This window comes from Thunnus albacares, chromosome 21 (genome assembly GCF_914725855.1).
Source record: "Thunnus albacares chromosome 21, fThuAlb1.1, whole genome shotgun sequence".
NCBI classification, from domain to species: Eukaryota; Metazoa; Chordata; class Actinopteri; order Scombriformes; family Scombridae; genus Thunnus; species Thunnus albacares.
Window position 1 is genome coordinate 23,625,434 of NC_058126.1, and position 119,251 is coordinate 23,744,684.

Here is a 119,251-nt window from a genome sequence, read left to right on the forward strand (position 1 = left end):
ATATATATATATATATATATATATATATATATATATATATATATATATACAGTATTTTAAGTCTAGAAGTTGGTCCCCTTCCTGCTCTCTTATAATAAATACACACAGTGGTGAAATTCAGTAAAATAGAACATCTACTCAGGAAAACTTCTGTATGTAGGAGAAAAAAAAATACTGCCCATGCATCTGAAACTGAAGGCTGTTGACATTTCCTTAGCCCCCTTCAATAAATACAGATGCAGAGCTTATAATAGTTGTAGTGATCTAGTTGGATAGAGAGGAAGTGAGGGCACATATATTTTCTTTTCAGTTTTTGCTGTTATGTTTTCTTCTGAGCTCAGACTGCCTTGGCATCAGCACAGATAATGCAGCTCATAGGGGTCCCTGAGAGCACCATCACTGTGCTGCTCCAACAGGGGGCAACAGCAGCTCAGAGTTCCTCGTCCTTGTATGAAAACAGTGCCAAGAGCAGCAGCGTCTCTCTCAGCTGCTGTTCAAAGATGCCACATTAAATGTAACTTTGTTATCCTGCACATTGCTCTTTAACATTGCACCCCATATGTTTACACATATTCACACTCTCCTCATTGGAGAATGTACATATTCAGTCACTTACAGGCAACTCAAGAGTAGTTTTTGAAGGAGTGGATAAGGTTGCTTATTGTTTATCCCAACACACTTTATAAATGCTGTTTAGGGCCCTAGTTCTTCACACACTGACAACATAGGAAGGTTGATGTGATTGTTTATGATTTGACACAAGCCTTGATGATGACAACTGAACACTCTCCATGAGAAAACTGCAGTTGCTGCAGACAATGGGATGCAGTTAAAAGTTCCTTAAAAGGCTGGTAAATGTACTTTGTGTTAAGCTTATTTTTTAAGGCTGGGCTCAATTCTTCAATGGTAGCTTAATTTAATTCTAGCTTCAGTTTAAACCTGCAAAAATGAAAACTCATTCAAAATTATCATGACAAAGCCCTTTTAAAGTTTGCCTAATATAATTGTACTAATTTTCAGATATGGTGGCCCCTTTCCTCAGAGGCACCAATAGAACAAAGTTATAATTCAGAAGAGAACATTTAGACAATCACAGAGCACACTCAAGCCTTTTCTGCATTTGAAAGACACAGGTTTAGTTGAAAGCTCATTGTGTATTTACATAAAATGTGTAAAATAATATAAACATTGATTATAAATTAAGAGCAAAATAAAATTCTAAATACATATAAATGCTAGACATACGAAGGTCGACAGTACAATTCAATAAATTCAAGAACAAATACAAATTTATTTTGGGAAACTATCAGCTACAGATCAGAACAGTCAGCTAAAAATGTGACAAAACTTAACACAAGGTCCACTTACTAGCTTTTTCCAGAGCTTTCAACCACATCTCAGGCTTCCTCAGCTTTTTTTGTTAAGACGAAGAATTAACTTTCAAGCTCAAGTCAAAATTATAAATTTCTGAGCATTTTTGGATGCACATAAGGAAAACAGTTCTATTATGGAGTATAAATTGCAAATGTAAATTTATTTAGTCAGTTTTAATTCCATTTGAGTCAGTGATAGCTAAATCACTACAGTCACAGTGATTCAATGTGTAGCAGATGCAATTTGGGTTCTTGTTGCAGAGCCTGTAATTTAATTAAACCTCTGCACAGCTGCAGTAGCAACATGCTGGCTGTTAAACCACAGAGCTGCAGCAGTTTATCACATGACTACCGATCATGATTTCAACTTTTCAAACATGGTTCCTTTATTTCAAAACAAGAACACACTGTTAGATTAACTGGATTAGTTCGGAGTTCATGTTGACAACATGTCAAGTCGAAAAAATCTTCAGAAAATGTCTTAACTGTATGTTTTTCATTTCACGTTTAATATTTAAATGAATGTCAGATGTCACCAAATAAACAAAACTGTAAATCAGATGTTTAAACACACAAACACTGAAGTATTTTTTACACTGCGGTGAGTCCACACATCGGATATGTGTGTCTGTGTATATGTGTGTATATCAACATTGAACCCACACTGGTATCTTTTAGTGTCAAATTCTGTGGCGAAGCTAGCCACGATTTATAAAGGCTGCTCTGACACTCCTACCATTCCCTCTGCCAACCAGAGGGAGGACTGTCACTACTAAGTCAGGACTTCCCTCACTTCACCTTCTCCTCACAGAGCAACCTTCATCATTGCCTACTTGCAGCTGAAACAGAAAGGTAAGGCCCTGTCATCACTTATTGACTGTATGTGCTGATATGCAGAGGCATTTTATGGAGGTTTTAGCCTGCCTAAACTTGGAGTAGCAACTGTTTAATGTATAAGTGTCAACTATCATATCTGTTCAAGCGATTTTGTGATGTATACATTACACTAGTTAGTATCAAATTGATGTTATATATAGAGAGACAGGGATATAAAAGTAGTAATTTGATCTTTTCAGAAAACATAAGTGATCTCTGTTCAAGTTGGTGGTTGTTTGTTAGTGTCTTGGCTCTTGTTTCATTTACCACTTCATCTCCGGCTGTATATAAAGTATATATGCATGTATCATCACTGTTTTTTGTAGCCTTTTCAAAACTTGATGTTACCATGGCATGTGTTTGGTTTGGCCAGAGGTGACCAGCCATCAAGACAAAGAGAAGACAAGCTAAATATACAGTATAACTGCATACATCAACCTCTGTGATTATGGGTCAGCAAGGTCCTCTGCTTTAAGGCAAGGCACCAGTCTCTCTCTCTCTCTCTCTCCCTCTCTCTCTCTCTGTTTTCTGTGTCTCTTGGCATTTCAATGGTATGCTGTTAGTAAAGTCTGCAGCCTGAAATAACTTTGTCTTCCATGCTAATTACTGTACAACTACAGGACGAATTGGAAATGATTGAGAAGGTGTGTGCAGGATGGTGTTCAAGGTAATCAAGGGATCAAGCAGTAATTTTTGGTTTGGGACACATAGTTTCATCATGAAAAGATCTGAATGTCAGAAAAGTGCAATCTTCGAAAAAGGCAGTTGGCAATTATCTGTGATCCACAGGCTGTACATGACAATAAAATACTTTACTACATTTCTGTACTTCTGCTTTGAGTGGGAGTTATTCATGACATACTTTAAAGTAAGACTATGTAATCTTATGCTTACAAAAGTAGAATTCATAAGCAATAAGCTGTACCTGTGCTGAATTCAGATTCAGTTTTGTTTGGTCTGGTATGACCAGCTATGGTGATTAATTGACTAATATTAGCAGACTTAAGACTTTGTGAAACTGACATTATTGAGTCAGTTCTCTGACTTTATGACTTTTCTCTACTTGCGCTACTTTTAGTATTCACCATTATCATCAAACTGTTAGCAATCATTACATAATCACGTTTTAATACTTAAATTTAAAGGACCATATCAATGTTTTTGCTAGCCCTCATCCTTTGTGACCTCAGCAGTCTCTACATTATCTGTGATTCTGTGACATAAAGCCATTATCCAGCAGAGTGCAGCCCTGTCAGTGATTCTACAGACATCTACTGGCTCCTGTAATTTTAAAAAGTTTCCATCTCCATTCTGCTCTTCATCTCGACAGCGTTAGCTCTGGAAGGCCAGTGCAGTCCGTAGAAAATATTGGATTCAAACATTGTATTATTGCTGTGAGATCACAAAAATACCTTTGGAAATACACACTGCTGCTGGATAATAGGTAAAATCTAATGTTTCCATTTTTCTTCTTAAGTTTACGTAGGGAACAGTATGTGAATCTCTGTGTGCATATGGAGTGAAATCACAAATGGGGCTACATTTCTGCACTTGCTACCGGTGTTGCCAGACTGGGCAGTTTTTTTATTGGGAGGAAAAAATGGTTCTGGGTGGCTTGTGATAATTTGGGCTACTTTTGAACCATTTGTGCAGTTTCCGCTGATTAAAAATGAAAGGTTACTTTTCAGTGAACTTTGAGTTTGAGAGGGACGCTGTTGCTGTACCCAGACAAGAAGAAATTGACAGGCCTTTACCGCTCAACTCTTTAAATTATATTCAGTTTCAAGCCATAATTTACAAATAAGTAGACCGGACAAACACAATAATGGCTGTTGACTGATAAATATGTTATTTGCAGACATTGGCACAATGTACAATCTGTATGTATGTGTGTGTTATTTTAACAAAATATCATAATATCCTGCTTCAGACTTGATCTTTCTCATCGTCTAAACAGTCACTGTTGTCCAGTAATTTCACTAGAGTATAGAAATTTTCAAAGCCTTGAAAATTCATCACAGTGAGCCTCGCGTCTGCATAGATTTTTGTATTATAAACTGCAGGCCTTGTAAATCAATCTACACTTGCATGACTATGCAATGATAAGTAAATATAAAGTAAATATAAAAATCTTGTTATGATTTACATGCAACTGAAAATAGATTTCCATGCCATAGTGTCAAGACAGGAAAGCACTGACTTCTTGGAAAGTTGTAAAACCACATTCAAAATCTAAAAAAATATACAGCACATTTTGGGAAATGGTCAGCTATAAATAGTAAACAGACCTCAACATGCAAAATCACTGGTATGGTCTTTGAAAGAAAGTATTTAATGACATTTAATAGACCCTCAATGTTATAACTTATTACAATGACTAAATAATATTCTCATCCATCAGTCAGAAACTTTGTGGATATTAGTATATTAAGAATATATGGCAGTACTGGCTATACTCTTTGCAGTCATCTTTGTGTTGTAAACCAACCAAAGGCGCTGAGCAGTCCCAGCGACATCTGCGCACAAGGAATGTTCTGTGGTGCTGAAGCCAGTGGAGCTGGTTGATGTGGTTGGTGTGCTGCACGTCTGGTTTGCCAAATGTAGAGTGAGGTTAGGAGGCATTCAGGTTCAGTACCCACCTATCCCCACTGTGTGTATGTAATGACTAACGTGCTTTAAGATGAAAGAGTGAGGCATGGAGGAAAGGATGTATAGTTGGGTCTAAGGAAGAAGAAGAAAAAAAGATGCAGTTATTTGAGGATCCTGGTAGAGACACTTTTAGAAATAGTGAAAGATTTGAGGCATGTTGTCTCAGTGTTATTCACTGTGGCCCCACAGCTATAAGGTTTGAGTCCTGGTCCTTTCTAGAGGTATATAAACAAATATGAATAAATTTGGATTTGCAGTAATATTTACCCGCCACCCCAATTACAGCCGCAATCCCCGGACCTGTCACTGAAACATCACACAAGGATAGACGTTAATAAATCCTTTTATAAATCATATAAATAGGCAATTCTTGGCTCATACTCATCAGATTCAGACTTTTTCTTATGTATGAAATTAATCCAGCTGATTTTTTGTCTGTACAATGTGAACCATAACTACTAGAGGCCATAGCAGCATGACTTTTTGTTATGCAGATTTACCAAAATGTAAACAAATAGGCTAACAGAGAGTTCAGTAATCATATATTCAGCGTTGCTCAGCCACAATGACTTCATCGGTTCATCAATGCTGAATTAAGTTTGATTGATGTTTTGCAGGTGTTATTTTTACCTTATGATCTGATATTGAAGCCTGGCACCTTGATGACTGACAGTGGGCTGGAGACTGAGGAGCTGAACCCCCAAATAATGCAATATGGACCAGAGCATTTTAGAAATTTTCCCACTAAACTCCTGTTGTAATTTCACTACTGATTTCCACCTGGGCAGAAAATGAAGCAGACTAGACAATTTCCAACAAGTCCTCCAAATTAAATGATCACATAAGTCGTTTGACCATTAAATCACTTCAGAACGACCCATTGAAGCATTTTCTATCAGCAGTAATTGGCAGGACAACATCATTTGTCTGCTTTCCAAAAGCATTACAAACCACCGTTAAAAAATAATGTTTTATGATGTGACAACACTGTATTTATTCTATTTAGGTTTAGGCACAAAAAACACTTGGTTAGAGTTAGGGAAAAATCATGGTTTGGATTAAAAATGATTACTTGGAATGTGGTGTGGGTTAAGTTACTACTTCCTTAAAGTGAGGCAGCCTTCGTCATCATGGCAACAGTAAACGCCATGACAATCGTAGATATGGTTTTTAAAAAAACGTGCTAACTCACGGTTGGAAACAGGAAACGAACAATGGTCTTCTGCAGCAAAAGCCACTTTTTGCAAGTTAGGATCAAAGCATCCACCCAACCCGACACCTCCGAATGTGGAAATTTGTCACTTTATATAGACGTCATCTGAACTGCGCCACTTCTCTGGGTCATAATTACTACGGCTGCTAAATGGCCGTATTCAAACATAACTACAGGTCGTTTTTGGCGGCTGAAATTACAACCTATTGTGTTGGGTTTTTTTGGCAGACAGGCTCACAATTTCTGGTGTTGGCACATTTAGTATAAATCTGAACACAGATATGTGTATGACATAAACAGATACAGATGGAAGCTTAGCGTTACACCCTTAGTCTTTCCCTCAGTCAGATCGAAGCAAGAGTCAGTCTAAATTTTCCTTCGGTATGACTGGGAGTATGTATCTGTGTTGAACTGGAGACTGATCACAGGTGGCTACCTGACTTTGTCACCATGCATACTGGATCGACTTGTGAATTAAGTGTGATGTAATGTGAGATCTGTCCTCAAACAAACCATTCATTTTGACCACCACTTGCAAACTCATTACTTACACTTTCTTTCTTTTGCATGTTCAGCAATGCAAATCTCTGTATTTGAGAGGAAGTGTTGGAGTAATTAATATTAACAATGACTATAACAACTGAATATATGATGATAGCATGGAACAACTGTGAATGACATTTACATGGTGGTGGGTTGTAATGTCCTGCTGCCAAGTACAGAAAAAATACTCTACAGAGGCCCCAGAAATGAGTGGATACATTTATTTTCATGAGTAGAAATATAAAGTGTCAGTATGCTGTCCTGTTCTTCATCCTATATGTGAAAATATCTGTACTGGCTGGCACACAGTAGTTCCTATTTTCCGAGAGTGGAACCTGGCTGCCACAAAATTTAATGTACAGGATATTTGGAGCTGCTGTGCAGTGAAGTTGATCACAACAGACACATAGAAAGCTCAGTTGGTTAGAAAAAGCTTGTCTTACCATCATTCACACTGACGCTCTGGTCACTCTCCCCTCTAGAATCCGACTTACTTTTCCACAAAACAATGGGATAGATAGTCGTCCTAGAAAGTTGTAGTGTACAACAACAGGCGATGAACATTGCTTTCTTGTATCTCTCTCCCAGTTAAAGAAGCATGGTGCCTGTTTTGCTTACCAATAATGACAAAAAGTCATTTGAAGTTTCTTCCTGTCTAGGAAAATATCCAACATAGTGGTTCAGACAAAGCAAGAGCAGCACATTGATTGTACAGTGTACAGGTCTGGATCTGCTAGCTATTTATTGTGTAAATTCAGTTTAAGTAGCACAGGTGTATATGATTACATTAATAATGGCTGAATTCGATTTAGCTGCTCCAGTTTCAGGGTCCTGGTATTGTGAATGCTGGCTCACTGTTACACTGTCATGGCTTACTGGGACACCTGAATAGAACAGAACCATTGTTAATGATAGTGGTAACACTTGTGCTTTTTCTACAATTACAGGTCAAGATATCTGCTGTGAAAAAAGCTTATTGGCACATTTCATATATAAATCCAGACTGATTTTCAGGTCTAGACAAGACAAAGCTAAAAACAACTTGGAGTTATTGGATTGGCATTTTGCAGTAATAAGAAAAAAGGACACAAGATAACGAGTAACAAATGTCAGGGAGAATAACATGACACAATGGCATCAAAGAAAATATACTGAACATTAACATCTGTTAATAGAAAATGACAGAAGAAGAGACAGACAGCTTCATTGTAACCAGCAGTCTGCATATTTTTAACACACATGAATTGTAACTCATAGTAAGAATGTGTGTTGACTTTCATGTCAGATAGCTGCCCACCACCATTTATTTAAAGAGCAATCAAACCTAAAGACAATCACCTAAAAGACACTGTCAATGGTCCCATTTGATGCTTCACGCTAATGACATTATTACACAGAATGCTAGGTCTCTATTGCAACAACCTATCTTACAGTATATGACTTCATTTATTAACCTTAATATATTAGCCATCGGTCCATCAAATTTCTAGTTGACTACTGACTATTGGACTATGTTCCAATAGTGGCTATCTAAAGGGACCCTTGGAGAAAAAAAATCCCTTTCTCCACATGAATAGCAGTAGGGGCCCATACAGTAAGCCCACATGGGCTTTCCATGTGGGAATCATGTTATTGAACACATATGGGTCTTATACTGTGCACCCAGTTCCACCCTGAGCCCTTAGTCCACATTTAGCCCTTTCAAGGTCAAAAGATGTTGCCCATATCAAGCTCATGGTACACTTGTTACCCATGTAGCCCACATTAATCCAAATAGGCATGCTGACTGAGACACTGCGATGCCTTTGGTCAGTTACTTTGTTGTAGATTGAATTCTCATACATAGGCAGTAATGCTATGTATAAAAAAAGTATGTATTATATGGACTTTCTATATGCCACTATGTATAAAGGACACTATGCCAAACACAATCATTTTCAGTATTTTCATTGTAGTTTTTGCACATCGGAATGTTTATTGACATTGTCATCCAATTGTTTTGGGCCAAAAATATGTTTTGTATTGTATAATAGCAAATTCCATCAGTCAAGCCCAGAGAGAGAAAGAGGGTTACAGGAGCTGGGAGGAGACTTTAAAGAAAGGTTGTGGTGGCTCTGTGCTCTCTTCAGCTGACTGATCCTCCCCTGTCTTTAAAGCCTCTGCCAGCACACTGCAGCCCTCTCTACCATGTTTATATTTCTGTTTTCCCATCCCAGCATAGTGCTCACGTTGTTATTTTCTCCGGCCCAGCCTTGTGGTCGGTGGAACCATGTTTGCGCTGCAAGATGAACACGGGGAGAGCTCCACAGAAAACACACTACGAGACCATATGTCGCATGGCACAACATGAAAACACACAAAAGCATTTTATGGGGGAGAGAACGAGGGAAGAACAGTGGGGACAGTGGAGCGGAAAAAAGAGATGCAGTGATTTCACGAGGCAGTCAAATCTCATTCTAAAGCCATATACTGTATATTCAGTGAGCTTTTTATGGACTGTTTGAATGAGTCTTACTAATGTGCACACAGACAAAAATACATATGCATTCGAATTGTGAAGTGTGTATATTTGTGGTTGGTAGGGTATACAAAGTCTCAAGACCTCAAACGTTTTATTCTTGGAAAACATGCTTTTGCACTAGCATATAATTGTATGGGCATTATATGGTTTAAAACAGACATGAAAAAGGAAACTGAAATCTGTCGTACATGCTGTAATTAGTATTTCAGTGATCAAAACTTTATTGTAACAAGTCTTAAAGAGTAACTTAACACCAGCTGAAATTATTGTTTTGGCTCACCTTCAGTTGTAGTTCTTACCTTGCTGTGGTTATGTTGAAGTATTCTCTCACAGGTGCAAGGTTTAATGACACAGGACACATTTTAGAGCACACAATGCAATCAGCTTGAAACATCAACTAGAAAAATTGTTTTCAGCTTGGTGTTAAAATACTCTTTAAGGCCTTTTTTGTCCAAATAGCTCGAGGAACTAAGAAGTCACAAAAACAAGGAACTATAAGTCCATTTTAATAATATTAATAATCTTCAGTAATGTTTCAGATGCAATTTTCACAATTTTTAGAGGAAACAACAATCATGTTTTGTTCTTCGCATCAATTGTTGCACCCTTCTAATGTTTGAATGGATGCTGTAAAGGAGACATGCAGAGTATGAAAAGGAGACTGAAAAACAACAGAACCCTTGTCTCCACAGTAGCAACATTCAGCTGAGTGTTTTATGATTATTTATTTCTGCTTTAGTATGCATCAAATAGCAAATGCAGTTGCTTCTCCGTTCACTCACTAGCTCTCTCGATACTCTGTCATGTTCATTCTCCTGTTCACTCTTGTTTGTGCACTTTCTCTCTCTCATTATTTTGCTCTTTTTAGACTTGTGGGGGAGTCAGATGACATACAATATAGCTTGTTGATTCATGTTTACTGTCTGAATGAGTGAAGCTATACACAATCTGTAGCAGCTGCAAAGTTTCTGTTTGTCCGGTCAGGAATGTTCAGCACTGCAAATTTCTAAAATGGTTCCTGGGTTCCTGGAAAGGTTCCTGCAGTGGAAACCAGTGCCTCCAGAGGATGTGGTGTATATTGTGGGGTATGACAAGGTATAAATTTTGTCTGGAGGGGGGTGCAATGGGTCAGCAGAATCAAATGAGTTTATACCCTGGGGAACATGAATGTTCTTAACTAATACTAATAAACTCTGTGACAATGTGGACATTGTGGCCTGAGGGCGAACAAAGTAGAAGGAGTTCATCATGTGGGGAGCATGAATGTATTCTATAAATATCATGGCGACCTGCAGATTAGATTGCAATATTTTTACTGTAAAAGTATTTGTACTGTCAGTTGATGAAAGTAGGGCTAGATGAAACGTCTGACTGATTATTTATGTGTCATGAATATTCACAGAACATTTTATTAAAATTCAGCCATTAGTGTAAGATACATTGTCATGCACTTACACGTTGGTCAGTGGGATGTTGTAGCCTGATGATGTGGATAGAGAAAAGATCAAGGGGTCACCTGAATCAATGGAAGTCATCTTCTGGATACACACACATAATTGTACTGGTACTGATAACCTTGCTAGTAGCTGCCAAGCTATATTTGTCTGGATTTATGAGTGGATGAATAACCGACTGACTGACATGGCCATCATGAGGTGCTGCACCACAAAAAGAGCAAAATATAATCTCCTCTTTTACTTGCAGCTTTACAATAAACTTAAATATCCCAAATCAAATATCCCTATGTGCTATATAGTGCGCTATATTTACCCATTGCCATTGTATTTGAGTGTCCAAATTCTAAGTGTATAAATTTATGCACTATATAGTGCCTTCAAAAATTCCACAATGGAAATAAAAAAGTAGTGTCTATGGCTTGTACATGACTTCCTACTAACAATCCTACAATACCATGCATCACATTTTAAAGATGCAAAAATTAAAAACTAAAAAAATGTTCCAAATAATGTTGATTCATACTTGTTGGAAATATTACTCTTACTACTACTTACTATAATATTGAGTGTCTATTATGTAGGGGGTGATTTTGGACACAGCCATTCATACTTCTGCCAAGAATGTCATTATTACCACACAGGTGATCAAAACAGCCTCTATACAGCTCTTAAGCAACACCACACCAAGCATGTCAGTAGTATGAGTGTTAAACCTGTATGATGTATTCAAAACGCTGTTTTCACTGCTGTTTTAGCCAAGTTGGACTGGAACGAGGTGAACCGCCCTCCTAGAGAGCCATGTTGCTGTGGTCCATATGGACTACAATATTACTACTGACCCCGCTGGATGCTGCAGAGGCGGATGATGTCCGAGCAGGTAGAGATGATACAGTTATACCATAAGAGAGCCCAACACTGAGTTGTGAAAAAGTAAATGAAGACACATATTACAAACCAATGGGACTTTTTGGATACAGCTTCTGTTGATTTGAAATGAAATGTTTCCATAATTTTGATTACAGCAGCATTAAATATTGACCTCTGAGTATGAAATAAAACAGATTTTAGGTTTGTATCTGTTTGAATTTTTAAGGTAGTTCCTTTTGTGTGTGTGTGTGTGTGTGTGTGTGTGTTAGGCTGCAGCACAGCAGTAAATGACCTGGTCTTTATTGTCGATGGCTCATGGAGTGTTGGAGTCCCTGACTTCGAAACAGCTAAGCAGTGGCTTATCAACATCACCAGCCAGTTTGACATCAGTTCCCATTACACACAGGTAATATAAACCACATTATACTTAATGCACTGAGCAGGAATTTTAACATACCTACTGTATGCACAAGTGTTACATTCAAACCTCAGTTGTCCTTCCAACTGAGATTGTAATTTCCAGACTCATTACTGACCCCTTTTTATTTTCTCCTGTCAAATTAGTGATGCATGCTGCAGTATCTGTATTAGCTGCCAGTTTCAATAAGAATACAATATATTATCCCAGCATGTGCCCATTCCAAGTGCCACAGATCGTCAATAAATCAGCATTACACCTACATTAGTTTTTGGCTTGTTGTGTCTGCTGTAGGTGGCTGTGATCCAGTACAGTGACACTCCCCGTCTGGAGATTCCTCTGGGGAAGCCCCAGGGTGGATCAGAGCTCATCCAGGCCATACGGAGCATCACTTATCTGGGAGGAAACACACAGGCAGGAACTGCATGTTTACTCTGACAACTCTATCAGTCCTATTTGGCATTGCATATTATCAGAATATACTATATATGTTCAAACTGAATAACTGTACGAGCACATACACACCAATACATGGATTATATATATATATATATATGTTATAATAGGCTTATTATATTATAATAGGCCATTTTTTTTTGAGTGTTAGATAAGGAGATCAACACAGAGCTAGAGGCAGGGGGTGATTAGCCTAGCTTAGCATAAAGATTGGAAGCAGGACGAAACAGCTAGCCTAGCCCTGTCCAGTTTTCAGAAACAACTACCAAGATCTCTAAAATTCACTAATTAACAGTTTAGTAACATGGTGTAGCTATTTCCTGGGCAAAACAGCTGGGCACGGAGTCCTGTCGTCACAGTCAGGTTATGAGGTAATCAGTGAAGACACTTCACAGAAGTAATGGGCGGGTGGATAAGACATAAGACGTTGTTGCAGTACGTCAATTCACCTACAACCACAAATTATCATTTTGATAGCTAGCTGTTTTCCCTGACTGCCAGTCTTTACGATAGACTAATTGCCTCTGGCTCTATAGCTCCATACTTAAAGGGAAACTCCACCAATTTTACACATCAAAGTCTCTTGGGGGGTACTACTGTATATGGGGAAAAAAGTTATATAAAGCCTTTTTGTGGCTCCAGAGGGAGCTGTGTGAAATCTGATAAATTGCCTTGAGAGATGATTGGATTGAGTTAGTGTTGGTTGGGGCTGAAGACTACACATTTGAAAATAAAAAAATCTGGGGGTATGGCGTTACACACAAGTGAGGTTACCAGACCTCTGTAGCCCAATCCTCATCTCTGCTTGAGGTTAGCAGCCCCAGGCTTCATTAGCCATGAGAGTGGTTTTGAAGAAGAAGAAAATGAATAATTGACTGATCAACTATGACACCTACTGTAGGGAATTTCACCCTAGAAGCTATGCAATACTAAGAAACTAAAGTTAACACTTGAGACAAGGCACACATGCTTGCTGAGAGAAGAAGGATGTGATACAACATTAATCAATTAAATTAAACAGTGAATCAAATTAATCTTATTGTAGAAATGAAAGAAAAAGGAGAAACTAAGTATCTGCTGGGATTTTACAGATGGTGGTAAATACATATAAACATGAATACAAATGGCTAACCCACCAGTGGTACCTCTGGCTTGGTTGTCCATTCAAACATAGCTGGCAGTGTTTGCTGGTGGGAAGCTGGTGAGGGTTCATGACCTTGTCACTAGCAACTCCTACTAGTTGATTAGGGCACCTGCTTGGAGCAGGGCAGGGAAAGAACAAAAATACTTTACTCTTAAAACTTAAAACATACTATTAAATATCAATAAAAATCTTCCACTACTTCATTTAAAAACAAAAAAACTCATAAAGTGGAGCAGGGCGAGGCTGGAGAGACACACTACACTTAACTGTGTCCAGGAGTGCCAATGTTAATTCACCACAGGTGCATGCACAGCAACACCACAAGCACAGATATTCTCAATAAAATTGAAATAGTTTGTTTTGCAGACGGGCAGAGCCATCAAGTTTGCTGTGGACCACGTCTTCTCCTCCTCCCAGCGAGCCAGACAAGTTAAGAACCGCATCGCTGTGGTGGTCACTGATGGCAAATCTCAGGATGACGTGGTAAATATGTTCACTTGCTTGAGTGAAGCATTTTGTGAGATCTTAAATCACAGCGTCAGTGTCAAAGAGTTTCAAACCATGGTATGAAAAAAAAGATAGGAACTAGCTGATCCATAGTGCCTCAACAAGGAGCCACTATTGGCATGGGGCATCGTTTTCATTGTCTTCATTAGTTTCATCATGGAAACAACAAGGGCACAAGGGACAGCGGTTCAAAGTAACTGGCTTTTCCTCATTCCACTGAAAGCTAATAGTTGTTAGTACTGTTTATTATATTGTTTGCTTGCACTAAACGGAAACCATCTCTCTTAACCATGGGGGGCTGATTTTCCCCACTGGCACCCTGTTTCCTTAGGTGGATGCCAGTATGGATGCACGAGCTGAGGGCATTACATTATTCGCTGTTGGAGTTGGCAGTGAAATCACCACCTCGGAGCTGGTATCCATTGCCAACAGACCATCCTCCACCTATGTCCTCTATGCTGAAGATTACACCACCATTGACCGTATCAGAGACTCCATGGAGCAAAAGCTCTGTGAAGGTCAGAATATCTTCCATATCCTTTTATCTACTTGTCTTGTTCATCAGCTCTCTGCTCAAATCTCTCAAATTTACCTTTTCTACATTGCAATTGACTGAGATGATATTGGAGACATTGTTGACAGCTTGCTAATAAGTAGCAACTGGTATTGGTGCAAGTTTCTTGTCCCATACCCTACCTACCTTATGCCCGCTTAACTGCAGACTCACAAGGAGCCCACAGGGGACAACAATAGTCTCTATTATTATAATTATTATCTTTTTTTTTATTAGCCTCTTTTAGCTTTTTGTTTGTTGGTTTTATGGCACTGCAAAAAAAAGTTCTGATAAACCCTCTAAACTGAACAGCTAACAGAAAGTTAGCAACTAGCTGGTGAAGAAAGTCAAACAACTTCTAGCTAAAGAAGAAAACAAATCGAAAAGGAGAGTGTATTGTGTGAATATTGGACTTACATTTATCAGGATACCAGAACTACTACTCCAAGTGAATGAATGAATGTTTTTTTGCTAATGTAACAATTTGATAAGGCAATAATACAGGGCTATGTGTCTGTCAGATTGTTATGGAGTCCATCAAGGTGGCAAAACAAGAAAACAAAAAAGAACCTTTCAGTTTTTTGTCTGATGTTTTCAAATACCATATAGCTTGTTGAGACAAGGCACACATGCCTCACCGAAAATGGCAATGCAAGCTGGAAGGAAGAGCAGAAGTAAGCAGAAGAAGCAGATGTGGGAACAGAAAAAAACATGTGGCACATGTAATTAAGAATTCATAATGGCTGCATTCCACTTTGTTTTCCCTATTCTGATGCCCTAGTGCTGTGCATTATGGCTCTCTGTGACACTTAGACACAATTAATGTTATTGTTGTTTTCTTGTGTACATTGGATAGCTAATTTTAAATTCAACAAGTGTGCCATAAAAGGTTAGGTTTGCAACAGTGTAGGCAAAGGTGGTGTCTGCCGTTGTTGAGTAGTGAGCCAAACGTTCTTGCATATTTAGAAGTCAACTGTCTGAATGAATTACACTTTTCTTTCTAGAGTCTGTGTGTCCAACACGAATCCCGGTGGCATCTCGTGATGAGAAAGGCTTTGAGCTGATGGTTGGCATGAACATTCAGACGAAGGCCAAGAAGATCCCTGGTTCCCTGGTGTCCGAGACAGCCTTCTCCCTTACAGCCTCCACAGACATTACTGAGAATACCAGGTAGCATACTGTTGAAAGAGTGACATAGCCTTCCACATTTTTTGAGTTTTGTGAATGTCACTCTATCCCAGTTAACTACTATTTAAAAATGAATGTCATATCTTGCTACTGTATTTTATTTTATCTTTCCACTAGGGAGATTTTCCCAGAAGGCCTCCCTCCGTCCTATGTATTTGTAGCCACCTTGCGTCTAAAGCGGTCCTCTAGCAAGTTGACCTTTGACCTTTGGAGGGTGCTGTCTAAGGATAAGGAGATCCAAGCTGCAGTGACACTGAGCGAAAAAGACAAAACTGTCACCTTCACAGCCACTAGTATAACAAACATGGACCAGAGAGTCATCTTTAAAGCCGGCTTTCAGGTTGGTGCTATGACAGAATAATGATCACTTGGCTATTTGGCTTTTGGCCAATATTTGTGAAAATGCCCTATGTTACTCTGGCGGTAATGTTCAAGAAACACTACTTTACCAGTGCCTCAGCAGGAGATGGCTGCTGAGTCACTACAGCTACAAAGACTTTATTAGCCTAAATGTTGCATGGCATTAAGTTTTGCTATGTTGATTAGCCTAGTTTTGCTGCTAACACCATGTTCATACACAAGCATTAAAAAGTAGCAGGCTGACTTTTTCCTTTTGAAAAAACAAAAACAAACAAACCTGAGACCAGGTGTACCTCATTAATTAATTATCAGAGATAATTTGTGAAATGCACTGCCACTCAAAAATTCTGATCTATCATCATCATATGGTGCACTCAAATTTGACCCAAAGGCTTTGCGGAGGCCTCCCTGCGTTGTCCAGAAATATGCCAAAAGAAGGCAGAGCAGAGCGAAAAGATGCAAAGAAACAGAATGAATATAAGCTTTTTACCGAAAAGAACATATTTGGATGTAACTCCTTTGTAATCACCAACATTTTCATTAGTAATTGTAATTTAAATACATATTTTCGTATTTTTTCTCAGTAACTGTAACAGAATACAATTACATTTATTTTGTAATTTAATTACGTAATGCCGTATCATGTAACTAGTTACTCCCCAACACTGGTTCTGGTGCATCGCTGCTGGATGCGTATGTAAAGTTTGCTATTCATTAACACTATAATTCAATGAGCTGGGAAGGTATATGAAGGCTCGTTGCTGTGAGTCTTTCTGCACTGTCCTCCAGTGGCCAAAAGTCACTTAATGCAGCTTTAAAGAAGCTCATTTAATTCAGCTGCTTTAACTTGCGCCATTATTGATATCCCCCCAATGGTATAGCACCTAAAAAGTTGATTTATTACATAACATAATAAAAACAAATATTACAACAGTTTATATTAGTAATTTTAGAGTGTACTGTGCTGTGTTACCATTTGTTATTTTTCTGCAGTGCTACTGACAGAACATATTGTGTTATTTGTAGAGTCTGTCTCTTCCAATCCTGGGTTTCCCTTCATGTTGCTTGCTGTGAACAAGTCTGACTGAAATGACTCGCAGAGAGCCAAACTAGCAGTTATTTAAACATCAACCCCTGTTCAGTTCAATATGCACTTCAACCAGTGAAGATCTAATGTGATGGAAGCCAGGAGAGAGCTCAAAGAAAATGTTTCCGACTCTAAACCACCAGCTAGTTTCTCCAATGGAAACTAGCTGGTAGCACTTGGAGCTCATGTCTCTTTGTTCATGGCAGCACAAAGTAATAATACGTCCTGTAGGACATACTAGGGAGTTTTTCCAAAGGCACCCTCCATCCTAACACACACCTAGACTTTAAACTTTAGAGCATTGAACAGGGTTGTAATTATGTTCAGTTTCTGTTTGCACATGTTTGATTTGATTTGGTTTGATGTGGCACAAGTTAGAAGCCTGTGATTTGTCATTTGGAAATGATGGCTGTGGCTCAGTCCCAAAGAAACAATAGCTGCTCTGTTCCTCTCTCCCTCTATATGGTTTGAGCTTTTAAGAAAAGATTATGATGGAAAAAGGAAGGGCTTCTTGGTTGTAATACCTCTCTGGTCACAACTATTTGTGGAGCATTTAGGGAGCATACATTTCCGGCCTTACTCACAAAATTAGATTAGATGAAACACATGCACACATAAGACTGCCAACAGAAGTGGAAGGCTGAGTGAAAGAAGATTTGACAAGTTAATCGTTTTCATATCCACCTTTGCTCACGACTCCAACCTTGAACAATGATGTTTCAGTCTCGTAAATGAACAAGCTTTCAGTAAATGTATATTTATATTTTTAGATAACCTTTAAAGAAACAAACTCATTCATGAAATTCATCTTTGTGCCTTCTTTCAGACTCTGTATGATGGAAAATGGCATCAGCTCAAACTCCTAGTGAGGCCTTACCAGGTCACCGGTTTCCTTGACGATCAACCGATCCAGGAAGTAATGTTGGAGCCAATGGAGCCCATTTACATCAATGGGGAGACACAGGTGGCTAAGAGGCGAGGAACAGACATCACTGTGCCTGTGAGTACAAATCATATCTGTAAATCATATTTCTGAATGAGAGATCCAAGTACACCATGAGCAATACTTAAAGTCTACAGCCATGCAAGTTGCTAGATGTCTGGTGTTCACCAAAGTCAGTAGGCTTCATCCACTGAGGACCATGAATGTCCTTCATGTCAATCCATCCAAATTGTTAATTTGGATGGATTGATATTTCAGTCTGGACCAAAGAAAACAGGAACAGAAATCTAAAAACAGATGGAAATATTTTCACACCAAGTGCTGATGATCCCCAAGCCCAGCCCACGAAGCAAGGCATGCATGACATTTGGCTCAACACATTTTAACATGAATGTTTGTTTGAAATAATTTGATATAAACTGTAGAAAAGGAGACTAATTGCACAATATGACTAAAGGCTGAAGGGATCTTTTCCAGTGCCAACCTACAGTATTGGCTACTGGGGGACAAATTAAGTGGGTTGAGCTAATATTTACTGAACTATATATACTCGACTATATATACTCTTTTTGTATCACTTTTTCCTTTTTGTTTCTATGCTGTTTTAAAAATAGTTTGTAAAGTCTGACCGTTGCTTTTGTGCAAATGTATGTGCATATGTTGTATGTACCTATTGTGAAGTTACAAAAAATGGGATTTAAGCATTATCATTAGTAACATTGTCAAGTTACTAAAATATAGAGTCCTTCTTTTAGAAAATTATGCCTTGTCCCTGCAGTTTATGGCTGAAAAGGACAGGCCTGAATTTGAACTCAAAACCCTCAGTTTCAACATATTTTGGCTGAAGATACAAATGATAGAGATGCCATATGAAATTCCAGTTTACACTATATATTTATTATCAAAATCAGTAAAACTGTGAGCTGTGTGTTTATTAAAAGCCTGATTTTCACAATTTAACACCAATGAAACAGACATTAGTTTTTCTGATGAAGCATGTCAGAAGTCATTACATTTTTCATGCTCTTTGGATTCAGTTGGACATTCAGAAGCTGCGTCTGTACTGTGATCCTCATCAGAGTGAGAGAGAGACAGCTTGTGAGATCTACTCTGTGGTAAGATCTCTAACCTTTTCTTTACTGCAAAGGTCACATTTTATTTTTCAAATTCTGTACAAGGTTGCATATGTAAGGCTACTGTACACCGATAATAACTTCATCTCTTGTCTTCTTTCTCTTTTGGTACACAGGATGATGAAAGGGTAAGTATAGGTTGTACGTGTCCCTCACACTATTTTAATCTGACTTTAATTCAGAAAGTTTAGCCACTGAGGTAATGCAAGTGTAACATAACTAACCAATAATATAACAACTAATGAAATATTAAAAAGTGGAAATCATTGTCTACATTCATATCTTGCGCCAAGAAGTTTGACTTAAAACCTTAATGTAAAAATAATTGATACAATTGATAATTGTAATAATCAGTTTTACTTTGACATTAATGACTCTCTCTCTATATAAATGTGTTTTTTCCTATAATAATGAGCAAAGCTTTGAGTGTGTTTTTGTATTGCAGACATCAGTGTGTTTGTGTTTTCTCAGTGTTCTCTGAATCGAACAGCCACAGAGGAGGAGGAAGACTGCAACTGTGTAGTTGGACCACCAGGGCAGCGTGGCCTGCCAGGACGCATGGTAACACACACACACACACACACACACACACACACACACACACACACACACACACACACACACACACACACACACACAGGACATTTGATATGTGACTTGTCTCTTCTTTTGACACCACAGCCTTTAAGCTGCAATCTATAGCCAGTGTACAGCTCTACTATGATGTAACAGACTGGACAATGCTCTGATGTGTGTGTGATCAACCAAAATACATCACAAGCTATTATTACTGTGATAACGCCAAATAGATGAATATGGAATGCACTGTTTGGTCATGTGTGTCTTTAAGTTTTTATGGATAATTGTTTGGTTCTTGTTGCTTTTTTGCTTCAGTAATACATCAGCTCCAATCGGAGTCAACACAATATCTTTATATTGGAGGTTATTACACACATTGGTAGTTATTTCCACACTCATCCACAGCGGTATATGCTATACGGAAAGAGAGGAAAGACCACAACACACAAATTGAAGACTAGAAAAGTGCTGAGGAAAATTGCAACTGAGTATTTGATGAGGAATTGGTGCAGTATACCAAAAGTAAAAACGTCTAGACCTCACCTCAGTCCTCTGCTAATGACCCCTAATGAATTCTAGTTATAATGACTCACTTCTAATGACTCACAGTAGCATTTGTTTATCCAGGGAGGTTTTGGAATCTCCAAGTGTTTTTTTTGGAGAGCTGCTTAAACATACATTCAAAAAATAGAGTGAAGAATCCTTATACAGTACTGCATGGGGCTAACCATGAACCACTTTGACTCTGTTCACATTTGGCCATTAGTCTTTCTTTTATGTCATTCCCTATGTCACTTCCCCCATTTTCTGTCATTTTTCTAGTGTCAGCTGTCAAATAAATGAAGAAAATTCCCCTAAGAAATAACTGAAATTCAGATGTCAAACCACTGTTAGTCAGTGTTGCTAAGGAGATATAGGCTTTCGGTAGGTTTTGAGTATGTCACTTTACATGTTTTTTCTAAAAAAATAAGTTTGGTCAAAGAAAAGCTGACAGACTGTTAGCAATCTCGTTAACTCAGAAAGCTTTATTTTCCCTCATCAATAACTTTTTGTTGAATTAAATGATGTGCAGTGGTGAGCAAAATGCCAGGAGGATTTAAACAACAGTGGAGAAAAAAATAGAAAGCAGCTCTGGAATCGATTGCGACTGGTTAGCATTAGCCTGATCATCAGCTACAGCAGTTCACCAACTAGCCCTGCAATGTATTTACTACATCACTATTATGACCTGGCTCAAGTGGCCACAACAAAAGGGAAAACACCATGTGAATGTTTAACAAAAGATTATTTATCAAATTAAACAGATTCACTAAATAGTTACAGTTTGGGGTATGAATGTCAGTATAATCAGTAGTGCAGTGTGCATGAGTGGAAGATGTGTATATGGGTGCTGTGCGATGCATAAAAGTAAAGATAAAGAACTAAAGCAACATAACCAAATTGAAAAGGCGTCTGTGGGGAAGAGGGGAGAGCTGGAGCAGCAGCCAAGTGCCAGAGAGTCAGCCAGAGACTGAGCTGCAGCCCAGAATTAAATAACCTGGGAACACCCTCAGGTGTTTTCTTTACCCCCAAATATCCACATCTATCATGTGCTGCTTGTAACACCACATCACAGAAGTTATTCTGCACAACCTGTAGATTCACTTCCCACTTTCTCACAAGCAAATCCTCAAGGACAAAGTATCCATGTGCCACATCTTATTTTTTCTACCGGCCTCATCTCACAAATCAGACAGAGATGAATCAGCCCTTTGGCTCTTCATCCATTCCTCCCTCGAAACAAGTGGAGGAAGATCAGGCAATAAAACCACATGTTCTGCAGTCACGATACTTTTGCTACACCCCGAAACAGGCAGGTCTGGATCAGACACGTCACAGCTCGGTGCGCACATCACTGCACAGGATGAGCATTCACGCTAGAGCTCTGTGCATGCGTCATGGCGCAGGCTGGAAAAACCCCTGGATAACTCTGACCACTCTCCTCCAGCTCCCCAGATGCCAGTGGTTTGGAAATAATCACATGAGACTGCGGCACATCGGCCCACACAGCAGCACATCGGCCCACACAGCACTATCAGCCAGGTCATTGCCCAAAATCATAACCACATTGTCAAGTGGCAACACAACACGCACCCCAACAGGAACAATGCCCTGTAACAGTTCACAATCCAACACAATATAATGATGTGGGAAAGGAATTAAGCCCAGCTCAGCCCTCTTCATCACCTGTGTCACCCAATACCTTAATTGGAACATGCTTGTCACTACCAACTAATGACATCCACAGCGTCAACGATAAACAGCTCAAAACCAGAACCAGTTTTGGGACTCAGGCCAGAACCAGAACTCAAATCCACACACAAGGGTGTCTGCTCCAGCATAGCCTAGCTGGAGCATACAACAGCGAATGACGCAAAGGCAAAGATGAATGACGCAGAGGCGGCGGTGAATGATGCTTAGCTCTTGGCTTCAACAGCGGACACTTGTCCTTCCAGTGACCCTCCCCATGGCAATAATAAAACACACCCTGGCACTATCAGGTTGCGACGTAAATGTAGACCTATGCAAGGAACCAGGTGAAAATTTTGCACAACCACAGGAGTTACCATAGTTGTCACTCCTATTTTTCCAATCACCCCAAGAGTTTATGCATCATCATCTAATTCAGCTGCTTTAAGCGCAGTGGAAGGCTTCTGTTCATTTATATAAGTGGATATGCATTAAGGGATATCACTTTTAAACTGGTCCAACACAACCAGCTCACACAGACTGTTAAAAGTATCAACTTTTGCAGCTGAGCACCACCGGTTAAACTGGGACGCTAAATCAAACAAACTCCACATTTGTTTGCTTATTGCCCTTTAACCAATTCCTGACTCTCTGGTGATATGCTTCAAGGACCAGCTTGTATGCTTTTAGTACAGCCAATTTTACTGAATCATAATCCAAATCATCCTCAGCACATAAAGCTGAATATGCCTCCTGAGCTCTCCCAGTGAGGACACACTGAAAGTACTCAGTCTGAATCTGGCCAATTTTTTGCATCTGCAACATGTTCAAAAAGAGTGAAAAAAGTGTCAGGGTCTCGCTTATTAAACTTTGGCACCTAATGCAAATTAGCCACAACATCAACACCACCAATTGCAGAATCAACAGGAGCAGCATCCTACGTACTAGACTGGAGAAAGCTCGCCCAACTTGGACTGCTCTAACTCCAATTTCATTTTCTGTGTTTTGCTGAATTTTCTCCAACTCAAGCTTATCTGATTGCTCAGTTTTCTCCAACTCAAGTTGCGTCTCCAGTTTCACCAACTCAAGCTGCTTCACTCTGTCCTCTTTTAACTGTAACTTCTCTGCTCAAACTGCATAGCTAACAACTCTTTCTGCTGCTCAAAAGTCAAACCAGCAGTTTGCACAACTGCTGACAGACACAGACATTTTAACACACTTCCGTCAAACAAAAAGGACAAAAACTAATTTCTAATCTCCTCCTTACGACTTTTCTCTGCAACATCAATGCCATAATGATCAGACATTTGCACTAACGGCTCCTTTTTACAGCCATTTACAAATGCCACCGTAGGCACCTCAAAAAACCCCAACAAGGAAGCCATAATTACAAATTACCGATACAGACAGTAATGTGTTCACTGCCAGACATGCACTTGGGCAAATGACAACCCCTAAAGGAGAATTTCCCCCTAACTGCCTAACCAAAACTTACTAAAACTCACCTGTAGTCTTTGTGGCAGGTATTTATGCCTTAAAACCAGTGGACTTGCAAAGCGCCCTGCAAACAGGCAACCCCTAAAAATCCTGTGGATGTGCCTCCGAGACAGCTGTCTGAAAACAACTGATACAACACTACAAAAAAAACAAACAGACCAAAAAAAAAGAAAAAAAAAAAATGGACACAACCTAAAGGGAAAACTCTGGGTACCACTTTAGGATTTATGCATGTTTTGTAATTAGTTTATTAATTAGGTTGTTAACACTTCAAATCATTAATAAGCTATTATAACAACAGTGTCCTATTGCTTGCCAAATAGTGAGCCCACATTTATCTGTACTGGTAAGCCTCAGATCTCATTGGTTTCTCAGCTTACTTTGTCTTCTCCGTCAGCCAGCTTTTATACCTGTCAGCTTCATCAGACATTTGTTCATGATCATTCAAGTTACTAGCATTTAACCACTCTCAGCATATCTTAATAGTCAAAAAGGTTCATTTGGCATATCATATTATGACATATAAAAATTAACATATCAAATTACCATATTCAGACACTAAGGCTTTGGCAATATTGTCTACCTTGACATTTACAGCATGCTATCAGCTGCCATCCTTGTTATTATAACAGGTGTTGATATGACATATGCTATCAGGTTGTTATGCACGGTGGATATTAAAGTGGTATATTGTGATACTTCATGTTGGTTGGTATCTTCTTTAGGACAGCATTCCAGGTGTTTCAAACTTTACAATAAGTCTCCCTGTTGCCAATTAGAAATGGTAGTAGCTCATTAGTAAGATTAATGAGCAGTAAGCAGTAACTTTATCTTGCCAAATAGTGAGCCCACATCAATGTATGAAAACTGTGTTATATTGTTTAGTAATGATATATAAAGTGATTACAACCTAATAGAAACCATTTATAAATCCTTTATAAGGGTAGTATTATTGTAAAGTGGTACCAAACTCTATATAAATGCCTATCAGGACAGTAATACTTACTTTATGAATGGCACACAACAATCCGACACCAGGTCAGAAACCAATGCCTCCAGAGAGAAAAAACACAGTGTATTTCTCAAAACCAATAAACCAGAGCAAAACTAGAGCTAAACCAAAGCAAAAACAAAGACCAAAACAACCCTGGCCACAAAACAAGCAGCCCAAAGCCAGCATGCAGCTGGACTAAATCACCTCATCAGCTGTGCAGTCACACCATGTGCCTCACTACTACCTGAGGCACAACCAAACTTTCTAACAAAACAACCTAAATGGACAAGCCCCCATTTGTTATGACCAGGCTCAAGTGGCCACAACAAAAGGGAAACACGCCATGTCAATGTTTAACAAAAGATAATTTATTGAATCAAATTAAACAAATTAACTAAATAATTACAAGATGGGATGTGGATGTCAGTATAATCAGTAGTGCAGTGTGCATGAGTGGAAGCTGTGTGTGGGGTTGCATACAAGCAAAGACACAGAACTAAAGCAACATAACTAAATTGAAAAGGCGTCTGTGGGGAAGAAGGGAGAGCTGCAGCCAAATGCCAGAAAGTCAGCCAGAGCTGTGCTGAGCTGTGCTGCAGCCCAGAATTACATAACATGGGAACACTCTTAGGTGTTCCCAGTTGTGCTAACGATCACCTGCAAATACAAAGCAGACAACCAGATAAATTGCACAACAAACACAGTCCACAACAGATGACACTGCAGGGGTCATCACAGTCACCAAACTTCCGGACCCACCTATTTTGCATGGACGAGTGATTGTCACTTAGTGGTATGACCACTGCTGTAGTTGCTGCTGTGGTATACAGCCAGCATATGTTGGCTAATGTTAGCTAACAGAGATGACATTACTGAGTTAGCGCGCTGACTTAATGACTCTTCTACTTGAGCTACTGTTACACTATGTGTCAACATTTACTGTTGTTCGGTATTTGGCACTTGTAGTCCCAGTGGCTGCTGTTCAACTTAAGTTAGATAGTCATGCTTTAAAGGAAACCAACCTTTTGATCGTCTTCCATCTATGCGTCCCTAGTACATGATTTGTTGTGGTGCTCCATGATATAGATTACTATACTATATTGAGTGAAACTCTGCAAAAATGGAGTATTTAAGATTATGTATTTCAAATGCCTATCTAGTACAGTGTGTTAATTTCATTAGAATTTATTTCTGTGTTATGTGACGAAGTGTTTTAATGCTATAGGGTTTCCGTGGGGAGAAAGGGAGAGAAGGACCACCCGGACCTGATGGTAAGCCTGTAAGTACTCACCAGTTCTTCATTACTTCCTTTATTTTCACCACTTCACTCTATTCTCATCAGATTCAGCACATGACGGAATCATTTTATGGTGTCTCTGTCCCCAGGGTAAAGAAGGGAAACCTGGGGAAAATGGCCCTCCTGGATTAAAAGGGGAGAAGGTAAAAATGTGTGCATTATAACACCCTTTGACTAGCCATACTGTAAGTCCCACTTCCTACTTGGATGATACTGATCAACAAAATCCATTCAATTATACTCTTTTCAGCTCCAGACTTGCAGTGCTCCAAAAAAATACATAATGTTGCCAAAATCATTTTGTACTTCCATTCAACCCCTTCTGAAAAAACTGATATTAATCTTGCTAAACCCAAGAACTACAGGTCCATTTTAGAGTTGCCTTTCTTTTTGAAAGTCTAGAGAAGGTTATCTGCAACCAACTTTTGAAATTTGTGGAGGAAAACAAAGCTCAATGCTTCGAGATCCAGATCATAATATTTTATTCAATAGCCTGAGGAAGTAGGTTGGAATATCTCGTATATCACTCGAATGGTTTTCCTCTTATTTATCTTATGCATGTTTCTTGTATCCATTGCAAAGTATCTGATTGGGCTCCTTTGACAATCCTTGGACCTTTAAGGGTTATGTCTCTTGCTATGCCGACAATATCCACCTTTATGTATTTGTCAAATCTGGCTACTTGATGTAAATGTCTCAAAGAGATCATTTTTTGGATGTTGTCAATATCATAGTTTCCTCCAGATAGATGACAACAAAATTCTTGTCTTTTCCTCTAATCAGACCTTTGATATAACACATCAGCACTGAATTTCTGCTTGTGATTGAATAATTTCAGCTAATGTTTTCCCTCGGCTGGGCAGGGTGAAGATGGCCCAGCAGGACCAAGAGGGGAGCCTGGCCTTAAGGGGGACAAGGTAAGACCTTGAAGAAGAAGTTTTATCAGTGTCATGCCTTTTCAAAATCGTTACCAGTACTGATGATACCTGATTCTACTGACCTTGCCCAGGGAGAGAGAGGAGAGCCAGGCTTGCTGGGAGAACCAGGACCCCCAGGACCCAAGGTGAGATACAGAATTCAGCAGTGTTCCTGGTAGCTAATGCTAAATTTATCCTGGTTAAACATGAGATTGAGTGAATACTGCACACTGATCAGAGACTTCCTACACTAGTAGCTGCAGCTTTTTGTAAAGTGCAATCAGCACTAACCAAACTAATACACAGACTCAGTATACTGTAATTGTTTTGTCTTCTTTGATAGGCTATTGCATCAAATTCCAGGTTAGGCTGAAATAGTTCCAAATGTACAAAGTAGAGTGAGAGTTCTTATGTAATTTTATAATGGAAGTGTGTAGCAGAAAATGATGGCCTTTCCCAGTAGGGGTGAGTTAAGTCATAAGTAGCGTTGATGTTTAAGCCTCTGCATTCTCCATGTATCAGTGCGTTCTTTAATGTATTTATTTATGTTGTTTATTTATTTACTTCCTCTGGCTTTTGATATAGAGATAATTGCAGGTAACACTGCAACTAAGGTAACTGAACACGAGCAGGTCAGCAGGGGATAATCACATACTGTAGGTCAGTGTGGTTACCCCCTTCTGTTAGGTTGCAGTGGAAATGTAAGTACATATGGCTTGGCAAGGCACACTGCAATTACAGTGGGCTATACTATAGCCAGTGGAAATAGCCATAAACGAAGTCTCTTAATCCAACATAAAATGTGACTACACCTTGTAGTTGTTCTTGCACAGCCAGTTAATCATTGGGATGACCTCATTGCTGCCAGTTGCATATCTTCATTTGATCTGATGGTGCTGTCTTAATAATGAATTCAGGGCAACATTTTTCTGCAGGTCTCTCTGGAAAAGAAAAACTTTTATAAAGTCATGAATGTAAATATAAATCTTTCATGTGTATGTTTTTTTATATATATATATATATATATATATATATATATATATATATATATATATATATATATATATATATATACATGTATCCGGAGAAATGTGGCCAGTCCCAACTACCACACTTGGTGGCACATACAATAAGTAGTTGCGCATCCTGTCCCCTCCATGATCATTACGTACTGTACATGATAGTTATACCGTGGTTGGTAACTTGAACTTATTTTTGTGCCACCACTAGTGGTTAGAACCAGTGGCCTAATTGTTTTCCGAATTTCACCACCAGCATGCAACACACTCACAGTGATCATATTAATCCAATGATGAAGCAGCTTTTATATTATTTCATTTTTATTTTTTGTATACAGGGTCTTCCTGGTGAGAGAGGCGAGCCAGGATCTCCAGGAGAAGCTGGATCAGTGGTAAGACCCAGTTCAGTTCAGACATTCACGTGTCTACAACATGTACTAAACCAGCTTAACTGACAAAAAGGTGTCAACTCATGAAAATAATACATTATCCCAGACAAAGCAGCCTACACAGCAAATTATTTACGAGTAAATAATTCTACTATAAATAGCAGTGAAGGGAACAGCTCCCCAATTCTGGAGGTTTGGCTCAAGTTGTGCTCCCTGCATGTGTGTGTGCATGTGATTTCCTCCTGTCACGTTGTGTCAGTGGTCTCAACTGCACAGTGTTTGAAGTGAGGGCAAAGACAGATTATTACTGTAATGGTGTTGGATTTGGCTGCTGCTATTCTCAGACTGTGATTATTGTCCACCCAGGGGGAGCCAGGACTACCAGGCATACGCGGACTGGCTGGGGCACAAGGAGCAAAGGTCAGTGTTCAGGGATCAGGTGGGAGACACACCCCACGTCACTCTAAAGGATAAGCAGTATAGAAAATGAAATGGATGGATAGAACTACGAGGCCTTGCCTTAAACCATTAAAACAGCCTCAGACAAAAAGTACACTGAAGATTGTGTCTACATACTTTTGGCCATGTAAGTGCTTGTGCACTGTGTGTGTGCTTAAAATTCCCAATTTTTAAAACAGCTTGAAAGAGGAGGAAAGCACACAGACCTGCTCTTTTCATAGACTATCTCAAAATAGCTGAGAGTGTTCAGCGGTAAATATAAAGCACACATGATTTTCAGTAAATGGGCCAGAAGATGCACAAACTGGTACCTGGAAGAAATGTGATAATTTGATTAACTTTTGGCAAGAGACATGTCTGACAAAACAATAAATAAAAAAAGCCACAAATAAATCAGATGTACTGTATAATGTGCAGACGTTTTCCAGGAGTGCCAAGCACAAACTGTAGCTTACTGAGTCGTCAAGATGTCCATTACATACTGTATGTTAAATATATATTAGTTTGTTTTTACACTGGTAAGACAAAGGGAAAGTGAGCGGTTTCCTGTGTGAAAATGAAACAATTTCTAGGCCATCTTTGCCATATTTAACAGAAAAGTAACAGGAAGATGATGAAATAAACGAACATTCATCGGTGTAAAGTCATGCAGTAAATCTGAAAACACTCTCCACTTCTGTCAGTTAATGAAATTAACACCGCTGCAGGAGCACCAGCCACATACAGCATGAAGAATCTCTGCCTGTGGTTACTTAAAGAGAACAAGTGGTTAAATGAAAGGGCACACGCACACATCTGCCAGCATGTGAGCACACCCACCAGCTACAAGTGTGTGATGCTATTTTCAGTCTTCTCTGAACTCCTTTGAGTGTTCTACCAGTTTGACTCGCAGCCACCCTGCTCAGTAATTTTTGACTCTTCCTGTTATCATAATAAACTACTTTTCCCGAGAATCTGGGAGTGTTCTATACCAAGTGGAGGGTGGTGGTGCACAGGGAGCTGAAACAGTGTACAGTTGGTGTCCATGTGTGGATATGTATGGAGGCGTGGGTGTGCATGGGTGTATGTGTTCAGGAAAGATGGTAAACAGCAAACTGTTGAGCTGCTTTTGAAATGTGCTCTAGTAAAACCACCTACTCACTGGTTCCCACTGAGGTTTACCAATCCAACCATTTCCTCTAAGAATTATGTTCATCTGCAATTATTTTACATTTGCTAAATACATCTTAGGAAAAGTGTTATTGTTGCAAGTAAAGAAAACTTTTAAAGAAAAACTTTTACATGAAGACACTTCTTAACATCCACAGAATATAGTGCTGCAACTAATGATTATTTTCATTAATCAATTAGTTGTTTGGTCTATAAAATGTCAGAAAAGTGACTCTTACAATTTCCCAGAGTCAAAGGTGATGTATTCAGGTGCTGTGTTTTGTCCAACCAATGGTCCAAAACCTAAAAACATTCAGTTTACAATCACGTGTGACAAAGAAAAGCATTAAATCATCACAGAACAGCACATTTGTGGCATTTTTTTTGACTAAATGATTATTCGACTAATCGACTAATTGTTGCAGCTCTGGTAGACTGTCAAAACCTGGTGCCTACATTACCCACAATGCAACTCACAGGTTTGGGTGTGTTATGGTAGTACTAACTAATGTAGCCTGGAGCTGCTACACTCAAAGAGAGATGAGGAGCTACAGAGGTCTGGTAACCTCACTTCTTTCTAACTCCACACACCCAGATTTCTTTCATTTTCAAACTTGTAGTCTTCAGCCCCAACTGACACTGACTCCAGTGACATCACTTGAAGCAATTTATCAGATTGGGGCCACAAAAGGCAACTTTTTGCACATATGCAGGAGTGCTCCCCCACACCTGTAAACACACTTTGATGTGTAAAATCCGTGCAACTCCCCTATATACTGTATGCATACTGTAGCTGTGTGGGTATAGATGGTAATCTACTGGATGTGAAAAGTGCAGAGCAGACAGTGAAAGATTGGAAATATTTACAACAGATGATCAGTCATATAATAGATTTGATGAATGAATATAATAACCAGGTGAGCAGTCTTGTCCTTGTTAAATGAGGAATCTGCCAGAGGAGATTTGTTATACAGAGCGATGGCAGCTGGCAGGAATGACCTCCTATAGCGTTCCATGTCACAGCAGAGCTCATTAAGTCTCCTGCTGAAGGTGCTTCGTTGTTTCACTACACATAGTTCAGTCAAAGTTAATGTTCACTTCAAGGATAAAATGTAACATGAACCCGGGCCTTTTTGTTTGCATGTCCTCCATAACCTGACTTTTCCCTACACCATACAGTATATCGCACTAATTCCTGCATTTGTACTTAATGTTGCCACTGAATGTACTGTACTTAGGGTTGTCAGACTGTATGCATTACAATCTTATTGGTTTTATAAACATGGATGGATTACTGAATGGGCACGGACCCAGGGACCCAATAGGTCAGGAGGCAGGGGCTGATTTAGTGATTTGGGGGCTCTAGGTAAACCTTATTGTTTTCATTTCTGTAATGAGGAATATTATTTGGTATTAAGGAGGTTATTAATTACCATGGGTGCAATCATTACCTTGATTTTTCCTCTTCTTCCTTGACGTGATATGCTCACAGGACCAGTGACTCTGCAGCTCCCCTCGGCTCTACAGAGCTTTACAGTGAGTTTCAGCTCATTGTTTATCTGTCCGGCTGCAACTTTACTATTTTGGTTCACTCTCAGTACTCTCATAGTGTCATTTTTGGCCACAGTAGGCAGCTGTGTTCAGACAAAAGCCCTGAAAAGCCACTACCTGCTCAGCACCAAATGGCAAACAGACACAGTTAGCTGTAGACCAGCTGGTGAACATAGTGGAGCATTTAGCAGCTAAAGAGACAGATTTTCCCTCAGGAGTTTGTAGAGAGCAAAAGCAGAGTTAAAAGAGAGTGAATATTGGACTTACATTCAGGTGGACAGAAACATGCCTCCAAATGAATGATAATGTTGCTCTGTAACTGCTGAATGTATAAATAAGCAACTGCTTGCTAACAAGTTCAACATATCAACTTAAAAAGGTGATGATATGTTTGTGTTGTGCTCATTACTTACAAGGACAAAAGACCCACTTTAAAGGCATTCTGTAAGTTATTGTATAGTATCTACATACAGTAAGAGTTAGAATAGCAATATAATTTCACAAGTGTTATATACCAATGGTATATCTACAGCTATTCAGGACTGTCTTTGCTTTCAGATGTCCTCACCCAAGGGAAATCATTTCATAATCTGTTCATGTTGATAACATGTTCAGGGTCTTGGTTACTTCCAACTACTAATTGCTGTTAGCTGCATCTTCTTTGATAAATGCATTACCTTCAGATTCAATACATCACAAAAGTGCACTCGCTGGACTGCCAGATGGTTAATTTATTGCCACTTCCTGGAACAAAGTGGCATTGACCTGAACTGAGTTGCCTCACAGATACCGCAAGACCAACAAACAGACAAAATGTCTTCCTGCAACAATGTCAGGGAACACTGAACATCCTAATAGTTAACAGGAATCAGTCTGCTTTAACAGAGGCAGTGGCGTGTGCTGTGAGAATGACTAATTGTAGGGCTTGGTGAGTGTAATGTTTTGGTTAAAAGGGCAGAGTTTAAATGATTTTGCCCCCGCCCCCACCAGCATTATCACTCACTGAATATAGTGTAAAGCTTACTGTTTACAGTAAATCTGTGCTATGGTGTCAGGATATCAAAATGCTATGGAGACATTAGAGACAGTGTTAAATTACAAATGAGCTGCACTGATGAGACAGCAGTTGCACCACAGAGATAAGTTACAACATAACTCTAAATAACATCTAAATATTTACACACATGCCCCTAGGGTAGGTGTAAATCATAAAATGTCACAGAGCTCACTAATGGTAAAACAGCACTTTTCCTGCCACACAGCATCATTTTTTCATTAATTGCTGCCATTTTACAACACAGTAATCCAGTAGAGACCTAATTCATTGATATGATATTTCAGTATCAATCCAGTTTATGCGCTACGATGCCAAATGGCTCATGCCAGCTTTCACATAGCTGATGAAACTCACTGCAGTTAGTCAGATCAGCTGACATGAACAGCTAATGTCTCCCCACCAGCGGCTGCAGCAGCAGCTCCAACAACGTCAGTGCAGCTTTCTAAATAGGCTTTATTTGGATAAACTGACCACATATTGGGAGTCTACATGGTTACTTTCTTGCCTGAAAAATATTAAAACTTAAAGTGACATATTAACAATCCTACAACGAAAATTTCAACAGCACTCAGTCTGGCTCCACCATTACTGTGTTAAGTACTTGAGGTTCAGACCGCTACAGTGACTCACTATCGTCCCTGTGGTATAAAGTGATATTACAGGACAGTATGGGCCGGGGGTAGCTGGTTAGCATGCTAACTTCAGTAGATATCTCTGCAACACAATACATATAGTTCTTTGACATTACGTCAGAACTGTTTCTTTCTTCTTTCTTCACATTCTGTTGATAATGTAGTTAATTTGGGAATGTTTTAAACTAAAATTCTGGCCAATTCTTACACATTATACACACATTATAACATCAGCATGTTAGCATTGTCATCGTCAGCATCATTAGCATTTAGTTTAAAGCACTGCTGTGCCTTACAGCATGACGGAAGACTTTTAGTCTTGTTAATATTACAGATATATAAAGACATAATACTGCTGTGTAAGCCCAGTATGGCAGTGTATTGCTGCCACCATGACAAAAAAATATTTGCTCAGTTTCTTGTTATACCAGATTACTCCATTTGACATGTTGTAATAACAACAAATCACTATCTTGTTACATCACAAAAGTTTCTCATTATTTTACAAAATGAACGCATATCATTAAGACAAACTGTTCTTGTAATAACATGTTGGTAAGTTGTTCTAACAAGAACATATGTAATTAAAAGCAAGAAAAAGATTCACTCAGTGCCTGAGGAAATGATATTATAGCCTACATTGGCTTAAAATGTGAAAAATTTAGTATCTAGTAATAAAAATAGTAAAAGTAAGTAGTAAAAGTAATAAAAATATGTCATTATAACATGAAATTGTCTCGTTATAATGTGAAAATGACCTCGAAAATAACATGAAAAGAATCGTGTTAAAACAAGAAAAGTTTCTTATTATAACAAGAAACTGAGCAATTTAATTTTGTCATAGTGGCAACAATATGCTGCCGTAGCCTAGCGTTACAATAGTTCCCATGCAATTGCCAATGGGAACACCCACTGATAGTGTTTTTAAAAAAACGCCCAGATGTGATCAAAACTAGCTTTCAGTGTGGTCGACGCCTGAGGAAACATCTCCCGTCAACTGTAAAGAATTTCTGTCCAACCATCCATGACGGCTCCATTGAATGTTAATGAGGCCTAAACTTGGATATACTGTGTAAGGCTTCAAGCTGTCAGCATGGTCTTTAATCACACACAAATAAAACTGCTTTCTTTCAGTGACACAACAACTTCCAAATATTTTGGAATTTGATGTTTCACACTCAAGTGAAGCAAGTTGAAAATTATTAGCTTAGTGGCAGTAGGTCTCTTATTATCAGGCACTGAGTTTTCTACACCCAAATTATGGATTTTCATATGCAGCTGTGTGAGGTTTTCATGCCACACAGAGATAAAGTGCTTCTATATATTCCATTCTATATATCACCTATTTCTTCCCTGTAATTACTAATAGTTCAACACTGCTATGTGCAACATGACTCTTGGAAAGATTTAATGATCAACATGGGATTTTTTTTCTTTCATCTGTTCTTTTAAAAAACCAAGACAGAATTAAATATGTTAACGGAAGTGTGTTATCAAGTCTAAAGAAATAGTCGGATGCTTTAAATTATGTTGCTTAAATAAGCAAACACATGACAATAGTCCCCATCCACAAATAAAAAAGGGAGCCAGTGTGGGTTTAACTGGGGAATATTTTTAACCCCCATGCTTGTAATTAGTAATTGTAGTAGCAAGTTCAGAGACCTCCTAACTACATATGTACGTTATAACTTCTCCATCCTGCAGGCTGTTAGACCTCTAAATCCCTAGTTGCTCACCACAAGTACAGATGTACACAGCCCCTGGGGGTCACATGGTGAAAAAATAAAGACCGATGTGGTAAATCACACACACAGATTATTAAATTGAACTCTCACTTTAGATTAAAAAGTGTAAGGAGAAAAAGATTTAGTTTGAGAGCATTAAAACACACTAAACACCATCCTTTTAGCCTGAAATTTTAGAACTTCTCCTAAAATGACCCAGAATATACAAAAACAAATTTTTCCAATTTTTTTCTTTTACATTTTTATGCAGCTGGTACAAGTTTTTGTGGCCCAAACTTGAGCCAAATTTATTTAGAAATGCAAAAATCACCGTTATGGCTGTCAATATGTCCTGTTTTAGGTAATATAGAGTGATTGTGAGTGTTTTTTTTCAGTAAACAAATAGTGTAAAACCAAAAGAAAAGTCTGGATGCCTGAAATAACTCCCCTCTATGTATACTCTATAGAATAACTCAAGAACAATACATTATACTGAAGGCATTTAATAGCTGCACCATCACACATTAAGATATTTAATGAGGTGATTAATCAGGGTGATTAGGGAGGCATTGTAGGTGCCGTTTTACTCATGAGACCAATGAGGCACATCCCTTGATACATACTGATCCCCACAACCATTAAACACACACAGAGGATATGCTATTTATAATGGTGAGTGCACAGACATGCTTCCTGGAGTAAAGTGACATCATTTGAGGTTAGAATTAATCAGCTATGCCTGCACTTTCTGACAGTCTGCTTTTTTCTTCTGTTTTTGTTAGGGAGGGTGGGCATGTGCTCTAGCTCTTGCCTTTCTGAATGTTTTATAAAGCAGGATGTGGTAAATCACACACACACATTATTAAATTGAACTCTCACTTTAGATTAAAAAGTGTAAGGAGAAAAAGATTGTAGGGAGGAAAGCAGTATAACAGACACAGGGTAGAAAGTGTCTCAGTCTGTAGATATTTATTTTTTGTTTTATTTCATTTTTTGATGATTTCTCACTTACATCTGGTTGTATCTAGCCATGCAGTTTTCTCTTTACTTGTACTGGTTTTGAGATATCTTTCACCCCAATACAATGGAGAGCAAAGAAGTATTATATTCCAGTAAAAATGCCCCTGTTATGTTCACAGTTAACCAATAAGATCATGGATAATCTGCAGAATGTGTATTAAAGTGTTAATAAGGATTCTTTTTTTGGTGAGTAGTAATAATTTGAACCGACCCTTTAAGCAGCCAGGTCTTGTCACTTCTATGTTCTATGGAATCTGTATGGTAAAAGAACAGGTTAATATGATTGGTGGGTTTGTTCATCGTCTTCAAAATCTGATGCGGCCAGGCATCCCAAGGAATTATATTATGTGTAGGGAGTTGGAAAGTAAGAATGTGGCTGCCGATGTGCTGGAAGGGTATGTAACAGGTCTAACTTTCATGCAGAAGACCAGACTTTGCATCTTTTCTTATCATCCATAGCTACAATATTTTATATATTTAGTGTTTTATTTGCCTGACCATACCACCTTAACCATACTTTATAAGCCAAAACCCTGATCTTTCCCTGAACTTAACCATAAAGTAGTTGACATTAATAGATATTGAAGAAAGTGAGAATGTAAATCCCCCCCCCCAAAAAAACCCATCTGTATGTTAAAAAAGAAGCTTTAATTGTAATAAAATTCAGAATTTTCAACATTTCCGTCTGGTGATAAGACCTTTCTTGTAGTGTTGTAGGTACGTGTAACAGAGTCAATTATACAGCAGTAATATGTGATATTATAATTATACAAAATATGTAAATAGTTGTAACCTGAGGTGCTACTCCAGGGTCAATATGTGGAATGTTTGAGTACCAGTTTCTGTACCCTGACATTCACTGGCATTCCCCAGTTGTAAGTTTATTTGTTAGCTTAAAATTATTGTGCAGTATGCTAACACATTTCTATGCCATTTAATTTGTGTAGGAGCTCAAGTTAGTTGTCACAATTGATCGGAGGATTTAGTTATTTACTTCTGTCGTCAGAATAAATGGAGATCGCCTACAAAGATATCTTGAACCTCCAAAACACAACGCATACAGTGCCAGATACTACTGGTTACACAGGGAAAAGCAAGGTAAATTTGAAAGGAAATACAACAAGTTAAGAACAGAGACACAAATACAGGATAAGTAAAGGGCAAATGTAAAGGCAAAAAAGAAACAAACAAACCCTGAAACATATTTAGTTTGATCCACTAATCTGTCCATCCAATTTCAGATGCTTATCCATGTCAGGGTTGCTGTGGCAGACTGAGCACAGTAGCCCAGATGTTCCTTTCCCAAACCATGTCTTTTAGCTCCTCTTGGGGGATCCCAAGATTTTCCCAAGCCAGATGGGATATGTAATCACTCCAGCATGTCCTGGGTCCGCCCTGGGGTGTCCTCCCTGTTGAAAAACCTCTAAAGGGAGGTGTCCAGAAAGCATCCTAATCAGATGCTTAAACTACCTCATCTGGCTCTTTTCAAGGTAAAGGAGTGGTGGTTCAACTCAGAGCTCCTTCTAGGTGTCTGAGCTCCTCACCCTATCTTTTAGTCAAGCCACCCTGCTAAGGAAATTCATTTCAGCTGCTTGTATCTTGTACCTTTAGGCTCAGCTCTCTCTTCACCTAGACAGTCTGGTGCGAAGGCCACATTACTGCTAACACTGCACCACAAGACTCGTTGATTTCGAGTTCCATCTTACCCATAATCATGAAGAAGAGCCAGAGATACTGGAACTCTTTCACTTGGGGCAGCAATTCACTCCTGACCCAGAGAGAGCAATCTGTTCAGTTTGATCCTCTGTTATAAAAGGATCTAGTCTAACATGGTCTCTATTGTGTGTTCTTGTATTGTTCTGCTAGCGTCTTTATCTATTATTGACTCTTCTTTCATATCTCCAACCAGAATTCACCCAAGTGCAGCTTTTAGACGTCAAACTGTCACAGTCTGCTCAGCACTTAACAATATGTGGCAGCATACTTACATAAAAGACAGTGTCAGATCAGCCTCTGAGCACTTGTCTATTTTCTCTTGTTCTAGACATCCAGAGAATTTATGTCATCTTGTCATTTATTGGCCAGTGGTGGGCGTCTTGGCTGTATAATTATGAGGTCTGCTGCTCTTATGGTTTTACGTGCGTAGTGCGGGGAGACACTTCAAAAGAAAACAGACGCTGTGAAGAGCTAATTCAGTTGTTTCCTCACTGCCAACATGTAAAGCTCTGTACTTGAAAATATATGTTGGTGGGACCTGGTAACCTCTGTGTCTGCAGAGAGCTCAAACAGAAGGAAAGTGCTTCATACCTCATTGTGTCATACAAGCCCTGCACAGCACTGAAGCGAGACTGCAGTCAGACCAAAGATGAATCCAGGTTAAGACCTAGTTTAAGCTCTAGAGTAGGTCCAAAGGGGTGGAAACCAAATCAAGAGCAACTTAATTAATTTAATCAATCTATTAAATCAATCATTTATCAATTTTAAATGAATAAGAACTTGTTCTTATTTATTTGCATGCAACCCACATTGACCAAACCTAAACTACGTTGTAGAATTGATGTGGTTTTGTCCTTTTACAACGTCTCTGCTGTGTCATTTGTGGACAAGTTAACAGGTGACTTCAGAGTCTTGTCATGGTAAACTTTAAACTTTAAACCCCTTTCAGACATACTCCCCTTTAATTTTAAGCGTCTGAGTCACTTTTGCGTAAAAGCAACAACAGCAATTTGACTAGATTTCATTTCACTGGTGGCATTTCCAGTAACACTCCTGAGATGGCAAGTCTGAACTCTTTAACTCTTTAACTCACTACTATTCTGCAGCCGTTATACCACTTCCTCTTGAACACCAGGTACCAAATATCGTGCAAGCATGTGGTTCTTTCCATAAATGTCCTGTCACGTCTGAATAAAGCCATAAGGAATATTATTGTAACGTCATTTACGTTTGAATGACAACAAGCCACTGCTTTAACAGATAGAGGATGCCTGCAATGTATTCCATGTTTAAGAAGGGCTTAAGTCTATTGATTTTTCCATCTGCGGTGTTACTTCTCAGATCGTTTGGTGTCATGATTATCCTAAGACCACAGCTCACTAGTTTTCACCATTTTGAATTTCTGAGGGCAACAGTGAATTCTATGAACATCCCTCTCTGCAGTAAAGTTATGGCCTGTTGCACTTATACACTGAATTTTGATTTCAGAAAGATCATTACAGATTGAATATTTCTTTTTTGCCATGTTCACATGGTAGTAGTCAAATGGTTGAATAAAAAGTACACAACTCTGCCATACAAAAAGGATCCATCATCATATTGATTTACTTCTTAAAAAAGCAGTGGAGCATGTGAAGTAAAACATGTCTTTCATTGTTTTAAGCAAGTTAACATCTGTAGTGGTTGAGACAGAAAAGCGTGTGAGACCAGACATAAGAGCCTCAGACACGCTATGAATCATAAAGCAGAGAGTGGTGCTATAAAGCCAGCAAATACTGAATTGCATGTTAAAAAAGGAAGCTGTAAGTCTGATGTACTATTTTAAATGTTACATCGGAACATGTTCAGCATACTCCTCAGTCAACATTCAGTCTTGGTGCTGCAGTGTACATATGCTTAAAAATGAGGTCATATCTACATTTTGTACTACAAACTGAGGCCTGATTTAAACCTGACATCCACTGGTGCCAGAATAGAGGAGCCAGCGAGACTTTTTGTCCCTCCACTTTCAGGTGTTATGATAATAAACTGATAACATCTAAGCCAGGTAAGACTACTCTAACATGTTGGACCTGATGACTTGGACATGAACAAAGTGTTAAATAGCTTTGGATTGATAGGTGCACTCAGTACTTAAATAAGCCTAGGGGACTAAACCTCGCTCTGCTGCGGTGCTGTGGATTTGTATGTTTGTAGTTATACTGGATGTTAAGACTCCAATTTATTAGGGCATGAATTTTGATTCTCTTCCGAACCTTATTAAAAAAACATATTGACTGGTTGATGGGTTGATTGGTTACAACATAATAGTTCTCAGAGTGTCAAACATCAGAGTCTGTATCATCAGGAGCGAGGACGCTCCTTTTGAGTCAAACCTTTTTAGCCACTTGTTGATGGACCAATGTGCTAAAAAAAACAAAACAAAAGCCTGCTAGCATTTTGATCTGGAATGCATTTTTTACCATATTTTCGGCAACAGCAGTCTAGACTGAGATTGAAAGGAAGTTGACAACCGATTTTTTGGGCCAATACTGATATGAATATTTGGAGTTTAAGGAATCCTGTAATGATATATCTTGATACGGATTCCTTATACTTGTCATTTTAAAGAATTGTGACTAAAATACAAATGTGTCATGATGACACAGTTTGTAAATGAAAACATAGTTTAGCATTTCTGTACTGCATTTTCTTGTTACTGTACTTATTGGCCAACATATACATCAACACTGATATATTTGCAATATCTGCCGATATGGCGGTCTGCCCGATTTATCAGCCTAGCACTAGTTAGCGCTGTTAACAACCTTCAGTCTCGTGTGACTAGTCTCTTATCTGATATGAAGTCTGAGGTCTGTAATTTAGGCGTGATTTGCAATGTTTACCTTTCTTTTGTTACTCAAGCGATGAAGGTTGTGTCATCATGTTATGTGCTGAGGAAAATTGGTGAAATTAAGTCATTTTTCAAGTTGAAGATCTTGTAAAGGTCATTGATGCTTTAATTTGCCCCAGGCCTGATTGTTGTAATCCCCTTTATTCTGGGCTCAGCAGGAGAGAAATCTCCTGTCAGCAGCTCATGTGAAATGCTCCTGCCAGGCAAGATGTATCATCATATTACACTAATCCTCGTTGCCCTTCACCGTTTGCTTCTGAGTTTTGGAAGTGATTTTTAGAGTTTATCACTGGTTTGTAAAGCTTTGCATGGTCAGGCCTCTAGCTTCAGTGTATCTTTGATTTGCTATCACCCTTTGAGTCCCTTTGGCTGTTCCCAAGTCTGCCCTTGTCACTAAGGGCCTCAAAATTCTTCATCCAAAGTGATTCAGATCATTGAACAGCATTTGAAACTTCTTTCATTCACATATTTCCAGTGGTGGATTTGTTTTGGACATTTTTTTTAATAAATTTCCAAAATGGACAATCTGATTGGCATGGTGTGCATTGGTTAGAAAGTAAACATTTAAACTTCTTTCACATCTTTTTTTGTTCTTCACACAACTACTTCCATCACTTCTCTCGTGTACAAACAATCACAACAAAATGAGTGTCTTTCATTCTTATTCTTCCTTATATGTGTGATTCACTGCATTGTAACACACAAGAAAACAACACACACATTCTTAGAGAAGGATTAGGAAGCAGTGGTCATTCAGAACAGGAATAAACACTTGTACTTTTAGACGTGGTTTGGACGACATGTCATATGAACAAGAGTTTGTAGCATACTGAGGGTTCCCAGGCCGTCACTGCTCAGGCATCTCAACTGTGGAACGCCCTGCCTGCGGATTTTGGGTTTGAAAAATTGGTGTCCTCCTTAAAATTCTGGTGGAGTTATTATTTTAAATGTCCTAATTTGTCACTTTGTTTTAAAAATTGCTGCTTAAAGGGATGGTCTTAATTTCAAAATTACATACCCTTTCTAGTCCTTAAATTCTTAATTTTAAGGGTTTAGTTGGTGTTTGACTATTTTTCCTGCCAGTTTTAAAGAATACAGAGAAAATATGTATTGTAGTGTAGCCTATCTTTTGTAATCATCATATTCCTTTTGCAGAGTAAACAGACATTGCAGAGGTCTGAAATGAACAGCATGAAATTTTACAAATGAACCACTAGCACATAATATACCAGAATATATTTAATAGCTTGTTTCACATGTTCATTGCCAGAGTCAATGTACCATTACAGTGATACACACTGGAACCAGTTCACTTGCCACTTGCGTAGTTATATGCTGGTGCTATGCAACAAGAGACATAAAACTACAGAGAGGTCTGAAAGGAAAACCAAACAGTAGATTTTGGTGTCTGGTTTGGCGGCTGGTTTAAATTTTATTTGCAGCCGTGTTGTGGCATGAAATGTGTTTGTTTGCTGCTGTTCATTTTTGCTTTAACAAGCTGCCGGCTCACTACTACAGCTCTGACCACAGGACTTGCCACACAAGCTGGTGTCCATGCGTCACTACAGTAGATTAGGTCACAATACTCTGCAGTCCACACTAGTCCTGTAGATTCAAGTGGTGCCAAAGACCTGAGATGTTTTCACTGTGTGTAGTTTACACATGATACAAAAACGTAGACTCCATCATAAAATGTATAAAAATGTGAATTGAAATCTACACTAGAGTGTTCTAAAATATGTATCAAAGAGACAAAACTCAACTTAACTGAAAGTTTTTTGGCATTTTGGAGAGGTCTGAGATCATATGGGCTTTGCATCTGCAATCTGCATTTATAACTGAGTTTATAAAAATAAATTAAACTGTTGTGCACCCCTACATCACCTTAGCACTCCTAGCATTTTGCCTAATATGGCCTATGACAGTTCTAGATCCACTTACTAGCTTTTTTCAGAGCTTTCAGCCACATCTCACAGAGCCATTTCCATCAGTGCATGGAAGACCACGAGGTGTGGTTGAATCTAAGATTCAAAGATGTCTCTCCAATGGATCTTTACTAGATCTAATGTCTGTAGAAATGTTATGTTAGCTTTTCAAATTCATAAAAAATAACCAGATTTATATATAATTATATTTACTGGTTTTCATTGCAAGTGGCAGCCTTTTGCCTTTCAAGTGTTCTGTTGTTACATCTGTTAGTTTTCACATTTTGGCAGGCTTTGTGAACCAGAATTCAATATTCTATTTTGGACTGTTTTTGCTGCCTTCTCTGAGCATCATGTTTTATATGACCTCTTCTAATCTTAACCTCTTTTCAGCGGTATCACCAGGAATATGTGACTACGAGATGGTGATCAGATAAAGCACTACAGCGTAAGACTGGTTTACAAAAGAACTTGTAGGATACTGACTTGTGTGTTGTGTCCTCAGGGAGATCGGGGGCCGACTGGTGCTGCTGGTGCTCAAGGTGCTCCGGTGAGTTGACACTGATGATATGTTGACGTCATATTATTACAGAAAACCTGCATGAAGCTGTTTTACAATGCAAACATGTCATATGTGTCACCTGTCAAATGGTCATCAATATGCAGTAATTACAGTAACTGTTAGAAAATATGACAAAATCTGTGCATTACTACAAGTTATTAGAGCATAACTGACTTAGTTCTCAGTATGACAGCTGCTAATGAATACAGAGGCTGCTTGCAAAACATAATTCCTGTTAACTCGGCATTCTGTGGATATAACAAGCAACTAGTCATTAAGTGGTCCCATAAAGATTTGAAGGAAGGAGTAATCAGGACATAAACATGAGAGCTCAGATTCACTGCTACTTTTACACGCCACTGTGTGCTAGTAAACTCACTGCCCACCCGCACACAAGCACACACACAGTCTCACTGCAGATACACATGTGCACGCACTAGGACAGGAAGGGTATAACTATCCTGAGCTTTTGTGTCTGCACATGGTCAATGAGCAGTCAGTATGATTAAAACTGTTGGAAGAAATGAATTAATCTGGTGTAATTAACGACAAAAAGCATAAGACTTTGCTTCAAATTTTGGAAATTTTTCAACCTATACCACTTACTACTGCTTTCCTTAAACACTGGAAACAGACTGTATTTACCTGTCAAATATAGTTGCAATCCATGCTTTCTATTACGTGTTTCTCTTGGAGAGATCCATACTGCAAGTGGAATATTGCGCAAAAAAGTCAGTCAAATATACAATCATCTCTACAAACAGATATGCATCCTCATGTTGCATCTGATGATCCTCCTGACCATCTGTTTTTGCACTTTTATAACTTATAATATTAACTTTCTGTTTTACAAACATGATTTATGTATTTTGTTTCACTCATGTTCCTACTCATCACAGTCCAGGATGAAAGTGTCAGAGGCAGTTTTATTGTTCAGTCTTTGTTCATGTTTTTGTTTCGATTTGTTGCACATGGTCAGCTTTTCATTCCCATATCTGAGAGTTCTGTGAAAGCTGAAGAGTTCTTCTACCACTGGAGAAAGCAAGCACTTATTTCTTACTAGTAGAATATTGTGCTGTATTGTGACTTTATGTAGCCTGATTTATGATTATTACCATTTATGTTGTGGTTAAGTAATCTTGATTTTAATAACAGTAATTATGTCTTAGATTTGTCCGTTATGAATTCCAGGTGTTCCCTGTGTTAAGTTGTGTCCTTGTCACCAGTGGGTGTGTGAGATTGAATATCTGCATTTGAATGCAGAATCTGTAGACAAGGGACAATATTTTGGGATCGGAAGCGTTCTGGTTTCTGTTTCCGCTCTGGCGACTTCTACAGGAACATGCTGTGGTTGTATGCAGGTAAACAGTCCGTGTGGGGAGCGGAAGAGGCGGAATGCATTGGCCAAAATGTCGTCTGGATCCTGGTTTTAAACTGTTAACTGAGTGTAAACTGGCTACAGACTAAAATCAAACACAGGTTTGTTCATATGTAAAGTCTCCAATGAATACAGCAAGTCATCCAGCTAAAAGACTACTCCTCTGAACAACATAAACAATTGAATGTTATGTTGATGCTCTAAATGTTCACACTTAAATATCCTATGTCTGTAAGTTCCAGCCTGGTAAACTCATCACTGTCACACCCCACAACCACACACTCACACTTTATGGGAGGCAGAGTGTAAAGCAAAGCACACATAAAGATCTACACATACAGTATATGTACTAACTATATATGTTATATATGTGTATGTGTATATATCTATATCTATATCTATATCTATATCTATATCTATATCTATATCTATATCTATATCTATATCTATAAATATACACACCTTGTTGTGTAGAGGATATATGTCTTCATAAGTCCACAGTAGCAGCCGACATTGTGTGCTGAGCAGCTACCCACTGCATCCACAAAACAAACCCTCCCTTCCTAATCAAGCTGATGTTTACAAGCAACGCTGGGAAATAAATACTACGAATTCAGGTTTTCTTATTGTAAATCGTTTTACTGTACTACATTGTCCCAAATGTAATTGCCTTGTAACAGAGGCTGCATAAAACTGTCTCCATTTGCATTTCAGAGGGCTTGATTATCACACAAACTCAGACACAAACAGGCAAACAATGCTGACATGTTCTCTTGCCAACATCACTGGCAAGGGAATAATATATAAAACACTCTCCTTGCCTCCTCTGGTTCGTCTGTCATTTTACCCTTCCTTGCTCTGCCCTCTGCTCACCTCAGGGTGAAAGTATAATGGTGTCTCCATAACCAGGATCTGCTAAAGACATCTGTCCGCAGACTTGCGGGTACACTGCTGAGAGATGGATGAGTAAGACAAATGTTGTGATGCTGGGCCCGCTTCACTCTAATGTGTTTGTGAATTTTTTCTTAGGGTAAAATATTTGTTATCGTCCTAATCAGTGTTCATGTTTTTACCAGAATAACTGATGCAGCTCATATTTCACCAGGAGACCTTCACACTCATACCTAAAAAGATCTTGAATCAGTGTTAATAGTTGAGTGTTAATCGCACTGAATCAACATTGAATTTTTTTGATAATTAATTCCACATCTCCTCTTTTTGCAATCTGACAATCATTTAAATCAAATTAGGCTGTCATTAAATATGACACTGGCTAACAGTCAGACAGATTAGGAGAGGACGACAGAGAGTACACAGGAAGTCTTCTTGATGTTAGCACAGAAACAGCCCCGATGTTGTTACTGAAGTAAAGCCACCATGTCAAACAGAGATATACAGTATCTAAACCCCAAGGATTACACTTAATCACATATACACACATAGCAAACCTATCTGCAGTCAAAGCGTGAGTGCAGGTTCACATAAAAAGCACTTTGATCCTCCACCATGATCCATTTGTGTTTGCATGACAGGTGGAGAGCAGCTTCTGCAAAGCCTTTAACCATTCCTAAATCAAAAGCTGACATCCAACAGGTAGTGCGTGACAGGACACAGCATAATGTACCCCTATTCATATTTTGGTAATAAAGTTATATCCATTCCATCCTCCTGGCTTTACAAGACAGTTTCCAAATTATGAGCATCTATTTGCCAAGAAAATAAGACACAGACCTTTTTCGTGATGCACAAAATTGGTACAAGATTTCCATCCACCCATTTTAATGTGGATTTTGAATTTGTGCATGAAAAATTACGAGAACAAACTGAAATTTAAATATGGCAAACAAATCAAATGAATGAATAAACAAATGACTATTTTGTGGAAGCTGCTTTGGCTTTCTTATTTCGTGTAGCAGTGAGAAACAAAAACCATACTTCACAACGGTAGCAGTGTTCAGTCTGTCTACCAGCCTGGTTTTTGCCACACACTTAGTTCTGTTTTTGTTTACAGGAGTGTATATCCTCCGAAAACATGTCTGGGAATGGGGGAGGTGCATATCAATTTTTCATTGGTTGCATTCATTGATTTTTTGAGCCACTGTGGGGCAGAGCAACAAGCTTTAAACATTACATATTGGCACCTTATAAAGCTGATATGGTGGACATATTAGCAAACAGTTGCCTATTTACACATCCACCAGAAACAGAGCAACATTAACATCATTTGGAGTCATATTTCTGGCCAATATATGGCCAATAAGTCCAATATTCACTCTCCTTTTAGCTCTGTTTTGGTCTCCACCAACTCCTGAGAAAAAATATCTGTCTCTTATTTGCTAGATGTTCCACTATGTTCACCATATGAAAGATGCTAAAACCCTCTGTAGAGCTGAGGGGAACTTCAGAGTCAGGTGGTAATTTTCTGTGGGTTTGACACATTACACGCAGTCATTTGATTCATTGTTGATATAATAATATCTATTGCAGCAGCTTTAACCATTCATCGAATCTAATGTGGGCTGACTATTGAGTGGTTTGAAGGAGAAACATTTCCACAGATCATTATAAAAACACTTGGTTTCATGAGTAGTGTTCTGCCATCTGCCTTACTTGCAAGGATAATCATGGAAGAGTAGAGTGACTTGTTTTGTATTTGGTTATGATAGAGCAGTGAAATACTTTGTCCACAGGTGTTAAATGAAGCATTTAGACATGCAGGTATAAAAGGGTCACAGTTACATGCCTAAAAGACTGCTGCAGCTTGAGTAATTGCAGCTCAGCTTATTCAGGATCTTGGAAACATCAGTTTACAAAACAATCTCCATTCAAGGTCCACTTACTCATTTGTTGGAGCTTTTGGCCATATCACAAAGTCTTCATTTAGAAAATTAAGTGAGCACTGTAAGTGGACCTTGAGGGAAGATTGTTTTGTCAATTAGTCAAGCTCAACTTTTAGGCCAACGTTGATTAGAAGTCCTAAAAGTGCTCAGAATAATGGAACATTTGGACATCTAGAGCAACTAAGAAAACTTGATTATGAAGACAGTGTAATAAAGTGGACCTTGTGTTGTTTCAGGTAGATGTAATATTCAACTGACTGAAAGTGACTGAACTGACTGAAAAACATGATGCAACATTACATAATCTTATCAATCTGCCGTCCACAGGGTGTCCAGGGACCTCCTGGCGAAGCAGGCTCAAAGGGACCTAAGGTAAAATCTGACCTGAAAGTAACTTGTCAGTTTTGTTGGTGATTTTAAGCATCACTAGCATCAGTTGTTTATTTTTTGTCTTCTTGAATATCTTTTTAGGGAGAGAATGGGTTGCCTGGGCTGCAAGGACCACCTGGAATAGAGGGATCACTGGTTGGTGTAACATTAACACTTTTTCACTCTGCTTCAACTTGCTGAAATGATTCTTCTCAATCAGCATGCTGCATGACTATACTCTTGACTGTTAGCAGCTCAAGCGGCTGGACACACATGAGGCCTAAACAGACTTAGCAGGTTGCTGTTGGATCCATATGTTTAAGCTTTTTTTGTGTGCAGTCTTCACATTTTTTAAAAAATTTTTTGGTGGTGATTGAAATGGACTAGAGGCCATCAGTTATTGTAATTCGGCTTGATCAAGAACAAGGAGCACCACTGCAGACCTGCAATTTCAGGCCTAATAGTGGTCCTTCAATTCATTCCAGAAAACACAACTAACCATGTTTGCAGGTAGAAAGCTGGCAGGTGTTCATGTTGTCACTGCACTTGTGAAACTGGTGATTGGCTGTGGTCATGTTACTGAACCCAGTTTCAGTCCATCCCTCCTTAGCCCACGTTTAACACTTGTGGGATCCACATGTTTCAAGTGTATTCCTACCTATGTAACAGATGGGCATGCGTAACAGGGTCCACCTGCACATGTTGCCTTTCACATCTGTCTTTTAGCAATGCAGTCTTATCTCTAAATAGAATAGAATTCCACACATAAACCGGCTCACATTACCTTCACTGCAGTGGGCTCATAATGAGATCATTAATTTAGCCCAGGCACCATATGAGTCCGTTTGATTTATTTAGCAGTGCCATTAAGGCAGTGAGTGGTTGTTAATTTAGAACCAAAGTCAGTTGAGTGTGTGTGGGGTTAAGGCTGGACACACAGTAAGGGCACCCCCCTCTGGTAAACAAGATTACACATGGCCAGATGCAATTAAAGCAGAACACTGACTACGCAGTCTTCTGTAGTGATGACTGGACAGAATGTTTATTGCTCTGCTGCCCTCTTGTGGTCAAAATAAGACAGTACAGATAGATGAACTGAAGAGGGATCGGACTGAAGCATAAGGTGACAGTGTGTCACAAATTAAATCTGAAAACACATCTGCGTCATATAAACTCATTTAGATGAAAATATTCATTAGATTAATAGTAATTAATAACATAATAATTAGATTAATCAATCAACATGCCAAATTTGAATATTGGTCAGTATCTTTTTTTAATCCCTGCCTAATATGATATTATCTTAAAGTGCTTCAATTCAAATTTGGTCTCAAGCTTGACGCTGGTGTGTTAAGCTGCAGAGGTCATCTCTCCACGACCACAAGCTTCATCTTTTAGTCTTCCTCTTTCTATTCCTGTCAGAATGGAATACAGCTATGACGTTATGCCTGCAGTGGGCCTCTGACTTATCTCACACACACATATAACACACACACACACACACACACACACACACACACACACACACACACACACACACACACAGAGTCGAGACAGAGCTGAGCCTGTGGGTAGGATGAGCCACCCCTTGTATCTAGGCAACCACATACAATCATGTGATAGTAAATATAAATAGAAATCAAACTAATTGTCAGTTGACCCGGTCAACACCAATCACATTTGGCATTTCAAATGTGCCGCCTGCTGGTTTGGCTCTGTGTTGCTTGAAATGATGGATTTCATATCCCTGTGATGTTACAATGACTTTTTCCACGACTGTTGAATTCAGTATTGGATTTGTCTGTCAACTAAAAGGGCTTAAAATGTTCAGGTGCAAATGTCAACTTGAATCATCAAAGCCATGAAAGCTTTGACTTTCAAATTGAGAAATTCTGTCATGGTACTATAGCAACAATATCAAGAAAAAAGGTGCTCACACACTGTTTAGATGCTCCCATAAAAAAAGATTTATTGACATTATGGTCTCTATTCTCATGAAACCAGCTGTGCAGTGCAGATCAAAGTCAAGTGCAGCCTGGTATTTTTGTGGCCAGGCATGCCGGTCCACCCCATTAACGTACATGAGGGGTCCAAATTATTAGGAACTCTTTTCAATATAATGCACTTCAGCACACCACCACCACCCACTACGACCTCAATAATAAAACTAAAGTAGAATTATCACCTTTCTGACAATGTCAAAAAAAAAAGAAAATGTATAAGCTTCATTAAGTAGATTTATGGTAGAGCTGTTGTATTGGATTGCATTAAATTTCACAGGTGTTCCTATTAAAGTGCTCGGGGAGTGCAATTAGTGCGCTATCTATGGCAGATAAACTCTTTTCAGCTCTTGTCATTTCAGCTGGCAAAATCAAGAAATGAGAATACCTACCTCTGTCTGAAATCAAGGATCCATTGTTTCAAAAAACCATCAAGAATTTCAAGTGGTAGATCTGCTACCGTTCATCATTGTAACCTGCATACAACTGTATATATATGCTTTGGGAGTGTCTACTCAGTGTGTGAGCACATTTTTCCTCTCTTTTTTAAAAATGTGTTTGTTGGCATTTTTGCCCTATTAAATAGTGAAGAGGGACCTTGTGGTTGAGGTAACCTGGGTGCTCACCACATTTTTTCTTGTAATTGTTCTCTCCTTTTTGCCAAAATGCTTTATTTAATATTGGAATGTACATACATGCCTCTATGGAATCTTTGTAACTACTGTACTAGAAACAATTAGTATTTATGGAGCTCTGTAGAACCTGAAAATATACTAATATTATCAAATTCCTGATTAGCATTCACATATTCGGCTTTTATGCTTTTGGTTTTTCATGCTTTTTATTAAAAAGATACTCATATCACTTGTTTCTCTCTTACAGTCTGACAGATTACTGAACAGTAGATTTTATTTATGTGTTTTTTTCTCTGATGAAGGCATGTGGGAAGATACAGCAACTAACACACAGCTTCAAGCTGGGTTCTTGATACAGCAGAATGCTTTGTTGAATATGCAAACACAGTGTGTGTTTGCGCGCTGCAGTGTGCAAATGTGGATGTGCATGAGTTTGTATATAAATGTGTGTGTGTGAGTGGACCTGAGCCATCTCATTTCTCCCTCAGTGCCTCCTGACTAAGCCGTCACGCACCCTGTCACATTCAGCCCAAAGCACAGTGTCTGTCTCTTTCATCTCACTCTCTCTCTCCCTCTCATTCCCTTCCTCTCTCATCCCACTCCTCTCCTTTTCCCTCTCTCCTCAAATATCTCTCTCTGTCCAGGGAATCCAGGGGCCCCGGGGGCCGCCCGGAGAGATCGGCCGAGATGGTCCCAAGGTCTGTGCGTTGAACGTTATAATTAGTTATTATGCTAATGGCCTGCTGCTCCCCAGCCGCTCGGCTATTCTCAGCCTGTTCTAATGTTGTACCCTCCCTCCCTGTTCTCTTGATGTTCCCGTGGAGAAAACTGCATTTTGCTGAGAGGGAGTCAACTTGTTTGGAATCAAATTGTAGGTGTGTCTGAATATGTGATGAGTTCCATCCTGTCAAGGACAGTTCACATTTTGACTGCTGGTGTGTGTATGCTTGAATTGCTCTCCTTCCAAAAGTTTGACTCTTTGAGACATTCATGCAAACTTGGTTTTGACAGTATTTACTTCATTAGGGTGATATGCACAGATTAAAGGAGTACTCCAGTGATTTGGCACTGCACTTCCATGAAGTTGGTAGACTTCAAAATACAAATTAAAACAAGAATGGTCAACATTTAAACAGCAGAGACTGAGATATTTTGACTTCTAGTCAGCTCTAAAAATGATGAGTAAAATCGCTGCTGTTCTCCTTTAAGGGTTCTGTTTTTTCATCGCAGAGGCTAGCACAAGGGCCACAGTGATACAGTACGTTCATATTTCCATGACCTTGAAATGCACATTGCCTGGCCCTTTGGAATTTATATACTCAGTGCAGCATGCACGGCAAAAAGATGGAAGGAGAGGTGGGAGTGGAGGACGGGAGTTTCATGCATATTGAGGTGAAGATTGGCTTTTTTGAGGTTTTGCTGAGAACTAGGACGCGGTTTGTTCTCAGCAGAATGGCACTTGATAATTTGGCAATTCCATCAGTGAGCACAAAATACATGTAAATACTTGACAGAAATGCACAAGAACTGCTGAATATTGTTTGATACAATAAATAAACATTTCTAATTAAACCCTTTTAACCGTAGATTGGCATAATGAGAGAGAATGACAGTAAAGCAGCCTGTGTGGTCATCCACACCTGCTTTTACACCTGTATGAAAATCTTCCCCTACAGCTGATTAAAACCATCTGCAGCCTCTAATTGCAGAAGGAACACACACCATGTGTAAAGCACATCACGATTACACATGATGATCTACTGTGGTTACCTTGATTAAATCATGCACAGCCAACATCAGGATGCTGCAAAATAACTACACAAATCTCTGTACTTCTAAACACCTGAAGTGGTAATTACACAAATTAACGCAATGTGTTCACTTCTTAATTATACAGCAATATCTCAAGTTTTCTAGCACTAGCCACCATAAGTTACTGGTCATACCAGCACAAGTAAGGCTGTAGTAGTAAAACTCCTGAATGTACTGAACTCAGCAAAGGTGAGTTTTATTGCTTATGAATTCAGTTTTTTATTTGTTAGAAGATGTTTGTGCCGTTTTTTTCTTTAAAAGTTACATACATAGTCTCCTTTTAAAGAGCTTAAACTATCCACTCAGTTTTTCACCAGTCACATTCTAGCACATGTAATCAAATCTAACTAAATGCATCCTTAGTTTAGTTTTCTAAAAAATCTATTGCATTAATATAGATAAAGCTATTCTTGTATATTAATAATTAAATATATAATACTACAATAATAATAATAATAGTGAAAATCAGCTCCATCTTGACTTACTACAACATCAAAATGCTGCTCATGAGTTAATAAATTAGTAATAATAATCCAATAATAAAATAATAATAATAAAGTAATATACAGTAAATTCTGTTTAATGAGTAATGTTACATTTGATCTATTTGATCCTTGTATACATTTGACTAATAACACAACATTTAGATATTGCAACTTACAGAATACTTCTACCACTTTCAAAATCACATTTGTCCCATTTATTGTACTAAAATGATTGTTTTCAGACTCACTAACTGGACATACAGCTGTAACAGCTATAGAGTGGATCATTTAGTTGCAAAATAAAAATGCGCATTATGCTCTGGACTTTTATTTTCCCCACAAATGCAAGAGCAGTATTTGTAATGCTTCACACTCACATATTACCCTCTGATCCTCTCTCTCTGAACTGACACAGCTGTATAATTTCCTTACATTGAAAAGCTGTCTTGCCTCTAAATTTGTTGAGGCCATTTTCACTGTGATTGGCACAGCTGTTTAGCAGGGAAGAGACCAGTAATGTGACTGGCTGAGAGGATAATGATTAATCACCACATACTGTGATTTATATTCCACTTCACTCTACCTCTTTGTGCATGCCGTGCTGCACCTGTATGAATGCAAATAGAACGTACACTCACTGACCTGTGTGCTGGTCTCTGTCATTGTTAGAATAAAGCCCTAAACTTTAAAGATTAAAATTAGATTTAGGAATAATTGTAGTCAACAGAAGGATTTCAGAGTTAAAGACAACTATGGTGTGTGTATGTGTGTTTTATTTAGGGAAAGTGTGGCGATCCAGGGGTAGCTGGTACTCTTGGTCCACCAGGCCAAAAGGTGAGTGGAGGAGTGGATTATCCACCAGATTACATTGTTTCTTTTAACCTCTGTCTTCACTTCTTTCTAGCACTGCATCTTCCTTTACTATCTGTTTCTTCACCATTGCCTTTCTTTCTTTCTTTCTTTCTTTCTTTCTTTCTTTCTTTCTTTCTTTCTTTCTTTCTTTCTTTCTTTCTTTCTTTCTTTCTTTCTTTCCTCATTTTGATCAAATTGTCTTGCTTCCAGATGCATTATTAATTCTGTTAATAATATTCTGTGATAGGCTCCAGGTTAAGTAGGGATAATCTCCTCTAGTCAACTAAATAAATCAATGTTGTTCTCTGACCTGATGCCATCTGTTGTGGTACCGTAGGGTTTATTTTTTACTTTGTGGACTGCTGTTGTTAGCCTGCTAGCCATGCTAGTTTGTACAGTTTATGTCTATCCACATTATTGCTTGTCCCCCCTTGCTTTTGGCCACACCAAGCAAGTAAATTTAGCCAGGCGGAAAATAGTCTGACTGCAGTTTTCTAACCATTATACATACAACCACGTTGTCAACTCACATGAATTATCTGTAACATATTTACAAGTACTTACAACTATCCAAAATTCTATCATACTAAACTATAGAATGTATCATATAAACAAAACAACTTAAAAAACCCCAAAACAACAATAACCCAAAACTAAGCAAAAACCAAACGAACATAGCAAAACCCAAACTAGATCACCCCTCCCCTCAGTTCTAGTTGGTACCATCCAATAATGCTGATGAGAGCAGCATGGTGATGCAGTGATTAGCACTGTCGCCTCACAACAGCAAGGTTCTGGATTTGAACCTGTCTGCTGACTGGAGCCTTTCCAAATCGCCCTTAGGTGTGACTGTGAGTGTGAATTGTCTATCCCTGTGTCAGCGTCCTATCCAGGGTGTACCCATGGATGTATTATAAGAACTGAATTACAGACTCAAATAATAATAACTTTTATTTATATAGCACCTTTCAAAACAGTTACAAAGTGCTTCAAAAACAATACAAAAAGTCAGAGAATGATAGGAATGATCTGATTTTTGAATCCATTTGAAGTTGATAAAAACAGGTCTGAACTACCTTATTAAAATGATGATTGAAAGTTGAATTGGAATCAAAGATAACATTAATACATTTCTGGCATTAGGCTTAATGGAAGGTGCTAGGTTAACAAATGTGTCATTGAAATCTGATGTGTCTAATGACCCGAATAAGATTATTTCTGATTTTTGGAGGAAGTTATTAGACATCCAACATTTGATATCATGTAGACAGGTCTTAAAAGAAGTCATACTTCTGGGGGATCCTGGTTTTACAGACACATAAAGTTATGTGCCATCGGCATAGCAATGAAAAGAGATCTTATGATTAATAATGTATTAATCTGCCATGAGGAAGCATGTAAATACAGGATAGAAGAGGACCTAGGACAGAGCCTTGAGGTACTCTGTAGTTCATAGTGGCAGTAAATGATGTGAAGTTACCAAGAGTGACTGTAAACTCTCTGTTTGAAAGATAAGAGATGAACCGCTGGAGAGTGGTGTCTGCAGCTCCTACATTGCTAAATTACAATGTTAATTTAGATAGCAAACTGAGGTACTATGATCTACTGTGTCAAAAGCAGTACTTATGGAAGATCAGGGCAGACCCTTAACCAGCATCAGCAGCAAGAAGCATTGATCACCCTAAGCAGAACAGTGTCAGTGCTAGATTGGAATATTTCAAAAAAATCATTTTGGCTCATGTGGGCAGTTAATTGTTTGTATATAATCTTTTCTAAGATCTTTGGCAGAAGTGGGAGTTTGGAGGTTGGTCTGGTATAACTGTTGAGTACATAAGGATCAAAATTCAATTGCATTCAGGATGTTTTCCTGACATCTGGTGCAATCGGCATTCTTATGAATGGGGACCAATCAGACCCTAGTAACTACTGTTGTGCCTGTGTCAGCAGTTGCCTAGGTAAATTATTCTGTACTATTCTAAATAAAAGAATTCCTTGAAGAACACTCTATCTTGAGTAAAAATCAAATTGGCTTCCTGCCAAAACACTGCACCACTGACCATGTATATACCCTTCAAACTTTAATGAACAAACATGTACACCAAACAAAAAACGGTAAGAAATTCACTTCTTCAGTTTGCAAGAAAGCCTTCGACTCTATTTGGCATGAATGGCTATTATAGACTTTACATTGTGGTGTAGGGGGCAAATGTATGATCTGGTTAAATCAATGTATCTGGTAAATAAGTTTGCTGTTAGAAACAGAGACAGAAAGAAAGAGAAAAAGAAACAAACTGAATTCTTCACCCAGAGGAGAGGTGTTCGTCAGGGTTGCAATTTAAGTCTGACTTTATTTAATGTGTATATAAACTGAAAAGCCAAAGTAGATTAGAATGTTATCTGTCCCTAAAAAGAGATAAAAAATTGGCAGAATATCTCTCTTCTGTCAGAGACAGAAAGCAGAGACAGATCCAAACCAAGTACAGGCTTAGTGACCACAAACTGGCAGTCGAAAAAGGCCAACACAAAAAATCATGGCAACCAAAAGAGAGAGAATATGTGGTCACTGTTTGACGGGTGAGGTTGAGACAGAGATGCATGTCCTCCTGCAATGTAAAACATTCAATGAAATAAGTAACTTTAACAAGTTTAACTGTAATTTCAATTTCAAGAATTTAATGACCTCTCAAAATTAAAAATACTCCAAGGAGGAGACAGGACATATCTCGCTGCCCAACATGCCACAACCTGAGGGACAGTGAATGACCTAGATACACAGAGCAGAACACACAACATACATACATACATAAGTACATAGATATACTATATATATATAATTAATATATATTGTTCCTAATGTTATGTTAACATTATTTTGTTTCACTGACTCTTAATGCTTTGGCAATATTATTGTTGTGACATTTATGCCAATAAAGCAAATTTGAATTTGAATCTAGATGACATGAAGAGCAATTAAGCTGACAGACAGTCTCTAGGAGCATCTGGAAAGAGAGCAATTCAAAAGAGGGGAATGAGACTGTAGGTTGGTGGGTAATAGTAAAGTAAACAAATCTGTGGTATAATCTGACTCCTGATTTTTTCAATTTTAGTTGTAAAAAATGTTGAAAAGTTCTCACATGCTTCTGATGAATGATCAGGGAATTAATTATCTTTAGGACCACTGACATCATGTTCAATAGTTTTGAACAATATTCTCAGTAATAATACTGGAAAAATTTTCTTGCAGTTTTGATGGTAGAGTTATAATTGGACATTAAATTTTTTAACTGAGGAAGATCAACCTCAAGTCTGCTGTGTTTCCACTTATGTTCCATCGTCCTGCATTCCCTCTTTATTTTGCAAGTATAATCATTTAACCAGGGAGTGCCAATTGTACCAGTTTTACTTTTGTTTTTGAGGGAAGTAATTTTGTTAAGAATGCCCACACAGAGTGAATTAAATAGATCTACTAAACTCTCGGATGAATTATCTGCTGTGAGGTTTTTGCACGATTGGTCAAATTCCCTAATAAACATGGCTGAAGTTGAGGAGTTCATTACACGTCTCTTTAAGCAAGTGACTGGGGCATTGGAGAGAGGCAGAAAGGCTGAAAATAATGGTAAGATGATCAGAGAATAAAGCTCTTTACTTGATTGACAGTGCAGGGTCAGTCCGTAAGATAAGACAAAGTCAAGGGTATGGTCTCGATTGTGAGAAGGGCCAGTAACAGATTGGGTTAAGCCAAATGAGTTGCACAAATTTTTAAAGTCTAAGGCCAATGGGTCATTTGCACAACAAACGTGAACATTAAAATCACCCATAATAACAATTTTCTCATATCTGGACATCATAAATGGCAAGAATTCCAAAAAGTCAAAGATGAAGTCAGGTTTATGTTGAGGGGGTGGTAGAGTACTGCACAGACAATTGGTTGCTGTATGTTGTTAATGGAGAATAGTAGATGTTCAAATGACGTAAAATTGCCAAAGTAGATAGGAGAGCATTTAAACTCATTGCCATGAATTACAGCCACACCAGCTCCTTGGCCCAAGGGCCTAGGTTAAGACAAGTGGGAGTAGTTAAGGGGGGTGCCTCCATCAAGGAGGTGGCGTCATTACATTTTAACCATGTCTATGTTAACATGAGAAAATTAAGATCTAAGGAGGAAATAAAATCATGACAGATAAAAAGACTTGTTATTCAGAGATCTGACGTTGAGGAGACCACACTTAACATTTACAATCTGATCTGTTGACCCACAAACCATAGTGGGTAAAGTGCAAACTGAGTGTAGAGCATTAAATTTTGCATCTTATTTGCATATCTATCAATAGACCATACATGTCTCTGAGAAATGCAGGCAGGGATGGGAATAGCAGCGCTCTAATCATTCCATAATGGGGAGTTAGTGACAGGCATAGCAGAAACTGTATGGGGACTACCTTATAGGTAGGGGGAGCTGGAGGGGGATACTGAATGAGTACAGTATGAGCCCAGGAAGGTACAGTCAGATGGACTCACTGCAAGTCATGAGGTAAAAGCCTTACAGTGGTGTAAAGTCAGTTTAATGTTGGTTGATAAAAGGTGTGAGCCTTCCTGGGAAGGATGGAGGCCGCCTGAGGCCTATTTAAAAAGGCAGCAAAGTTCTCAAAAAAGGGGATATCTCTGTTCATACAGTAACCCTTTGGTCAGATGCAGAGTTGGCGTAGGTGACTGAATTTCACGTCACCAAAACACGGGGGAAAGATGGCACCCATTCACTCGAATGAAAATTGCTTGCCCGGTGCATGAGCCAAAAAAATCTTCTAGCTTCCGTGTTTGCTTCCACATTGTGTGGCCCACTGAATACGTGCAGTAGTGTTTCTGCTTGGCCCATTGAGATGATGTCAAGTACTTTAAAATCACTTTTCTTGGCTTGAGGAAAATTTTACAAATATAAAACCCTCATGAATTAAAAAATCATAATACAATGAGTAATAATTTACCTTTCTTGCAGTTTAAGGTGTCTTGCCAACAGTTTTATAGACATCTCTTTTATAATTGCGGTCTATGGGGAAAATGCTTTCTGGGCCACAGGGGATTTTTTTTCTGCATTACTATGAGTGGCCACGAGGAAAAATTGTCAGCAAAGCCTTATCCCTCTTAAAATATCCATGTACACATCGCCTGTTATCGGGTATAGATAATGGATGGATGGAAGTCGGGTGGCTCGGGTGGCTGCATTCTCAGGTGCACATCATGATAACATTGCCACTCATCCAGCTGAAGTGGATGTCGAAGAGAGTGGGATTATTAACAGAACCAACAAAACCCTCAACAAAAACAAAATTACAAAACTATGATATGCTAGATCGGTATCAATAAAACATGATATAACATTACAGCATTTACTAAAGCATAACAGAAAGCCTCAAGGAAAAATACTGTAGGTGTATGTCAATAGTCATGAGAATACAAATGCATTTGTCCAATACTAAGTAATGATGGTGACTGACACCTGTCAGTCAGCCCAGTAGAGTCTGAACAATAATATACCACAGTGTGATGCTAAGTGATGAGCTGTGTGCAGTGTATGATGCATCATAATTAGTATTCAGTACACAAATATACTGCAGATTCCCTGTATGCTTCAAAAGTGGAATCAGTGGAATCAGTGTAAATGTCCTGTACAATATCAATGTGTGAATGTGTGAATTAGCAAAGATAAAAGGAACAATAAAAAACAAATCAAATCAAGCTAAAGAAAAAGGCCATACCAGGTAATGAAAATACCATAAATCTGCAATTATGTTCCAAGAAGCAATTATTAATATGACCAATGCTGAGAAAATTGATTGATTGATACAAAGATGATTATTTTATCTGATTTATTAAAGCAAAAACATACTGCTTCTTTCTTTTTTTGTTCCTCTTCCTTGTGCTGCAGTGTCTCTGAGTCAGAGGAGTTCGTGTTCTCTCCTGCAGTCTTTGTTTTCCTCTCAAAATCAAGTGTCAAGTATAAAGATTAGGGAGCAGGGCTGTAGTACTTGAGTCAGACCTGTTTTTCTATTATCTTGGACTTCACTTCCATCTATGTTATGGCTCAGACTTGTGTCAGTCTCAACCATCAATTCTTTAGTATCACATGTACCGTTCTGCATGTTTGTTTAAAAGTGCAGATAATTCTTATTCTCCGTTGTATGTCTAAGTCATGTAACCATTATTTTTCTATTTCAGATGTGTAGTTTAGTGGACAAATGTGAGGAAAAATATCAATCTTTTGTACTTAGCTTGAACATTGTGCCAGATGATTTAATTTATATAACTATATTTTTTTAGTGGTGTAATCACAATTTCAAGGAAAAAACATTTAGGGAAATTTTCATTATCTCCTGTTCCTTTCATATTTTAAGCTTTTTTTTTTTTTTTAATTCAAAAGACTTTACTGAGTGATGGAAGTTATATCAGTTGATGCTCACCAAAAACAACAGTGAGACAACAGTAAGAGGAATACTGAATGGGCACTGCTGAGGGTTTTTTTGGTCCTGACTCAATCTCAAAATTGCTCAGTCTTGGACTAGTCTTAGACTCTGAAGTGGTCTTGACTATAGCCCTGTTCCGGTGTAGACATAGATACTGTATCTGGTCTGTGGGACGTGTGTCAGCTGCCACTATATTGCAGAGGGCATCTGTCTGCTTTACACAGTAGAGAAATAGACTCTTGTGCTGTGTTTGGATGTGCTACTGAGAGAAATGGCAAAACCAATGAACGAGGAATAACATTTAATAGGCAAGTAGTTATTTTACAACATTCTACTGTCACAAGCATGCTGGATTTAATGTACTGTTGTCACTTTGGAAGATGTATCTAATCTTTGTGAACATATTGTGGAAACACAGGATGGCATTAACAACCTTCACTTTAGCCTCATATCTTTGTTTGTGAGAAACTTTCACAAATTGAGGCAACACCACATAGCAAAAGTCCAAACTCTGTAAATGTAGAGTAACAGTTTAAGAAAACAGCTAGGCCTATGTAAAGTAGTGTTGTTCCACGGTTAGTAACTTGTAGCTTCCATAATGATAGCAGCACAGCACCTATCTGATGATCTCCCTTAAACACTTAAATAAGAAACAGTATTTTTTTACATTGACTGAGCCTTTCTTCTCTCTCATAAACAAACATGCAGCCCCCAACTCATCTTTATTCTTTATGGATTAACACATACATATCCGTAATGATCAGCAAATAATATAATATATAATAATAATATAACTAAAGAATAACATAACTACTTTCTTACTTTTAGTCAAGTTGCCGCCACCGCACATAAAGGGTAGATGATGTTATTTGTGTGGAAAAAAAGGTGATGTTTGATATTAAAAAATGAAACAAAGGCAAAAATGAACCCCGGGAAGAACAACAAAAATAACTTAAAGCAAAGCAAAGAACAAACAAATAAAATCTGCAGCCTCACAGCAAGCTGCCACCTACTCTCTTCCCTACTCTATCACAACTGACCAGTGACTGGTGTTTTACTTTCGCAGCATCATCTAACTGGAACGAACCATCTACTCAGGTTACCACAGGGTGAGCTAGACTGATAGCACACTTTTGAAACATACAGAACATTGAGATAAAATTTCTCTGTTACTGCTGACGAATCACAATTTGTCACACATGCACTACCATGAATGCACCAAATTACGCAGAATGTAGTTTTACCACAGAACAGTTTTATCCTTCCTATCTCAACATGACAGAGCCTAGTGACTCACTGCTTAGTGCAGCTAATGATGCACACCTGTTGTCACTGACACTGATTAAGCAGATGATCTGCTACCTACATCACAAAACTATAGAACAAAAGGACTGAAGCCCTTCAAAAAAATATGACATTGTGAAACAAACCACCCAAAGGAAACCATTCCGTTGTTTGTGTAACATGACTGATAAATTAATAGAAACATTGGACTGAAATTAGTGATTTAACACAAAAACACCAGTAATGTTAGAACCCAGGGCCCAGTGGAAAGGAAGAAGAGCAACCTTTTTCACAAAGATATTAAATGCAAGACTTACATGTAATGGAGTATTTTACATTGTGGTATTTCTGCTTTTACAGTAAAGAATCTGAATATTTCTTTCACCTCTGTGACTGAGCCTTTATTTTCCAAAAGCATGTACGTGGTTTTGCACCTTTATTCTCCAATCCCACGGAGCCTACACTCTCAAAATGGCGCTTGGGATTAGCGAGGGCACTGCTAATGCCCCCCCGAGGGGTCGGGGTGTGATGCTGGTGACAGCTTTTGTCTCTCTCTTTGCCAAACCAACCTCATTTTCTGTCTCTTTGCTCTTATCCTGCCAGACAGTTCTTATTTCTCCACATCCTTTTGATTAATGACAGCTACAGTTTTAATGCCGCTTGTTTGTTAAGTTTTTGAGCAATTTCACCTATAAATGTCAACCATTGTGGCTTTTAAAAAAGAGTCTTAGCTGTGTCTGTTTAATTAAAGGTAACCTTGGTTATTTTTAAGATGCCATCCTTCAAAGCAGATGCTACTTTTTGAGTAAAGGGGAGCTTGAAGACTTTTCACTCCACAATCTTTATAACTCATATTTAACCAGCCTTGATTACTGGTTAAGAGCATTTTCTTTCTCATTGGGAAGTTATCACAGGGTATTGAAAAGACAGTCAAACACACACACACACACAACTGCTCAGGTTTTATATGTTTTTAAATATTCTATTTCAGTACTTTATTTTTATCTGCCAGATACACATTGTCCCAAGTTGGATTCCACACAAAGGCGACCTGAAAGCTTTGGTTTTCTATCCCGTGTGAAATAAATGACCATGTCTGTGACCCCTTTTCGTAAATGCCATCCTGTGAATCCCATACATCCTTTAACCTTTCCAGGGATCAACAGGAGAGCCAGGTTTTCCAGGGCTCCCGGGTGCCATGGGGCTTCCGGGGTTCAAAGGCCATAAGGTGAGAGCCAATTCAACAACATTCACATGAACAAAATAAAACGTGGCTTTGTTTGGACTTAATGAAGTCTACAATTGGCAACATAAGCAACACTTCATGAATGATTCATAGCTTTTGCTGTCAAGAGTTTGTACATTTATATGTTGTACACTAGAAATGTTGACAGCTTAACATAATACATGCTTGTTAATGTATTATTCAGGTTCTGTTTAGATGACATGATTAATTTTAATGGCACTGAAGGTTGTCTTTCACACTTCAAAAGCGGTACACTCAGGCGCTTTCATTATACAGTACAAACAATCCTTATTCAGATCCGTCTGATTTACATGCTGTATGTTGTTTTCTGTGTGTTCTTCCACAGGACATTAATGCTATTTTTCTGTTGTTAATTCTTTGTTATAGAGATGTCAAACTGTTTCTTTGTTATAGAGTTGTCAAGCTGTTAGTGTCAAGTCAAAAACCTGAATCAAAGCTGGATGTCTTCTCTAATGTTCAGTGTTGTATTTGTAGGGGGAGCAGGGTGAAAGAGGATCCAAAGGAAACCAGGTATTGTGCTTTTTATTTATTATTTACTGAGCAACACTTGCACCTCATTTTTCACTCTTACAGTATGTTTTCACGACCCAGTGCATGTAGGAGTTATTAGTTCAGTCGTAACTCCTGTCTTAAAACAGAATGTTTATTGAGAATAGATAAAACACAGTTACTTTTCATGCCAACAGTCTTACCAGAGACATCAGAGAGCAGTCCACAGGTGCAATCTGTGAAAGCTGGAATGTGCCACTGTAATTCATCAGTGCTCAATTATTCATAAATTGATTAAAAGTAAATATATATAGTTTAATATAGTACATATATACTATTTGATATAAATTTGCTTGATATAGGCAGTAGCTATTTCACTTTCTAAACTGCATGAATTCCTATTGATATAAATTATAGATTTACAACGTAAATAAAAGTTTCTGAAATTAAATACTGGATACCTTTACCTTGGAAGTTAAAAGCATAAAATTACACTTGGGTCATTAAGACCATTATTTTTGGTTATTTTGGTATGGCTGTTTCGACTTGTATGTTTACATTACATTGCTTTTTGATTGGATAATGCTCCAGATCAGGTCTGAAATTAAGATTTTGGAAATATCGAGGTACTAGTTGCCATAGACACCAAAAAACATGCAAATGTAACTTTTTTTTAACTGTTTACTTACATTGTCCTGTAAATAATGGTCTAAATGCTGCTTCAAAAATCCTGCACTATGCCAGGAATACAATATTAATCAAAAATAGTAACATTTAAAAAGCCCACTATGTATACTTTGTATTTTGAAATTTCCAGTATATATATATATATATATATATATAACATAACATGGTGACAGCAAAAAAGCAGCAGAGATAACATAACAATACTATCTCATAAGCATACACAAATAAATAAGTAAAGGAACAGTTGGAAAATACAGGAGAGTAAAAAGTGAAACATAAAACCTTAAGGACACTCAAAGGCCTGAGAAAACATGTGGGTCTTAGAACGCATTATAAGTGTCTACAGAGAGGGAACATGTGATTTAAAATGGTAAAATGGTCAAATTTCAAAGTCGGATCAAAAATTACACCAAGATTTCTGGCATGGGCATGAAGTTTAGGCGCCAGGGGCCCTCAGTGATTAACTATACCCCCGATGGAGTTGGAGGGACTAAATAAGACCACTTCGGCCTTACTGTCATTTAACTGAAGACTATATAAAATTTCTGTCAGCTAAAACATTCTAAAAAGGTTGGGTGGTGCTAACCAATATGCCTCTTTCACAGCAGACATTTTGACTTGTCATAGAAGGAAAAGCACAGGTGTTGCTAATAACATTAACGATGGCTTTGTTCTACTCAGGTGTCCCATAGACCATAAGAGTGTGACAGTGAGTTAGTGTGTGTAATACCAGGACCCTGAAACTGAAGCAGCTAAATGGAATCCAGCCATCATTCATTGTATTATTTACACCCGTGCTTTTCCTACTATCACATTTCAAAATGTTTTCCATGAAAAGGGCCTATCTAGCAAATCACTACTTTGAACCTAATTATGAAACAGTTGGTCCAACTTTTCCTGCAGGAGTGTTACATGTGCTCTTTCCTAACCAGCCTGTTCAGGGATATGATTTGGAAACATCTGTCTCTAAATTTACAGCAAGTCAAGATGCGTGCAGCAACTATTCTAGTGATTCAGCAATACTGTTTTTTCATTGGCTGCCAAATTTAAATGTTTTATGTCACACTGATTTATGTCAGCCTCTTAGTGGTGATTAGGAAATGTGGGATGTTTAAGTAGGCTTCAATATGTTAGAGTAAATGTAAAAAGCTAATCTAATTTAATCTAATCTAAAGTCATTTTTACAGTCACTTTGAATGCAGTCACTTGCACATAAAAGTTTTGCAATATACACTGCGGTTTACTTTTGGTTTTTTGTTAATGTCATACTGTACAATGTCTTTGGTCGTTCATTACTACAGAAGGGCTGAGGCTTATCCCAGCATGAACACATGAGCACATGAATCCCTCTATGTTGTAGCAACAAGATTCCACCCTGCTCCACTTCTACCTTTGTGAATGCAGCATCAGTCACAAATTGAACAATTGATCAAAGCATGTGATGAATGCTCTGATTCAATTTCCTCCCTTTACGTGCACTAATGGAGAATAGTGTGGTGGCCCAGAGAAGCAGAGAAAGGAGAGCACAGTGTATCAGTGCTTCAGGATGTGGTTGGAAAGCCACACACGAGATAAAAAGTCAGGTTTCTTAAAGGTCACTGCTAGCCAATTCCTATCCCCTCTCTCTCTGGGTTTCTCTTATTGGCTGCTAGTGGTAATCATGACCTTTTCTCCAATCATACACACACACTCTCTCTCTCTCTCTCTCTCTCTCTCTCTCTCTCTCTCACACACACACACACACACACACACACACACACACACACACACACACACACACACAGAATCAAGACATGGAGCAGCACACACTAATACACACACATACCTAAATCGAAGCATTTGTTGCTGTACACATTCAATCTCACCCTTGCACACACACAACACATGAAGCTGTCCAAGCACGTATGTAAACAAACTGGCACACACCTTGACTTAATCTTGATGTATCTCTTTGCAGGGGGAGCGAGGCAGAGATGGAGATCCAGGGACTCCTGGTGTACCTGTGAGTGTAGTCTCATTCTGCTTCCACTGGGTGGCAGTGAAGCTTATGTTTCCATAGCTTCAGCAGGGTTTAAATATGTGTGTTTGTGTGAATCTGAGTGTGGTCATGGGGACCAAGTGTCCCCACAGGGGCATGAGGATGAGGAAAATCCTCCACAACAACAATGTCTTGGTCATTCCTGATTTACAAGGAGCTAATTTGGGGTTAGAACTTGAGTTTTTGGTTAAATTGTGAAATAGGTTTAGGTTGGGGTGGGATGATTGTAGGGTCAGGAATAACATTATGATAGGCTATAGGTGATACTAAAGATTTTGAATTAAATTCCTGAACAGATTGAATTATTAATTTAATTAGAGAATCAGTATGATGGAATTCATACATAACTCCTTTTGAGATTATTAATTTTGAATAAAGCATGTCTCTAATAAATAAAATAAACATCACTAGATACATGCCACCATAAAACTTTATTTCAAAATAAATTATATTAATAAAGTCTACTAATATAACACCTCCCTGAAGGTGACTTTACAAGGTGCTTTACAAGATTAAAGACAGACAGCATATAAAAACACATGAAAATGCAATAAAAGACCAAATAGAAAAGACTACAAGCAAACAGCAATACAGGATGGAATAAAAGAAAATATAATGGGAAAACAAGACAAAATGGGAAGAGACAACTTAGAAATGAGAGTATAAAACAGCATTGAAACTCCAGACAGTAATACAAAATCAAAAAATCAAATAAGATGCAAACTGTTTAGGAGAGTTGTTCCACAGTCTCAGGGCCCTGATGGCAAAGGCACACTTTGGTGTTTAGGCTCAACCTCAGAACAACAAAGAGGATCATAGTGACACAGTTCAGTTTCTTGGTATAAAGGCAGAGCAGGTTGAATTACAGGCAGTGGGTTATAGAGTGCGGTCACACCATCATTTAAAACTCAGATCAAATTGTATCTTCTCTATCAGTTGATTTCACCAGGGTGAAGTAAATCTGCACAAATCTTTTGCAACAGGTTCTACTCTGACTTGTGATATGCAATGTTGACCCATAGCAAACCATACTGACAGTGTCAACATTTGAGGGAACCGTAACAGAGGGCCAAAGACTCCAAAAATGGAGGAAGCTTGTAGCTCATTAGTTGTGTTGAACCATTCACTTTTAAAATCTAACTCTCCTCTGCTGGAGTATAAGCTGCTCCCCAAAAGAAGAAGGTTTGTAGACAGTTATGAGACAGGAGTCAATGGTGGAAACATGTCTCCTGAATCAACTGTTTTAACTTATTGCTACATTAGCAACAGACCCAACGAGCTGGCAAACTAACAGTTAGCATGCTAGCTAGCTTGGACAGCTATTGTAACCATGTTACTAATAACATTAACAGTGGCTCTTCATTCATTCAACATAATTGATGGTATTAGTTACACCTGTCCTTTTCCCACTGTGACATGTCAAAATGTTGATTGTGAAAAAAGTGTATTATGACTGACGAGCAGTAGCACGTTCCCTGTTGGAAACCATTTTCACAGTTTGAAGGACCAAGCATCTAGTATGGAGGATGTTTTTGCTCACATTTAAAAGTCCAGTCCAAATAGAAAATTAAAAGAAATAACATTAAAAAGCTTATTATTTTACTACAATACTAGGAATAATCAGGCCATAATTAAACTTAAAAAGAAAAAAGAAATTGAAAAAGCAAATTTAAAAGGTAAAATGATCATTTGAAAATGTAAAGTGACAATGAAAAAAATGAAATTTAAAATGCAAATTGTGTGCAATGTGCCAATTTCTGGTGTGACTGAGCCTCAAACATTGGCAGCAGACAGGCAGGTGTTTCAGGAACACAGTACAGGATTCAGGCAAGAGAGTGGCGGAAACACAGTGACAGCAAAACAACATTGACCTTATGGCAAATAGTTCAACATTTTGGCATAAATGCTTAATCACCTTTTTGCAAACATTTTTATGAGAAGATTGATAACTTTCTTAGGGTTGTACTGTAAATATGAAGCTAGAGCTAGCAGCAGGTTAGCTTAGCTTAGTAAGACTGGAAACAGCTAGCCCGGCTCTGTCTAAATGTAACAAAATCCACCTATCAGCACCTCTAAAGCTCAGTGTCATGTGTTCTCTACACATACAGCTCTAGTAGCTTGTATGAATAGATAGACTTCTGTTAAAATATAGATGGGAAATATTTTCAAATTGTTGGCAGGGAGGAATGATTTGATCTTGGCAACAAGGTAACATAAAGTTCTATAATCTGAAAAAAGCAGGATTACATAAATGATTTGTTTATAAATTTTATCTTCATCAATAATTAGTCATGAACAGACATGATGATATAAATTGTTGTGTGATCCGCAATTTCCAGATTTCAATTTGTAATTTATATTTTTTAGGAACAATGCCAAGTGAATTGCATTTAAGAATCATTTAAAGTATTATTCACTGAGGTATCAATCATATCCCTAGATAGAGATTAGACAATGAATCCAGGTGTGTGTGTGTGTGTGTGTGTGCGCACAGCAATAACTATATTGCATCATGTGGAGACAGAGTTGTGTAGTCTCAACTGTGACACTTGAGACAGATAAAACAATTGTATTTCTCACTATGCAGCTTAATGTTCACACTCTGTAATTCCACAGTATTGAGAGCAGCCCAGCCTCCTTGTGACACACTCTCAAGGCTAAATGCATCAGCAGTGAATCACAAGTGTGTCACTGCTGAAATGAATATGACATATTTTTTGTCTTAAGACAGACTTCCTAATTCTTTCTGGGTAAAATGACTATGGCTCTGCAGTGCAACTTGAGAAAGGGTGTGTTCCGTTTGCCTCCTCCTCTATTAGGAAGTAATGTGGAGTTTAATTTAGAGCACAAAAGCGAGGCTCATGTTGCTTTGCACGTTTTTATTTTGCAAAGACCTGTAGGCTATAATGCAAATGTTGCTAGCAAAGACTACAAATTGCACCAACATTTTTCTAAACCTGGTAGCTGCATCTGAAGGCAAGCATTTGCCAAGCCAATTTTTTGTTCTGTTATTGTAGCCTATAAATGTGAAAATTCTGCAAATTAGCAAAGGATTTTTGTGAGAAATAAAAACATACCACAGAAACAATGATAGAAGAAGCGAGTCTGAAACCTGTTTTCCTGTTATGACATTAAGCCACTTGAGTGAAACTGCTCAACTTTTACCACAGTGACATTTTCTTGTGTTACCTCTGACGCACAATGAAGCAGTTTATCTGTTAAATGATGTGTTTCCGAACATCTGTTTTCTTATTCAAGTCTCAGCAGCTTGTTAAAGTTGTGTCAAAGAGAATTGGGAACAATTAGCTTTTCCTCCAGTTTGTTTGAAGTACTTAGTTTAGTAGAGTGGAAAACAACTGAGAGCTTCCGTTTCACAGGGTAATCATAATGAGTGAGACTGGTTGTCTCTAGGTTGTCGCGCATGAGCCTCCAAGGACATCTGCCTAAAGTTGAACCTTTCTCAATATCCTCATGTCATGCTACTGGGCTCCTTTTGAATATTTGAATAAGTGTGGTAGCCAATGCCAGCTTGTTTTTTTGGGTTTTATTTACACTGATTGGCACCCTGTTGTGTCCCTAGTGTTTGCAGACTTTGCATCTATGAATAGGGTGTTTGCTAGCAGGGCAGAGCAGAGTTTATGTGCTTTGACCATTAAAGAGTGTGTTATTAAAAAATACTTCCTGATATGACACTGTGTTTCCTTGGACCAAGCTTTTTAGGAGATCTCCAAGCACTATGATGGCTAAAATGAGAATTGGAGAACATATGGATGGAAAAAAGGAAGCATTTGAAGGGAAACGGAACACACTCGGAATTCTCAGATATACGTCCGAGTAAAAAAAGAATTGGTGTTACCACGGGATAGTGCTTTTTAAGGACTAACAGATCCACAGATCTTTCATCACATTATAACAAGTAGAAAAAAGGGTTAGAGAATGCATTGCAATAACCAATCTAAAATGTTTTGTAAGCTTTGTAAGTTTTGACAGAGAGGAAAGCGGTTCTGCATCAGCAATGCAGAGCAGCGAGCATTGCTCCTCTGACATACTGTCTCAGCCTTTGATATGTAAGCAGAAGTTTCTAACTGTCTCTCTCTATTTCTTCCTCTTTTATTTTCCCCCCCACCCTTTTTCTTTCTTCCGTCAGGGCGAAGTGGGACCCAGGGGAAGGAAAGGAGAGGTTTGTCGAATTAGACTTTGCGGTATTAGATATAATCCATTCTGTCTTATTCTGCACCGCAGTGAGAAGCCCTGTCAAGCCTGCACGGCTGCTATAGAAGACTTACAGAGCCAATACCTCCAGGCCTGGGGAAATCTGGCCCCCCGGGCAAAAATATACATCACAAAAGCGCTCTTTTCTAAAGGCGCACACATCTGAAATATCAAACACTTACTGTACTGTCTGCAGAATCACAATTTGTGGGGCTATAGCCTCCCTCAGTTGTGCAAGTGCTGTACGTTTTGTAGGATATCATTTAATACAAGTCCAAACATGCTTTATGATCACTGATACAAAACCATTGTGGGAATAGGAAACTTTGGAACACTGTATGTAGATGTAATTGCTATTCTTGACCATTTGCTAAGCCTCTCCCCCTGTAGTTATTGTTGATATACTTGTCAAGCTTTCTGTTCCTTCATGGCACATGTGCAGCCACGATAATGGTGACAGACTCAAAATTTCTGAAACAATGGGTTCTTGATTTCAGATAGTACATACAAGTAAACTTCTTCTTCCTAGCTGGCAACTGTTGATTTTTGCTGGCTGAAATGAAGATTGCAGAGTTTATTAGCTGTTGCAACTAGCCAATTAAGCTAACATTAGCTCATGAGTTGGTTAAATGCTGTCTGCAGGTTACTTTTTAAATGTGTCTGGCTGACATGTTGTTAAACGAGAATACTACAAAGGGTCTTAAATATGCACTTGCATGGCTACATATGTGATCTAAAAGTCTAAAAGACTGAGGCTGAAACTGCATGTCTCAGACAAGAGGTCAGCATCCTCACCATCTGATGGCTCCATGGAGAGGAATGTAGAGCTAGTTAATCTTGCTATTATAAGGATGATAAGGAAAAATGTAAGATCAGACTGAAATACTACACATTTAATGTGCTAGTTGTGAACAGGGATTATTTTAATGTAACCCATAACCACACAAACAAATCAAGTGGTATTAAAAAGTAGTTAGTCAACAATTACAGCTAAGTTAGAGCAGATAATCATTGTTTAATTCATTCCTTACACTCTTGTTCTTGTGTTTATGGTTTTGGAAAGGCAACACGCCCCACCACCATCCAAACTCTTTGTATACTTACTACTTGCTTGATAGGCCTGCTGTGCGTAGTTGCCGCTGCTAAGCTATGATTGGACAATTGCTGTTCAGGAGAGAGGTTTAGAAAACGGTAAACTAGGAGTGATTTGGTCAAATATTGCAAAATTAGTCCCATTTTATTTTATTTTTTGTGTACTATAATGTGAGATTTTCTGTCCTCTCCGCTTCTTCAGAAAGGATTGACAGGGGATGTGGGCCCCAGGGGGCCTGACGGAAAGAAAGGAGACATGGGCCACATGGGCCATATGGGTGCTGTTGGTCCCAGGGGATTTCCAGGCCAGGATGGATTGCCAGGCCAACCAGGCCAACCAGGATATCCTGGGAAGCCTGTGAGTGAACCACCTCTAGACCACCTCCTCTGAACAGATAAAGCAAAAAAAGAAAGATGGGCTGAAAGTTACAGTCAGTGATTTCAAGCCTGGATAAGGGGAGTTATGTTTGCTAGTAATGGGGGCACAGCTGTCAGTGTGTGTGTGGGCTATTTGAAGACAGAGTGGGGAGAGTTAAGAAGATCCTGTAAATCTGCAGGCATACTCAATCACAGGTTGAGCCTGTTTTCCCAGTCCCAGAGTGGATTCAGCTGAATCAAAGTGTAATTGTGTGTTTCAGGCCAAGCCTCCCTCAGATGAACATCTTCTAAAGCTCTGCTCTGATGTTCTGCGTAGTAAGTATCTGTTTTTATGTCACTTTGCTGAGTATGAAAGCTGAGCTCTGAAAATTCCACCCAGTATATACCAAACACTGCAGTTGTCTTGGGCTTAGAGTTGCACATATTACATAATACCTTAGATTGATTTATGTTGATTATATAACAAACTAGGGTTAAACAGCTTTATCTGGTGGACAAGGAACAGAACAAACATGAGACAGCAACAAATAGACTATAAATCTAAATAAAATATGTAATTGTCCTTTTTACGCTAAAAGCATGCTCACACCAGAAAGTGGTACAGCAAATTGGGTGGTTCTAGCAGCTTGATGATGTAGTGAGTACTCACTGGGCCAGTTGGTGAACCATTCACTGCTCAACCAGTAACATGCTAGCGCTCAGTCACAATAGCTCTGCTCCAGTCCCAGCTTGGTTACTAATGGAACAATAAGTTCACACAGTTTATTCAAAAGACATATTTGTCTCTGACCCTTGTCTCTGTCAGTAAACCATGCGTTTTGTGGCACAGATCTTATTCTGTCAGAGGATGGTTGAATAATATCCAAATTGGATAATACAATAAAATTTTAAAATTAAACAAAACCACCTGAGCTGTCCATGTCTGCTGTGCACATCCACATCCATTTATAAATTAATCTAGCCCTTAATAAGCTATGGTAGCTCACTGTGTTTTGGATTCTCTGGCTCTGTTTCCTCAAAGGTCAGCACTGTCAAGACAGTTTGCCATTGCACAGTCAATTCATGTGTGAACTCGATGCAAAAGAAACATGCCAGTTTACCTCACCCAAGCAAGCAAATGCAATAATCATCTGTTCACCAATTCCAGTTCATATCACTTCCATTCAAATGAATCGATTTTCCTACTAAATTTCACCATTTGAAATCCTGATGTGACCAGACCTTGATGACTAACAATAGCTGTGACTGTGCTGCTGTAGATGACACATATTTGGACCCCCTCACTTTCCCCAAATGAGCAAAGATAAAGTAAAATAAGAGAATAGAAGAAGAAACAAAAAGCCTTTTTGGCTGATGGTAGCAGGTAGTTTGCCCATTTTGTAATGATGATATGATGATGCTGTGATGATAATGATGATAATTTTATCATATTACAGTAATGCTGTTTCCACAGCAACCCAGCCACTCCTTTAACTGTCCCATCAGACTGCACAGGATGCATTTGAGGAATTGGAGCATTCTCCAGGATGGCAGACTTTTTCAGCTCACGGGGTGAAGGATGAAGAAGCATAGTTAGCTGAATGGAAAGCACCCATTGGCTCTGTAGCAAACAGGCTCCTGATTGGCCGCTTATTCCAGTGTAGTGGCAACTAATAGGATTAGACTAATAGAATTCAGGAGAGAGAAAAGAGTCTGTTGTAATCAGTGAATTGATGACTATGATTATATTTCTGGGATAAATATATAGTCACTGTTTTGACCATTTCCTTTTTTATGTGCTTCTAATTATTATGTGGTCAGACTCTCTCAGTTTAGACATGATGTTTAAAATATTTATGTATTAATAATCAACTTCTGGCTGTGCCCTGCAGACCAACTCCCAGCATTGCTCCAGTCCCTGGCCCCCCCAGCTAGCTGTGAACCCTGCCACAGCATGAAGGGACCCCCAGGCACGCCAGGAGCACCGGGACCCAAAGGCTCCATGGGAACTCCAGGCTACCCTGGCAGGAGTGGTGCTCCGGGTTACCCAGGACCTCCTGGAATGCGGGGTTCTCTGGGCCTTAAAGGTGATTTAGCCAACAATGTTGAATTTCTACTGAGGTCAAACATTTCAAAAGATTAATCTCAAGACCTGAGGATGGGTTAATGTTACCTGTAGGCAATGTTCACCCTAAGCCAGTGGTCTACTCCATTATCTGAATCCCAACAAGAATATTCAGTCTTTTTACCCTGATGAAAACAAGACAATAAATAACATCACTACTTCATGAACAAGAGCCAGCACAAAATTTACTGCTGTTTTCATCTACGATTAAAATCAAAACAGTGTCATCGACTTACAAATTGGATGTGTTGATGTTCACTGTACCCCATAAAACAACATCATTAAACAAGTGAACATCAGTAAAAGTCAGCAGAGCAAAAGACAACAAATACTGCATGCAAAAAACCAACTCAACGAGCTGTCTTTGATTTATCACCACTTCAAGACACAGAGTGGCTAATCAGCTGTGAAAGATGCCAAACTGTATCACTCCACTGCTGTATATGATTTTGACTTGTTAGTTCAGGAAAACGGCAACTTGAGAGGTGTCAGGATTGGTTTAAAACACTAAAGGAAGAGACTGAAAGCTGACTGTAAGGAGAAAATGAATGATGCTGTATATACTGTATGTCCGGGAGGAAATTTTATGGAGGCACCCATTCATTCACTATTAAGATTAACATCCAAATCTGATGTCATGGCCACTGACTGATCAGATGTACTGCATTCACTGATGCCATTTATAGTGAGCCAATTTGATGAAGCTACACATCAAGATCAGTTTACTTGACGTGAAGTTCTGGTCAGTGTGTGAAAAACAGTGTTTCTTCTTAATGACCATTAAACAATAGAGACTGGAGCCGAAGTATTAAAATTTAACAGAATTTATTTTCTTGTACAAGAAGGAGCGTTTCACAATGCAACACACAGGATGAGGTTACAAAGAAAAAGGCTCCCAGTGGAGCGCCTATAACAGGGTTTTATACACCTTAAGTGGGCGTTACAGTTCTTTTCTTAATCTATCAAAATACAGACTTATTTATCTTATTTATCATGTCTGTTTTCAGTTCTCCTGTCCAGGAGCCATCTTGCCCAACTGTCCCCCAGATGATGTCTCACACTTTCTCCAACAAATTTTAATTTCTACATCTTCCTCTTAACAAACATAATACTGAACTTCCTTGAACCTTAGCTGATAAGTCTGCTGATGTTGCAGAGTTGCAGTACAAGACAGGAACAATTCATCATGATCTAGATAAAATAGTAACACTCATACGCAGTTCAATCATAATTTTTATAACAAACAGCTTCATAATGTTTTCTGTGGCTCTGGAGGAGCTTTGCCATCAGAGAAAATAACACTGATGACATCACAATGACATCATTAGGGTTATTCAAAGTCTGGTCATGAACACTAGATTTTATCAGAAATCTGATGTCATGGAGATTTAGAAGTCAGAGAGAGTCTACAAAAGATGCTATCAAGTTGCATTATGGGAAGTGTAGGATCCAGCATTTTCAAGCTTATATAGGGACACTAAGTTAGAATATTTCAGCCTCTGTTGCATCAATTTTATCCATTCTGTTTTGTTTTGTTCAACAGTCCCCCCACTTTATGGAAGTGCAATACTAGATCACAAGAGTACCCCTTTAACTTATTTGATTTTAGATTCTTTGCTTTTATTTCAGTTCACTATTGTGCATGTGTAAGAGAGGGAAGATGATGAATAAGAGGCAAGATTAACTCTACATGTACATGATTCTTGTTCACTGAAACCCACTCTACATACACGCTGAGTTGTAAATGATATTACAGTATGTACAGTAAGTTCCACTAGAGAGCAGGGTGGGGGAAAATTGAACACAGTGTGTTAAGTAACAGAAATGTGGTTTAGACGAACCAAATGACAGAATAATGTCTATTTTCGATGATTGTACTTATGGTCAGTCATCTGGACAGAGAGACACTTTCTTTTTCCTCCAGGAAAATTGCCAGGTCATAGAAAGTGGCACAACATTCACAACTGCATACACAGGTTTTTTGTGTCATCAATGGTTTTGCACTTTTTAAATTAACAAAGGACATTTGCTATGAAGTTTTTAATTGAAAGTTGCTGTGTAAAATGTTGCCATAGTGGACATGAATGATGTCAAAAACTCCAAAAATAAGACCTGTGCTGAAAAAGAAGAAAACAAAAGAAACCTAATTTAAAGCCCCTATGATTAGGATTTTAATAAATCCAGCTTTAATGCCCCATAGTGGTAATATCAAATACATACTGTGGCAGTCCACAGCATGCTGAAAGCAACGTTTTTATATAAACAGAGCCTCTACAAACAGAAACTGTTGCATTTAAATTGTACAATTTTATAAAACATTTCTTTATTAGGGCTTTAAGGGTTCATTCTTTCAGTGAAATAAATTGCTGTAGTGTTTACTTGGTATGAAATCCTACAGACTCTTCCACAGAATAGGAATGGACATCGCTGGGTTAGAGGGAACATTGCCTTTAATTTCCTGCAGCTCTGAATCTGGCAGCTCATTTATAGAAACTCTAATGCTGTCTTTAAAGCAGACATATTTTGTCCCTAGGTGACATGGGACCAAGAGGGCTCAAAGGCAGCAATGGAGAAGGTCACACTGGACCTCCAGGACCACCTGGACAGCCAGGTATGTAAGAAGCACAGCAGCATCAGCCTGTTTTCTGGAGGATCTTCACCCATTAAGCCATTTTGTGGAGTTGCAGCTATTTCAGCAACCTAACCACAGTGTTCTGACATCTGAGCTTTCAGATCTGTGCATGAGTGCATTTTTAACAAAAATGCATCAAGGCTGTTTGTAGTCTTACATTATTAACAAACGTGTGGGTGGACACTGTTTGTACTTAATTTTCAGTGAGTACTTTTAGTGACAGCTTGATAGGTGGGGTGAGGGCAATTAACAGACAGTGAGTGCTTTATTTCTCTATGGAAGCCATAATAGCCTATTAATTCATCATAGAGAGTATGAGTAGATGCAGTTTATGATCCAGCATGTGCTATTTTTGGTTCATAAAAGTAATTTAATGTAATCTTTGACTTTTTTCCATACATGAGACAGAAATACCAAAAACAACTGTGTTTTATCTGTATATATTTTTCAATTTTTTTCTTTCCTTACATCTGCAGGGGTTCAGGGTCCTCGTGGCTTTGATGGAATCGGCCATCCAGGCAACCAGGGAATTCCTGGGGAACCAGGACCCCCAGGTGATCCTGGTAAACAGGGCAACCCAGGGCTTCCAGGGATTTGCGATGTTTCCATGTGCTATCAGACCTACAACCTCAGGGAACATTACAGCAAAGGACCCAATGTCTGATGACACAGCAGCATGGGAGAGGCTGCTATTGGTTAAACACCCATGTGTTTTAAGGAAGCGATGTACTGTATCACTGATTTACTGAGATGTGTGTGACTGTATGAGCAGACTGTGTGGAGAACAGCTGCACTGGAGACAGAAATAACCTCATTAGTTGAGTTAACATGGGCAGGGCTTTGACTCATGATTATGGAATTCATGATCAAAGGTGGTCAGCAGGCCAGCTTACTGGCTAGCTTACTGATACCACGTTAACATGGCTACTTTATATTTAAAGTTTGGATAGCAGGTTTAAATAGTGGGCTCCAATCCTGAGTTAGACAGATTAGCACCAAAATGGTTGTAACTTGGTTGTGTTGGTTATTGTGTTACTAGGAAGAGAGCTAGGATTTGGAATAACATTAAAAATAGCTACCTCCGCTTTTAGCTGAGTTCCTCTTTACATTTCAGTTGAACACATTGCTAACAAGACAGGATGCTAAGAGGCCTAACACCATTAGTCTGATCAAATTTCAACACAAGATTCATGCGCAAAAAACTGATCTTTATACAACAAAATGTATAAAATATATATGAATAAAATAAAAATAAGATATCCTCATGCATTATAATTAAGCCAAATAAGACCATGGGCTTTCTTTTATACTGTGTGTCAGCTAATGTGGGGAAAAAAGGTACTATTATATTTTTCCAGACCATGAGTCCACATTAAAAACTACACATAACTGCGTATTATCGACAAAAGTGAACATGAATTACCACTCATGTTGTGCTTTGAAAAACTGTAGTTACTTTGGCTTCACCAGTTAGGGTTTATATCAACCAGTGAGGTTATTTCTACCTTCAGAGCCGCTCTGCCTCAGAGAAATGATTGTATCTATGAATCATGTGAAAACTGCAGTACATTCCTTGACAATGAATTTGGATATGTCACAATGAAGGAATCAGACACACCATTTTCGCCTGATTATCATGTGAAAGTTTAGCTAACTGTCAAGTTCAGGCAGTTTGATTAAAGATAAAAACCTCACAGTTAGTAGCAGAAATCTTTTCGGACTGATTTAGAAATTAAGTTGAAAGCTAATGCAGACGTCCATCCACCATTCCAACTACAGACCTCTCTCTTTGCCCCACATTATTTTACTGTCAACATGCTTCTAGTGCATCCTACATGTGTTTCTTTCTGGTGGAAGAACATAATTCTATCACCTTTTGTGTATGGAGCACCAGGATTAGTGCTAATCCTAATCCATCACTGTGACAGACAGGGTCTGTTTTCACCCATTATATTTATGTTGTCATGTTTTGCAATATCGTATAGACCTTTATGTACCTCAACTGCAATATAAGAGACAGGCCTTTATTTCTTATTCCCTTGTTTTATAAGTATATCTTTGAATTCTCTGTTGCCAAATCTGCTACATCTTACTTTGCTGTTAGTCCAAACTCAAAACTTCCTACATGTCTACCTACTGCTCTAAGTTTCTCTCCTCCAACAAAAATACAGTTTTTCTCTATGGTTAGCTACTCTTAGCGAAACACTTTCTACACTGATGTTTAATTAAAATATCAATAGGGCATGATCCACCCAATTTCTGGTAGGCTATTCATCTCTAAACGTCTACAGAAAGTGTTGCGTTTCATCAACGGTAGCTTAACCACGCTTGAAAAAACGTCAAAGTAGAAGTGATCAGAAACAGTGTTGAACAGAAATATTAAAAGTCACAAAGATTTTGAAAATTCTAATTAAATATTGGTAATATGGAACAATCTGTTGAAACAACAGTAATGCACCGCGTTGTGTGTGCTGTGATAATGTGTTAGCAAAGAAAAAGGTTAGGTGGTGTATGATCAGCTGCCTGGGTGGTTGCACACTTTCACACTCCAGCATCAAGCTGGACAGTAGATTTCCTATAGACATTCTTGTAGATTTGCTCACTCAGTTCAGCACCTGCTTTTCCAAATGTGCACTGTTACTTATTATTCACACCTCACTAGTCTTTCAGTCTGCTTGTTTGTTGGACCCACTGTGTGACTAATTTTTTGACCATGCTTTAATGTTGTAAAGTTATATAGTAGACCTACAATGTGAATGGGTGGATTCCATTTTAGCATTATCTGTCAATGCTTTTCAAATTCAGTAAATGATAGAAAATGCTAAGTTGGCACAACTTTTAGCATTTAATGCATTGCTTTTGTTCAGTGAAATTCTAGCAAACCACAGCTGGGCAGACAATTAAGACTTAAGTCTCCATTTTATAATTCATCTAAGGTCTCAGCAGAAGGAATTCAGATAAGCTTGGGTATTCAGTCACTGGAGAAATGATGCTTCAGTGGGAACAAGTCTGTGGAGCCAAATAGAGCAGCTATTTCAGATCCAGGTGTCAGGATTTAGCAACAATAAGCTGCTACAGGCATCATATTGACTGTTAGAGGCAAAAAAACAATAAGCATTCACCTACAGAAATAAACAGCAAAACATTGTGTTTGCAAGAAGCAGGACAAGATACATTCTTTTTTTTTCTTCAGTTTTTGTTCAGAGGACTGTACTTCTATAGTCACATACAGAAAATATTGGTTGCTTTATGGTCAATGGCTCTTTCTTTCTCGAGAAGAGAGACTTAAAATTCCATGTATGCTGAGGACTGATAAGACAAATATGTTGTGACAAAACTCTGTCTAAGACTTGTAACCTTTCCAAATGCTGTATGGAGTCACAAACGGGTTAGTGCCTCTCTCTGGGGTTCAGACTTCAGGAAGCCAGCTTCCAAACTGTTATTTGTTGCATTCAAACAGGATTTTTTTACCTGTCAGAGTAAGCTTGGCAGGTTTCGAAGTATCACTGCTGTAAGAGTAGCGAGCTGTGGTGCACATTCGAGTCATTTGAGTCTTAAAAAGTGCAAAGAATTCAGGTGTGCATTAAGCCAACAGTCCTGCTGGAAGAGAAGTGATTATAGTGAGACAATCCTACTATTTATTGCTATGGTTATTTTTGCAGTGCATTTTTTTCCTAATTTTTGGTAAAAATATGATTTAACTGATTAAAGATATTACACAACTTTGCTATATGTCCTGAGCCTCTAGCTTTTCAGTTTCATAGTTTGCGACCATTATGTTTTTTAAGTGTTTTAACAACAAAACTAAACTTCTGAGGCCTGCATAGCGGCCCCTAGTTGCTACATTGTTCATCAAATCAGTGTGAAATAATTTGATGAAACAAACATATTGATGATTTTGCTATTCGTAGATACTTTCCAGTAGTGTAATTTTGCCCTAGATACTAGATTTTAAAGGCATGGTGTCATTAAAAGCATAAGTGTCCATCCTCTTTGGACCATGAATGTGCTCAAGAAATGTAATGTACATTAAACGATCAATTATTTTGTGTACAAAGTTAATATCTTGGACTTGGGTGGTGCTGGAGTAAACATATCTGATGGAAATGTTAGGTGATAACGCTACCCCCTATAAAATAGTGCTCATATACACCTAATTTCCTGCAGATTTTTTGTATCAGTGTATTTCACTTGCTTCTCCTACAACAGCCAAACCATGATTGACGTTTTTATAGTTATGTTCAGGCAAACTCAAAGCACTTGGTTAAGGTTAAAGAGCTGCTAGTGTTGGTTGAATATTAACACTGAAAAAAAAAAATAGTAACTTTGATGATATCATCATGTTGCTGTCAGATGCATGATGGGAAATCCAGTATTTTTGACCCATACTAGAGAGTAATACTAGAAAGTTAGAATATTGTGTCCTCTGCTGCTCTGATTATGACCATTCTATTTTTAATCTGACTCTTGTGAGTTCCCCAGCTTTATGGAAACACAATACTTAATTGCTGGTGTACCCCTTTAACCAAGTGTTTTACCAGCCTAAATCTAACAACACATGGGATACATTGACGCAAACTCAAGTCTATTGCTTTGTATACCCAACCATCCACCCTTACCACCTCCTACGACTTCTCTGCGGAATAGGAATGTTGTAAGATAAGAAAAAAAATTGCCACTGATTACAATCCAGGCAAAATGTATCCCCAAAAAATATTTGGCAAAGCAAATTAGTAGTATATAAAAGGTATTGTGTGGGAGACAGTGTTGTACGAGGTCACAAAAATATTAATGAGGTTGGATATTCATACCAAATCTCCATTCTTGACAGACTTTTGTTTACAAAAGTGTCACATGAACAATAAGTGACAGTTAAGGCTCATAAGGCATTTATCATATGAGAATAGATTTAACAGCAAATCCTCAAATCTAAATGACAAAAGGCCTGTTTGTCAGTGCCTACAGCGTTACACTCACATGCTGTGTACACTCAGCCACCCACTCCAACCTCCCACCTCAAGCTTTTTGCAGCAGTATGTCATCACACTACTTCCGCTTTTGCTACTGAGGAAGCTTCCGTTTTTCTGCTGAGTACAGTCTCACATTTAATGCCGTGACTGTGAAACCTGTAGCTGTGTTTTTGACACAGCTTTAATCTGTTATCTTGAAAATCTTTTCTTATATCTGTATCATCAAAAAGGGGCCAACCAGTAACCATCCTCACAGCAAAAACAGTCTGTGCTGTGTCGGTTTATTTTCCAGTGCAGATGGTGACATGATTAGTCACATTTAACAGTGCAGTTTGTCTGTGTTTTAATTTTATTTCAGTATGCAGGGGTTAGAAAAACATCCTCTGTGTTTGTAATATCTTCTGACAAACATCCATTTCTAACTTTTTAAAAGTTTATATTATCTGTTATATCCGTAAATGCTGGAAAAATGCAATGTTTACAATGGTATTTTTGTATAAACGTATGATTACATTGCATCATTATTTTTGATGGAAAACTATTTTATATGAAAATAAATATTAATTATGGAACACTGATTTTTCACTGTTCTTCATTGCAGTTTTTCATTATTTCATCATAATTCTGTCAGTACAGATTTTTGGTTAAAACACACAATTTATTCAGGGGAATAAATTATTTCACTTAGAATCATTTACATATATCATTTTAAAGCCAATAACTAAGCAATAAAAATGTAAATATTGTAATGAAAATCATTTTATAACTGAATAAAAACAGCCTCACATGTGGTTTTTATTATCATAAACATTCACATATCAAAAGATCCCCGCAAACAGACAAAAAATTAGAGACCATAGTCAGCACAGCTTACAGACCACATGATTCTAGAGACAGAAATAGAGTAACAGCACTGACCAATCAGACTGACTAATAAAACCTAGGTGTGGTCACACAACCTTGCAACAGATTTCATGTTATTTCTGCACACGTATTCCAAGATAACACATGTTCCAACTGGTCTGCTTGTTTTATCAATGTGTTTAGGCCTACAAGGGCATGAGAGAAGGTAAATTACACCAACAAGTGTGCAGCTAAGACACCGCCTGATGCTTTAGGTTTTGCCTGTAGTATGACTTGTTAAAGTTCTCATTCACATGGATTTTTTTGTCTGTGTGTGTGCAACCTTTTTATGAAATGGGAATGTTGATTTTGGCCACAAACACTGTACTATTCTTGTCATTATAAACATGGCCACACATGTTAGTGTGCATGCTGGCATTTTCAAATTTACTTACTCATTTTTTCTTTTGTGAATTCACTACATACTCCAAACATGTTTAGAACCAGCACACAGTTTGTGGCTGGGATGTAGGGCAGGATGAACTATCAAGACTCACTTCTGACATATTCAGGTGTTAAGTGTGGATTGCTAACCCATGGTTTACAAGGAAGCTAAAATATTGCTGATATTGCTATAAACGATACAGAATTTGACATTATTATTATTATTATCATTAGCAGTAGTAGTAGTAATAGTAGTAGTAGTTATGTAGGAACCAGCATTTTTGGAGCTTAACCCATATGAGGGATGAACATTTCAGCCTGTTTCTGCTTTGATTATGACCATTTTCTCAGTGTCTTTTGAGTCCCCCCAACTTTATGAAACTGCAATACTAAATCACTGGAGTCCCATTTAAACTCATTGGATTACCTTATTCTTAATTACAAATGTTTCCGATTAGCTTTTGAGTACGTATTGCAGCTGGGCTTTGTCCGATTGGCTGTCCGAATGAATAATGTCCATTCAATCAGGTTAGTCAGTTTTTTCAAAGCCTCCACTCATCAGGTTTATCTCAATTTAATTAAAGGAGCTGATGTTTTCAGCCAGTCAGGGTCCACTGATTCAGTCACTACATTCTCTTTTAAATTTTAAATTCTCTGTGCGCCCACACAGGTGTTTTCCACTTATACTGATTAGACGTCTGCACAGGTGAAGTTGGGTGAGGTTATGATGGAATTACATGAGGTCACCAAACTTTACAAATAGCTATCATATGTATGTAAAGTAATATGTCTTTTTTTAACCGTTGAATATTTATCTCAGCATTCTGTACACTCTTCACTTCTTTGCACTGTTTGTATCCTGTTTACAGTTCACAGAAACAGTTTCACCTGTATGTAGACATTCCTTGTGTATATTTCCAAGATCGTTGTGTTGTTATTTTGTGTAAGTACATTGAGAGCCACTAAACCAGTGTCAAATTCCTTATTTGCATAAACATACCTGGCCAATAAAGATGATTCTGATTCTGATAATGCAAATGATAAAGGTAGAACATCTCCAACCCAAACAGGTAGAACTAAACTAATCAGGTTATTGACAATGCTTGCTCAGTATCTTATAGAAATTACAGAGATGAAACTCAAGCATTATCATTTTATTTATTATTTAATTTTATTATGTCCAGCTGTATTTCTGTGCTGGGAAAAATACCCCAGAGAAGCTGCATTCAGCAGTTTGTACAGTTTGTTTTAAAGGCAGTGCTTGATGGTGATATATAGAAGATACAGTGGGCTATAAACAAAAAGTTATTAAAAATAGATGTTTTCCACAGCGGACATTTGCTATATCTTAATTCCCTTAACTGCGGTGTATTTTCAGCCTTCGTTTCCCCTTAAAATACACGGTTAATCTGCAAATTAATAAAAACCTGCATTCTGTGTTTATACTGTATATCTGCCTAACCACAGTGTGTGAATTAGAGGTTGGACAAATAAATCGATATTTCAACATATATAAGTGATATTTCCACTTGCGATATGTTATCGATACACTAGTGCAAAGTATTGTACATTTTTTTAAACTTTGGTAGCCGAAATGTGGTAGCTGAACACACTGGTGACGGTCAAATGGACATCAGTTGTAGGTGAGAACGAGGAAGAAATGCAAGCAAAATAACCAGCCATGAGCCGCTGCTGTGTCTGTGCTGGAAAGACAGTCAGCTGGAGCTTTGACAGTCACTAGAAATACATTCATGGCCCTTTGTGAAAGTTTCTGTTTGGTACCTGTGTTGTTAGCTGAGCTAGCAGCTCTACTACAAGAGGCTCTCTGGTGTGTGTGTGTGTGTGTGTGTCTGTAGTGTCAGAATGTAGCTGCTGATGATTGTCATGTTAATGTTTAGCCTACTGTTGTCATTCGTCAGCCCTGGATATCTTGTTAACTCTGAATATAGCACAGTTAGTTATCTGTGGGTTGTGTGTTGTGTTTACTGCCACAGAGAAGGAATAAATCTTTGGGTTATTAGCACAACAACGCCTCTCTGTTGTCTCAGACTTGTTAACTCTACCAGCAGCTGCAAAGGCTGCCGTCATGTATCCTCCCTCTAGTCTCCTCAGGGATCCTTCCTCACTCCCTGCTCCTCCTCGAGCGTGGAACAATCAAATAAGGGAAACGAGATTTCACTTATCAAAGTAGGAAAAGCACAGGTGGAACTAACAATATTAACAATGGTTCCAGCAGTAAACCTAAATGGAGTTCAGCCATTATTCTTGTCAAAATATACAAAAAAAGTAAATATAAAAATGAAAAACAGGAAAAAACCCATTATGTGTCATAAAACTGCTGTGACACCAGGAAGGGAAATAAACCTTAAAAGTTAAAAGTTCAACTAAAGGATGTGGTGTGAACGTCAGCTGCGTTAGTAGTGTTGAAAGTCAGGAGATCACCAGATTATTGTAATGACGTAACTATATAACTACTGTAAATATCAGTAGTGGAAAAACACTAAATACATTTACTCAAATAGGAAGAGGAGAGAAGAAAAAACAAAATTCTGATACACAAATCTGTTATCAGTTGTTGGACTTTTTCTCTAATCTTTGATTTTTGCTGAAATATTGGATCATTTGAACATTTATTGAAATGAAACCATGTGAGAAGTTTAGAGGGAAAAATCATTATTTGGTGGAGCTGTTAACAACTCATAGGCATCTGAAATGTGACCCGACTACACACTGCTTTATGTAAGACGTTAAAAGCCAACAAGGCTTAACAATGTGTTGTATTTTAAAAGCTTGTTATATTATCCATTGTGTCAAATCTTCATCTGAAAAGTAACTAAAGCTGTCAAATAAATGTAGTGGAGTAGAAAGCATAATATAGTACTATCAAATGGAAATACTCAAATAAAGTACAAGTACCTCAAAATTGTACTTCAGTACAGTACTTGAGTAAATGTACTTACTTATATTCCTCCAAAGGATTTAATGTGAGGACATCATGTACTAGTAAGGTGATACATTTGTTAATTGTCCTACAACAAAAATAACAGTAGAGCTCCTGAAATCATGAAAAACTATTTTTGATTTTATTGCACAAGATTTTATACTAAATACTAGAATTTTGAAATCAGGACTTTTACTTGCAACAGAATATTTTTACATTGTGGTATTGTTTTACTTAAAGCACTTCTACTACTATCTAAAAACTTTCGATCACAAAAAGTATGTATTAATTTGTGGCTAAAAATATTCCTCCTGTTCAAGTAGGAATGTGCTAAAACACTATAGTGTCTAGCTGTGTTAGGAAATAGAAATTATTGAGCCTTTTTAAAAAATGTAATTATATATTTGTGACCTTTCAAAAAAAAGATTTATGTATTTAGTAGTTAAATATATGTCATGGAGCAGAAGCTTGTGGATTTTACTTTCCATTTTTTCCAAAGTGGAGCTGATAACAGCACAGCACAGAACATGTCTGGACTAAATAAAATTCAATTTGATTTCATTTCATTTCATTTCCTTTAATTTAAAGGGTTTTTTAGGTTATAACCTTTATTTTATGGCATATGGTTACTTCATTTTCAACCAGTTGTGGCGGGTCATAGTGGTCAGGTAGCAGTTTTACCACTGTCAGCTCCTGAGGTCTTAAAGGGAACACACCTGAGGATGGTTACTCATTAGCCAGCCAAGTGGTTAGAATGGCCCTTAAAAATACCAGTAGTCAAGAGACAGGGAGAAGAGAAGGCTGGGACATTCTGTTCTGAGTTGAAAGTGATAAGTTGACTGTGAGAAAACAGGAGGGAGAGGATTTGTGTTTGCCCCTCACTCCTCTGCTTTCTATTTGCCTGCAGGGAAGCATCACTGCCATGGAGCACCCCTAAGACTAAACCCTGGTCCGGGAAGAATTTCAGTTCTTTCAAGTCCCCTTCACCAACCCTCCCCATTACTCAATAAAGTTATGTTGTGTTTGAGTCTCATTCCTGTGTCGGAGTAGTGATTCACTTGGTTTGAAGCGCCCCAATTACCACTTACTTTCATGTGACCTCCTGGACATATTCTTGTAGACCTCCATCTACAACTCAGATTCATCTATAGCTATATATGGATTTGAAAAATTTGAAAAGAGCACCTAAGGGGATTTTTTGCAACTTTTTCCTCTAGGGTAATCACAAATGCATTTTGACAGGAAATCATACAATCATTTCTGAGGTGAATGGAAAGAGCATGTACAGAATCTCAGACATCATCAACACTCAGTTCATCTGAGGTTCAGGAAGAAGTCATGTTCAGGGTAATTTTTGTAATCAGTAAATTGTTATTTTCAGCTGAACTGGTTTTATGTTCCTTCACCTCATCAGTGAAGCTCAAAAACGATCTGAGACAAATGTAGATGTGAATGTTTATTAGAGGGTCTGTCATTTCTAAACTTTTTGTTAAAAACAGCAGCATGATATTAATTTGTCCCCACAGAGATGATTAAAAGCTGAGAAGATTAAACCTGAATGACTCCAAGGTGAGGATTAGGTTTCCTTTCAGCAGCCAGGTGTGTTGAGAACAAGTTTCTATCAGAAGCCAGTGATGGGAATGTGTGTGGCACAACCTGATCTCATATAAATATGTGAAATGACCATAAGCAATGTAAATGGAAAGTCAATTAGGATCCACATGAGGTAAACACATGAATGCCCTGGTTCAAAAATATCACATGATGGGCAGTGGTTAATGTTGTTTTTTAGTTTAGAACATTTTATTTTATTGTTATTTTTATTGTCATTTGACTGAATTTATTACAGTGCCTGAGTTACAATTGTTGTTCTTTAAAAACAACACTTGTATAGTGTGTGATATAACTGTCATTTTGATATAATGAGGTAGGTTTGAAGGAATAACAGAGCTTCAGCTGTGTCAAATAGATTGTCCCCTTTACTTTACATTATTAAAAATGCAATTATATTCCTCTAATAATGATATCATTATTATTATCTTAAAAAAATAAAATGATGAATTTGTTAAATATGCTCACCCGTGGCTAATGTGACTTGCTTTATTGGCAATTTGCATAGATTTCAGTTTGATATGATATGATCACATGAATCCAACATTATCTGTGTTAAATAAATATTTGCGGTTGCCTCTACATCGTTGCAAGGCTGATTTTTTTTTCAAATGTATTTTCTCTCATATTATTATTATTATTAACAATAAGTGATGAATCAGTACACACATTTCTTATCCATAATCATTGCGCTTTCATAGATGTCCAGAGCAACTGCTCCGGCCGTCCATTGACTCTAATGTTAACCTGACTACGGTGCTTTAAGACGCTTTGAACATCAGTCCCACTTGAGAACTGAGGGAGGGAGGACCCGCCGTCTGAATTTATTTTCCCCACTGTCAATTCCCATGTTAAGTTTTCTTTTAATGATATCCTCAACATTTCTTAACATGAAAAACTAAAGGGCTTTCTGAAATTAGATGCTGGACATGTTTTAAAGTAGTTATTATTTTGATCAACCTCATATATGAAACTGTTAATTTCTGGCCTAGAAAAATATTTGGTGACATAATAACAGTATTAACTGCTTTTCCACTATCACCACTGATTCTTGTAAAACACATGCTGGGATACTTTTTTCAGGTTAAAAGTAGAGTAGCGTTTCACAGGACAATCCTTTCTTTTTCTTTTCTGTGATACATTTGTAGGAAATGTTTAGTGATAGCAACATTTCAGTTAAAAAGAAAAACTGTTGGGGAAACGGGTGCTGTGAATGATGCTGTTGTAGTGATATTGAAATGTATGTTATGCTACATTTACCATGTAAATAATGATAGTGGATGTAATTCAGCAGCCTTTCTTAGAGCTCAGCCTCTATCTGTTTGTACCATCTGCATGCCCTGCTATTACTTAATTGAATACTGGCTTTAATGCCAGCAGTCTTTGAGAATTTACAGTATATGTGCAGCAGTCACACACATACTTTCACATATAAAAGTCAACACATCCTCATAATTAAACAATCACATTGGTCGATTGTACCATCCAATCCAGAGCGACCCATAGGAGCGTTTTCTAATATGCTGCTTTCCAAAACCGTTACAAATCACTGTTAAAAAATAATGACGTTTTATGGTGTGACAACGCTGTGGTTAAGGTCTGGTTAGGTTTGGGCACAAAAACCACTTGGTTAGGGTTAGAGAAAAGGGAAAAAAAAACACAGGCACTGACCAAATAACAGCCATCAGCCTGTTCACCAAACTCATCCTCCAAAAACTAGAAAAAGTTTTACAGGATAGAACTTGTCCCCTTCACTCCAAATTCAGTCGCAGCAGCAACCTGACCCGAGGAAAGAGACTTCTACAAAGAAAACTCAAAACAAATAGATACAAGAGCTCTTTTATTCCTCAAGCCATCAGCTTGTATAACATGCAGGTCTGATTAATAGGTCGCTTAGCTGGTCATTGCACTCTTGCACTTTTATATCAAATTTGATTTTACTGATTTTGGATTGACTGTTTTTTTTTTTTACGCGATGAGTAACAGCTCGGATTTCATTCGCACTACACCTGGAAGTCTATTTTCTTTCATTTTTGGGAACGTCAATGATTGTGTGTTGTAGTTATTGTTTAGTGATTGACCTACACTCACTGTGCCTGAATGCACACACACATGCACACAGACACACACTTTTCTGGTACTTCCTTCCCCTAGCTGGCTGACTTATCATGGAGTGACTTGAGCTGAGCTGTGAGTCAGACAGTTCTGGTCCTCAGAGTCAGACAACAAGGAGAAGCTCCTCTGCTGGCCAGGCGGTAAGTCAGCTCAGCTCAGCCTGATCCTCATTCCCACAAACATCTGATTTGAGCTCCTTGGAGGTTCTCAGTTAAAGAGATTGTTTTCTAGTTCTCCTTATTTGCATGCTTTACAGAGGCATACACATAGAATTTAATAGCTCTTATATACTACTATATATTTTCAAAAATTTGATAATATTTAGAATTTTAATTTCATACTGACTGCATCGTTGCATGTGTTGTGTTTCTGACAGATTTCCCTGCTAACATTTGAGGAGAAGATGGAATCAACAACTCCTGATTATAACTATACTTATGACGATGATGATGAGAAGCCGGTTGGACCATGTAATCGGGACAGTGACAACTTACTGGGAGCTCAACTGTCCACCATTTACTACTTCATGTTTCTCTTCAGTCTCTTTGGCAACGGGCTGGTCCTGGTCATCATCCATCGGTGAGTAGACAAACAAAACTCTCAAATTCAAACAAATTATTGGTTTAGTAGTTTAAAGCAATTTGTTAAAAATACAACTGTAGCAACTGGTACAGATCTGATACATTGTTAGGGGAGTGAACAGTGAGACTGATACTAATGAGATAAAATTATAAACAGTAGTGCTGGATTATAGTCACTTGTGTATGTGTTGGCAGTTTGACTCAAGTGCGCAAATGTGGATCCCGCCACTGACAATTAAAACTACTTTATAGACAGGTTACTAAATGTAAATGCATTGAATGGCTGTTGCTCAAAAATGCAGGTCAAAAGCAGCATCAAAAATGGGGTTTGAGTTCATTAAAATCATAAAGATGATAACTTTAAGAAATAAAGAATGTAGAAAAAAGTATTATTCTCATCAATTTAGTTAAAGTTCGATACATAATATTTACATGCATTTTAGATGTATGTTTTTACAACTTAGTATTTTAATGCAAGTGAATCACCATTTTAGCCATTTCCTACAGTCACTGATGTAAAGTAGGTAGACAGAATATTTGAACACCCCCAAGTACAATGCTATAAAATTTAACAGCGACACAAACTACAACCTCCAAAATGACCATGAAGTTCAATCAATACCTCTTAAAAAATCATAACCTTCATGAATGTAGGGCTGTTGTATTAAATCATACTACAATACATAATAACTGGCAACTGAGAGTAAAATGACATACATGTTGATAGATGATTTTATCAATGTTGTAAGATATTTCGGAGGCAGAATAGACAGAGTACATATCAGGTTGGGGCACTGGTTTTAGACCAGTGGGGGGACCGGTGGATTTGAATGGAGATGTCATCAGGTTGACAGAAAGAAAGACAGACTGGGAGAGTATCAGACAATGAAGTAATGTAAGTAGCTTCTTATTCTTGTGCCCACTGGGAGAGGAATATTGTAGCTATTCAGTAGGTAAAGTTCCTCTCTCCAAGACCCCTAAGAATTCCTCTACTCTGTCACTGTCTACACCACTGCTCTCTCTCTACCTTTGTGAGCAAGCCACTGTGAACATATTTCTGATGTTCATGGAAACACAAATGAGATGAACTCCATAAAGTCTCCTTGGGTCTTGGACTGGTCTTGGAACAATGTGATGATAATCAATAAAAAGAGCCAGGTATGACAGTGGAGTGTTTGCGGAAGGCTTGCCGTATATATGTGCAAGTAAGATATTTGAGAGGTTCTCTATTTAAAAATTGAGAGACATGAAATTTGTTATGTTAATCTTATTATGGTAGTGATTAACAACATTGTCTCCTAAAAATTTGATTCATTTTATACTTTTGGTACAAACATAACCTTTGTCTGGATAAACTCAGTTTGGTTAAGATTAGGTGCTAACCAAGAGCCATGCTAGCACATGACATTGTTGATTTTAAGCAAGTATAATGTTTACTATGGCCACCACCTTAATTTACATTGCTAACATGTGCTATTTAGCATTGAACACAAACAACAGCTGAGGATGATGAGAGTGTCATTAGTTTTGAGGTGTTTGGTCAAAAAATGAAGTACTGGTCAAATTGAAATACTAACTTGTTGGCACTAGATTCCCACACACAGACTACTGTATATCTGGGTGGCACTCTCAGGCAGATTCATTTCATGCATTTTCAACTTTGATGCCAAATTTGTCAAGGCACATTACTTATCATATTAAACATCCACATTACTGAGCTGGCTGTGCACATCCCATTTTGAAATGTAGACCAGAGCAGAAGTGTTGCACTCAATCCTGCAAAGCTGCACAATGTGCACAAGTCATCAATACATTATCAATAACAGGCACTGATATACTGAAATGTTCAAACACCCTTCATGGTTCAAAACTAATCTCTTGTAATCTCTTAATCTCTATGCAAACCAGTCCTGGAAACAAAGTTAAAAATAGTCTTGACAATTTAAATAAATGCCTGATTACGAAATGTCATTTTCCTGGAGATGTTCTTCTCAAAGGTTCTAGGCAGTACAAGAAGCTAGCTCACTCACCACAAAAACAAAAAACTGAACTGAGAGAATTGTGTAACATTGAATGAGTGAACTTCCTCTATTTCAGGACTCTGCAGTATGACCTGTCAATCAATAGATTTCAAAGCAGTTTATCTAGTTGACACGCTTTACTTAAATTGATGCTAAAGATGTTCAGATTTACTTTACTGCCACCAACCAATCCATAGTTTGGAAGTTATTGCGAAATATTACTGTTAAAAATGCTTGTGTGACCCATAGTCTCTGTTTTTTCTACATTTAACGGTTTAAATGGCTACTTGTTAGGTTTGAGAAGCTGACCACTGTGACCAACATCTTGCTGCTCAACCTAGTGGTGTCCTCCCTGATCTTCATGAGCAGTCTTCCCTTCTTGGGAGTCTACAAGCAGCTCTCCAACTGGATCTTTGGCAAAGTAATGTGCAAGATTGTAGGCAGTGTCTACTACCTGGGCTTCTACAGTTCTGTCCTGTTTCTAACTCTCCTGACCTTCGACCGACACCTTGCTGTTGTTTACTCCGTGGGTGGGTCACAGGTGAGGAATCAACGCTATGCGCTGCTCTCCTGTGCTGTGGTGTGGCTGGTCAGTGGTCTGGCGTGCATCCCACAGATGATTCTCCACACAACTTTTATTCATCATATGACCAACAAAACACTCTGTCAGGAACATCCTGGTTACTTGACATTTGTTGATGCAGACAAGCTGAGAGATTCTAGATTTTATCTTCAACTTTTCCTTTTCTTGCTCTTTCCTCTGATTGTTATTGTGTACTGCTACATTAGGATTGCTATCACTGTCATATCATCCAAGATAGTTACCAAGTTCAAGACAGTCAGGCTGATATTTATCATTGTCCTGTTGTTTTTTATATGCTGGACCCCATTCAATGTTGTACAACTAATACCTGATGAAGACCTGTCCTGTGAGGAATTACAGAAGAGGGGTTATGCACTTCAAGTCACTCGTGACATTGCCTACATTTACTTCTGCATCAGTCCCATCTTCTATACATTTGTTGGGAGAAAATTCCAGAGCTACTTCAGACAGCTGCTGGTGAAACGCTTCCCAGGGTTAAAGAAGCATATTTCTGTCAGTCAGGTCAGCAGAACCAGTATGTCGACAAAAAGTACACAAAATGAATTATAGGGATGGGGACCCCTTTGTATCTCAGGCCTGCCATGTGTTCAACACACCATGGTTTTATAAGCAACTGAAGGAAGTATATTAAGGTGGAAAGCGATGACATGAGTAGGGATATCATTTTGCCTATAGCAGAAGTAAAGCCAAAATATAAACCATAACAACATCCATATGTCAGTTAGTTATGTCGCTAATTTCACCTTTCTTAAGCAGGTGAGAACATGTTTTGAAAGTTTGTTGTCCAGCCCAAAACAAAGCTGCTACCTCTTCATCATGACCATGCCATCATGACATATGTAAATGTGGACAGAAGAGGTATGTTTAGCTCAGCTACAGGAAGAGATGGATCCCTACAGAAAAGCACACCATTCCTTCTTTGTATATACAGTATTTACAGACTTTTTGTCAACTATTTGAGCTTGATTCTCCAGTGATTTTTAAGGTTTCATTCAAGTTTTATTAAGGTTTCATCAAGGTTCATTTACAAACTAGTTTGGGAGACCTTCTGTCCTCTAGTGGTCAGAAGTTGATAAATAACACTTTACATTTAAAGTTAATGCCTAAGGGTTGCTGGGTCCTGGTTGTGGTTATGGTTAAATAATCAGCATCTGCCATAATCCCATTTTCTAAGTATTCACACTTGTGCCTGTATATATGTCAGATCACACTTAGTTATGCACCACAGTGCCACAATCATGATTTATTTCATATACACTGTTCCCTCATGATGTTGCAAATTTTGCACCCAATATTACAGTTAACTGCATCACCTTTGTGTGACAGAATGTAAAAGTTGGGCTGTTGAACAAAGTTAAGGATCCATAGTTTCTTAATCCTTACATCGTTGAGCAAATGTTAAAACTCTTTGTAAAGGACTATTGGATGTTATACAAAAAGTGTTTTGCTCTGTATTTTCGCCATACAGCCTAAACTCTCATTTTTAATGGTTATCTGTATCTCTCACAGCTTTTCATGACTTCACTTAATTTGGATCCTCACTAAAATGTCAGTATAGTTTGAAAAAAAAAAAAAGGCTGATTAAGTGTAAGAATTTACATTATGATAAGAGCACTTTGTTGAACACCAGACAGTGGAGCTTTAGCTGCATCCAAATAAAGTCCAAAACAATGAATCAAGCATGTATAATCATTGTCCAGTCATTTTCCATGCCTGTAAGTATATCTGCTCTGATTTTGGTTTGGTTGGTTCAATCTTGTGTTGTTTATGTGTTTTTTTGTGTTTCTAATGCATCATGTCCTTATTAATCATGTTGATGATATTTTAAAGTGATTATTAATTCTTTGTCAAGTTTCATATAAAGCATGTTTTATTTAGAAATAAAACAGTGAAAAAGCAGCACCAAAAAAGTGCTGCAACAACCCATTAAACACTTAATGGGTTGTTGGTTTTTGTTTGGTTTGTGTGTTCTCTAAATCTAAACTATTTGATTAAATCAACCCTTTTCTTCACGTCACACATATTTCCAGAATATATGTACATACCTTTTCAAAACATCCCTTTTACTGAAAACATTCTTTTCAGAAAGCAAATATCAAGGATTTGAGTAGAAGTTTAAATACATGTTTCTCATGTCCATGTTCAAAAGAGGACAAGACTGATTACATTGCTGATCTGGACAGTTTCCTCCACATAACCAAGAATTGAAGTTCAGAGCTAAAAATGTTGTCATGAAGAAAATTGGCTCAGGGGAGCAGACCTGGACATATTTTTATCTTCTGCATAAAGCCTAGTGTTGATGTCTCTGTTGAAAGGATTCAGCTAACGTTCATCTTGAGTGAGGTTGAAAAACAGCAGAGGAGGGTTGCTGGTCTAAATCCCCTGACAGAGATCTGAGTGTGGATGAGTAAGTGAGCATCGATCTCCTTTCTCTCTCATTTAAGATGGTTAATGTGCATTTAGAACGACTTTTACTGTGCAAATGCCCCACTAGCTCAGTTCATGCATGTGAACTCACTGAACCTGCCCCACCAACGTGATCTCACAGAAATATGTGAAATGACCACAATGTCTTAACACTGTCTGCCTTAACACATTACATGCCGATACCACTGAAACAATGCCAATGGAAAGTTAATTAGGATCTTTTGTCGTGTTGCCCTGGTTTAACAACATCACACAATGGGCGCTGGTTAATGTTGTTTTCTAGTTTAGAAAACTTTATTTTATTGTTATTTTTATTGTAATTTGACTGAATTTATTATAGTGCCTGAGTTACAATTTTTGTTCTCTAAAAACATATAGAATTCAGTTTGATATGATATGATCGCATGAATCCAACATCATCTGTGTTAAATAAATATTTGTGGTTGCCTCTACATCGTTGACAGGCTGATTTTTTTTTCAAATGTATTTTCTTTCGTATTATTATTATTATTATTATTATTATTATTATTATTAACAATAAGTGATGAATCAGAAGAAGATCAATATTTATAGATTCAGTCATTACCATGGCAACGTCACAGTACACACGCTGGCATAATAAAGTCTGAAGTTCTGAATCTGAATCTAAAAACTGTGATAAAAAAAGTCCCTTATGCAATTTTCTACAGAAGCACAACAATTGTGCAACTGGCCCGGTCACAAACTGCTATGCTATGTGAAAGCTATCAGATGCGTTGTCACAGCAACAATCTTTCACAACATATCTGTGTTAATCATCACAGTAACACTTGAGCAGAAGTGACATTTTAATTTTACCATGAAATACAGCAGCAAGAATGGCAGTTTCACTTTAATGAATTCAGAGATTATTTCATAAAGGTAAAAATTATATTTCATACATTCAAAATGTTAAGACTTGACAATGGGATTCCAGCTCTTTCTGTATGAAGGCCAGATGGGCATTACTGAGCAGCATTGTCCATATCAGTGACATGATTTAGCACAATGACTGCAATGAACTCTAAACACGTTTGTTCCCCAGGACACAGATCAGGTAAGAAAAAAGATCCAGAAGATGCAAACTGAGAAAAATAAACCCCATCATGACTTCAAAGGAACCTTTTTTTTTTTTTTTCATTTTTGCACTATTTTCAAAATGGTCCTCACACTTGACTCAAAACTCCGCTTGCTGTCCATTTCAGTCTTTGACTGTCAGGTTTGGTGCTGACTTCCTGAAGTCAACAACATTTCTTGATTTTATTAACATTCTACTCAAAAAGGATGTTTTAGAGTATGTGACATCTGTCACTGTCTACACCACTGCTCTCTCTCTACCTTTGTGAGCAAGCCACTGTGAACATATTTCTGATGTTCATGGAAACACAAATGAGATGAACTCCATAAAGTCTCCTTGGGTCTTGGACTGTAGGAATGTTTATAATACAGTATATTACAGAGAGTTGAAGAGATGTTATGTCAACTGCATGCTGACAAAGGTGAGAGCTCAAGAAAAGTAAAGAACCTATTTCTAATTCTATATCTATGGGACCATTCATAGCTCAGAAATTACAAATGAAATCTCTAAACTAGCCTCATTTTCTTTTATCACAAAGCTTTGTTGAAATTAGTGATGTTTCATTTTAACATTCTTCTGGATTCAAAAGCCAATTAACAAAAATCAACAGTTTCAGTGCAGTTTTTTCAACCACAGGCAAAATTGGAATAAAATGAAATCAATATCATTATTGGTCCTTGCATTAACCTCTGTAAATGATATACAATCACTTATGATGCACAAAAGCTTAGAAAGAAAAAAAAGTAAGAAAATAGCTCAATAACCACAATGTGATGATAATCAATAAAAAGAGCCAGGTATGATAGTGGAGTGTTTGGGGTAGGCTTGCCATATATATGTGCAAGTAAGATATTTGAGAGGTTCTCTATTTAAAAATTGAGAGACATGACATTTGTTATGTTAATCTTATTATGGTAGTGATTAACAACATTGTCTCCTAAAAATTTGATTCATTTTATACTTTTGGTAGAAACATAACCTTTGTCTGGATAAACTCAATTTGGTTAAGATTAGGTGCTAACCAAGAGCCATGCTAGCACATGACATTGCTGATGTTAAGCAAGTGTAATGTTTACCATGGTCACCACCTTAATTTACATTGCTAACATGTGCTATTCAGCATTGAACACAAAGAAAGTACTGGTCAAATTGAAATACTAACTTGTTGGCACTAGATTCCCACACACAGACTACTGTATATCTGGGTGGCACTCTCAGGCAGATTCATTTCATGCATTTTCAACTTTGATGCCAAGGCACATTACTTATCATATTAAACATCCACATTACTGAGATGGCTGTGCACATCCTATTTTGAAATGTAGACCAGAGCAGAAATGTTGCACTCAATCCTGCAAAGCTGCACAATGTGTCATTTTCCTGGAGATGTTATTCTCAAAGGTTCTAGGTTATGCAGTGGCATCAAGGTAAAATTTTAGGCAATTACAGGCAGTACAAGAAGCTAGCTCGCTCACCACAAAAACAAAAAACTGAACTGAGAGAATTGTGTAACGTTGAATGAGCTGAACTTCCTCTATTTCAGGACTCTGTCAATCAGCAGATTTCAAAGCAGTTTATCTAGTTGTCACACTTCACTAAAATTGATGCTAAAGATGTTCAGATTTACTTCGCTGCCACCAACCAATCCACAGTTTGGAAATTATTGTGAAATATTACTGTCAAAAATGCTTGTGTGACTGATAGTCTCTGTTTTCTCTACATTTAACGGTTTAAATGGCTACTTGTTAGGTTTGAGAAGCTGACCACTGTGACCAACATCTTGCTGCTGAACCTAGTGGTGTCCTCCCTGATCTTCATGAGCAGTCTTCCCTTCTTGGGAGTCTACAAGCAGCTCTCCAACTGGATCTTTGGCAAAGTAATGTGCAAGATTGTAGGCAGTGTCTACTACCTGGGCTTCTACAGTTCTGTCCTGTTTCTAGCTCTCCTGACCTTCGACCGACACCTTGCTGTCGTTTACTCCGTGGGTGGGTCACAGGTGAGGAATCAACGCTATGCGCTGCTCTCCTGTGCTGTGGTGTGGCTGGTCAGTGGTCTGGCGTGCATCCCACAGATGATTCTCCACACAACTTTTATTCATCATATGACCAACAAAACACTCTGTCAGGAGCATCCTGTTAGCACAACGTCTATTGATGACAAGCTAAGAGCATCTGGATTTTACCTTCAACTTTTCCTTTTCTTGCTCTTTCCTCTGATTGTTATTGTGTACTGCTACATCAGGATTGCTATCACTGTCATATCATCCAAGATAGTTACCAAGTTCAAGACAGTCAGGCTGATATTTATCATTGTCCTGTTGTTTTTTATATGCTGGACCCCATTCAATGTTGTACAACTATTACCTGATGAAGACCTGTCCTGTGAGGAATTACAGAAGAGGGGTTATGCACTTCAAGTCACTCGTGACATTGCCTACATTTACTTCTGCATTAGTCCCATCTTCTATACATTTGTTGGGAGAAAGTTCCAGAGCTAATTCAGACAGCTGCTGGTGAAACGCTTCCCAGGGTTAAAGAAGCATATTTCTGTCAGGTCAGCAGAACTAGTATGTCGACAAAAAGTACACAAAATGAATTATAGGGATGGGGACCCCTTTGTATCTCAGGCCTGCCATTTTTTCAACAAACCATGGTTTTATAAGCAACTGAAGGAAGTATGTTAAGGTGGAAAGCAATGACATGAGTAGGGATATCATTTTGCCTATAGCAGAAGTAAAGCCAAAATATAAACCATAACAACATCCATATGTCAGTTAGTTATGTCGCTAATTTCACCTTTCTTAAGCAGGTGAGAACATGTTTTGAAAGTTTGTTGTCCAGCCCAAAACAAAGCTGCTACCTCTTCATCATGACCATGCCATCATGACATATGTAAATGTGGACAGAAGAGGTATGTTTAGCTCAGCTACAGGAAGAGATGGATCCCTACAGAAAAGCACACCATTCCTTCTTTGTATATACAGTATTTACAGACTTTTTGTCAACTATTTGAGCTTGATTCTCCAGTGATTTTTAAGGTTTCATTCAAGTTTTATTAAGGTTTCATCAAGGTTCATTTACAAACTAGTTTGGGAGACCTTCTGTCCTCTAGTGGTCAGAAGTTGATAAATAACACTTTACATTTAAAGTTAATGCCTAAGGGTTGCTGGGTCCTGGTTGTGGTTATGGTTAAATAATCAGCATCTGCCATAATCCCATCTTCTAAGTATTCACACTTGTGCCTGTATATATGTCAGATCACACTTAGTTATGCACCACAGTGCCACAATCATGATTTATTTCATATACACTGTTCCCTCATGATGTTGCAAATTTTGCACCCAATATTACAGTTAACTGCATCACCTTTGTGTGACAGAATGTAAAAGTTGGGCTGTTGAACAAAGTTAAGGATCCATAGTTTCTTAATCCTTACATAGTTGAGCAAATGTTAAAACTCTTTGTAAAGGACTATTGGATGTTATACAAAAAGTGTTTTGCTCTGTATTTTCGCCATACAGCCTAAACTCTCATTTTTAATGGTTATCTGTATCTCTGACAGCTTTTCATGACTTCATTTAATTTGGATCCTCACTAAAATGTCAGTATAGTTTGGAAAAAAAAGGCTAATTAAGTATAAGAATTTACATTATGATAAGAGCACTTTGTTGAACACCAGACAGTGGAGCTTTAGCTGCATCCAAATAAAGTCCAAAACAATGAATCAAGCATGTATAATCATTGTCCAGTCATTTTCCATGCCTGTAAGTATATCTGCTCTGATTTTGGTTTGGTTGGTTCAATCTTGTGTTGTTTATGTGTTTTTTTGTGTTTCTAATGCATCATGTCCTTATTAATCATGTTGATGATATTTTAAAGTGATTATTAATTCTTTGTCAAGTTTCATATAAAGCACGTTTTATTTAGAAATAAAACAGTGAAAAAGCAGCACCAAAAAAGGGAGTTAAACACTTAATGGGCTTTTCTTCACGTCACACATATTTCCAGAACATATGTACATACCTTTTCAAAACATCCCTTTTACTGAAAACATTCTTTTCAGAAAGCAACTATCAAGGATTTGAGTAGAAGTTTAAATACAAATACATGTTTCTCATGTCCATGTTCAAAAGAGGACAAGACTGATTACATTGCTGATCTGGACAGTTTCCTCCACATAACCAAGAATTGAAGTTCAGAGCTAAAAATGTTGTCATGAAGAAAATTGGCTCAGGGGAGCAGACCTGGACATATTTTTATCTTCTGCATAAAGCCTAGTGTTGATGTCTCTGGTGAAAGGATTCAGCTAACGTTCATCTTGAGTGAGGTTGAAAAACAGCAGAGGAGGGTTGCTGGTCCAAATCCCCTGACAGAGATCTGAGTGTGGATGAGTAAGTGAGCATCGATCTCCTTTCTCTCTCATTTAAGATGGTTAATGTGCATTTAGAACGACTTTTACTGTGCAAATGCCCCACTAGCTCAGTTCATGCATGTGAACTCACTGAACCTGCCCCACCAACGTGATCTCACAGAAATATGTGAAATGACCACAATGTCTTAACGCTGTCTGCCTTAACACATTACATGCCGATACCACTGAAACAATGCCAATGGAAAGTTAATTAGGATCTTTTGTCGTGTTGCCCTGGTTTAACAACATCACACAATGGGCGCTGGTTAATGTTGTTTTCTAGTTTAGAAAACTTTATTTTATTGTTATTTTTATTGTAATTTGACTGAATTTATTATAGTGCCTGAGTTACAATTTTTGTTCTCTAAAAACATATAGAATTCAGTTTGATATGATATGATCGCATGAATCCAACATCATCTGTGTTAAATAAATATTTGTGGTTGCCTCTACATCGTTGAAAGGCTGATTTTTTTTTTCAAATGTATTTTCTTTCGTATTATTATTATTATTATTATTATTATTATTATTATTATTATTATTATTAACAATAAGTGATGAATCAGAAGAAGATCAATATTTATAGATTCAGTCATTACCATGGCAACGTCACAGTACACACGCTGGCATAATAAAGTCTGAAGTTCTGAATCTGAATCTAAAAACTGTCATAAAAAAAGTCCCTTATGCAATTTTCTACAGAAGCACAACAATTGTGCAACTGGCCCGGTCACAAACTGCTATGCTATGTGAAAGCTATCAGATGCGTTGTCACAGCAACAATCTTTCACAACATATCTGTGTTAATCATCACAGTAACACTTGAGCAGAAGTGACATTTTAATTTTACCATGAAATACAGCAGCAAGAATGGCAGCTTCACTTATATGAATTCAGAGATTATTTCATAAAGGTAAAAATTATATTTCATACATTCAAAATGTTAAGACTTGACAATGGGATTCCAGCTCTTTCTGTATGAAGGCCAGATGGGCATTACTGAGCAGCATTGTCCATATCAGTGACATGATTTAGCACAATGACTGCAATGAACTCTAAACACGTTTGTTCCCCAGGACACAGATCAGGTAAGAAAAAAGATCCAGAAGATGCAAACTGAGAAAAATAAACCCCATCATGACTTCAAAGGAACCTTTTTTTTTTCTTTTTCATTTTTGCACTATTTTCAAAATGGTCCTCACACTTGACTCAAAACTCCGCTTGCTGTCCATTTCAGTCTTTGACTGTCAGGTTTGGTGCTGACTTCCTGAAGTCAACAACATTTCTTGATTTTATTAACATTCTACTCAAAAAGGACTCTTTAGAGTATGTGACATGAATGTGAAAAAACCAAGTGTTTTAGTTGCTTAACCACAGTCAGCCCAAACCATGATCTTTACCTAACTTTAACCATCTGACACTTTTGCCATGTTCAGACTAACACTGTGTTGTGCCTACACAGAAAGTGTATCAGCCATGTTTTTCAGTTGTGTGTCTCACGTATGTCTGTCTGACAGAACAGATATGCTTCTATTTTAACAGCTGTCTACACGCGATGAGTAACAGCTTGCATTTCATTCGCACTACACCTGGAAGTTTATTTTCTTTCATTTTCGGGAACGACAATGATTGTGTGTTGTAGTTATTGTTTAGTGATTGACCTACACTCACTGTGCCTGAACACACGCACACAGACACACGCTTTTCTGGTACTTCCTTCCCCTTGCTGGCTGACTTATATGGAGTAACTTCAGCTGAGCTGTGAGTCAGACATTTTTGGTTGGAAATTATTGGTTTAGTAGTTTAAGGTTTAAAGCAATTAGAGGTAGCAAATGTACAATTTGTAAACTTGAAAAATACACACAATCCTTACTATATATATTTATATATATATACCCATGAATTACAGTGTAATTGAAATAGTCTACAAAGAGTAAATTAAAGTTGTAATCCTCACAATTTAGCATCAATTGTGATTTAATACTACAGATCCCAGAATTCTCTAGGGGCAGCAAACACTAGTGAAGCAACTACTTTGTTAAAAATACAATTGTAGCAACTGCTACAGCTCTGATACATTGTTAGTGTGCTGACGTGCTACGGTAAGCGTATTGTATCATTTCCGGTTGCCGACTGTGTATACTGATAGCGTTGTTGCTGCTCTCATCTCAGTTGATTTTCCTATATATATCACATTACTGTTGATTAATATCTGCTGTATATTTAAACTTTCGCTAGTTTTACACAAGCACTCTCAGCGCTTTTCTCTTAACGACTTTTCTCGCTAATCGCACAAGTTGTTAGTCACTTTAGCTCTGCAGCTAGCACTAGCAGCTAACTCAAACTAAGCAGTTAGCGATGGCTTCTCTCTCTCCCTCTCGTTCTCCTGCTCTCTCTTGCTCGGTGTGCCAAATGTTCAGTTACTCCTCTGCCTCCTTTAGTGATAGTGATAAGTGTAATAAGTGTAGTCTATTTGCAGCACTGGAGGCAAGGCTTAGTGAATTGGAAGCGCGGCTCCGCACCATGGAAAAACAATCAGCTGCTAATATAGTTAGCCAGCCCCTAGTATCCGGTGCGGGCCGACCTAGCGTAGCTCCCACTCCCCCGGTAGCTCCCGAGCAGCTGGGAAGCCAGGGCGGCTGGGTGACTGTCCGAAGGAAGCATAGCCCTAAGCAGAAGCCCACGGTTCACCACCAACCAGTTCATGTTTCTAACAGGTTCTCCCCACTCAGCGACACACCCGCTGAGAAACAAACTCTGATTATTGGCAGCTCCATAGTCAGAAACGTGAAGTTAGCGACACCAGCAGCTATAGTTAAATGTATTCCTGGGGCCAGAGCGGGCGACATTGAGTCAAATTTAAAACTGCTGGCTAAGAATAAGCGTAAATATGGTACGATCGTCATCCATGTCGGCGGCAACGACTCCCGATTACGCCAATCAGAAGTCACCAAAATTAATGTTGAGTCGGTGTGTACATTTGCTAAAACAATGTCGGACTCCGTAATTTTCTCTGGACCGCTGCCTAATCTGACCAGTGATGACATGTATAGCCGCATGTCACAATTCAACCGCTGGTTGTCGAGGTGGTGTCCAGCAAACGATGTGGGCTTCATAGATAATTGGCAGACTTTCTGGGGAAGACCTGGTCTGATTAGGAGAGACGGCATACATCCCACTTTGGATGGAGCTGCTCTGATATCCAGAAATATGGCCAAGTTTATTAGTAGACCAAAACCATGACAACCCAGAGTTGAGACCAGGAGGCAGAGCTGCAGTCCTACACGCTTCTCTGCGCTTCCATTAGAGCAGTTACCCACCCAAAACCACATAGAGACTGTGTCTGTCCCCCGACCACATAAATCAATTAAATCCAAAGTATATAAAAGAAGAGTCATTCATGAAAATCTAGTAAAAATTAAAACCACTACTGCAATAGTACAACAAAATAAGATAATTAAATGTGGACTCTTGAACATTAGATCTCTTTCATCTAAAGCAGTTTTAGTAAACGATTTAATTTCAGATCATCGTATTGATTTATTTTGTCTCACTGAAACCTGGCTGTGTCATGAAGAATATGTCAGCCTTAATGAATCCACTCCCCCCAGTCATATTAATACTCATATTCCTCGAGACACTGGCCGAGGAGGAGGAGTTGCAGCCATTTTCAACTCAAGCCTAATCATCAACCCTAGACCTAAATTTAATTATAACTCATTCGAAAGCCTTGTTCTTAGTCTCTCCCAGCCAACCTGGAAAACTTTACAGCCAGCTCTATTTGTTATAGTGTACCGTCCTCCTGGCCCGTACTCTGAATTCCTATCTGAATTCTCAGAGTTTTTGTCGTATTTAGTCCTTAGTACAGATAAAGTAATTATAGTAGGTGATTTTAATATTCATGTGGACGTTGATAGTGACAGTCTCAGCACTGCATTTCTCTCATTATTAGACTCAATTGGCTTCTCTCAGTGTGTAAATAATCCCACTCACCGTTTTAACCACACCCTAGACCTTGTTCTAACTTATGGGATTGAAATTGAACATTTAATAATTTTTCCACAAAATCCTATTTTATCAGATCATTTTTTAATAACTTTTGAATTCCTATTACTGGATTACACACCATTAGATAAAAATGTCCTCACTAGATGTCTATCTGATAGTGTTGTAGATAAATTTAAGGAAGCAATTCCGTCAATACTGAATTCACTGCCATGTCTCAATACTACAGAGGACTCTTATGTTAACTTTAGTCCCTCCCAAATTGATAATCTTATTGATAGTGCTGCAGGCTCACTAAGACAAACACTCGACTCCATCGCCCCCTTAAAAAAGAAGATAATAAAACGTAAGAGGTTAGCTCCATGGTATAACTCCCAAACCCGCATATTAAAGCAAACATCGCGAAAATTGGAAAGGATTTGGCGTTCCACCAAAGTAGAAGATTCTCGCTTAGTCTGGCAAGATAGTCTTAAAACATATAGGAAGGCCCTCTGTAATGCCAGAGCTGCCTATTACTCAGCATTAATAGAAGAGAATAAAAACTGCCCTAGGTTCCTTTTCAGCACTTTGGCCAGGCTGACAAAGAGTCATAACTCTACTGATCCATGTATTCCTATAGCTCTCAGTAGTAACGACTTTATGAGCTTCTTTAATGATAAAATTCTAACTATTAGAGACAAAATTAACCATCTCCTGCCCTCAACAGGCACCGTTCTCTCCCCAAACACAGGAACCTTGGTAACGGCAGTAAATCCAGACATATATTTGGACTGTTTTTCTCCAGTAGACTTGTCTGAACTAACTTCAATGATTTGTTCAGCTAAACCATCAACCTGTCTCTTAGATCCCATCCCAACTAGGCTGCTTAAGGAAGCCTTACCCTTAGTGAGCACTACTTTACTAGATATGATCAATCTGTCTTTAGTAACAGGCTATGTACCACAGTCCTTTAAAGTAGCTGTAATTAAACCTCTTCTTAAAAAGCCTACTCTTGATTCAGGTGTTTTAGCCAATTATAGACCTATATCTAACCTTCCATTTCTATCCAAGATCCTTGAGAAAGCAGTCTCTAATCAGTTATGTGACTTTCTACATAACAATAGTTTATTTGAGGATTTTCAGTCAGGATTTAGAGCGCATCATAGCACAGAAACAGCACTGGTGAAAGTCACAAATGACCTCCTAACTGCATCAGACAAAGGATTTGTCTCTATACTTGTCCTGTTAGATCTTACTGCTGCATTTGACACAATTGACCATCAAATCCTTTTGCAGAGACTGGAACATTTAATTGGCATTAAAGGAACTGCATTAAGCTGGTTTAAGTCCTATTTATCAGACCGATTTCAGTTTGTACATGTTAATGATGAATCCTCCGTGAAGGCAAAAGTTAGACACGGAGTTCCACAAGGTTCTGTACTTGGACCAATTCTATTCACCTTATATATGCTTCCTTTAGGTAATATTATTAGGAAACACTCCATAAATTTTCATTGTTACGCAGACGATACCCAATTATATTTATCAATGAAGCCAGATGAACCCAATCAGTTAAACAAACTCCAAACATGCCTTAACGACATAAAGACCTGGATGACCTGCAATTTTCTACTACTAAATTCAGATAAAACTGAAGTTATTGTGCTTGGCCCTAAACACCTTAGAAACACATTATCTAATGATATAGCTACTCTGGATGGCATTACCCTGGCCTCCAGCACCACCGTAAGGAATCTGGGAGTTATCTTTGATCAGGATATGTCCTTTAACTCCCACATAAATCAAATTTCAAGGACTGCCTTTTTTCACTTACGTAATATCTCAAAAATCAGGCACATCCTGTCCCTAAAAGATGCAGAAAAACTAGTTCACGCATTTGTTACTTCTAGGCTGGATTATTGCAATTCCTTATTATCAGGCTGCCCTAACAAGTCTCTAAAGACTCTCCAGCTGGTCCAGAACGCAGCTGCACGTGTATTGACTAAAACTAGAAAAAGAGATCACATTTCTCCCATTTTAGCTTCACTACATTGGCTTCCTGTAAAATCTAGAATAGAATTTAAAATCCTTCTCCTAACTTACAAAGCCCTTAATGGTCAGGCACCATCATATCTTGAAGAGCTCATAATACCGTATTATCCCACTAGAACACTGCGCTCCCAGTATGCAGGCTTACTGGTGGTCCCTACAGTCTTTAAAAGTAGAATGGGAGGCAGAGCCTTCAGCTATCAGGCTCCTCTTCTATGGAACCATCTACCAGATTCAGTCCGGGGTGCAGACACCCTCTCTATGTTTAAGAGTAGGCTTAAAACTTTCCTTTTTGATAAAGCTTATAGTTAGGGCCGACCAGGCTCGCCTTGGATCAGCCCTTAGTTATGCTGCTATAGGCCTAGACTACTGGGGGACTTCCCATGATGCACTGAGCTCCTCTCTCCTCCTCCTCCTCCTCTCCATCTGTATGCATTCATGTAACATCAATGCATGTCACTAACTTTGCTTCTTCCCCGGAGTTTTTTGTGCTTTCTCATCTCACAGAAAAACCTGACTCCCGGGCCGAACCTTCGCGGTCCTTCACGGTCCTGATGGCATCCTTCCCTGTCTGTTGATGCTTGTGCTTGTTGTTGTTTGTTGTTGTCGTTGTTTTTCTTCTGTCCCCCCTCCCCCTTCCCCTCTCTCTTTCTCTCTCTCAACCCAACCGGTCAAAGCAGATGGCCGCCCACCAAGAGCCGGGGTCTGCTTGAGGTTTCTACCCGTTAAAGGGGAGTTTTTCCTTACCGCTGTCGCCAAGTGCTTGCTCATGGGGGAACTGTTGGGTCTCTGTAAATTAAAGAGTACGGTCTTGACCTGCTCTATGTGAAAAGTGCCTTGAGATGACTTCTGTTGTGATATGGCGCTATATAAATAAAGATTGATTGATTGATTGATTGATTAGGAGAGTGAACAGTGAGGCTGATACTAATGAGATAATTTTATAAACAGTAGTGCTGGATTATAGTCACTTGTGTATGTGTTGGCAGTTTGACTCAAGTGCGCAAATGTTAACCCCGCCACTGACAATTAAAACTACTTTATAGACAGGTTACTAAATGTAAATGCATTGAATGGCTGTTGCTCAAAAATGCAGGTCAAAAGCAGCATCAAAAATGGGGTTTGAGTTCATTAAAATCATAAAGATTATAACTTTATGAAATACAGAATGTAGAAAAAAGTATTATTCTCATCAATTTAGTTAAAGTTCGATACATAATATTTACATGCATTTTAGATGTATGTTTTTACAACTTAGTATTTTAATGCAAGTGAATCACCATTTTAGCCATTTCCTACAGTCACTGATGTAAAGTAGGTAGACAGAATATTTGAACACCCCCAAGTACAATGCTATAAAATTTAACAGCAACACAAACTACAACCTCCAAAATGACCATGAAGTTCAATCAATACCTCTTAAAAAATCATAACCTACATGAATGTAGGGCTGTTGTATTAAATCATACTACAATACATAATAACTGGCAACTGAGAGTAAAATGACATACATGTTGATAGATGATTTTATCAATGTTGTAAGATACTTCAGAGGCAGAATACACAGAGTACATATCAGGTTGGGGCACTGGTTTTAGACCGGTGGGGGGACCGGTGGATTTGAATGGAGATGTCATCAGGTTGACAGAAAGAAAGACAGACTGGGAGAGTATCAGACAATGAAGTAATGTAAGTAGCTTCTTATTCTTGTGCCCACTGGGAGAGGAATATTGTAGCTATTCAGTAGGTAAAGTTCTTCTTTCCAAGACCCCTAAGAATTCCTCTACTCTGTCACTGTCTACACCACTGCTCTCTCTCTAACTGTGTGAGCAAGCAACTGTGAACATATTTCTGATGTTCATGGAAACACAAATGAGATGAACTCCATAAAGTCTCCTTGGGTCTTGGACCGTAGGAATGTTTATAATACAGTATATTACAGAGAGTTGAAGAGATGTTATGTCAACTGCATGCTGACAAAGGTGAGAGCTCAAGAAAAGTAAAGAACCTATTTCTAATTCTATATCTATGGGACCATTCATAGCTCAGAAATTACAAATGAAATCTCTAAACTAGCCTCATTTTCTTTTATCACAAAGCTTCGTTGAAATTAGTGATGTTTCAGTTTAACATTCTTCTGGATTCAAAAGCCAATTAACAAAAATCAACAGTTTCAGTGCAGTTTTTTCAACCACAGGCAGAATTGGAATAAAATGAAATCAATATCATTATTGGTCCTTGCATTAACCTCTGTAAATGATATACAATCACTTATGATGCACAAAAGCTTAGAAAGAAAAAAAAGTAAGAAAATAGCTCAATAACAACAATGTGATGATAATCAATAAAAAGAGCCAGGTATGATAGTGGAGTGTTTGGGGTAGGCTTGCCATATATATGTGCAAGTAAGATATTTGAGAGGTTCTCTATTTAAAAATTGAGAGACATGACATTTGTTATGTTAATCTTATTATGGTAGTGATTAACAACATTGTCTCCTAAAAATTTGATTCATCTTATACTTTTGGTAGAAACATAACCTTTGTCTGGATAAACTCAATTTGGTTAAGATTAGGTGCTAACCAAGAGCCATGCTAGCACATGACATTGCTGATGTTAAGCAAGTGTAATGTTTACCATGGTCACCACCTTAATTTACATTGCTAACATGTGCTATTCAGCATTGAACACAAAGAAAGTACTGGTCAAATTGAAATACTAACTTGTTGGCACTAGATTCCCACACACAGACTACTGTATATCTGGGTGGCACTCTCAGGCAGATTCATTTCATGCATTTTCAACTTTGATGCCAAAGTCACTTTACTTATCATATTAAACATCCACATTACTGAGCTGGCTGTGCACATCCTATTTTGAAATGTAGACCAGAGCAGAAGTGTTGCACTCAATCCTGCAAAGCTGCACAATGTGCACAAGTCATCAGTACATTATCAATAACAGGCACTGATACACTGCAATGTTCAAACACCCTTCATGGTTCAAAACTAATCTCTTGTAATCTCTTAATCTCTATGCAAACCAGTCCTGGAAACAAAGTTAAAAATAGTCTTGACAATTTAAATAAATGCCTGATTACGAAATGTCATTTTCCTGGAGATGTTCTTCTCAAAGGTTCTAGGCAGTACAAGAAGCTAGCTCACTCACCACAAAAACAAAAAACTGAACTGAGAGAATTGTGTAACATTGAATGAGTGAACTTCCTCTATTTCAGGACTCTGCAGTATGACCTGTCAATCAATAGATTTCAAAGCAGTTTATCTAGTTGACACGCTTTACTTAAATTGATGCTAAAGATGTTCAGATTTACTTTACTGCCACCAACCAATCCATAGTTTGGAAATTATTGCGAAATATTACTGTTAAAATGCTTGTGTGACCCATAGTCTCTGTTTTTTCTACATTTAACGGTTTAAATGGCTACTTGTTAGGTTTGAGAAGCTGACCACTGTGACCAACATCTTGCTGCTGAACCTAGTGGTGTCCTCCCTGATCTTCATGAGCAGTCTTCCCTTCTTGGGAGGCTACAAGCAGCTCTCCCACTGGATCTTTGGTGAAGTAATGTGCAAGATTGTAGGCAATCTTGCATATTACTTCTCTGTAAATGATATACAATCACTTATGATGCACTTATGATGCACAAAAGCTTAGAAAGAAAAAAAAGTAAGAAAATAGCTCAATAACAACAATGTGATGATAATCAATAAAAAGAGCCAGGTATGATAGTGGAGTGTTTGGGGTAGGCTTGCCATATATATGTGCAAGTAAGATATTTGAGAGGTTCTCTATTTAAAAATTGAGAGACATGACATTTGTTATGTTAATCTTAATATGGTAGTGATTAACAACATTGTCTCCTAAAAATTTGATTCATTTTATACTTTTGGTAGAAACATAACCTTTGTCTGGATAAACTCAATTTGGTTAAGATTAGGTGCTAACCAAGAGCCATGCTAGCACATGACATTGCTGATGTTAAGCAAGTGTAATGTTTACCATGGTCACCACCTTAATTTACATTGCTAACATGTGCTATTCAGCATTGAACATAAAGAAAGTACTGGTCAAATTGAAATACTAACTTGTTGGCACTAGATTCCCACACACAGACTACTGTATATCTGGGTGGCACTCTCAGGCAGATTCATTTCATGCATTTTCAACTTTGATGCCAAATTTGTCAAGGCACATTACTTATCATATTAAACATCCACATTACTGAGCTGGCTGTGCACATCCTATTTTGAAATGTAGACCAGAGCAGAAATGTTGCACTCAATCCTGCAAAGCTGCACAATGTGTCATTTTCCTGGAGATGTTATTCTCAAAGGTTCTAGGTTATGCAGTGGCATCAAGGTCAAATTTTAGGCAATTACAGGCAGTACAAGAAGCTAGCTCGCTCACCACAAAAACAAAAAACTGAACTGAGAGAATTGTGTAACGTTGAATGAGCTGAACTTCCTCTATTTCAGGACTCTGTCAATCAGCAGATTTCAAAGCAGTTTATCTAGTTGTCACACTTCACTAAAATTGATGCTAAAGATGTTCAGATTTACTTCGCTGCCACCAACCAATCCACAGTTTGGAAATTATTGTGAAATATTACTGTCAAAAATGCTTGTGTAACTGATAGTCTCTGTTTTTTCTACATTTAACGGTTTAAATGGCTACTTGTTAGGTTTGAGAAGCTGACCACTGTGACCAACATCTTGCTGCTGAACCTAGTGGTGTCCTCCCTGATCTTCATGAGCAGTCTTCCCTTCTTGGGAGTCTACAAGCAGCTCTCCAACTGGATCTTTGGCAAAGTAATGTGCAAGATTGTAGGCAGTGTCTACTACCTGGGTTTCTACAGTTCTGTCCTGTTTCTAACTCTCCTGATATTCGACCGACACCTTGCTGTCGTTTACTCCATGGGTGGGTCACAGGTGAGGAATCAACGCTATGCGCTGCTCTCCTGTGCTGTGGTGTGGCTGGTCAGTGGTCTGGCGTGCATCCCACAGATGATTCTCCACACAACTTTTATTCATCATATGACCAACAAAACACTCTGTCAGGAGCATCCTGTTAGCACAACATGAAGTTTATAGACTTATAAACAAAGTTCGGGAACCAAAGACCACGCCTTGTACGCAACCCATTTCCGCACCACAGGGTATTTAGACACACCATATCCGCTCCTCTCCCCTCTGTCTCAGCTTGCAAGTGACCCGTGACAGGGTCGCATCGCAAACGCTTACCCCTCGCCCGCGTTCCTTGGACCACGTTCCCCAGCAATACCATCCACGACTCGATCCTGCAGTACCAACAAGATACCTCCTTCACCACCACATCCACGCAGAGGCCGTTTACACCGCTGCTCCTCGGAAGAAAAGCTCCCTCAGACGCCACACTGCTGATCAGCTGGGACCCATACACACCCACGCTTCAGCCGATTCCGACCTGGCTCGTTTTCCTTCAAGCAACATCTTCAGCCGGACACTCACTCACCTACAGAGTGCTCCCAAACAGACGGACACACCGTTCCAGCGAAACAATAGCGTTGCCAAACTTTTCCAACTATACGGAAACTTTTCCTCACCTTTCCGACCGGCAGTTCAAATCGTCCCGCTCTTCCGGGTTCACCGCCTAACGCTAACCCGACGCACGCCGCACACCGATGACGTCACCACGCTGACGCTGCCCGCTACAACGGAGCCCCGACTCTCCAGCTCTGGCCAGGGCACACTCCACTTTCTTTTCTTCCCTCCTTTTTTTTATTTTTTCCGAATTAACCCTTCATCCCATTTTCCTGCTTATTTATTAAGTGCTCGCGTAACTCCATGGTTCATACTAACTGACTTTTCTGTTTTCATGTTTCTGCGTTAACGCTTCTACTTCTCTTCAGGAACTCTCACCCTCTTCTCTCCAAACAACGGGCCATCGATCATCCCCAGCGTATCATGCATGCATTCTACCCGACTCAGACACCACCTCCTCGTCTCAAAAGCCGTGCTTTTCCCGCTCCACACAGCCTCCAGCTCATCACCGATGTATCCAGCTGCTCACCTCCGGGTTCCCTGCCCAACGTCTCTGATACGGGGCACACCCACGGCACCACACTGCCCACTACAGCGGAGCAGCGGACGGCTCCCACATTTGCCGAGGGCCAGGTCGAGCGACCTCATGCCCACAGCCATACATGCATCCCCTCATCCTTCATCCCTCGACCCTTCATCCTTCAACCCCCATCACTATCATCTCTCTCTCCTTTCCCTTCCTTTCCTCCCTTTCTCTCTCTTCTTTTCCTCCCTTTCTCTCTCGACCAGTATGCTAAATATTTCCTTCTTCCCCCATCCCTTCATCCCTCGACCCTCATCCCCTCATCCCGCATCCCACGACCTCGACCCTCACCCCCTCATCCTCACACCCCCAACCCTCTCCCTTCCCCCTCCATCCCTTCCCCCTCCCCTCATCCCTCTAAGTCTATCCTTCCTCCTTTTCCACACCTGCTCTTCCACCACTCACCCAATAAACATCCCTCACCCCCCCCCCCCCCATTCCTCATGCGTGGTAAGTATTCCCTTCATCCCTTCATCCCGCATCCCACGAACTCGACCCTTACCCCCTCATCCTCACATCCCCGACCCTCTCCCTTCCCCCCTCCATCCCGTCCCCCTCCCCTCATCCCTCTAACTCTATCCTTCCTCCTTTTCCACCCTACTTTTACCCTCACCCTTTCATTTTTCATCCTTACCTCCTTCACCCCCCCCTCCCCTCCCCCCTTGTTTTTGTTTGTTCTTGTTTGTTGTTGTTTTTTTTTTTTCTAACCCAACCGGTCAAAGCAGATGGCCGCCCACCTAGAGCCAGGTTCTGCTTGAGGTTTCTTCCCGTTAAAGGGGAGTTTTTCCTCACCGCCGTCGCCAAGTGCTTGCTCACGGGGGGAATTGTTGGGTCCCCGTTAATTAAAGAGAATGGTCTAGACCTGCTTTACACTAAAGTGCCACGTGACGACCTCGTCGTCATTCGGCGCTATATTATAGAATAGAATTGAGTTCCCCACCCTTCATCCCTCCAACCCTCACCCCTTCATCCCTCGTGCCTCCCTCCAGACTTCCTATCTTTTCCTCCTATATCACTTCGGCCTCCATCCTCCCATATTATCCATAAAACAGCACCTTTTCGTTCTTCGCTTTCTAGCCACAGCCGACACGGCTCACTCAAATCCATCCATTTTCTTTTCATCCATTCTACCTTCATCTGAATCTCAAGGCACCATGGAGGGTGCGTCCTCACTCTTTCATTGCCGTCAACCGACTATATAAAATGCTTCAACACAACGAATCATCTCCAATACAACCGTTCATCATCAATTCAGTGCTCCAGTCAGCCTCTATTCCCCCACCACTAGTTCATGACATCAGCGGGCCACGGAGCTTCCTTCTTCCGACCCACTCCATTCGGTTAACTCCAAAGAGCCATCCAGACCATCAGTTTTCCTTTAAACGGTTATCCCACAGTTCGCACTCAGCCCCCACACCCAACCATCTCCCCCTTTTTCCCCCCTTCTTCGACTCCCTTCATGCAGCAGGCTTCATAGGTCCTGACAGTCTCAAGCCCCATCACAGGCTACTGAAGTCTTGACAGCTAAAGCTCATCGCAGGCCACGCACTTCTCTTCTCGCTTCCGACGGCCATCGTACCCATCCAGGTGCATCACGCCTGTTGATACCCACGTACAGTATCCTTCCTTCAGTGGTGCCTATGTTAGGTGTAGTGGCCCTCAGAACCCCACCAAGCACGGTCCATGACACCACTATATCATAAAGCACTAATCGCCATTAACTCCAAAGAACCATCTCAACCGCCAGACCATCCATTTCCATCCATTTCGTACGTGATTGTCCCACAGTTTCCACCAAGTCCCGACACTCGACCCTTCCGGAGACAACCACAGTGCCCGTTCTCGCAACACACAGCTGCACTGACCCAGTGTCTCTCTCTGTTTCCGGGGTTACAGCAGTTCAGGCGGTTCACCTCCAGTCGGCCACCTCAACTGCCCCCTCCCCCACCCTGCTCGATGAACCACGTCATCATCGAAGCCCTTCTTTGGGGGGAAAAAGAGGTCTTAGTCATCCTCGTTCCACGCTATATCGTTGCTGACCATTATAAACAAGAAATCCTCAAGGACATCTGGACATCATGCAGTTCGTGCGCAAGCTCACATTGGTTTCAGCCCAGCACCAGTTCATCATCCGTGCACTCCACATTCCAGGCCACAAAAACGCAATCGCCGATTCACTCTCTCGTTTCATGTTTCAGAAATTCAGACAATTAGCTCCAGCCTCCAACCCTCTTCCAACTCCAGTCCCACCGTTTTCAGCCACAATCTACAACTGAACCCGCAACTGGAACAACTGGTCACCAATTCACGGGACAACATCATCAACAGCGTCACCCCTTGAACACTATCTCCATACTTCACCGGCTGGAATTCCTTTAAAACCTTCCACGTCTCCCACGGACTCCCATTCCCTTCACCGGACATTCTCACCCTCTCCTGCTTCATTACATTCTCTCACACTCAACTCAAGATCAAGTCTTCCACCATACAGACCTACCTCAGCGGAATCAATTCCCGGATTCCCGGAGCACCATGCCCAGCCTCGTCCCACTCTCATACCTACATCCATCACGACCCGGATAACGTTAAGAAATCACATTCTCGCCTCTCTGGTTGAAGTCTCTTTGGGGGCCTCGTACAGATGCCAGATCATCGAGACAGCACCCCCACCCTAAGTCTCAACCCCCTGTTCCCACTTACCTCCCCGACGTCGACGCATCTCCTCCTTTCATCTATCACTCTCCTATCCACTCCCTCCTTCCCCTCTTTCCCGCCTGCTCTTCTTTCTCCCCATCCCTCGACCCTCATCCCTTCGACCCCTACCCCCTCATCCCGCATCCCACGACCTCGACCCTCACCCCCGCATCCTCACACCCCCCGACCCTCTCCCTTCCCCCATCCATCCTTCCCTCTCCAACCATCCCTCTAACTATCCTTCCTCCTTTTCACCCTGCCTTCCATCACACTCCCAATAAACCATTAAATCCATATTCTAGAAGGAGTGGTCTTGGTTAGTGAAATGAAGTTTATAGACTTATAAACAAAGTTCGGGAACCAAAGACCACGCCTTGTACGCAACCCATTTCCGCACCACAGGGTATTTAGACACACCATATCCGCTCCTCTCCCCTCTGTCTCAGCTTGCAAGTCCCTCCCACCCGACCCCTCCGCTAACTTTCCTCCCTTCTCTGCTCAAACACAGGAACAGGGGGGCCTCGTACAGATGCCAGATCATCGAGACAGCACCCCCACCCTGAGTCTCAACCCCTGTTCCCACTTACCTCCCCGACGTCGACGCATCTCCTCCTTTCATCTATCACTCTCCTATCCACTCCCTCCTTCCCCACTTTCCCGCCTGCTCTTCTTTCTCCCCATCCCTCGACCCTCATCCCTTCGACCCCTACCCCCTCATCCCGCATCCCACGACCTCGACCCTCACCCCCGCATCCTCACACCCCCCGACCCTCTCCCTTCCCCCATCCATCCTTCCCTCTCCAACCATCCCTCTAACTATCCTTCCTCCTTTTCACCCTGCTCTTCCATCACACTCCCAATAAACCATTAAATCCATATTCTAGAAGGAGTGGTCTTGGTTAGTGAAGTCTATTGATGACAAGCTAAGAGCATCTGGATTTTACCTTCAACTTTTCCTTTTCTTGCTCTTTCCTCTGATTGTTATTGTGTACTGCTACATTAGGATTGCTATCACTGTCATATCATCCCAGATAGTTACCAAGTTAAAGGCAGTCAGGCTGATATTTGTCATTGTCCTGTTGTTTTTTATATGCTGGACCCCATTCAATGTTGTACAACTATTACCTGATGAAGACCTGTCCTGTGAGGAATTACAGAAGAGGGGTTATGCACTTCAAGTCACTCGTGACATTGCCCACATTTACTTCTGCATCAGTCCCATCTTTTATACATTTGTTGGGCGAAAGTTCCAGAGCTACTTCAGACAGCTGCTGGTGAAACGCTTCCCAGGGTTAAAGAAGCATATTTCTGTCAGGTCAGCAGAACTAGTATGTCCACAAAAAGTACACAAAATGAATTATAGGGATGGGGACCCCTTTGTATCTCAGGCCTGCCATGTGTTCAACAAACCATGGTTTTATAAGCAACTGAAGGAAGTATGTTAAGGTGGAAAGTGATGACATGAGTAGGGATATCATTTTGCCTATAGCAGAAGTAAAGCCAAAATATAAACCATAACAACATCCATATGTCAGTTAGTTATGTCGCTAATTTCACCTTTCTTAAGCAGGTGAGAACATGTTTTGAAAGTTTGTTGTCCAGCCCAAAACAAAGCTGCTACCTCTTCATCATGACCATGCCATCATGACATATGTAAATGTGGACAGAAGAGGTATGTTTAGCTCAGCTACAGGAAGAGATGGATCCCTACAGAAAAGCACACCATTCCTTCTTTGTATATACAGTATTTACAGACTTTTTGTCAACTATTTGAGCTTGATTCTCCAGTGATTTTTAAGGTTTCATTCAAGTTTTATTAAGGTTTCATCAAGGTTCATTTACAAACTAGTTTGGGAGACCTTCTGTCCTCTAGTGGTCAGAAGTTGATAAATAACACTTTACATTTAAAGTTAATGCCTAAGGGTTGCTGGGTCCTGGTTGTGGTTATGGTTAAATAATCAGCATCTGCCATAATCCCATTTTCTAAGTATTCACACCTGTGCCTGTATATATGTCAGATCACACTTAGTTATGCACCACAGTGCCACAATCATGATTTATTTCATATACACTGTTCCCTCATGATGTTGCAAATTTTGCACCCAATATTACAGTTAACTGCATCACCTTTGTGTGACAGAATGTAAAAGTTGGGCTGTTGAACAAAGTTAAGGATAGTTCAACAGCCCATAGTTTCTTAATCCTTACATCGTTGAGCAAATGTTAAAACTCTTTGTAAAGGACTATTGGATGTTATACAAAAAGTGTTTTGCTCTGTATTTTCGCCATACAGCCTAAACTCTCATTTTTAATGGTTATCTGTATCTCTCACAGCTTTTCATGACTTCACTTAATTTGGATCCTCACTAAAATGTCAGTATAGTTTGGAAAAAAAGGCTAATTAAGTATAAGAATTTACATTATGATAAGAGCACTTTGTTGAACACCAGACAGTGGAGCTTTAGCTGCATCCAAATAAAGTCCAAAACAATGAATCAAGCATGTATAATCATTGTCCAGTCATTTTCCATGTCTGTAAGTATATCTGCTCTGATTTTGGTTTGGTTGGTTCAATCTTGTGTTGTTTATGTGTTTTTTTGTGTTTCTAATGCATCATGTCCTTATTAATCATGTTGATGATATTTTAAAGTGATTATTCATTCTTTGTCAAGTTTCATATAAAGCATGTTTTACTTAGAAATAAAACAGTGAAAAAGCAGCACCAAAAAAGGGAGTTAAACACTTAATGGGTTGTTGGTTTTTGTTTGGTTTGTGTGGTTGTCTAAATCTAAACTATTTGATTAAATCAACCCTTTTAAATCATCAGGCTACATGTTTCTTTTCTTCACATCACACATATTTCCAGAATATATGTACATCCCTTTTCAAAACACCCCTTTTACTGAAAACATTCTTTCCAGAAAGCAACTATCAAGGATTTGAGTAGAAGTTCAAATACATGTTTCTCATGTCCATGTTCAGAAGAGGACAAGACTGATTACATTGCTGATCTGGACAGTTTCCTCCACATAACCAAGAATTGAAGTTCAGAGCTAAAAATGTTGTCATGAAGAAAATTGGCTCAGGGGAGCAGACCTGGACATATTTTTATCTTCTTCATAAAGCCTAGTGTCAAGATCTCTAGTGATAGGATTCAGCTAACGTTCATCTTGAGTGAGGGTGAAAAATAGCAGAGGAGGGTTGCTGGTCTAAATCCCCTGACAGAGATCTGAGTGTGGATGAGTAAGTGAGCATCGATCTCCTTTCTCTCTCATTTAAGATTGTTAATGTGCATTTAGAACGACTTTTACTGTGCAAATGCCCCACTAGCTCAGTTCATGCATGTGAACTCACTGAATCTGCCCCACCAACGTGATCTCACAGAAATACGTGAAATGACCACAACGTCTTAACACTGTCTGCCTTAACACATTACATGCCGATACCACTGAAACAATGCCAATGGAAAGTTAATTAGGATCTTTTGTCGTGTTGCCCTGGTTTAACAACATCACACAATGGGCGCTGGTTAATGTTGTTTTCTAGTTTAGAAAACTTTATTTTATTGTTATTTTTATTGTCATTTGACTGAATTTATTATAGTGCCTGAGTTACAATTTTTGTTCTCTAAAAACATATAGAATTCAGTTTGATATGATATGATCGCATGAATCCAACATCATCTGTGTTAAATAAATATTTGTGGTTGCCTCTACATCGCTGAAAGGCTGATTTTTTTTTTCAAATGTATTTTCTTTCGTATTATTATTATTATTATTATTATTATTATTAACAATAAGTGATGGATCAGAAAAAGATCAATATTTATAGATTCAGTCATTACCATGGCAATGTCACAGTACACACATTTCTTATCCATAATCACTGCGCTTTCATAGATGCCCAGAGCAACTGCTCCGGCCGTCCATTGACTCTAATGTTAACCTGACTACGGTGCTATAAGATGTTTTCAACACCAGACCCACTGGAAAACTGAGGGAGGGAGGTCCCGCCGTCTGAATGTATTTTCCCCACCGTCAATTCCCATGTTAAGTCAACACATCCTCATAATTAAACGATCGCATTGGTCGATTGTACCATCCAATCCAGAGCGACCCATAGGAGCGTTTTCTAATATGCTGCTTTCCAAAACCGTTACAAATCACTGTTAAAAAATAATGATGTTTTATGGTGTGACAATGCTGTGGTTAAGGTCTAGTTACGTTTGGGCACAAAAACCACTTGATTAGGGTTAGAGAAAAGGGAAAAAAAAACACAGGCACTGACCAAGTAACAGCCATCAGCCTGTTCACCAAACTCATCCTCCAAAAACTAGAAAAAGTTTTACAGGATAGAACTTGTCCCCTTCACTCCAAATTCAGTCGCAACAGCAACCTGACCCGAGGAAAGAGACTTCTACAAAGAAAACTCA

At 38.8% G+C, this 119,251-nt stretch overlaps 2 protein-coding genes across 2 annotated transcripts; both read left to right on the forward strand.

The window, feature by feature from the left end:
* The first annotated feature begins 11,384 nt into the window (after positions 1–11,384).
* LOC122972967 (collagen alpha-1(XXI) chain-like) lies at positions 11,385–81,427 on the forward strand. Its single transcript, XM_044340405.1, has 31 exons — positions 11,385–11,509; positions 11,769–11,905; positions 12,212–12,331; positions 13,884–14,000; positions 14,356–14,542; positions 15,582–15,747; positions 15,883–16,105; positions 18,039–18,212; positions 19,193–19,270; positions 19,405–19,416; positions 19,760–19,849; positions 25,813–25,866; positions 25,974–26,027; positions 26,748–26,801; positions 26,894–26,947; positions 28,159–28,212; positions 28,576–28,629; positions 42,841–42,885; positions 47,443–47,487; positions 47,587–47,640; positions 50,764–50,817; positions 53,197–53,250; positions 62,167–62,238; positions 62,752–62,787; positions 65,411–65,455; positions 69,639–69,671; positions 70,998–71,153; positions 71,434–71,488; positions 73,045–73,239; positions 75,811–75,888; positions 76,386–81,427. The coding sequence occupies exons 1-31, from the start codon at positions 11,431–11,433 to the stop codon at positions 76,571–76,573; spliced, it is 2,817 nt and encodes a 938-aa protein (XP_044196340.1). The 5' UTR covers positions 11,385–11,430; the 3' UTR covers positions 76,574–81,427.
* Positions 81,428–89,236: 7,809 nt separating this feature from the next.
* Positions 89,237–93,660, forward strand: LOC122972906 (C-C chemokine receptor type 1-like). The gene is made up of 2 exons (XM_044340322.1): positions 89,237–89,412; positions 91,730–93,660. Exons 1-2 carry the CDS (start codon positions 89,237–89,239, stop codon positions 92,586–92,588), a joined length of 1,035 nt encoding a protein of 344 aa, XP_044196257.1. The 3' UTR covers positions 92,589–93,660.
* Positions 93,661–119,251: the final 25,591 nt, after the last annotated feature.

Excerpts from the sequence above, each read along its gene's own strand:
- LOC122972967 (XM_044340405.1), top strand. The coding sequence starts at position 11,431 with ATGTTGCTGTGGTCCATATGGACTACAATATTACTACTGACCCCGCTG. Across the intron at positions 28,213-28,575 it reads CAGGAGAAGCTGGATCAGTG|GGGGAGCCAGGACTACCAGG; the intron begins GTAAGACCCAGT and ends TTGTCCACCCAG. Across the intron at positions 42,886-47,442 it reads CTGGTGCTCAAGGTGCTCCG|GGTGTCCAGGGACCTCCTGG; the intron begins GTGAGTTGACAC and ends TGCCGTCCACAG.
- LOC122972906 (XM_044340322.1), top strand. The coding sequence starts at position 89,237 with ATGGAATCAACAACTCCTGATTATAACTATACTTATGACGATGATGAT. Across the intron at positions 89,413-91,729 it reads GTCCTGGTCATCATCCATCG|GTTTGAGAAGCTGACCACTG; the intron begins GTGAGTAGACAA and ends GCTACTTGTTAG.